Source organism: Mesoplodon mirus (assembly GCF_964341445.2).
Source record: "Mesoplodon mirus genome assembly, chromosome: 8".
NCBI lineage: Eukaryota > Metazoa > Chordata > Mammalia > Artiodactyla > Ziphiidae > Mesoplodon > Mesoplodon mirus.
The window spans coordinates 8,047,783-8,190,254 of record NC_138984.1 but is presented as its reverse complement, the minus strand read 5'-3'; the positions used below and the strand labels follow the sequence as shown (position 1 = coordinate 8,190,254).

Genomic DNA, 142,472 nt, shown 5'->3' with positions numbered 1-142,472 from the left:
ACTCTCCCTGAGCCACCACGGGAGTGGGTGCAACTGAGGGGCTCGGTCGTTGGCACAATATACCATGTTCTCCCCTCTGCTACCACTGCTTCCAAGGAGGTCAACCCCCCCACACACCAGCCCACCCCACCACAAAGCCGGAGGCCCCTGGAGCATAAGGGGTGGAGGCTGGCAGCAGATGGGTTAACTCCTGGCCGGGGTCCTGGAAGGGATGCTTCTTAGGGCACACAGCTCCCCCCTCCACTCCTGGCCTTTTCTAGATCCCCAAAGCAGCTGGCACCCCTCCCCTCTTCACACATCCCCCCTCCACTCCCTCTGACCGAAGGGAGCACAGGGCTCCCCCAGGTGGCCAAATGTGCCAGGGCCTGAATCTGGGGAATGTGCAAGGACTCGCTTCAGACATCTTGCCCCTTCAGCCGTATAAATACTTCTGCATGGTCAGACCAGGCGTTCCAGTTTGGGGTTCAGAAAATCAGGTCACCTGGATGTGTATTCACAGCTGTATGAAAAAGGCAATGAGTGCGGTCCAGGTGTAAAGTACTTTTAGCCGGGCTGTAGGCAACTGCTGGCAGCCATTCTGAATGCCGGTAGAGGATTGTCTGCAGGACCTGTCCTAACACTCTTCTTTGTGTCATGGGTGACAGGACGCAGACATGGGGACAGGAAGCAGAGCATAGAGGCCCAGCTAAGAAGCCCAAAGCACACCAGCACCAGTAATCACTACCATTTATCACGAGCCTTTGGTGTGCCTGTCACCATGCCCCAGGCTTTCCATCCTTCAACTCTTTACTTCTCACAACAACCTAGGAAGTGGCATTATTAATATCCCCATTTAGCAGATGAGGAAACTGAGGCTCGGTGAAGTTGTTTAAATCCCTTGTTTAAAATCACACAGCTAGGTGAAGTCTGAATTTGAACTCAAACATGTCTGACTCCAAATTCCTTGCTCTTATGCAAGCCTGCCTATTCACAGGAAGATAATCTGGCAAAATAACTAGGAGAGACATGAGTATACTCATGAGATGCTCATGAATGAGGGCAGACAACTCCTTCCTACCCCAGGAGCACACACAGCAGGTGCTCGGCAGAAGCAAGTGGAACTACAACAGGCCAGTTATGCAAGCACAGTGAACACACATATATGAGAGAAAGGGAGCGTTAAATCCTCTTCCCTCCTAGGTGCACAGACAGGCCCAGGGTGACCCAATATTGGGTACTGTGTTACCTGGACACCATGCTGTACACGAAGATCCAGAAAGTTCCAGGGATGGGCTGCAGCCTACCCTCGGCTCAGTGGCAGCTGAGGCCCAGCATTCTCAACCCAGACAGGTTTTGGTGATAGACACACAGAAGCAGGGGACACACACATGAACACAGGCTCGGTGACACACGCCCCACCAACACATATATCTTCTGAAGACAGAACCTTCTGCTGCCATCTGTTCTGTGCAGACACAGCTGAACTCTTGGCCTCTTGGGCACACAGTCCAGCTCACACTGACGAGCACACACACACACAGAGCTCTCAGAGAAGGGGAAGAAAGGTCAAGCTGGCTAGGGGCTGGGAATCTTTGCAGCCACATAGACATTTGTGCCTAAGCCCTGGGATCAACCCCCCAGGTTGCAGTCTGTTCTCAGGCATGGCCTCCCACCTTCCCGGGTTTGAGACTGTTTTCTGCCTTCCCATTTATTTTAAAGAATGGGCCAAGGCCCGGAATGCCCAGGATGGCCACCAGGGGGCGCACGAGCATTGACTAATCCTTTTCAGCCCAGCCTCTTTGCAAAACCTCTTTCATTCATTGCTAAATATGTATTAAGCACGTATGCTGTGCCAGGTGAAAGGACCCAGAGAAGAAAGGGCGGGGTGGGGGGGAGTGGTTAGGGCAAGGGAACAGGCATGTACCTATGCTTCAGTAGGACTGGAGGTTGGATGGGGAAGGTGTTGGCAGAAGAGGCTGGGTCCAAAATAACAGCTAGATTGTACTGAGCACCAGCTGTGTTCCAAGGTCTTCGAAATTTTGATACGCATTAACTCATTTAATCCATAACTGTATGAAACAGGTACTACGTTATTCTACTTTTATTGTGGGTGCTGTAAAGCAGGCATAATGATAGTTACTTCATAAAGTTGTTATAAGGAGTAAATGGATCGATATGATTATGTGCAAAGCACTTGGAACGCTGCCCAGTTGTTCATATCATCATATCCATTTTACAGATGGGGAAAATAAGGCCCAGTTAACAAGGAGGCCATCGTAAGCAGGCTGGTTCCAGAGTGTGGGCTTACCCCGTTACCAGAACTCCCTGGTAGGTCCAATCAGGGGTTCCTGGGGAGAGAGAATTTTAGCAGGGAAGGGACAAGACGTAATTTGCATTTCATGCTGGCCATAGGGTGGGCCAGCCTGGTGGGAGGGGGACTGGTCAGGTGGAGGCTGTTACCAAGGTCCCAGATATGACTAGGATGGCAGTGGAGGGGAGAAAAGAGAAGACAGATTTTGAGAGACGTTAAGGAAGCAGCCTGGAGGGTCTTGGTGCCCAATTTCATGCCAGAGTTGGGGGAAGGAGGAGGCAGAAAGCAGTGGATGGGGAAGCAGAGTGGGGAGAGGGTAGGGACGTGTGGGTCCCCCACCTGCCTTCTGGCCTTGACCTAGGAGAGGGCGCCATACCCTTGGGGCTGAAGCTAAAGGAAAAGCAGCCCCCAGATCTTTCTGCCCCATCCTTCCCAGAGAGCCTGGGAATGGTGTGAGGGCCAGGAACCCTCAACTCTGGCTCCCTTCTGGTTAGGGCCCATGGGGCTCTGGGCTCCACGGGGATGGCCCTGCACTGGTCTCTCCCATGCTACCTGGCACCCTGGCCCTTGCCCACAGGGCAGGACCCAGGAGTCCCACCCACCCTGTCTGGCTACTTGTTCCCCAGCACTGGGACAGACTGCTAACATCCCTTTCCCCTCCTAAACGTTGAGGCTTCGGGCTCACAAAGCCCCCTCCTTTACAGGGTCTCATTTAATCCTCACAACAAACTGGAATCAGGCTCTTGTTATCTTGGTTTCACAACTGAGGGAGCCACCCTGGAGGTTAGGGGCCTGCCCTGGGTCCCACAGCTTGTGCCTGAACCAGCCCTCTGCCAGGACGCTTGCTGCAAATCATGGGGTTTGACCCTCTCCACTCCCAGCACCATTGGACCCTTGGCGGCCATCTTGGGGAGATGGAGGCAGCTGTGCCCTGTAGCTTAAGACTCTGTGCAGAGCTGAGAATGGGGCTGGGAGAGGGGCATGGTTTGGAGTCACTCAGGTCCTTGGACAGAAGCAGGGTCCAGCTTCAGTCCCAGATAGGGGAACCAGATGGGTGGGGCACAGGGCCTCCCAAAGGGTGGGGGGTGGAGTGGGACATGCCTGGGCAGGCAAGCGGGGACAAAGAGGGCGGCAGCACACCTGGCGCCCGGCAGCCCGAGCCCGCCAGGCCAGATTCAAAGAGGAGCCGAGGCTGTGATTGGTGGCCTGGTTCCCTCGCTCCACCCCTTCTCTCTCACCTCCCAGGCAGCTGGGAAAGAGGGCTGGAGTAGAGAAGTCCCCTCATCCTAAATCCTTAAGCACCAAGCGGTGGAACGGCTGGCTGTGAGCTGTTAACTCCCTCCCGTGCTCCGAGCCCTGCCGGGACTCTACCTGGCGTTCTGGCGGCGCTATCAGCCCCAGCGACTCCCCAAGCTGCCAGGCTTGGGTGCCCGGGCCTCAGGTCATCCAAACACCCTCCTCTGAGCCATCCTTCAGCTCACGGCCGCCTCTGCTCGTTTTAACCCCAGCTCGTCCTCTCTGAGTGTTCTCCCTTCTCTGACCCCTCTCCCAGTCCAGCCTCTCGGAAGGGGCAGCTTCCTGGGCCCTAGCCCCTTTCCACTTGGGCACCCCGGCCCTCCGGTGCTGGAGACCCTGCCCTTCGGGCGTCCCCGCGGGGCGGTGGCCCAGGCCTCCCGGCCTGGGTCCCGGGAAACCCCTCGCGCAGCTGGGCGCGAGATGGGGTGAGGGTGGGGTTGCGTGCACAGGTTGCGAGGCTCTGAGAAGGGCCAGCCGAGGGGGGGTTGGGCAGAAACCCGACCCCCGCCTGCGCCCCACCCCCGGCGCAGATGGAGGGGTGCAAGCTGTCCCGGGCCACAGTTCGGTGCTCGGGTTTCGGCCGCGAGGGGCCCGCTGAGGTCGCGGCCAATCACCGCTCGACCCGGCCCCCCCACGACCCCAGCAGCCAATCACGGCCCGGCCCGGTCGCCCCCACCCTGCTGCGTCCTTTGTTCCCGCTAGCCCCGGCGCCCCCGGCGCGGCCCCTGCGGCCAGGCTCCTGGCCTCCGGCCCTGCGACTTCCGCCCAGCTCGGACCGGGCTGCATGCAAGTGTCCGTGTATGCGGTGTGTGCACGCGCGTGTGTGCCGGGTCCGCCCTGCCTGCCCCAGGAGCACTCTGGGCCCGGCTGCCAAGCGCAGACCTTGCACACTCGTGTGCCCACAGCTGCCCCTAGTTGGCCTGGCCAATCCCAGGAAAGCTCCTTGGAGAGGCTGGAGTTTGATCACGGGCTGGGGGCTACGAGTGAGCACCAGAACTGGGCAGTGGTCCAGCCCAGGCCCCACCTTTCCTTCCTGGGCCGCGGTTTTCCTCGCTCTCTCCCGCTTCCTTGCCTTTGCTCGGGCTGCTTCCTTGACTGCTGCCTTTCAGATCCCGGCACCTAATGAACTCAGAGCCTTCCTTCCAGACCTACCTTGGCGGTTGCATCCTCTGTGACGCCTGTGGGGTGGCACATGCCTCCCTCCCGTGTCCCCCTCACTCATCCATCACGTGGTCCCCTTTAGTCTGGGTCTGCGGCATCTGCATCAACCACTGAGGGACTTAGACTCGGCAGCAACAAGCCCTCATCCCAGATACTTGGGGGTCACACAGCACCTTCAGGCCTAATCTTGGTTCCACCTGAGGCTGAGGCTTGTTACCCCAGGCCTGCTGTAAGGATTAAAAGAGCTAAAATCTGCACAGAACAGAGTGAGTGCCTGGTCACCACACAGGCTGCAGCCCCAGCCATGCCATGGACTTGTCCTCCCAGAGTGCTTGCCACTTCCGAATTCCCAAATCCAGTGGACATTCCTCTTGCTCTTCCTCCTCCTCCTTTCAGTCCCTTCCCTTGAGCCCCGAGCCTTCTGCTCAGGACTCCACCCTCAGTCCCCTTCGCCCCTCACTTCCTCTACCTTCCGTGAGCTCACCCACTCCCAGAACTCCACCTGCCCCGCCCGCACCTGTCTCCTGGGTCCCCTGGAGACCTCCACCTGGGCATCACTCAAGCAGCTCAAACCCAGTTTGTCGCAAACTCAGGGTCCTGATCCTGCCACACCTGCTCCTACATCTGTAAAGGACTCACATCCTTGCCATTGCCCAGCCCAGAGACCCAGGTGCCATCCCCACCCCACCCCCTTGCTCACCATCCACTGTGACCACGTCTGTGGCCCCGGGTCTGGCTGCCCCACTCTCTCAGGGCCAGTGCCTTGGCCCACGCTCTTCTCCTTCTGCCGTTTCTCCTAACTGGCCTCTTGCTCTCTGTCTCCACAGTCTGCAGGGCCCACTGCTTGCAAGATTCCTCCTCCCTTTGCCCTCAGCATCCAGTTCCAAATCCTGGGTGTAACTGACAGGGCCCTGCCTGTCTTCCTGTCACAGCCCCAGGCACACAGAAGTACTTCAGTTGAAGCCCTTGACACAGCCAGGAGGTTGGGAGTGGGTCCACCTTCCCAGGGCCCCTAAAAGGAGTGATGCGAGGTACTGGGGCGACCAGAGGAACAGCTAAGGCTGGGAAGTGGACTGGCTCAGCAAACAGGCTCTGCAAACAGGCTCTGCAAACAGGCTCTGCAAATGGGCACACCTGGGTCTGGGTTCTGGCTCGGCACTTGCTCACTCTGTGACTTTGGCTTTGTTACCTTCTCTGGCTCTTGTGTCCCAGATGGGTTTAATATCGTCTCTTTGAAGGGCTAAAGGAGAACTTAGGACCCAGGGCCAAGGATGGGCAGAGGCTGCCTCGCCTCCCAGGTACTCCCCAGAGCCTAAGCTTCTAAATCACCTGGGGGCTGGGCAGGGCCTGGGAGGGAAGAGCCAGCTGGGAGGCCTGGGGGAGGAGGAAAGGGGCAGGGGAGAGAGAGGGGGAGGGGAGGCTGACAAAAGAGACCAGCTGCTGTTTGCACACAAACCCCAAGTTGATAATGAGTGGAGGGGCGGGGAAATGTCTTGGCAGGAACCTCTGCCAGCTGAAGAGTCTGCCCAGCATCATCGTGCCCCTCCCTCCACCGCCCCCCCCCCCCCCCCCCCCCCCCCCCCCGGCTCTGGGCCCTCGCTCCTCGCACCCAGCTGTACATCTGCTCCTAGGACTGCAGCAAGGGAGGGAGGAAGGGCCTAGTGTGGGTGATCTGGGCCCCTCAGCCCAAGGCTCAAATCCTCCCCCTCAGGCCACACACATCCTGAGAGCAGCCCTGGGGAAGCCCACAGGAAGGGCTGGAGCCCAGGGGAGCCCAAGGGCGCCCAAGGACTCAGAGCAGGCCCAGACCCCCAGTCTCTGAGCTCCTGGTCAGAATGAAGGCCCTTAAAGGAGCTCTGAGAGCCTGGAGCTTGGAGAGGAGAGGAGGCTCCCAGCCGTGAGGCCTGGAAGAGTTCTCTGGCCCTGGGGCCTCCCCACAGGGGCAAATGGTAGACCAGGGCTGGGGGGAAGGCTGGGAGGCTCCTGGCAGCTCCTTGGCCCCCAGTAAAGCCAGGAGGGCCCCTGGGTGGCCCATCAGACAGGGTGCAGATAAACAAGGCCCGAGGAAGACCAGCTGGGACCCTGGGTGTCAGGAGTGGGAACGCCTACCGGTGACCGACGCCTGAAGGGTCACGGAAGGTCCCTGCTCCATCGGCACCCAGGGTCTGGCTGGCTGCTGGCCTGCTGGCCCCTCCCCACAGCCAGCTCGTGCCATGCGGGCTGTGGGTGCAGCTGACGTGCTGTGCCTGTGCAAGAGTGCGTGCCAGCGTAGCAACAGCTCCCAGGGGCTGGGAAAGGCAGCGCCAGGAGGGGATGGCCGCTCCCGTGCATCCCCTCCACTCACCACTCCTCTCCTCTTTCCCCCGATGCTTGAGCTCCCTGTCGACACCTGCTCCAAAAGAGGGTCAGCCTGGCGCCAGTCTCCAAAGACAGAGGCAGGATCTGGCAAACTGCATGTCTTGGGGCCTTGGGCTTCTGCGGGCTGGTCCCTAAGGAGCCGGGGGCCAAACTTCACGGGGAGCAGCCTCAAGGAAGCCTCCACCCTGTGGCCAGAACACAGCTGGGGAGAGGACTGTTCCCGTCAGTTTCCTTCTCAGCGGTTCACTCTCCTCTCAAGGCTGGAATGAGAATGGATGCGGTGGAAGGGAAGAGAGGACAGTCCAGGGAGGCGGGAGAGCAGGGCAAAGGCTTGGCAACGGGACTAGAAGGGGCACAGGAGCACAGCCAGCAGGAGGCTTGGGCCCAGGCGACAGAGGGGCCTTGAATGCCAAGGTGAATGAGGCGTTTGTTTATCCTGGAGTCCGTGAGAACCACAGAGGATGCTGAGCAAGGAGCCATGAGATGGACAGGGCAGTGGGGAGACGGCGACCACAGCCCAGTGAGATGAGGGAAGGTGGCTCTGGATGTGCGGGAGAAGTGGGCCTGGTGCAGGGGTAACAGCAGGGGTCCTGGGTGTCACACAGGCCTGTGTTCCAATCCACACCTTGAGCCTCTCTGGGCCTCAGCTCCCTCAGCTGTAATTTGGGGGCACGATGAGGCCTCCCCTGCAGGTTAGTTGGGAGGGTCGGATGATGTAACGCACGCGGGAGCTCTCCTGAAAGCGAACTCTTGTCACTAGTGGGACGGAAGGGTGGCTTGGATGGGGGCTCGGGCTCCTGAGTCACACGGCGGCCTCCGCGTGGTCAGAGGAGCGCGCCATTGCTTTCTGCCCTTCCTGGGGGTGGGGAAAGGTGGCGCACACAGTGAGAACGCTGATGGGCTACGGGCAGGCGGGGGCGGTCCAGAAGTTCAGGATGTGTCCCTGAGCCCAAGCTCAGCCTGAGCAGGGGCGTGGCTGAGCAAGAACGAGGGGTGTTGGAGTGGTGGCCTGCAGAGGCAAACCGCTTCCAGCTGCTCCAGGGCCCCCCGTGCAAGGCCTGGGTGCCACAGGGAAAAGGTGGGGGGAGTGGGATCAAGAAGGCAGCACCCCACCATGTTCTAGATGGTGAACGGGGCTTGACGTCAAAGGCTGTTGGAGGGCAGGGAAATAAAGCTGTTCTTCTCCCATCCCAAGTGTGTGCACAGGTACCCGTTTTGTTGAGCCCGAATGAGTGTGTGTTCAGGGATTTCACAAGTGAGCACAGGACCAGCCTTGGCAGGGGGCTTCAGGGGCACCGAGCCCTAAGGATGGAGAATGCCCACAAGACCCCAAGGCCAGTGCTGAGAAGGCCGGCCCGGTGCCACCCCGAGAGGGGACCAGGCTGGCTGCGGCCCAAGCCCTTACCCGGCCCACCCCCCCAGGCCCAAGCCACAGAGGAGGCATTGATGGCAAAAGAGGCGCCCGGAGGCCTCTGCAGCTGGTGCAACGTGGGCACCGCTGGGCCTTGGACGGGGAGAAGGATGATCCCCTCAGCACCCAAACCTCCATCAGACATCAGGGCCCAAGTCTGAGCATTTGTGGTCAGTGTGTGGGCCCCAAGCATCCTCAACCTGAGATGCTTCCGTGTGGCAGGCGGGGGTGCCTGACTCAGGGCCCACACACCCCGGAAGGAAAAACCTTGGACCTTCCTTCCAGGTGTTGCCAGGAGGCAGAGGGCCCCCATCTACGCTAATAATGGACAGTCTCCACCTTGCCTAGACGCCTTCAGTGACCCTGCGCCACCAGGCAGGATCAGGGCACCTGTCAGGCCTTGTTTTTCCCACTGGACTCCCCGAAGAGCTTCCGCCTGCCTGGCACGCCCCCCCGCCTCCCGCTCTGACTCTCTGCTCTCTGTGCCCTGAGCGCATTGGGTCCTCACAGCCTCACCCACCTTGCCCGCCCGTTGAATTCTCAGGCTTTACCTCCCCCTCAAGCCTCAGCTCAGGCTTGGCCTCCCCATGGAGCCTTCTGGGATTGTTCCAGGCCAGTTTAGGCCCTCCTGGGCTCTCCCTGCATTTTGCAGGCACCTCCAGTGTCTTTATCATCTTAATTATTATGCTAGATTATAATTGCTCACATGCAAAGCTCCTTAGGGACAAAGGGCTCAGTATCTTCCTCTCTTTCTCCTCGTAAGCACCGAATAAACATTAGAGTGGCCAGTGGCCAACTCTGCCCCTCCCAGCCTTCCGCTGATGCCCACATGAGCTGTCCACTCCAGGGACCACCTGGCCAGAGTGACTTCAGAACAGGCAACTGCTTCAAGGCAAGCCAGGCTCCTTTCACCCATACCCGAGCCCAGGGGGATAGATGTGTGCTCTGACACACACCTTCACACAGACAGGCACCCACCAGACATAGAGACACAGGCCCACTCAGGCATGGACTCAGGCACTCAAACACACCTGCACACACAAACAAATACAAGCACAGATGTGCACACACTGACACATTCTTATGCAGACACAGATATACACACACCTACACACACATATGCACACAGACATATCTGCAGACACGTGCACGAGACCCTCACAGACATGTACATACACTTGCACACACAGAACACACGTGCACACACTGGGACCCACCAGTGCACACCCAGCCAGGCCTTAGGGCAGGAGGAGGGACTGCTGATCTAGGGCCGCAGCTGCCACCTCCTTCCTCCCAGAGCCCCCAGGCCGGCAGAGGGCGCCCGAGGCCTCTTCCCTCCAGACCCAGCCCTGGCAGGAGGGAGAGTGCGCGGTTGCCACCCACCCTCCCAAGCTAGGTCGCCTTTGTTTCCCCACCCGGAAGGAGGCCAATGTGCCTGGGGAGCACCCAGCCATAGAGTCCTCCGGGCCCTGATCGTTCACACTCATCTCGGCCCCGAAGATGAGCCTGCGGGGGCCACCGGGCAGTGGGAGGACCGAGGCTCAAGGCCGGTGCTGGGCACGGGAAGAGCAGTGACCACAAGGAAGGAGAGCCAGCCCATCGCCCACTGCCTGTCCAGGCAGGACCGTGCAGCCCCCAGGGCCCGGCAAGCCCATACCCCTCACAGGCCTGCAGCCCTTCCTCCTGCCCCACCGTCTCCCTTCGTGTTTCAGTGTTCTCCCCTGGAGGGGGACTGCCCAGGAACGCTGAAATGGGAGCAAGAATCCCAAAGGCAAGCCTTACACCCTCCCCTTTTGCCAGTGCCCAGCTCTTCTGACCCCATCGGGCCACCGGTAAGGCCTTTGATTTCCTAAAGACAGACGCCTGAGGTCTCCCTCACCTCCCACCCCGAAACCCAGAATCCTGGAGTTGTGCTAAGTAGCTTACACACGGGAGTCATTCAAGACCTGCCCCTGCTGCTTACAAGTTAAGGGTCTTGGGTGAGTACTCTACCCTTCTGAGCCTCGGTTTTCTCATCTGTAAAATGGGCATCCTTGGGCTTCCCTGGTGGCGCAGTGGTTGAGAGTCCGCCTGCCGATGCAGGGGACACGGGTTCGTGCCCCGATCCCGGAAGATCCCACGTGCCGCGGAGCGGCTGGGCCCGCGAGCCATGGCCGCGGAGCCTGTGTGTCCGGAGCCTGTGCTCCGCAACGGGAGGGGCCACAGCAGTGAGAGGCCCGCGTACAGCCAAAAAAAAAAAAAAAAAAAAATGGGCATCCTTAACAGTTCGTACCTCCTTGCAGGTGGATGTGAGGACAAACAAGGGAGCAGAGCCCTGGTTTGGGGCCCAGCACACAGTGTGTAGAAGTTGGTTCCCTGCTGCGATTACTGTGTGCTGACCCATCTTCTGGCTGAGCCTTTGGGGCAGCGTTAGGACGCCCAGCAGAGAGCCACGCAGTATGTGCTCACTAAACCCTGGGACATGAACAGGATGGGGGCAGCCTGAGGATGCCGCACCTGTGCCATCAGCAAACAGCACATGTCAGGGAGAGGCTGGCAAGACGCCAGGCCATGTTTTTCAAGCGGTTGGTTCTCGGGGATGTGAGCGTCTATTCCTGGTGGGGCTGAGCTCTCTTCCTCCTTCTTCTCCAGGAGGGGAGGGCTGCGCTGGGCCTCCCCATCCGCTCCTCCCCACCTCCTTCCCAGTTGTCCACCATAATGAGGCTCTTTGCAGCTCAGGAGAGGATGTCCGTGCCTCCCCTCCACTCCCAGACTCAGGCTCGCCCAGAGGAGGGGTCTCCTCTCCCCCAAGGGCAGTGCTGCCCCTTCTGCAGGCAGGTGGGGAGCCCTGGCCAAGCCTGCGGCAGGGGTGGGCCCTCCTGTCCCCTGCTGCCTGGCCCCTTGCTCAGCGGTCAGCCGTGCGTGGGGCTCGGCAGGGCCCAGGCAGCCTGCTCTGAGCATTAGCGGCCGGCCTCTCTCCAAGTGAATTAGCTGGTCCTCGGGGAGTGCGCGCCGAGGCCTGCAGACTCCTGGCACTGGCCAGTGATTCATTCACCACAGCCTCACCCCTGCCAGAGGCCAGCAGAGTCCCTGCCCCCCAGCCCACCGGCCAGACTGGAGGCTGGGGAGCGGGAGGCTGGTGCCCGGAGCAGCCCAGGCTGCCCGTCCAAATGCCCCACCATCCTATGAATCAGGCTGCTCCCCACTCCCTTGGGTGGCACTTGCATCCATCCGCGGGCCCCTCCCACATGCAGGCCTGGTGGCCCTGGACCTGCGCCCAGCCCTGCTTCCGCCAACCTGGCCCACCCCACCAGGCCCTGTATCCCGCTCCCTCTGTCCCCCGGGCACCTTGAGTGACCCAAGGGAGGCCTCCTCGTCCTTTGTCCTCCTCCCTTTGTGCCTTCCTGCCCCCCTGAACTGAAGCCCTGGGATCCACTTAACTGGTCTTGATGAAAACCAGAGGCTCTGCCCATGTATAGGAGGCTCCTGGTAACTGCCTGGGGCCAGTCCCTGCCAGCCTCGGGCCAGGGCCCTGCTTAGAACTCAGGCGGGTGGGGAAGGCACAAGCTTGGTCTCTGCCACAGAAGCCCTTAGGAGCCCACACGCATCCTCTGATGGCCCCCCTCCTCGCTGTCATTTACTCAACAGGAGATAGATGTTCAGAAGCAGGTGTTGCTGAATGAATGACTGCCCTCCCTCACCACAAATGTGACTTCTCTTCATCAACGCGTGTGACTCATATCTTGTCAAATCTCTCTGGCTTGAAAACTGTCCTACTGCACTACAGAGTGGAAAGCACCCTCATTTCGTGGCCAGAAACCTGAATTCCGGGGCCGGCCTGTTGTCCCTGCGCTGGCTGATCGCTCCTCTGAGCCAACAGGTCCCCGTCGTCATGTGGGGCTGGGCCGTCTCCAGGTTGGCTGTGAGGATTAGAGGTGTTTTATCTTGTGCAGGGAATGCAGGGCAAGAGATACCACCCAAAGGCAGCCACAGAGGACTCGCTCAAAGTGCTCTTCCTGGGGGGCCTCTCTAGTACATATGTGTGCAATTTCCCCTCTATTGTTCTATAATCCTTGATGGTTGCTCTGTAATTGCTCTCAAATGGTTTAATCATAATAAATAGCATCTGCAGAGCAGTTTACAGTTGGCAAACTGTAACTTTTCTCTCATCCCCTTCCCACCTTTACAAAAAGAAACTGAGGCTCAGAGAAGTTAACTGACTTCTCTAAGACCACACAGTGAGGAGGAGGCCGAGCTCCTACTGGTCCCCAGGCCACTGTGTCCTCAGTCCCAGGCAGGGGAGGGAGGCACCGGGAGGGAGCGTGGCAGGAGTCAAGGAAGCTACCCGGGATCTGATGGCCGGTGGGGAGGTGGGCATTTCACTAGGTGCAAGGGCATCCGTGCAGGATTGTGTGCTCACCTGTGTGTGCAGGTAGGCATTCAGGCTGAGACCAGGTGACCCCCAAGGGGGGCTTATTTAGGGATCATGCTTCCCAGGGTGAGATGTGGAACTGGGTTAGTTCCACAGTCCCTTTCTGTTCTTAGGTTTAGATGAGTTGGCACCATCTAGAAAAAGACTGGGCCAAATGAAATGCTTCCACTGGAGCTGAGGATCCATTCTCACCCAGATACGCTGCATTATTAGCTGTTTGTTTGATTTGCTTGTTTGCTGTTGTTGTTTTGGTCAGAAAACCAAGGCACAAGGGAGGTACATGGACTTGTCCCAGAGGCACAGTGAATGAGAATGGGAGATGGAGACAGCAAAGCAAGGGGCCACAGGAGGGAGGGTTCTGCTGGAGGAAAGGGGGTGGGGCAGGGAGGAGTGATCAGCAGGGAAGGCCCCCAACCCACCCGGATCAGCCTCCTCATCTTTGAGTCCCAGCTCAGAAGATGCCTCCTCTGGGAAGCCCTCCCTAACTGCATAGGCAGAGCTTGTCTGCTCTCTCCCCTAGGTTCTCGCTGCTGTGGCCTTCATCACACTCAGTGTGTACCTTCCCTTCTGTGCCTGCCTCCCTCACTGGGTGGTGACCAGGGCAGGGAGTGTGTGTGTGTGAATGCTAACAATCGGGAAGGTTTAAAAATACAGAAAAGTACAGAGGAAAATAAAGCAAACACCTGTGTACCTGCAGAGACCGGCTTTGTGCTCCAGCCCCTAGATGGGAGGGATGCTTGCATGACTACAAACATTGTAAGCACATGCTTATGTCTGCACATGCGTGAACACACGTCTGGCTCACACTCACGAAACATGTCACCAGACATGGCTACGTGTTCATGGCTGCACTTAAAGGCACGTGCACACCCGTGATCGGGAGGTAGAAAACTGGAACGGGGCCTGGTCCATTGAAGAGAGAAGCTGGGCCAAGGCCAGGGGTGTGGCTGCAGTGTGCCTGCCGTGTGCCTGTCTGCGGAGGGTTTCCAGGCCAGCACCAGGCCTGCCCCCGGCTGCCATTCTCACCCCGTGCCTCTGTCTTGTTAGGCAAGGCCGGCTCCCCCATCACCGGGAGCCCATGAGTGAGGCACCAGGGTTGGGGCTCCTTGACCCTATTTCTGGGGTTTCAGGCTGTGACACTTCCTGGCCTCTCCCGCCGGCCCCTTTGCCTCCTATCCCCTCCAGCAGCCTGGAGGCAGCAAGCAGCCCTGGCTCCTGGTGACTTACACACGGTTGCAGCCACTGTGGACAGATAAGGACTGAGGTCCCCTGGGAGCGGGACCCCAGGGCAGGGATCAGAGCCTTCAGGGCAGAGCTGGGTGACCTTGGGGCTAACACCATCAAGCTCATGGCCACAGTTTCTTGAAAGGCAACAATCATGAGCTTTGTATGCCGAGAACAAAAACTACCACCAAGTAATAATAATAAAAGTTACCAACAAGCTCTAAGTTGTGGGTTGATTTCTTTCTTTTTTCTTAAAAATTAATTTATTTTTGGCTGTATCGGGTCTTCGCTGCTGTGCGCGGGCTTTCTCTAGTTGCGACGAGCGGGGGCTACTCTTCTTTGTGGTGCAAGGGCTTCTCATTGTGGTGGCTTCTCTAGTTGTGGAACACAGGCTCTAGGCGCGCGGGCTTCAGTAGTTGTGGCACACGGGCTCAGTAGTTGTGGCTCGCGGGCTTATTTGCTCTGCGGCATGTGGGATCTTCCTGAACCAGGGCTCGAACCCGTGTCCCCTGCATTGACAGGTGGATTCTTAGCCACTGCGCCACCAGGAAATGCATGGGTTGCTTTCTTATTGAGATGTGAACAAAATGACCGCTGCCCAGTGTCCTGGAAGAGCTCAAATCCCCCTCCCCATATTCTGCAAGCAATTCCACTCTCTCCATTTGACCCCAACTCAGCTCCAGGCCCATGTGTGCACATCCGGGGCTTCACGTGCTCAGCTGGACTCAAGGTTCTGAGCCTCAGATGGCAGCTGGGAATTGAATTTGAAGAGTGTCCCCTCTGCATTTCACTGAGAATTTGTGAGCCCCTCGGGGTCCTGGGCCTTCCCCAGGAAGCCAGTTCAGGGAGTGAGGGGGAGCCAGGTGGGGCGGTGGGTCTTCCCAGCCTGCCTTTGGGTTCTCTGAGGGACCAGCCCAGGCTCAGCCAGGGAGCATCCAAGTTGAAAGTCCCAGGAAAGGGGCAGGGAGGCTGTGGGTGGCTCCTGTGTTCTGAGCTCCTGAGGCTTGTTCCTGGCAGGGTTGGACCACACTTCCTTGGGCTGAATAGCATGCCAGCATTCGGAACATTCCTGTCACGAGAGAGCCAAATCTGAATTATGTGGTGTAAGTGCCATAGAGGGGGCCATGGAGAGGGGTGGCTGATTTTTCACTCATCCTTAAATAATGCAATGAATTTTGCCATTTCTTGGAAAGTCCCCCAAAAGACAAAAGAATGATAACAGGGAAATGGAGTGGGATGGAAGGGAAGTGTGAGGGAGGGGCAGGTAGGGGATGCTGGGAAGGGCTGGAAGAGTTGGGGGCAGCCTCTTCAGGGGCCAGGGCAGGGGCCAAGGGAGGCCGGCGCTGGGCGGCTGGGGTGACGTGGAATGACCTGTCTCTACCCCCCCAGCTCCCTCCGGGGGCTTCCATTTCCTTTTCTGTATAATGGGGCACCTACCTGGATTGGTGTGAGGCTTAAAAGGCATAACCTGAGAGAAAGTGCTTTGGTATAAAGGGCTCCAGCTTGTTTAATTATCATGTTCATTAATTTAGGCCTTGGTTCTAAAGTTCATAAAAATACCTAAAGGCCAACAGGAAAAAAAAATCACTGAAGAAGTTGGGCTAAGGGAAAATAGGGTAGGAAGTAAGAGGGGGTGGCGTTAGTTAGTCCCATCAACCTCGGGGTGGGACCCAGAGGTGCCCTCAAGGCGGGTGCTGGGCTTCTGGCAGCCCAGACAGAGAAGGAAATGTACTTAGTTATAAGACACAGAGGATCTATAAAGAAAAACTGAAGCAAGTTATTCGGGAGAAGTCTTTGTTTTTTTGGCCGTGCCCTCGGCATTGAATGTGAGGAGCCCTAACCATTGGACCACCAGGGAATTCCCCAGGAGAAGTCTTAGGAGGGTGTAATTGATTCCCATTTTACAGGTGAGAAAACTGAAGCTCATGGAGGTTAAATCGTGTCCAAGAACTCATGCTAAGCCACAGAGGCAGGAGAGAAGGAACCCTGGTCTGATGGGTTCCTGCCCCCGACAAGAGGACGGGGTGGGAGGACCTGGAGTTTGTGCTTCTAACCACAGGGCTACACTGCCCTGCTGAGGCCTGAGAGGAATTTGTCCCGTGGGTCGCTGTAAAATGAACATTGTGCAATGCTGTGCTTCCACAGCCCAGAGCAAGGCCGTGGTCAATGGTAGCCTGGAGAAATGTTTAAGGCATTGTTGCCAATTGTCTACTGATGTCACGAAAAAGCTCAATGAAACAGCCTGGGAGGACTTAGTTTTCAGCAGGCTAACTTTCTGGTGAGCCTTTGGCAGCAAACAGTTGCAAAACGCCGTTCCCTCCCCCCCCCGCCAGGTTATCATATCCCACCAGAAAGAATCTTGCCTCGAAACCAGAAAGCACTCATCTGGGGAGGTTTCCCTGCTCCTTCTGCAACCTGAGAGGCATCTGCTGGGGGATAAGCGAGCGCCTCAGCTGGTGAAAATAAACTCCTTACCCATCAACAGAGGAAAGCCCAGGATCCTGTCCATGGTTCGAGGATGGGGGGGTGGGCACAGGCTGATGGGGGTAGGATTGCCTGTGACCAGTGACTTTTCCCTTTGAAAGCTGGGGCTGCACCTGTTTACATATATATACATAGAGAGAGAGAGAGAGAGAGAGAGCGCACTTGTGTTCTTTATTTTTAAAATTTTTATTGGAGTCTAGTTGATTTACAATGTTGTGTTAGTTTCTGCTGTACAGCAAGGTGAATCAGTTATACATATACATATATCCACTCTTTTAAAAATTCTTTTCCCATATATGCACCTTTTTTTTTTTCTTTTTTGCGGTACGCGGGCCTCTCACTGCTGTGGCCTTTTCCGTTGCGGAGCACAGGCTCCGGACGTGCAGGCTCAGCGGCCATGGCTCACGGGCCCAGCCGCTCCACGGCATGTGTGATCTTCCCAGACCGGGGCACGAACCCGTGTCCCCTGCATCGGCAGGCGGACTCTCAACCACTGCATCACCAGGGAAGCCCTGCACCTGGTTTTAAAGCCCAGCTCTGCCATGTACTTTGGGCAACACCCACCCACTTTGTGCCTCAGCTTCCTCTTTTGTGAGGTGGGGATAACAAGCCAGATAGGACTGAATGATTTACTGTGGGTCTAGAAGGCAGAACAATGTCTGACACAGACTTTGTTCAGTAAACAGGAGCTGCCTTTCTCACATGGCCTCTCTACCGCTTACACCTCAATGTGCCAGGGCTGCAGCTGTGTCACTTGCTCAGTCCCTGGTGCGGCAGGTCTTCAGGGTTCTAGCCTAGTAGCCATGCCTTAAGGTGGAAGGGCACATTTGGAATGTCTCTGCTTGGTTGGAGCAAGGCAGATTTCAGAAGTACCCTCTTCCCTCTGACCCTCCTGCCCCACGTTCTTGTTCGTGTGCCTTGTTTCCATGTTGGAGCTGCCCAGACTGTCTCGGCCCTGCTCTCTCCCTCACCTTTTACCCCGACTTCAGGCTCTTGCCAAGCCCTACTTGCTCGAGGAAGCACCCCTGACCCCTGTGGTCTGCCCTGGCCTTTGGGTTTTTAGAGCTGGTGTCAGCCATGGCCCATCATTCATCGAGAAGGAGGGTGGGTGGCATGCAGCCCTGGCAGCCAGGGCCAAGGGGGCTCTAGTCCTGGCCAGGGGCCATGCTGGTGGCAAATCGGGCTCCTATTCTGGGTCCCAGGGTCTCCATCTGTAAAACGAGGCTCTTTCCCATCCTCTCCATCTGCAGGGGCGCTTGCCATAACTGTTTGAAGCGTGTTCAATTTTTCTCTTCTCCTCTGGCACAGGGCAGGCATTAACACCCAGGATCAGGGCTGGCTCAGTGGAACATCGGGCCCAGTTCCACTTGATTCAGAGCAACTGATTGGTCATTTCTTGAAGTATAGCCAGATGTATAAGGCACAGGGCCATGCCGAGCGAGGACACAACCAGACCTGCCCCTGTCACCCCCAGCCTGCAGGGAGGGGAATGCTTACACAGTATGCCCAGAAATCCCCTCTCATTTCAGCCCAGATGATGCACACAAGGTGGGGAGGGTAAAGGGACTTGCTTAGAACGAGTGTCCATCAAGCCTAGGAATGGATCCTCTAGCCCCTGGTGTGCCCCACTCCTACTGATGGCCCCATGAGGAAGAAAGGTTGGACTGAGGAGAGGAATCATGGAGAATCCCCACCACTGCCAGGTGATGGCCTTCCACGAAGCTGAAAGCTTTAAGTAATCAGAAGCTGGGGTTCTCAGCTAAGGTTGTTTCTTAACGCTTGTCCTGCCCTGCTTTAGAGCTGTTTCATTTCATGCAGGTTCACTTATTAACATTAATCATTAATTTCTAATTTCCCTTTTATCTGTTTCTACAGGTATTCAGAACACATTTTACTTCCATCATGGAATGCCCCTTGTTTAATAGTAGTGGTGGCTTCTGAAGAACATTCTGGAATACATTTTATCATCCTGAAAATCTTAATTGAGGAAGCCTCCAACCTATCACATATGGCCCAAGAGGAGACTGATTACTACCAAGGTGATAAACACTTCAGGGGGTCTCAAAACCATGTGTTGGCCAAGGACTTTGCACCTCAGAGCGCTGTGGCCCTGTGAACAACCCAGGACAGAGTGGGGACCAACAGCCATGCTGTTCTCTCCCTGGGACCTGTGGCATATTATTCCCTCCGCTTAGCGAGTGGGAGAACTGAGGCCTTGCCAGCAGCCAGGTGGATGCAGAGACGTCTGGCCTATGCTTCTGAGGCAACACTCTTCAAGCACCTAAGTGGCAAGAGAGTGGCCTGCCCTGGAGAAAACTGCTAAGAGCCAGTAAACGGTACAATTCCAGGCCTGGCCATGATGCAGCGTGTTGAGAACACACTGCAGCTGAGGAGGCCTGGGGAGCTCTCAGTTCAGGTGCGTGAGCTCTGGCTTTCCTCTCAGGCTTTAAATACACGTGGAGCTGGCACTTCCCTAGAAAAGGTGCTGCCAACTTTCTTTCCCTTCCCTGGGGAGGTTTGAGTTCTGGGGTAATGGTTCGTCCTGTTTTGAGATTTTCCTATAGAATTGTCCAAGTGAGAGCCTCACTTTTTTTTTTTTTTTTTTGCGGTACGCGGGCCTCTCACTGTTGTGGCCTCTCCCGTTGAGGAGCACAGGCTCCAGACGCGCAGGCTCAGCGGCCATGGCTCACGGGCCCAGCCGCTCCGCGGCACATGGGATCTTCCCGGACTGGGGCACAAACCCGTGTCCCCTGCATCGGCAGGCGGACTCTCAACCACTGCGCCACCAGGGAAGCCTGAGCCTCACTTTTTGTCCCCTGTGAAATTCTCAGAAAACCTCTTGGAGGAGAGAACATTTTTTTAAAGGAGACCGAAATCTCCTCCCCCAGTTCTAGAGACCCTTGCTCCCACCTGGATCTGGAAACCAACAGATTCCTAGGCTCGCGACCATCACGGCACGTGGCATCTGCAAGCCCTCCTGGGAGGGTGCGGGAAGTCCTGGAAGACCACCAGCTTGCTCTGTGGTCTTCCCTAAGCCCCTCAGTCCTTCTGCTCTACCATGTGCAAACCAAACGCTCCCAGCGCCACCCTGGCTTCTCCACGGCAGAGAAGCAGAATCCAAGCGGGAAGCTGTTTTGGGATTGAGGGCTACAGGACCCTTCTTCCTGACGGGGCGTCATAGGTTTCTTGAGAAATGCCATACTTACCAGTGTGTGAATAAGGACCTGACCAGGGTAATCAGCGTGTCCAGTGGTGCATCCAGGAGTTTCCTAGTTGTAGCACTGAGAGTTCTGCCTCCTGGACAGTTGGTCACCTTGTCTGTACCCCCCTTTGGTGTGAGACAGTGAGCAACTCCTGGCTGGCGGTGGGTCCTCCATCCCTCATACCTTCTTCCCCCAAACAAGACTGGGGGGGCTCCTCCGCCAGGGGTGAAGGCAAGGTGGAAAAGACCCATTTGAGTTTTGTTTTTTTTTAATTTTTATTTATTTTTTATTTTCGGCTGCGTTGGGTCTTCCCTGCTACACGCAGGCTTTCTCTAGTTGCGGCGAGCGGGGGCTACTTTTCGTTGTCCTGCACGGGCTTCTCATTGCAGTGGCTTCTCTTGTTGCAGAGCACGGGCTCGAGGCACGCAGGCTTCAGTAGTTGTGGCACGTGGGCTCGGTAGTTGTGACTCATGGGCTCTAGAGCGCAGGCTCAGTAGTTGTGGCGCACAGGCTTAGTTGGTCTGCGGCAGGTGGGATCTTCCCGGACCAGGGCTTGAACCCGTGTCCCCTGCACAGGCAGGTGGATTCTTAACCACTGCGCCACCAGGGAAGCCCCAGGGAAGCCCCCCATTTGAGGTGAACAGAGAAGAGGAAAGAGGAAGGTTCAAGATGTCAAAGAGCCTGCCTCTCCCAACTTCCAGCTTAACTGGACTGGGATTTCTGGCCTGGCCTAGAGCACCTAGACCCTCAGCTGGGGCCCGCTCTCGGCTCCTGTCTTGCTGGGTTTCCATGCAGGGCTGGGTGACAGGAAGGGACAGGTGTGGAGACGCCTCGTAAAATGCCTCCTCGTGGTCACATTGAGTGCTGCTGCACAGGGTTGCCTCCTTATACGTGTTTAACCTTTCTTCACGCGCAGTGCTCTCACAGGCATTCCCAGGCAGGGCTACAGGGCGTGTGCCCACACACGTGCTCCCCCAGCTGGCACCTTCACCTGCCCCCATGATGCTGGGCCCACGCACTCACAAACGGTACCCAGAGCTTAAGCAAAACACCCACTTGAGCTATGCAGATAGGCCCCCACACACTCGATGGATGCAGGGAAGAGGGACTGGGAAATGGCACAGGCCAGCAGAAGATTCCTGGAGACACCATGGCATGAGTGTGCTCAGGGGGCGGCAGTGGCACTGCACAGAGCACGCACACCTCCCCCTGCCCCCTCAGCCCGCCTCCAACCAGGACTCCAGCTTGGCATCAGTTTGGAAGCAGGCCCTGAACTTCAAGAGATGTTCCACCCTCTCCCTGCCGGGAAGGAGACTCTGGGTGGCCAGACCTGTGTGGGTACCAGGGCCTTCTGGCACAGCTCCCCAGGAGAACGGGCAGGCCCAAGCGTGCTGCACGAGAGAGCAGGCATGTGGGGAGTGCTCTTACACAATCCCATCTGGGTTCAGCAGGGCGGGAATGTTGAAAGGCCCCTGGAAGCTCCTCAGGCCCTGATGCCTGGGCAAGGAAACCACAGCCTGAAAGTCCTGGGTTTCTAAAGGCGTGATTTTTTCGAGGCCTGTTCCATTCAGGGTGCCTCTCAGACTCTGTCATTCCTCTGAGGCCAGAGGGGCTGCCAACATGTTGGGCACCGAATCATAGGCTTCCAGAAACTCACTTAGGCTGGTGCCCTCATCTCCCACTGAGTATGGGAAGAATTTTCTGAAGACATTGTTCCTTTGTCCAGAGTCCTGCAAAAACTGTGAAACCAGCCCACTTAGGTACAGATGGCAGCTGGAAAATGGAATCCTGAGAACACTGACAGTTTTCCTGGATGTGCCAGACCCTATTTTAAGCACTTTCTGAATATTAACTTGTTCAGTTCCCACCATAACTGTGGAAGGTAGGTACTATTTTTGTCATCTCCATTTTTTAGAGGTGAGGAGGTAACTCTCCCAAATTCACACAGCTAGCATGTGGCAGGGCTGGGATTTGAACCCAGGCAGCTTTAACAGCATTTATATTCTTTCTGGTCTCTTGGGAATCAAAACTGTGAGATGAACAATTAGGAATATGTTGAAAATGGCTTAGGAGCAAGAATTGCAAACATATGTGCCTACAGGGTCAGGCAAGTGAAATAAATGTGTGCCTCAGGCCTGCAGAGAGAGGCCTGCTGTCCAACTGAGAGTGTGTAGGCAACCAATCCAGAGGTGTCCCTAATGCAAATTCCCTAAAAACAAAACTTGCCTGGAGGCCATTTGGGTCCCGGGGCTTAGAGCAGCTCTAACCTAAGCCCAGTGCACCTCAGGCTGTAAACAGACCAGGGACAGGAAATGTGGGCTACCAGGGCATACCAGTTTGTCTTTGGGTGGGGGGGAGTTTGAAAGGCTACAGAAGCAGCAAAGGGCAGAGGTGCATCCACTAAGTGAAAGTGACAGGGGACAGGAAGAACACCCCGTTCAGAAACAGCAAAGGAGGGGAGGGGTTGCGTGTCACTGGAGGAATGAGGCTCTTGATTAGCCTAAATAGCTCCTTCACTTATGAGCTGTCAAATACCACACTTCTATGGCAAGATGGAGGTCCAAGTCCACTTTTTTTTTTGGCTGCGTTGGGTTTTCATTGCTGTGCGCAGGCTTTCTCTAGTTGCGAGCGGGGGGCTACTCTTCGTTGCGGTGCCCAGGCCTCTCATAGCGGTGGCTTCTCTTGTTGCGGAGCACACTCGAGGTGTGCGGGCTTCAGTAGTTGTGGCACACGGACTCAGTAGTTACGGCTTGTGGGCTCTAGAGCACAGGCTCAGTAGTTGTGGCGCCCGGGCTTACTTGCTCCGCAGCATGTGGGATCTTCCCGGACCAGGGATTGAACCCGTGTCCCCTGCATTGGCAGGTGGATTCTTAACCACTGCGCCACCAGGGAAGTCCTCCAAGGCCACTTCTGATCCATCGCTCATCTAAAAACGCAGATTCCTCCATTCTAGGCTTTTAGCCTCAACTCAGTCACTGATTCACTTGGTTACTCCAGGTCCCTTGCTATAATCCCTTGGTCTGCTCTCCTTTTTTTTTTTTTTGGCCAGTCGCCTGGCATGAGGCATCTTAGTTCCCTGACCGGGGATCGAACCCGTGCCCCCTGCAGTGGAAGTGCAGAGTCTTAACCACTGGACCACCAGGGAAGTCCCCCCCTTGGTCGGCTTTCTTGACTTGCTAAAAGGAGAGTGATATCATATTAGACGCTGAACCTATAAATTTGCTGATTTTCAACTGGTTTTGACCTATAAAAAACCATCAATTTCATATAATTCAACCTTATAATTGTCCTACCTACTTTGGAAGGTGTGGAGAATAAATGAAAATGCTTGAAGCATGAGCCAAAGGCTCACTGCCATGTGCACACCAGGCAGTCAGTGAGTGCTCAGTGAAGGTAAATGCTGGTTCCAGAACCAGGTGGACATGAGCCTTCCTTACCCACTTCTAGCAAAGTCAGCTGCATAGGCACAGGGCCAGGCAAAGCAGTTTTTCGAGGGAAATTCACATTCATCCAGTCGGATCCACCCCCACCCCTGGCCCCCCAAAATGGCCAGAATCCAGAACAGCCATGTCCAGTTTTCAGCCGTGGACATAGAGAAAACTGCCCAATGCCACTATCCAGACAGGGAAGAAGACTCAATCGCTTAAATGCGGCACAGAACAAGCTCTCAACGCATCCGGGTTTTGTGAACCAAACAATCCCCTCCAGGGTAACCAGAGTTTAATGGTTGCGCCGCAGGTAAAAGGCTCTCTTCTACCCCATTTATGATACCGCACAATCCCTCCACCTCTCGGATAATGTGACACAAAGGAAAGGTCGCGGCTGCAACGGCCAAGGAGAACCTTCCTCCTCTGGGGCGAAGGGCGGCCTCAGGTCCGCGTCGCAATGAAGGCAACTGATGGCGGGCGGGAGTGGACCGAACAAAAGGTTTGGACTCGTGGTCCTCACCGTTGCGAGTCCCTTGGATTGGCGCGCGCCCGCCCTGGGGAAAATCCCACCTCCAGCCATTGGGGCGCCCTGGGGCAGGGCGGGGACCCGGAGGGCGCCCCCTCCGCCGCTGCATAACCGGGACGGGATGGCGACCGCCAGGCAGCGGGAGGTGGCGCCGTGTCCCTGCCCTGTCCAGCACCTGCCCCATGTTTCTCCCCGCCAAAGGACAGGGAGCCCGGGCTTCTCTCTCCCTAAAGGCCAATTCGCTCGGGAAAGCCCCCACAGGCCAGCGGCCAGACTGGCAGATGTAAAGGGGATGCGGGCCTGAGGCGCGAGGGACAGGGGGAGTGGGTGGCCCTACGCGCCTGCTCGCGGCTGGGCAGCCGAGTCCGGGGCCTGGGGAGGCAGCCGGGAGAGTGCGGGGTGAGCTCAGTTAAGGGGGTCTCGCGGTGGGAATGGGGCCAGTTGGCCCCTGACCTAAGAAAACCAAGAAGGGCGACCCACTCAGCCTCTCCTCTCGCCCCCGACTTCAAGCACTGCAGGACTTGGCATCCGTCCCTCCTCCATAATCCCAGACTCCGGGTTTTCTCCATTCCCAAATCGGCGGCCCCAAGAGACAGACAGCGGAACCTGCCAATGGCAGGACGCAAAGCGTCAACTTTGTGTTCGCCCGCCACTCTCAGCCAGTGTGCACTCGCTTCTCCTGAGTCCCGCCTTCCGTGTCGGGCGCCCCCTTCTGGCAACACGGGGATGAACCCTATCTGTCGCCATCTTGTGCGTGGCACCGGTATTTTCCTGGAACGTCTTTCCACTTATTCTAATCTTTCCTCCCACACAGCTGTTTTTTCAGTTCGACAGCCAAATGCGATGGTGATAAGGAGAGTGTCGCCGACGGTTTTCAGATAGTCTGAGTGGGTTGGGTCGCCACGTCACGCCAGGCTTGCCGAGTCCAACGCCATCTTGAGTGTGGCGTCTTAATGGTTCCCTTTTTCGGGCTCCGCGTGTTCCCTAAATGGCGCCCCAAACTTCATGGAGCCCCCAAGGACTAGATCAACTGGTCTAAGGGACGATTATTACCCCTCGAATAACCCTGCAAAGAATAAGTTCATGTGCCCTTGGCAGAGTCTTAAGCGGGGTGGGAGGGCGATAGACTCGAAGGCCGGGCCCTGGAAGGATCCCAGTAGCTGTCGCGACGGCAGTGACCGCTCGGGGCAGGCGCAAACCAGAAACCTAAAGTGCGGGGACCGTTGTGTGGTGCGACGCCCGCGGGCTGTCCTGTTCGAGGTCAGAGCCTACACAGGCCCTCAAGTCCCCTGGATGCACGAATCCCCGAGTGTATGTGCTTGGCACGGAAGCCACTCGTAGGCTGGCTTAGGCGGCAGACGCCGGGGCTGGGAGTGGACGACGGGGTCACCTCCCCAGACTCCGGGCGCCGGGAGCTGGGCAGAGGGGGTGGACGTGGTAGAAGACGGGGCGCCCCAAATACGCGGGTCTTAGCCTCACGCCCTCATTGCTCGTCGTGGGGCTTCCGCCGACTTGCGCTGGGACAGCTCATGGTGGGATGTGCCAAGGCGCGGGGGGTGGGCATACGGGCAAATGTGCAGGGCACCGCCCGGGGCGAGCACAGCCCAGCACCCGGCCTTCCCCTCCCCCTCGCTGGCAGCCGTCGTGTGGGCCGGCAGCCGCCTCCTCTTTCCTCCCCCCCTTCTTCCGAGCAAGCGCTGGGAGGGGTGAGGACCGGGGGCTGGGCGCGCAGCTTTGCCGCGCTTTGGCTTTCTGCGTCAGCAGCCTCAAGCAAAACAGCGGCGGGAGCGCGCGCCCCGAGCGCGAGCGCGCGCCCCTCCCCCACGGCGTTGGTGCCGATGAGACCCAGCAAACTCAGGCCTTGAATGACAGTACGGTCGGCGACTGCGCAGCGCGGGACGCACGAAGGCACTGCCGCTTTAAGCATGCTTGCCCATTGTTCGGAATCGAGCCAATGAGTGAGCGCCCGCTCCCTGCTGTAAGCCAATAGTATTCGGGCAAGGGAGGCCGAGCGCCGCCCACTAATCTATATTAAAGGTTCTGGCGCCGCGTGAGTTCTCCACTGGCTGCTCTGAAAAGCCATCTTTGCATTGTTCCCGTGTCCGGCTCCCCGCTCGCCGCAGCCACCTCCGCCGCGCGCCTCCTCCGCCGCCGCGGGCTCCGGCAGCTTTATCGCCAGAGTCGTCGAATTCCCGCTTTCTTTTTAATCCGTGCATCGGATCACCGGCGTGCCCCATCATGTCAGACGCGGCCGTGGACACCAGCTCCGAAATTACCACCAAGGTGAGGTTAGACGCCGCCCGCCCCTTTGGGGTTCGCGCGCCGCCACCACCGGAGCGGTGTTTGGCGCGCGGCACCTGGGTACCCCGAGTCCGCTGTTGCTCCCTTATGCGGGGAGCCCGCCCGCCCCCAGCCTAGGCCCCCAGGCAGCCCACTCTTTGTGCTTGCGGGGGAGGGGGCGGGAAGCACCGCGGGCAAACGTGATGCCCGTCGGGGAGTGGGCCGGGGGCCCTCAGGGACCCGGAGGGGCTGGCGCGGAGGCTGAGAGGCTCGAGGGGAGGCTGCTCCACGGCTCTCGAAACTTGTTTGTGACTCGTCTGAGTGGCGGCGGGAGGATAGGGGCCGGGCTGGGGGTCGTCGGCCCGCAGGGCGCACGGAAATAACTTTGAAACTCCAGCGCGTTTGGAATCGGAAGTGCTGGGGGGGGCGCGTGTGCGGGCGCAGACCGGCTGCGGGAAGTGGCGGCTCCGCGGCGAGCGCCCGCCGGCGGCGCTGCTCTTTGTTCGGCGCCGGACCGCCGCGTTTCGCGCCTTGTAGTGGGTCCGAGGAGGCTTATCTGGACTAAGCTCTGATAAGGCGGAGTGGGCCGGCCCGCCGGCGGGTCGCGACGTCGGTTGTCTCCACGGAGGTGTGAAGGTCTTCTCTGCCCTGGGTGCCCTCGGGGAGGTGGGGGTGGGCGTCCGGGGTGGGGGGCAGTGTGCCGGGAGCAGCCGCCCAGCTTCAGTAATTCTCCAGCAATACCGGGCTTGACTGAGGAGGAGGCGAGCCCACGCGCCGGAGGGGAGGAAACGGAAAGTGAAGGAGCGGCGCGCCGGGGCGATGATGGGCGCCCCCCGCGGCTGCCCGGGGGCACCGTATTTGCGGCTGCTCCGGAGGCTACGCGGGCGAACAAAAGCTGCGGCCGCGACTGGCTTGTTGCGGGGTCGAACTGGGCACCAGAGGCTGTTGGGGCCCGGTGCTGCGGGTTCACTGCCCTCGGTTTTGAGGCCCTGCGCGTTTGGCGCAGCTCCGCTCCTGCGCGCCGCATCGGTCCCGCTGCCTGCCCCGGGGAGTGTCTCCGCCCTCGGCGGGAGCACGGTACTTTCAGAAGGGACCGCTTTTTTATCCTTCGGCCCTTGTCCGCGCCTCTGTAGTGACCCTGCAGGGACGGGCGCGAGTCACCTTGGCGTCTCCTTAACCCCTGTACCCCTGGCGTCACCTCTGGTTCTTTCCCAGGAGCGACTCCCCCGAAGGAGCGGAGATTGGGACCCGGATCTCCGCAGGGGCTCCCTCCGGCCCTCTCTGGGCCCAGCCCGGGAACTAGTTTGGAGGGGAGGATCAGCCCTACCCAACGCGGGCTTTCGCTTTCCTCTAAGGTGATTTCCCGTTAAGAGCAATAAAGAGCCCTGTGGAGTGCGTCTCCGACGGCCTCGGGCTGTGGGACTGAAAAGGCCCCGCGGACTTCGGGGCAGCCTCCCGCGGGACTTTGCCCGCCAAATGCAGAGACTTAGATACCGCGCATCTAGGCCTGCGCGGGGAGGCGGCGGGGGCGTCCAGAGGCCGGGAAAGACAGGAAAGCAACTGGCGCGCGCTCGGCGGTGCCACTGCCGCCCGCGGGCGCCGGGTCTCCGGGGTCAGGGGCGCACTCGGCTGCTCCGGGCCACGTGCTCCGCGCGCGCGGTGCGTGCAGAGGCCCGCGCGCAAAGCCCGCCGGGCGGGGGTGCGCGCCTGCGCACCGCGACCTCCCCGCCCCCACAGCTCCCCGGGGCTCCGGCCACCAGGGGGCGGGAGCGGGCGGCGCCGGAGTCCGCTGTGGGCTGCACGGGGAGAAGCTGGAGGACGGGGCCGGCAGGTGCCCGGGGGCTGTTCGCAGGACGGCGGCTGAGCGCCCTCCGCTTCCGCGCCGTTCGACGTCTGTTTTGTGATGACGGCGGAGTCTGCCGCGCTGAGAAAGTTACGGGGCTTCGGAGTGTCCGCGGCGGCGCTGCCCTTTGGAACCCGGGCCGTGACCGCCTTGCGAGGCGCGGTCCGACGGACACAGAGCTGACCCGCGGACGGGCGAGAGAGGCAGGGACGGAAATAGGGCGCTGCGGGCGGCGCGCCTGAGTGCCAAGAGGCCTCTCTCGGGCCCAAGAGAGCGTCCTCTGAGCCCGCGCCCATTTCCAGGCATCGGTCTGCCACCTCCTGGGACAGCTGTTGGGTATGGAGGGATTGGTGGGATTCCGGTTCCTTCAGATAAAAAAAAAAAAACAAAAACCCGTGCGCTTGCCAGGTCCTGCGCTACTGAGGGCTTGGAGCTCGAGCTCGGCTGCGGGGCCTCTGGCTGGTGAGGCTGCTTCCCCGGTTTTGCCGGTTAGCTCCCTCCCATCCCCTTCCCAGGCTAGTCCACCCACGGGAGGACTCCCGCAGTGTCAGGGCCCTCCCCCCATTGCCTTATTTATTTACGGCACATACCTGGTGTCTTCCAAGAAGGATTTGTGAGAGGCGGAGCTCCCTCTCGTTGGAAACAAGTACGTGATGAGTGTGTGAGTGAAGTGTTCCCAGGCTCGTCCGCCCGGCCAGACAGGTTTCGGGCTGTGGTGCCACATGGCTCCTTTCCTAAGAAGCATGAGTAAAGCCGCAGGGGGAACAGCCGTCGTGGGCCCTTTTTTTAAAAGTGTGTTTGTTTTTAAGGGTTGAGAAGTAGGACGAAATCCTGACCATTGACACTCACTATCCTGTGCTCCGTCCACCTGTAACATTCAGCTTTTAGCTTTGGACATCCAGATCAGCACTGCATCCCTCGTACTTGAAGGCCTGGGCTCCTTTGGCAGCCCTGGGTTGCCCAAAAGACTGATTGGCTTCCTTTTCCGTTTTGAAGGACTTAAAAGAGAAGAAGGAAGTTGTGGAGGAGGCGGAGAATGGGAGAGAGGCACCTGCTAACGGAAATGCTGTGAGTGTCCACCTTGGACATGACCCCGTAGCAGCTCCTGGCTGAGATTTCTTACTTAGACTTTGGGCTTAATCCAGGGTGGGGGGGTGCTGAGGCCTTGGACAGTTATGTGTCAGGACCTCTTGGTGGAGCTTCAGGGGGCGTGTCTTAGGTGGTCTGGTCTGTAGAAGCATTGGGCAGGGTCTGGAAGAAGGGATGGGGCAGGGATGTTCTGTCCTCGTCCGTAAGCTGGTCTGTTTTCTGTCGAGGAGAACGAGGAAAATGGGGAGCAGGAGGCCGACAATGAGGTAGATGAAGAAGAGGAGGAAGGTGGGGAGGAAGAGGAGGAGGAGGAGGAAGGTGATGGTGAGTAGCTTTGTCTCTTTTTTGGGGGGTACCTTTTTCTGTCCTCTAGCAAGTGGGGAGGGACTGGGGGCTCCCCGCAGGGGGGCAGATCGAATGGACCACCTACAACTGGGCTTGCACCTGCAGAGCCGGCATCTTTTTCCTTGCTTTAGGTTAGTGGTGTGGAGCTGTGCCCCAAACACCACGGTCACACTCCCACTGGAGAGTGCCGTCCACACACTGATCAGTTGGTCTGGCTTCTCTGGCTTTTGCTTGCGCCTTCTTTTCTCTGGAGACAAGATGTCTGCGATGGGCAGTGTGGGTACCCTGACGGCCCAGTTTGTCAGGCAGCAGAGACAGATCAGGGGCACTCCATCCTGCCAAGACTGTTACTGGGAGATTGCCCAAGGAGCTGTAGTTTTGCTGTCCCCCTCCCCGTTTCTGGCTGCCACTGCGTGGGAGCGTACCAAGACCCTCCCTGGTTGGCTAAGGAAGGCAGAGTGCTTTACCTGGGCTTTACTCTCTTCAGGTGAGGAAGAGGATGGAGATGAAGATGAGGAGGCTGAGGCCGCTACAGGCAAACGGGCAGCTGAAGATGACGAGGTGGGTTTGGTCTGGCTTGACGCAGTGAGAGGGTTGGGGTCTGAGGCACTAAAGCTGGAGGGGCTGATGGGACTGAAGTAGTTGGAGTTGGCGTGGTGGGTGGTCCCTTCTCATCTTGAGCAGGAACAGGAAGGAACATGGGCCCAGCCTCCCAGAGGCCTCTGGGGCTGCCTGTGCCTGTCTTGGCTCTGCCAGCAGGAGCTGAGGCAGGTGGTGGGTGGGCCTGGTGGGTTGAAAAGGGACCTTGACCATCTTTCCCTTCCCAGGATGACGATGTTGACACCAAGAAGCAGAAGACCGATGAGGATGACTAGACAGCAAAAAAGGAAAAGTTAAACTTAAAAGGCCACCGTGACCTATTCACCCTCCACTTCCCGTCTCAGAATCTAAACGTGGTCACCTTCGAGTAGAGAGTCCAGCCTGCCCGCCCGCCCACTGCGGGCAGCGCCACCGCAGATGACACGCGCTCTCCACCACCCAACCAAAACCACAACGCGAATTTGCAACAGGGGAGGAAAAAAGAACCAAAACTTCCAAGGCCCTGCTTTTTTTCTTAAAGTACTTTAAAAAGGAAAATTTGTTTGTATTTTTTATTTACATTTTATATTTTTGTACATATTGTTAGGGGGTCAGCCATTTTTAATGATCTCGGATGACCAAACCAGCCTTCGGAGCGTTCTCTGTCCTACTTCTGACTTTACTTGTGGTGTGACCATGTTCATTATAATCTCAAAGGAGAAAAAAAACCTTGTAAAAAAAGCAAAAACAACAACAAAAAAACAATCTTATTCCGAGCATTCCAGTAACTTTTTTTGTGTATGTACTTAGCTGTACTATAAGTAGTTGGTTTGTATGAGATGGTTAAAAAGGCCAAAGATAAAAGGTTTCTTTTTTTTCCTTTTTTTGTCTATGAAGTTGCTGTTTATTTTTTTTGGCCTGTTTGATGTATGTGTGAAACAATGTTGTCCAACAATAAACCGGAATTTTATTTTGCTGAGTTGTTCTAACAAAGCTGTCTCAAGCCTGGTTTTTCTGTTTTGGTTTCTGTTTTTCTTCTTTTGGTTTCGGGGGCAAGGAGAAGAGGGGGGGATCTTGAACTGTGGCCCAGCTGTCCTTCCTGGGGACAGTGGATTTGAAGACACCAGTCGCGGCGGGGGAGATGTGTCCCTTGGGCAGCAGGGTCTGGTGGGTGGCCATGCTAGTAAGACTGAGCTGCAGTTGGCTGGTGGGGCGTGGTGGGAGCACTGGGACTATGGGCTGGAAGGGGAGCCACTTACCAGGTTGGTCCCTTCTTACCGATTTGTACTGGGAGCTTCTTCTCAGGACCCTGTCATTGGGTGCTGCCATGTTAACCTGGTTGCCCTGGCAGGAGGTGTATACATCTCCAGGCACTCTGGGGGAATGGGCTATGAGTGGGGCTGCCCTCTGTGGAACCAGGGGTTGGGGTGGTGTGTGTGTGTGAGCCCAGGGCTAAAGATCCCAGAGATGTCACTTGCCAGTGTGGGCAGCTGGTAGCTGGCCCTTCACCTCAAAGGCCTCACTGGATTTTGCTGGCCACAGAATGGCTCCCCCTGGTGGTGACATGTGGTATCTTCTGGTCTCTTAGGACATAGTTCCAGGGCAATAATGCAGCCTTGCCCTCATTTTCCAAACTGATCTCCAGGAGAAACAAATACCTTGGTGTCTGGGGGTGGGGGGTGGGGGTGGGCGGGGGGCAGCACCCTACCCCTTAAACACAGGGGTGGTAGGTGAGCTGTTTTTTTTTTTTTTTTAGATGTTGGGGGTAGGAGTTTTTATTTATTTATTTTTGCTGTGTTGCGTCTTCGTTTCTGTGCGAGGGCTTTCTCTAGTTGTGGCAAGCGGGGGCCACTCTTCATCGCGGTGCGCGGGCCTCTCACTATCGCGGCCTCTTGTTGCGGAGCACAGGCTCCAGACGCGCAGGCTCAGTAGTCGTGGCTCACGGGCCTGGTTGCTCCGCGGCATGTGGGATCCTCCCAGACCAGGGCTCGAACCCGCGTCCCCTGCATTAGCAGGCAGATTCTCAACCACTGCGCCACCAGGGAAGCCCCAGGTGAGCTGTTTTGATAAGACAGGTAAGCAGTGAGTCAGGAGAGCAAACTGGAGGAAGTGTGACCTCAAACTCAGGCCCTCAGGGAGAGAGGTGACTGTTCAGAGCACTCTTAAGAAACTTCTGGGGTCCACAGATGAGCTTCATGGGCTGAAGCCCCCTGCAAGCACCCATGGTGTGTGGTATGCCTTCTCTAGGGGTCAGGGAGGGTTGAAACCCCAGGGTTGGGGGAGCCTGGAATTTGCTTTGATTTTAAGGTGGAGAGCCTGCAGGACCCACCTCTGCCGGCTGGATGACCCTGGCTGCCTCGTCCCTCCTGAATGCACTGTCCTCAGCCTGGAGTACCCGAGTCTGTCCTGCAGGCCGGGCTGACTGTGGGCAGAGGACGGGGTAGGGACTCAGAAGCTGCACACTCTCCCTCCTCACCCCTGCCCTCTGACACTGGCCACGTGGCGTTCCTTGCCTAGCCTTTGAGCTGGCTGGGGTGCAGGCGCACTGCTTTATCTCAAGGGAGAGCCCTTGGGACCCCAGCGCCTCCTGATGGGAGGAGACATTGTGGGGTATTTCATCTACACCCTTCTCCCTCCCTCTCAGGCCCCCACCACTTGCATTAAGGAGTCAACTGTCTTCAAGACAAGTTGGTGGGGGGGGGTGAATGGGGGGGAGCAAATGTTAATAACCAGGTATCCATTTACAACTCCTTAAGATGGGCCATTGATACGGGTGCTCGGAACTGACAAAGCAGGGAGGGCTTCCCGGAGGAGGTGGCACTGACGCTGAGGCTGGAAGAGTCAGGAGGATGAAAAAAAGATGCGTGTGGGGGGGTGTTTTTTGTGGGGGAGGAGCAGTGCGTGGGCAGCCCTGATTCAGGAGGCCACAGAGGGCACACGGGCAAAAGGGAGAGGCAGGGACAGGCAATCTGAGCCAGGTACAGAGGTAGGATTTGGGGAAGCATGGAGGTTTTAAATAGGAAAACTCCCTGGGAAGCACTAAAGTGACATCTGTGGAGGTAGTGTTGGGGAGGGGACTGGATTAAGGGAAGGTGCTGGGAGGTAGAGAACCGGGTAATCACGTGGGGTAAAGCGTCTAGATTCAGGGATGAATTAATTGGACGTTGGACGCAGTTCCCACCAAGGATCCCAGGCTCAGGCCTGAGCCCTCTGGCACACCTGAAAGAGGCAGGAACTGAAGGTCTGGCGCCACGTGGTGGCCTCACTGTGTTTGAGGCTGTTGTGTGCACAGGTCTGGAGGGCGGGAGAGAGGTCTGGACAGGCCGGAGTAACCAAGGCTGAGGTGTGAACACAGTGGGCCAGGGCGAGGGCATAGCCAGAAGAGACAAGCCTAGTCACACCAGGGAGCCCACCAAACTGGGCACAGTCCCTCCCAGTAAGTGACAGCTCCGACACCAGGGCCACCTCTCCCTCTGCCTGGTGCCCGGCCTCCCTTACTCATCAGCCACATCAGCCTCCTTGTGCCCGGGGCAAGCTTGGTCCTCCCTCAGGGCCTTTGCACTTGCTCTTTCCGCCCCAGGAATGCCTGCTCCCAGACTTCTCACTACTTGCTCTGTGTTAGGCCTCAGTACTAACGTTATTTCCCCAGAGAGGCCTTCCCTAGTCCCCAGTTCTCTCCTTGGCTGCACAGCAATTCTCATATAAGCAGTGTCAGCTTGTATATTTACCTGTTTGTGTGCTTTTCGGCTGTCGCCCACTGAGGTCAGGGGCCACTTCTTACTCACCGGGTTTTCCTGCACATAGTAAGGATTCTGTCCATTCCATTCACTTGTTCATTCATCCCTCCACTCGCTTACTTACCAAATGCTCTGTCTGTGCCAGGCACTGTTCTAGGCTCCAGACATCCGGAGAGGAGCAGGAAAAACAGAGCAGGACACCTCCTGGTGGTGGGATGGCATTCCACACCTCGTCTCTCCCCCACTTGTGGTTTCTGCCAGGCACCCGTGTTCTGGGAGGGCCTCGCCCTTCACAGGAGCTGGAGCCGGTGGAGTGTGCAGTGAGGATGCAGTGTGGAGGCCCCAGGCTGCCTGTGTCCCCTTGAGCTGTCCTCTAACTGCTGAGTCAAGGCCAGACCAAGGCTATGGTACCAGGGACCCTCTGACCCTGTGTGCCCATCCCACGTGCCCTGCCAGGCTGGGCTGCTGGCCCCTTGAGGCAAGACCAGATGTTCTTTGTCCTGCTGCCCAGGGTGGCTCATCCTGCAGATGTTTCCAAGGCCCTAGAGGGGGCCTAGAGGCGGTCTCTAAGGCAGGGGAAGGGTCTAGGAAGACCACATAACAGACGACATATGGAGCTGGATCAGGTGTAACCCAGTTTGGAACTGTAACCCCCAAACGCCCCAGAAAGGAGGACAGAAGCCCTGTCCAGACGCAGACGTGCAGCCATGTTCGTATGGAGCAAGTGACTGAACTCTGTTGGGCCTCTATCGCCTCCTCTGCAGGAAGGGAATAAGAGCGTGAGGCATGTGCCATGGCCCAGAGCTGCCTTTCTGAGGGTCTCACGTCTGCGCTGAGCTCCCGGGAAAGCTCCCCTTTCCCATCTGCACTGCCTCATACCTCCAAAGGTTTGGTTTGGAACAGCCCTTGTTGCCTTCAGCAGAACCCACTTTTCTCTAGTCCGGAGCTTCGTACACAACTTATCACTACCTGGGACCCTCAGGGTCCAGGGTCACCTTGATCCTACTCCTAACGTCCCCTCCAAGGGCAAAGACAGGGCGCCCAAGGAGCCCAAGTTGGAAGATTTGTGAGGAACAGGCGCCCTCTGGTGGGCATAGGGAACTGCATGCGGCTCCCCTGCGTTCTGCTCAGTCCAGGAAAGAGCGCTTCAGTGGCCCCTGGACCTTGGAAACGCAGCCACAGCAACTCCCAGCCCCCAACAACATGATCTTCCTCCCTCTTTGTTGCTGGCACCTCAGTCAGACATGAAAGTCAGTGCTCATTTCCCAAGCCTTCCCTCTGGGCAGCTGATGGGCCATCTCAGGGGTCTGGTCCTTCTTTTCCTGGAGGGGAGACCCCAGGCCTCCCCAGACAGAGCCAGAGCTGAGGCCAGGGTTGGCTCCTGTGGAGCCATGGACCTTCCCTGGGTTCTGGACCCCTGGGTTCTGGACTCCTGGGTTCCCTCTTGTTTAGTTCTGTTCAAAGGCTTCGTGTGCAGAACACCCTCCTTGAGCAGGCCCAGCTCTTGGCTGTCTCTGGGCCCTATGGTAGGATGGCTCACAGTGGCTGCTGCCCTGAGTGCAGCCTTAGGGCCTTCAGCTGCTTGGAATTCGGGGTGGGGGTCGGGGCTTCCCAGCTGCACTCCGTGGAACTCTGAGCTGCCTGCCAGTCTGCCCCAGACCTGAGTGTCAGCATCTGGAGTCGCCTCTCCACAGCTCCACTGCTGGCCCAGGGGCCCAAAGCCCTCCTAGATCCAGTCCTACCAGAGCCCTGATGTCCAGCCTCCTCTGTGGCTTCCTGTGTCCTGGATGCAGGCCAGCCCTGCCTGCCTCAGGCCCTTGGCCACCCTGTAGTTCCCTCCTGGTGGAAGCTGCTTCAGGAGGATGAAAAGCCCGGTAACAGCTTTACTTGGGGGCAGTCCAGTTCTGCAGTGTGGCTGCTTGTCCCTCCCAACCTCAAGCCTTTGAAAGCAAGGGCAGGGCTGTCCTCAGGTACCTCCTCTCCAGAGACCTCAGCCTGGGTCTGGTCTGAGCTCAGAGAGGTGATGAAAGCTCAAATTACAAAATGCGGCTGAAACATTCTAAGGCTGCCTGGGACATTGACCTTATATACTGGGTGAATGATATGTGCATTATTTATGGAGAGGGCCTAGCAGCCAGTGGCTGGTGTGGATTCCGTGAAGTCCTGGGCATAGCCAAGAACCCAGCTTGGAAGGGTGTATGCCCTCATGAGCTCTCCATCAAGCCTGCTGCCCATGGCAACAAGAACTGCCAGGTGGTCATTTGAGACAAGCTCATTTCACAGGCACCCATGCTGGGGCCCAGCTGTGAGGCTCTTGGCAGGGAGCAGATCCCTTGCAGGAAGCAGATGCTGGTGAGAATTCCAGAAGGTACTGGGGACATCTGTTGTTTTTGCCACCAGCAGCCTTCACCCTTCTCTTGGCAATAATTTCTTGAAACTGTCCAGTTTGCCTCCTGGAGAATTTCCTCTCCCCCAATCTTAATCAAGCCCCACAGGCAGGATGTGACTCAGTCCTGGCCAATCAGTACCTGAAGCCTTCCCACCCCCCCCCCCCCCCGTACCTACTGATTGGCTCAGAGCTGGCACACGACCCAAGTTGATCCAATCAGAGTGAGCCCTGAGATTTTTGATTGAGTTGCTGGGTAGGGAACAAACTTGGGCCTGAGCCTTGAACTTAGGCAGCTGAGTGAGAAGCTGAGGCTGTAGCCCACACAGATAGGAGCAGAATTGAGCCAAGAGGAAGAGGAACCCTAAGTTCTGATGACATCGCTTGAGCCCGAGTCCAGCAATGCCTGAAGCTAGAACAATCTCTGGACTTTTAAATTATACAAGTCAGTAAATTTCTTCCTCGCTTGGGCTGGTTCAGGGTGGGTTTTCTGTGGTCTCTGAGTCATACTAGGAAACAGGAGAATACAGGGCTCCAGGTTCCAGTCTCCAAGGCCAACCAGGCCTCCATGAACAAAGACAGCTTGAAGAGGGAGGAGCACATACGTGTGGGGGATCGCTTCTCTGGTGTGGTTTCCAGGTTGAGAGGGAACAGAGGGAGGTGAATCAGCCTCAGAAGAGGCTGTGATGCTCACTGTCCATCTCTCAGCAGGACTGCAGAGTACTGCTCCACTCATTCCCAGCCAGGGGGGAAGGGAGGGCCCAGGGTCATCTGAGCTGCCCCTCTTGCATCACCAGCCTGGAGCGCCCCTTTCCCTCATCTCTAAGCCCAGTACTCTCTGGTCCTCTGATCTCCCAGGGACTCATTGAACTTCCAGTGTTCCCAGCTGTGCCTCATAACCAAACAGTCTCATTGAACTAACTCAACTGCTCTGGGAGGCTCCTGAATAAGAGGTGAGACCCGTCATCTTTATGCAGCCTGGTGCCTCCCAGCTGTTTCTCTGCCCCAAGTTGTGCCTGAGGGGTGATATCCTGTTTGGATAAGTGCTGGGCTAAACAGTGTTAAAAAGTGTCTTCTTTCCACGGAACTCACTAGGTTTTTAATATACCAAGGAGTCGCCAAGAATAAGGTTTAGCATGCAGCTCATCTCAAGTTCTTTTGACCTGGACTTTTTTCACAGAAAGCCTATTAACATATTGAAGGACAGTCATGTCCAGAAAAAGCTGATCTTGCACAACAAGGACCATCACCAGGGCTCAGGGAATATTTGCTGAACTAAGCAGACTTTGGGAAAGGATTCTTGGGAAGCGGTTCCACAGCCTGGCTCTTAGAGGCCTGCACGAGCCTCACGCAGGCTCCCTCGGCTGCAGGTGGTCAGGTGGTCGGAGGCCCTGTGCTCATGGCAGTGCCCTTTGTCAACACAGCTCAGGAGGTGACTGGTATCAGTAGGTTGAGGGACAGCAAAGGGTGGAAACTGGTACAAACCTTTCTAGAAAGCATTTGACCCTATATATCAAGATTCACAAAATATGTACGTACTTTCCTGACATAGAAATTCAGCTTCAATGCCATTCTGTACCCTAGGAAAACTTCTACCCGTTCTCACATAGTTATTCTCTCTCCTTTTTGCCAGTCTCCCTCCAATGTCCCAAGTCTGACTCTTGTGGTTTCCACTGGAGCCTGGGGCCGTGACCTGCTGGATAGCGATGCTGGGCAGTCACCTAGCCTTGAAGGGGCTGAGGAAGGGTGGGTTCCAGTTGCGGGAGGAAGTGACAGTGGCTTCTTCAAGTCTGACCCCTCTGTCAACACTGTCCCTGGTGAGCTGCTCTACTAGTCAGCCTCGCGGTGAGCATCTCTCCCCAGGAGAAGCTCATTCCTTTCCTTGGAGACAGTGAGGTCTGAATCCATTTTAAAGAAAGAATATTAACTGATCTTGGCACCAAATGTGTCCCAGTATTAGGTGGGTGGGCTTTCTGTTATTTTCCTGCTCTGCTCGGGGCGCCTGCCAAAATCACCAACAGTGACTTGACTTTTTTTTTGTCTGTGTTGTGTCTTCCTCGCTGCGCACAGGCTTTCTCTAGTCTCGGGCTTTCTCTAGTTGAGGCGAGCAGGGGCTACTCTTCGTTGTGGTGCGCAGGCTTCTCATTGCGGTGGCTTCTCTTGTTGCAGAGCACGGGCCTTAGAGTGAGCGGGCTTCAGTAGTTGTGGCACGTGGGCTTTAGTAGTTGTGGCTCGCGGGCTCTAGAGCGCAGACTCAGTGGTTGTGGCGCACGGGCTTAGTTGCTCTGCGGCATGTGGGATCTTCCTGGACCAGGGATCGAATCCATGTCCCCTGCATTGGCAGGAGGATTCTTAACCACTGCGCCACCAGGGAAGTCCCTTGACTTTTGAATGGTAGTCTCTTGTTATGCAATGACATTTTTCAGTGGGCACTCCCAGTGGCTACTTGACTCCCTGGTAGGCGGAGGAGGTGTTTGTGGCCAGAGGCAAGGTTTTCCTCTGCAAATGATTGTGTGCCTCCTTCAAAACGCCACCAAATCCACAACTGAGCTCCCAGAATTCTGTGCCATAATGATATCATTTGAGCCTGGAAATGCTTGAGGATCACTATGGTCATAAAACCATTTCAATATCATAAAACGTCTACTTTTAAGTAAATGTGAACCCTCCAAGAAAAACCTTAGCCTAATTCTACCAGATGCATTATAGATCGTTGCTGAATACAAGCCAATTAAAAGAGTAATAATCAGTGACAATCTGCCAGAAGAGATAATGTGGATTACAATTCTGGCCAAGGGTTGGGCCCCAAGTAACCAATACGTATGACCAACAATGTACCATGAAAGAAAACCAATGACTATTATCAGCTTCTGTAATAACATAAAACAGTGAAATGAAATTCCAGTTCTGTAAATAGGTAGACCAGTCATGTACGGCTTGATTATACAGGGGTGTCCTGTGCACCATTCAGACAGCGTACTGTATAGCTCAAAATACACACTTTAGCCCAACACAAAAGTAATAATTATAATATATATGAAACATTCAAGTGACAATAATCTTGCTTATCCTCTTGTAATTGAGGAGTTATTTGGGGGATGATTTGAATAAACCAAGTAACTTATGTAGTCATTCTAAGAAATTTGAGTAAATGTCCCTTTTTTTTTTTTTTTTTTTTACTTTGAATACATTTCCTTCAACAAGTGCAACAATTTAAAAGCATTCCATAGTGGGGAACTTCCATGGTGGGGGACTTCCCTGGTGGCACAGTGGTTAAGAATCTGCCTGCCAATGCAGGGGACATGGGTTTGATCCCCGGTCTGGGAAGATCCCACATGCCACGGAGCAACTAAGCCCATGCACCACAACAACTGAAGCCTGTGCGCCTAGAGCCCCAGCTCTGCAACAAGAGAAACCACAATGAGAAGCATGCGCAACGCAACAAAGAGTAGCCTCTGCTCGCCGCAACTAGAGAGAGCCCGCGTGCAGCAACGAAGACCCAACACAGCCAAAAATAAATAACATAAATAAATTAATTAAAAAAAATAAAAGCATTCCATGGGGGACTTCCCTGGTGGTCCAGTGGTTAAGACTCTGCACTCCCAATGCAGGGGGCCTGGGTTCAATCCCTGGTTGGGAACTAAGATCCCGCATGCCACACAGAGTAGCCAACATAAATTTAAAAAAAAAAAAAAAAAAAAAAAGCATTCCATGGAACCAAAGGCTGTCTGAGAGTTCAGAGCTGGGTGGCCAATATGCATTTGACGCTACTGCTGTCAGTGATGTTTGTGTGCGTGTGGTTTCGTTTCTTTTTTAAAAAAAATTTATTTATTTAATTCATTTGGATGTGCTGGGTCTTCGTTGTGGCATGCGTGATCTTCATTGCCGCACGCGGGATCTAGTTCCCTGACCAGGGATTGAACCCAGGCCCCCGAGGTTGGGAGCACAGAAAACCACTGGGAAAGCAGGGAAGTCCCTGCCTGTGTGTTTCTAACCCTCTGAAAGGCATGATTTTCAACTAAGGGCTTTCTCAGGGATCCCTGAATGCTCTCCGTTCACAGGAATCTCTGTGTCTCAGCAGTTTTTTTCACAGTGCAACCAGGTCAAAACAAATAACAAGTCTACTTATTAAGGAGTTAGGTCCAAACAACTTAGTAAGTATTTACGTCCTAACTTAGTAGCTGTCGTATTATTTTGGAAAAACAAAAGCCACATAGACTGAGAGAAAAAAATATTTTTATTTCATTTATCATCACAGTGACTTACTAATGGAGTGTGTGTGCCTGTTGGGCACTGCACGGCTTCTCAAACCTGGAATCAGATTGGACACCACTCCCCTCATTTCCTGTTCACGTTGATTTTGAGCAGTGTAAGACAGATGTCCCATATCACTGCATTTCCTTTAAAAACTAAAAGATCCTATGGCACCCCTGTGAACTTGCTGCAGTGCCCTGGGGTGCCTTGGTGTATGGTTTGGGAACCAAATATATTTACCAGATTTCTGCTTCTCAGTCCACTGTATTGCATCCCTCAGTTTATTCAAAGCTATAGTTGAAGCTGCTCAGTTTCAGACCAAATAAAAGCACCAAAAAGAACTGCTAAGCCATTTAATGTTTTCACTTTGAGGACCATTTTAACAGTGCATTTTGAATGCTGCAAAACAATTACCAGGTCACTAGCAAGAAATTCTAAAAATAAACTCGACAATACCCAGGAATTGGTGAGCAGATGCACATCCTGGGGCTCTCTGGTTGTGAAGGATAAATCACAAGGGGAGGCCATGCCATCAGCTGGGCTGGCCCCAGATGGATATAGGAACTGCGGCCGGGGTGGTAGGGATGGAAGACACTATAGGGGAGATGGTTATGAAGCTAAGTGAACAGGCCCCCGTCTACTGGATTGCTGGGCAGCCGACCCTCCCCACTAACCTCTAGGAAGTTCTCATCTTTCCCCCACACCTGGGCAGATGTTTCTATCCAGCCTTTCCATCCAGGCCTGAGGGGTGGAGGAAAGCGAGGACATCAGCCCTGGGCCTCTTTGCCCTGCTTCCTCCTCTCCATCCTTCACAGGGTGGAAGGGGAGGCTGTCACTCCCCCCACAGGGCAGGGCCTTCCCTGTCATACCCTGAGTCCTTTGTAGTATCAAGTGTGGCACATCTGGTTCTTACTTTGTTGATGATAGGTTAAGGAATTTAAAAAATCTTTTCCTTTGAGTAAATCCTGGCTTTCCAGACTGTTGGCTTGCTGGGAACTTGTCAATCCTGTTTTGGGGTCAAAAGCTGAATGCTGACTTCTTTCCTCATTTCAGACATGCTGCCCTTGCACTGTCCTGTTTTCTTCAGAGCACTGATTACTATCTAAAATTATCTGCTTTCTGTCTCCTCTCATTAGAATCTAATGGTAGGGACTTCACTCATCTTGTCCAACAAGTGTCTGGTACATAAAAAGTGCTCAATAAATATGCATGCAGTGAATGTATAATGCTTAAAGAATTTGCACAAGTGGGAATTCCCTGGTGGTCCAGTGTTTGGGACTCTGAGCTTCCACTGTAGGGGGCATGGCTTTGATCCCTGGTTGGGGAACTAAGATCCTGCATGCTGTGAGGTGCAGCCAAAAAAAAAAAAAAAAGGAAGAAGAATTTGCACAAGCATTTTCTCAATATATAATAGCTAAAAAAAAAATCTCAAATCCACCAACAAACATTTTAGGGACAAGGCAGCTGGAAGAAAATGAAGAGCCTGCAAAGGGGCTCCCAGAGTCCCAGCAGATAAAGCAAGAAGGACTGGACGGGGGCAGTGGCTCAGTGGAGTTCACTGATGCCTCGAAGGAGAGGAAGCCACAGGCCAGAGCCACAAAGCCGTGGGTTGAGGAGTCAATGAGAGGTAGGGGGTGTAAAGAGTGAGTGGAGGGCTTCCCTGGTGGCGCAGTGGTTGAGCGTCTGCCTGCCGATGCAGAGGACACAGGTTCGCGCCCCGGTCCGGGAAGATCCCACATGCCGTGGAGCGGCTGGGCCCCTGAGCCATGGCCGCTGAGCCTGAGTCATGGCCGCTGAGCCTGCGCGTCCGGAGCCTGTGCTCTGCAACGGGAGAGGCCACAGCAGTGAGAGGCCCACGTACCGCAAAAAAAAAAAAAAAAAAAGAGTGAGTGGAGACGATTCCGAAAGGTTTGGATCTGTAGAGAAAGAAAAGGAGGGAGCGGGAGCTGAAGGCCATGAGGGATTGAAGGAAAGCCTTATTTATAAAAGCTTATTTTTTTTTAGGGCAACTTGAACATATTTTGTAGGCCGAGAGTTGAAGGATCCAGAGGAGAGAGGGCTTTCCTGATTTTTCTGAACTGCATGCAATCTTTTCTTCCTTTAAATGCCCACCTTGTCCTTCTCTTACGGCAGGCACTTATAATTGCTCAACGAGGGACAAAGCTCAGGAAAGGCAGGCCTGTGCCTCACACGACATCTTCCTGATACACATAACAGGCCTGTAAGTGTGGCCTGAATGTGGCTAGATCCTCTTCGGTAGACTGTGATTCCTCCACCCCCTCATGCCCAACCAGGGCCAGACTCAGTGCTTCCCCATGTGCTCCATCACAGAAGTCACTCAGCACACTGGCCAGTAACACAGATGGGAAGATGGACGAGACTGTTTACTCACATCACACAGGAAACCTTAACCAAAACTCTCTAAATAGAAATCTATGTTTGACAGATTCTCTAAGTTCTCCCAAGTCTTTCTCAAAGGCCATGCTGCCTGGGATTCTTCTGTCTTCTCCTCTGAAGACTCTAAAGTTCCTCTTGATTGCCCTGAGCAACAGAAAGCTTCCCCTCACTGGCATAGGTCAGAACTGGGACCACCCTTTGTTCCTTAAGCATGCTTGGAGATCTCAGTTTATCTTACGGCCACCAGTGTACACAGGTATGTCTTTAATATTCACTAAATGCCTCTACCAGTATTTCAAAATACGGTCCACAGAACACCTGTAGCAGAATCACTTGGGGTGCTTCCATAGGCAGATTTCTGGGACCCACACATACTGAGTCAGAATCTCTGGGTGTGGGCAGGTGCCATAAATGTTTGAGAACCAGTGGCTGTACACTGTGCCAGGCCTGATTTGTATGCTTCTCCTTCCAATAACATTTTGTAGCCTTTAATATATCCACAAACCCTCCAGATTTTCAGGTATCTGGACCCACACCCACCCTACAAGGGCTGACCTTAACCTACCTAGGGCCCTGGTCCCTGCAGCTCCCGTGTCCTCCATCTCCTTTTGCCTGACTTCTTCCCTGGCCTGTACCACTTCCCTTCTCCTCCCACCATAGCATTCAGCCATCCTCCCCATCAGCTCAAATCCCACCCACGCTTGGAACCCCTTGATCAGTATTGTGCCTGAAGCACACGCTTCTTTTGTCTTGCTTGTTTCATGATAAAATGAGCAATTTTGCCTGAGCACATGTACCTGGAGAGATGGCAAGCTTCTAAGAACGAATGGACTACGATTCCTTTTGTTCTTCTCAGAGTGGCTAGCAAAGAAGTGTGTCCCTGACTGTTGGCTGGGTGCGTGAGTGGAGAAGGGCAGTGAAGGAGGTCTAAGCGGGTGGCGAAGCCTTCCCTGGGAAGTTCTTTCTCCATCAGAATGTGTCCAGGCCCCTGACAGCCTTCCCTGATGGGACTCTGGGGAGAAGATATAGTCCAGGAAGAGGGAAGGAGACAGGTTCACTCTGAGAAAAGACATGGCAGTTTTGGAAAGCAAAAGAAAAGCTTGATTCACTTTTACCTTGTTTTTTTTTTTTTTTTTTTTTTAAATCCAACCTTTGGTATTTAAAAATTAGCTTTTGAAGATAACAGATCTAATGTGAAGAATGGAGTCATCACTGAAAGATGGTGATAGTATACTAAAAATGTACTGCTTCTCCTCCCCACCCACATATGCAAACAGGCCCTTTGCGGTAACAGATGGAAGAAGAGCAGGAATCTAGGAGCAGGGGCTACACCAAGGAGAGCCCATCTCTCGGTGTATTTTCCCTCCTCTGGCCTCAGACCTTACTACCGGAGGAACCAGAAAACTTTTAATTGTTGGTATTTTATAAAGGACAGTGAAGGCTGCTGGTAGCTCAGAGGTAAGTTCCTGAAAGAGAGCCCTTTTTAGTTTTCTATTGTCAGACTTGGAAGCACTGCAGATATAACTACTTCTCTGCCACATGGGCTTCCTCTGACCACTGGTTTTAAGGCCTCTCAGCATCCCACGCCATCCTAGATGCCTTCCCATTGCTCTCCAGTTGAGTTTAGGGAGATCTTTTCTTCATTTTGTAACTTCTAGTTTCTCATTTAGGAATAAGGGTCCTTACTCTACCAACTTAGAACTTCTAACCTTTCTGGAAGTCTCTTGAACAAATGCACATTATAAAAGAAGGGAAAAAGTTAAAAACAGTACAAACAAGCAGAGGGTGCATGTATGTTGTGGAAGAGAACCACGAAATATCACACCTAAAAGACAAATGTCAAGGTCATGGGTCTTGTTCAGGTATGTTGTACCTTCTTGGAAAGCAGCAACTGAAGCACTCAGGAACCACAAGATCTATCAGTCGATCTCTGGAGCAAAATATAGCTGTGATCCTACGGTCTGGTCTATTAAATGTCTTTCTTCCCATCATGGAGCCAGGTTCACATTCCAAAAAAAGGAGAGATGAAAGCAATGCCATGCTAAAGACATAGGAATATTTTAATTTATATGTTTTAGTTCACTATGTAACAATAATATCACAGTCTATTTTACAAGTTAAATGTATGAGAATGTATGAAATAGAAATGGTAGGAAAAAAACTAAATGTGGGTCAGGAACTTGAATTTTTCCAAAACCAGGGGCCAAAGGAAGATGTGTTGCCTGCAGGGCCCAAGGAGGAGGCAGGGAGGGTGACGGGAACAGCTTGTGGTATGTGTTTGTCCCCGTGTCTACTCCAAGAAGGAGCTGAGGCGTGCCCTCTGCCCTGGTCTGGGATTGGGAGTTTAATCTGGTCAGTCGAAGATGGTGGCTTGAGAGAAAAAAGCCATCTGGTTACCTACACAGAGCTGGTCCCCTGTTGGCCGCAGGTGGGTTTTGCCGTAGAGGGAATTAGGGGTGGAAGTGTCAAAAATCAAATGTATAGAGGAAAAAAGTAAACACTTTCCTCCTTCCCCCTAAAAAAATGAATTCTTGAAATGCACACATATTCTTCTCTCAAACGTAGAAAAGTCTCACTCTGGATGTGCTTACAAGAAGATCGTCGTCAAAAAACTTTGTCTCTATGATAACATTTCCACTACAAGTAAGAAGAGAGGGCGAAAGAGTGAGCGTGTTAGACAACAGATCTCATTTCCACAAAGTGGTTTCAATCTGGGTCTGCTGGGCTTGTGGACATGCACTCACCTATAACCTTGGCTTGGGGATATTAAAATCTGTGTCCATATGGGGTTAGATGTCTAACATGACATTTATGTGACTAGGTAGGTCTTCTTCAAGTTCAGAAATCATAAGAGGGAGCATGTCTTAATCCACAGGATACCTAAGGCCCTTAGAGTGCTTTGCACACAGGGGTGCCTATAAATATGACTGACTTTCTGATTCACATGGAAACCTGCGGACATATTTTTTCCTATAAAACTTACTCTGGTGGACAGCTGTGGGTTGGCCTGTCCTGCATCTATTCTCCTCACTTTGAGTAACAGCACTCTGTTCTTCTCTTGGGGAACCACCCTATCTCCAGTCCATGGGTCAACCAAGTGGCCCCGCCCTCGCCTGGCAAAGGGGTGGGCACAGGATGTAATTTGGGCCAATCAGACTCTCTCCCCTGAGCAAGATCCTTCCCACAGCTACTCCTTGAGGAAACCATCCACAGTTTCTGCCACCTGCATCTTTCAGAGTTTCTCAGGTCTCAGCCCTACCCTTTCAACGCTGTCCTGTAAGCCAGAGTCAGTTTCTATGGCTTACGGCTTAAGAACCCCAAACAATACACCTGTATTGTATACAGTGTGCAATTTCATTTTTCTTGGTGGTTATCTCAGTGTTTCCAAATCAAACTACTCTTGTACTGAGTTAAAGGCAACAGTGGTACTACTCTGGGGTTCTAAAAAGTAAGACATAACTTAAATAACCTAAATATGTTATCACAGACTTAGTGGTGTTCATACCTGAAAGAAATCAGGCCTGGACAAGAATAAGTCAAACAATGGTTAATAAAATCTAAAAAATGCCCTGCTACATATGACACTGTACTTTCCCAGGGTAATTAATATCCAGCAGATATCTTCTTGCTAGTAATTAATTATAAAATAGGAAAATAAGGAACTCAAGATCTGACTGGTTGATGGAATATAAAAATACCTACTATTATACAAATTAAAAATCTATTCAAGACTTATAAAATAAATAACCTCTATTTACAAATTCAATGTGGCTTTCATAAAGGACCTGTTTAAAGAGATGATCCAATATTGCACAATTATCTATGTGAATAATTTGTTACTAGGCAATATTGCTAAAGCTTTTAAAAGATTAAAATCTTTTCCCAAGAGAAAAATGGTAGGTAGGCAGTCATTGACTGACTTTTGGGGACAAAGGACAAACTAATTATTCTTTGAGCTGGAAGCATATCTATTAAAATTGTAAGTTAGTCTCTGAAAAACTATAACCAAACATTATCCTCTAAAACAGAATTAGGACTTTGCCAGATTCCAATGAAGGACATTCAAACAAAGTACAGAGTACCAGAAGTTTGATAGTAAGGAAAGGGAGCAAATTAGTATAGACTTAATATATATTATATGCCAGTTTCCTTCCATATCATCTCATTTTATCCTCACTGTACCTCTATGAGAGAGAATTATTAATTCTACATTTAGAGAGGAGGAGAATAAGGCCCAGAGAGGTAAAGTACATTGTCCAAGATTACACAGCCGCTAGTCAGGGTTAATCAGGAATTTAGTCTAAAGGTTTAATCTGAAGTTTTTAATTCTTTCCATTCTATCACACTGTCTTTTTCATATGACAAAAGTCAGTAAGCTGTAACTTCGGATACCCCTGGATACTCTTTTACCCTTGTTCTCAACTTAGATTGCCTGCCTGTTGAACGGGACCACGAGTCCCACGTGCCTGGAATTCCTGCTTCTAGACACCTCCACAGTTCCTGCGGCCCGCTCACTCACGTTAGCATGCTGGCTGGCATCATCTGGGACTCGGGTGCTGCCTCTATCAGGGACTGCCAGGTGTTTGTGGAGTTAGGGATCACAAAGCCAAACTCGAAGAACCATTCTGAAGGAAGAAGGAAAAGCAGGTGAGCTGGCGCCCTGGGCAGAGTCTCAGGGCTCCATGTCCCCATCCTTTAGAGCAAGCCTCTTCCTACCCCAAGAACCACCACTGAAGCCATCAGAAACTGCCCAGGCCAGAGGCAAAAGAAAGGACATAGAAGCCCCTTTCAGGCTATCCCCTGAACCACACTAGAGGCCTGCTCCCTATGCTCTGGGATCTAAAGGACTAGGACCAGCAATATTTTCTTAGAAGTAGGCTGGATGTAAATTATATAAACGGAAGTACAGAATAGGCCTTTTCACTTGGAATTTCAGCTCTAAGACACATATGTACACTCTTAGACTTCATGGTAAAAACTCAATGCACAGTGGCCTTGCCAGTCAAATCTGTACAAGACTGTATGGAGAGCACTGTACCAGGCCCTAACCAGCAGCTTCCTTGTGACCATGTTATAATACCACGCCAGTGACAAAGCAGGCACCAACCTCAGGCCCTCCAGGGTCAGTAACCCTTTTGTTGGGCTCAGAGCCCCTTGTAGTTGCCAGCTTTGTTTTTGCTTCTTTTTGCCAGGGCTCCCCAATCTGCCAGGGTGTAGAAACCCTATCACAAACTGAGCTGCAAAATAAATGTCATCAAAGCAGTGCTTTAGTTCACTGGGTCTTGACTTCTGGCCCTGTCTGGATTTTGTCCCTAAGCCCAGATTTCAGGTATGTTGGCAGCAGAATACCTTCGAGGCATTGCCCTTTGAAGAAAACTTTTTGTTCCAGGCGGAATTTTTCCATTTGCTTTGCTGAAGAGAAGTTCAATTCTCGAGACACTGCTTTGCACTTGAGGATTTTCTTGGGAACACGGGCTGGTAAAGAAAAAGAAATATTGAAAGCATTTCTGGGAGCTTCTTAGACATGATTTAGAGCCTACATTATCTATGTTAAATTTCATAAAATGCCCTGGTAACAGAATTACACTTTAATTAAAGGCAGAGGTCCAAAACTGGTCCAGTGCATTTGACTGAAAGATCTTCAAGGAACAATAGATTTAGTGCATCTAAAGGCCTTACCCAGCTCCTCTTATCAGGAAAGGGGCTGAATGGGAACCTTCTTTCTATTCTGTTCCCTTGGTTTTTCTTTTATTTCAGGGAGATAAAAACACAAATTTTCTTTCAGAAAAAAGTTGAGATCTTTGTATCTTAGGGTATGTTCTAATGCTAAAATTTCAGCACGAGGTGGGTTTTGGGAAGTAGGAGAAAGAAACATAAGAAAGAAACTAGACATCTCAGCACCATGTGGACTGACATGCTATGCCTGCAGAGGCCCATCCCCTGGTGGGTCTCCATTAACTCAGTTCCCTGATGCCTAGGCCTGCTCTGCGTCATCAGCCCTGTGCAGACAAAGGGTGGAAAGTACCTTCATGCTCCACTCCAGGGACTGACAGGTCTTCTGTTCCTTGCCAGAGTATCTTCCCTGTCTCAGCATCCCGAAGGTTCATCCAATTTCTCATCAATATATTAAGGAAAAACAAGGCACTGAAGTGACTCCTACTTTGTACTCTAGGTGTTTCAGATTTGCTCCTATCAGCTCTTGTTTATTTTTTAGCAAGTGGGCCTAACTGCTAAGTGCCAAGAAAGCAAATAAGAATGTGTAGGAGAGGGACTTCCCTGGTGGTTCAGTGGTTACGACTTCATGTTCCCAATGCTGGGGGCCTGGGTTTGATCCCTGGTCAGGGAACTAGATCCCACATGCCGCAACTAAAGATCCCGCATGTGGCAATGAAGATCCTGCATGCTGCAGCTAAGACCCGGGCACAGCCAAATAAATAAATTTATTAAAAAAAAAAAAAAAGAATGTTTAGGAGAGTACAAAAGGCATTTAAAGGAAAAAGCAGAGACCCAGGGGAGATATTTTTGTCTACAACATAAGACCTCAGACTGTACACATCTAGAAATTGCAAGAAAGAGGTAGAAAATGAACAGTGCAAAATTTAAAATTTTCCAACAGAATATGACCAGCCAAGATAAAAGACCTAAAGAAACAGATATGAGAGAAATTCCAGTAAATGACTCAGGCAGATTGCCCTACAGTGAAGATCACAGTCCATAAGCTTTACTCACAAGTCCAGGCCTCTCAAGTAGCTTTTTAGTGGCCTGCTCTTAAATATGAGAAGATAACCAAGGATCACTAGAAACTCAAGAAAGCATTTACTATGAAAGACAGACCAAAACAAAGAGGAAGAAAAGCAACTTAGAGGAAAAAAAAGACTACAGAGGAAGATACAAACTTTTAAAAATGAGCATTAAAAACAAACACAAAAACAACCAGCAAAACATAATCCTTACAGGGACTTCCCTGCTGGTCCAGTGGTAAAGAATCCACCTTACAATGCAGGGGACATGGATTCGATCCCTGGTCAGGGAACTAACATCCCATATGCTGCAGGGCAACTAAGCCAGTGCGCCACAACTACTGAGCTCATGCACCTCAACTAGAGAGCCTGAGTGTCACAAACTACACAGCCCGAGTGCCACAAACTACAGAGCCCATGTGCCCTGGGACCCACGCGCCACAACTACAGAGCCCATGCGCTCTGGAGCCCATGCACCACAACTAGAGAGAAGCCCGTGCACCGCAATAAAATATCCCGCATGCCTCAAGGAAGATCCTGTGTGCCACAACTAAGACCTGAAGCAGCCAAAAATAAAATAAATAAATCTTAAAAAAGACATAATCCTTATAAATACTGTACTAAAAATTGTATACCATTGAATTTTGTGTATTTTAGGTGATTTTTCTTTGGCTCAAAGTTACAACTTTTGAGAGTGGCCAACTGATAATCTCTTTCAGTCAGAAAATGCCTTCTAACTTACATATTTATATTTTCTTGTTTCTGTATTGCTCATCATACAATAAATGTATCAACAATACTAATTAAATAAAAAAAGTATGTTCAGAGGACAAAAAAAACTCTAGGAAAATATACATTTTGATAGCAGAACCAAACAACTCCACGCAAGGGTTGGAAGACAAAGTTGAGAGATTATTTCAGAAAGAAAAAGAAAAAGACTACAAGGATAGAAAACAGGAGAGTAAAGGTGCAAAAACTGGACATCAGTACAACAGGTCCAACATCTAACTAGCAGGAATTTGAGAAAGAACAGAAAACACCACGGAGAGGAAGTCATCAAACAAATGAATTCAAGAAAAGGTCCAGCAAGGGCCCAAGTCACATCACTGTGAACTTGCAGAACATCAAGGTTAAAGAGAAGCTTCCAGAGGGAAAATAAGTTGTTACGCAAAGGGTCAAAATCAGAATGAATGAGACTTTTCAACAGGGACTTTGGAGGACAGAAAAAAATGGAGCAGTGTCTTTAAAATTCTCAAGGAAATGATTCCTAAAACTAAAAAAACCTTTACTTTCTCAAGAAACGAATGGTGGGCTTCCCTGGTAGTACAGTGGTTAAGAATCCACCTGCCAATGCAGGGGACACAGGTTTGATCCCTGGTCCAGGAAGATCCCACATGCTGCGGAGCAACTAAGCCCGTGGGCCACAACTACTAGAGCCCACGCAACTAGAGCCCATGCTCCGCAACAAGAGAAGCCACCGCGATGAGAAGCCTGCGTACCACAACGAAGAGTAGCCCCTGCTCTCTGCAGCTAGAGAAAGACTGCAAGCAGCAACGACCAACACAGCCAAAAATAAATAAACAATTAAAAAAAGAAACGAATGGTAACATGCTCCTTCAAAATGACAAGGAAGACCAAGGAAGAGGATGACACTGAATCGAGGAAGCAAGGGATCTAAAACAAGAGACAGGTAAAGGGGTCCTTAGAGTGATGTTGAAGGAGACCCCAAGACAATAGCTCCTTAGCAGGCCTGGAGGGTGACTGGTCCAGGGTCCAGACAGGAGCAAGTCAGAACACTTAGGAAGAGATTTCTTTTTAAGAAGATGAAATTTGGACTTCCCGGGTGGCACAGTGGTTAAGAATCCGCCTGCCAATGCAAGGGACATGGGTTCGATCCCTGGTCCGGGAAGATACACATGCCACGAAGCAACTAAGTCCGTGCGCCACAACTACTGAGCCTGCACTCTAGAGCCCGCAAGTCACAACTACTGAGCCCGCATTGTTGCAACTACTGAAGCCTGCATGCCTAGAGCCCATGCTCCGCAACAAGAGAAGCCACTGCAATGAGAAGCCCATGCACTGCAACGAAGAGTAGCCCCCACTCGCCGCAAGTAGAGAAAGCCCGCGCGCAGCAACAAAGACCCAATGCAGCCAAAAAAAAAAAAAAAAAAAAATTAAAAGAAGATGAAATTAAAAAAAAAAGATGAAATTCATAGAATATCTAATATGTTTATATGGAAAGAGGATTTATTCAGTTAGGGGAGATCTGGGGGTCACATCAGTGAGAAGTATAGAAAATTGAAGCAAATGAATTAAAAAACCAAAACAATTATTAACATCAGGGAAAAATCAAAGGTGGTACTGGGAGAAAGTAGTAGTCACATTATACTACATGGCTTCATTGCAAACAGTGTTGATGTAATGCTAATAAAAACACAGGCTATGGATCCAATACAATTATCCCGGGAGGATGGGGGAAGGAGAAGAGAGTGTATGTGTGAGTAAGCATAAAGTGTTGAGAAAGAACAAAACTCATTTCCATCGTGGGAAGTTGATAAATAATGCCCAGAACGGAAACATTAAGACATAACCACAGTGTGCTATTTAGAAATATCAAGATAAATACCAAATAAATCAGCTAGAAAGAATTGAAAATAGTTTTCTCTGGGGAGTAGAAAATAGGAATGGGAGCACATGGAATGCTGTTCTTCATTAGAAACTGGGTAGAACTATGGCTCTAAATGATGTACACATACAACTTTGATAAAGACTAAATTTAAAAAGATAGTCCCAAGTGTTTTTGTCTTTGTTTTTAAAAACAATGAACAAATCATTAAAGGAAAATGAAATTAATATTCTCCACGCATGCTGGCCGAGCCTGAGAAAGATGGTTAGTATTTGTAAAGACACTGAGCTTCGGATAGATACAGTTTACATGCCTTTTTTTTTTTTTTTTTTTTGCTGTCTAGCAACCATACCTTCTTCCCAACCAGCACCCTGCCGCCTCCTTTCCCCCATGGGAGGCAGCGACTGCTTTGCACTACAGCAACTAGAAGATCCAGATCCTTCTCTCCAGGTCATGGTGCAGCTGGGGGCAAGCACGGGACCTAGGCTTGGACACCTGGGGCCCTGAAGCTGTAGTCACGCAAGAATTTGAGGAAAAGTCAGCTTTTCTTCAGGGTGGGGCAGCAGGTAGTGCCAACCCCACCTTTTCTGCAGTGTTTCCCCTGTTCCTCCAAATGCAGTCAGTTCTGAAAGCACCAGAGAGCCTTTGAGGGCCTTTCCCATTGTTTGGTAGCTTGCAGTGAAGAACCCTGAAGAACACAGTTGATTAGCATCATTACGTACATAATGGTACTACATTTAACCCTCTGGAGAGGTTCCTTCTAAGTTTTGCTGCTATATAAAACAAGTCACCAAAGAGAACCAAGGGTTATCCAGTAGTGTGCCTTGAATGTGATGGGTACCCTAAGCTTCCTATGCCCTTGGTCTGCTTGTGCACTGTACCCGACATGAACCCACCACTGCTTTGAAGCTGTATTGGTTGTGCTACTCTCCTCTGTGTGTGTGTGTAATCCTAACAAACCCTCCTTGTATGCTCATTGTATGGCTGAATACTGCTGCTCTGCTGTACCTACGTGGTTTTCTCTCCTGTTTCATATTTCTACACTCCACTTTTTTTTCACAACTGAATCCAAAAGCAAGTCAGAAGTATCCATACTTGCTTAGGCCATGTCTTATAATTCTAATGACTACACATATTCTTACCCATTCTAGAGTCTCCATATATTAAGAGAAAGCTTCCCCAACTGGAGAAATAAAACAACAGATACTACTGCTCTAGCAAGTCCATGCTGAGCGCTGATCTAAACAGAATTGCCTTAGACATTTAAGCCCAAGGTTTTTAGAAGACACAATACTTATTCAACCTGCTGTGTACACGTTTTTTATTCTTTTTCTACAGATAGTCTCTTATGTACAAATACAGCCACACTGGACACCAAACTTTCTTAAATTAAATAACAGAACTAAAATTACTTCTAAAGTTCCAGGCTCACATGCAAGTAGGACATTCCAGCAAAACTACTGCAAGAAAAGCCTTGGGGAAGGGGTTCTCCCCACAAAGCAACAGATGGATCAGACCTAGTAGCTTCTAGAAAAAGCATTACTACCCCTGGCCCAGGTCAGCAAAGAAAAGCCTGGGACCAGGACTTACTCTTCAATCTGTTAGGGGATGAAAAGAAAACAGCCTTAAATTAGAGTATTCTCTCTGATAGTTAGTGGATAGTGAATTTAAGTTTCCTCCATTTTATAACAAGGGAGAGAGGCTGCTAAAAACACATGGTTTGTCTAATATAAGCATCTCTTCTCTTTATAAATAATCAGATTAAGGACTTAATTATCTTTTTGGGAAATATAGTAAAAAAAAAAAATCTTTGGCCAATTCAACAATTAGGCAGTTCCTGCATGTACCCTAATCAGACATGTGGTCTGGTATGATTTAGGTGCAGTCCAGTGCAGGAGCTGGGGACAGACCTGAGGTAGATAAGGCAGTCGGCAGGTGGTGGTGGAGTGAGAAGGGAAGGTGTGGGGATTGGAAGAAACCAGTTAGATGAGTGGGGTACTAGGTAAATAGACACTATCTATTAGTGTCTATAGCATGTGCTTCATTTCATAATCCTAACAAAAACCTATGAGATTTTAGCTTCAGTAAATAATACAACATTAGGGAAATATAACAGAGCTCTATCCAGTGATGCTGGGATGGAGGCTACTTAGAGCCTCTCCAAGTTCTGTGATTTTAGGAGTGAAAAGGAAGGCTCTTAGTTCATGATAGAGATGCAGTCATTTGGGAACAGCTTTCTAAATCATAAAAATACAAATCCATGATAGCCTATCAGTAAAAAGAAATAAAAATTACAGAGGTAAGTGTCTTAAAATAATAACAATGTGAAAAATTGGTCCACAGAAGAGGAAGCATATTTGGCTAAAAATGTTGGAAATGAAAGGCAAGCTCTGATGACTGATCATCATCCTGCTGAGAACATTTTTGTTTTAACAGCTTTTTGCCAACCAGATTTTTTAAAGAAAAAGAGCCTGAGTTTTAAGACTCAAAGGTCAAGTCACTTCCAATCTTGAGAGAGGAGAGGATTAGGTGGACAAGCTTTAAGGAGTGGGGGCTGGAGGACTATTTATAAATACCATCTTCTGGGTCAGCCAGGTCTTTTCTCATTTAAAAGCTCCCTGGTGATTTATATGCAGGATGAACACAAAGGAACGCTCGTTATTAAGGGAGCCTCTGCTTGGAAGAGAGCTGTCCCTGGTAGCCGCTATTTGGAACTAGGCAGGCAAAAGAAGCACTCATACGTAAAAGTAAGAGCAGCTTAAAAATAAGCTTCAGAGCAAAAGCAATAGTTTGTAAGGTATTAAGCCTTAGAAGGGTAACAAAGGAAAGAAACTAAAACAAACATTATGGAAGAATGAGAGACACTTGGCTCAACATGTGGTCTGGTATGATTTAGGTGCAGTCCAGCACAGGAGCTGGGGACAGACCTGAAGTAGAGAAGGCAGTCGGCAGGTGGTGGTGGAGTGAGAAGGGAAGGTGTGGGGATTGGAAGAAACCAGTTAGCTGAGTGGGGTACTAGGTAAATTTCCTCCAGAGATGTGAATGCAGGAACTGGGATAAAAAGATTTAAAATACTTTGTGACAATCATCTATAGAAGCATTTTGGAAGGAGTACACTGGCTCTCGGGAGCCTTAATTAGTTTTAAGTGGAAATAGTCAATATCAATTTTTATATATTAAGCAGAACAGATTCACTGTACATGCCAGTACCTCACCAGCCAGTTGAGGGAAGAAGAAAGAATGAGTGAGATTAGGGGAAGGGAAGAGAATAGAGAGGGGGAATGGGGAAGGCAAAGAGGGTAAAGAGGAAAGAAACACAGAACACACACAAACAGGGAAAGAGGCTCAAGGGAGAGAGTTAAAGGGGAAAAAAAAGACACTGAGAAAAAGAGACAAATAGAAATGCCCACATAAACTCAGAACCAAGAGACAGGGTTAAGACAGAAGGGAACAAAAGGAAGGGCCTCAGGAAGTTTAGAGATGAGATTCCACAGTTTTTCCTACTTTCATATTGTACTATAGAGTTGTCTTGGTTAGTGGCTTTCATAGGATGGTTTGAAAATGATGGGTAGAGGAGACTGACCACTCCAACTATCAAGGCCCTCTGAAAATGTTAATTGGCTGATTCATAGTTTCCTGGAATTTATCATACAAACTGTGGTTACCAGTGGGTAGAGGGAATAGGGAGGGGCAATATAGGGGTAGGGGAGGTAAGAGGTACAAGCTATTAGGTATAAAATAAGCTACAAGGATATATTGAACAACATGGTGAATACAGCCAATATTTTATAATAACTATAAATGGAGTATAACCTTTAAAAATTGTGAATCACTATATTTATTGTATGCCTGTAACTTATATAATATTGTACAGCAACTATACTTCAAAAAAAATCTGTGGGGGACTTCCCTGGCGGCGCAGTGGTTAAGAATATGCCTGCTAATGCAGGGTAAATGGGTTCGAGCCCTGGTCTGGGAAGATCCCACATGCCGCAGAGCAGCTAAGCCCGTGTGCCACAACTACTGAGCCCACGAGCCACAACTACTGAAGCCCGTGTGCCTGGAGTTGCGCTCCGCAACAAGAGAAGCCGCTGCAGTGAGAAGCCCGAGCACTGCAACGAAGCGCTCACCGCAACTAGAGAGGGCCCGCACACAGCAACAAAGACCCCAAAACAAACAAATAAATAAATTTATTTAAAAAAAATCTGTGGTACTTTTGAGAATGAAAGAGGGTGCTAACTGGGAAGCACACTTAACTGAGTTGGTTCATGTAAAGTGCTTAGAACAGTCCCTGGGCATTTAGTAAGCAGTGTGTTAGCTATTATTATTATTATTATTAAGTATTATCTCCAATCTGGCCTCCTTGCTTCCATTCTTGACTCCTCCTCCAACCCATTCTCCTCACGGAAGGAAGTGGTTTCTTAGGACTGCAAATTAGATGTGAATCCCATTTTTTCCTTTCCACTTAAAAAAAAAATGCAGTCCTTTCTATGGTTTCCAAGGTCCCCAGTCACTATCCTCTGGTCCCAGTGGGCTCCTTCCTCTGTCTCCGAGACAGTAGAGTCTCTTCTGCCTGTGTGATGCCCGTCCAAGAGCTTCTGCCCTTACTCTTTACACCTTCAGGTCCTGGCTTCAGTGGCACCTCCTCAGAGACACTCTTGAGACCACTCAGCTTCCAGCAGTTTCTAAATCCAAATCTGCCTGACTCCTAAGTCAGGGCTCTGTCTGTGCCCCTAGGCCAACACCTGGCCACACCTTGGCCTCCCTTAAGCAGAAGATTTGTGATATCTCCACTTCCCCTGAGAAAAGGCTAAATACCACTCCATCTTGGTGTATTAGCGTCCTGGTCAAAAACCTTCAATGGATCCTCACAGAGTGATCCAGGGCTCTCTATATATCTCAATGATCTCAAACTATCATTCATTCAATAAATGCTTACTGACAACCTACTAGGTGCCAAATATTGACATCAAAGTTGCATGTAAAAAAATTTAGGCAACACTGTTTCATAAAAAGGGACAGGTGGAGGGAAATAATATTTCTAAATTCATATATTATTTTATTAAAATTGATCTTAAATATATATGTAAAAATATTTTTTCATTGGAAAGATAAGAAATTGCCTTATACTCAGGGTCACCTTATATTTGGGCATTATTCTGATAATTTTGTGGGTTTTCTTTACTTAAAACCAAAGAACTTTACTCATTTCTTTCAAGATAATTCATACTCAAGCTGGATAATTTGCAATGATATTGAGATAATTCTCTAATGATATTAACTCCAATCCTGACACCAATCTAAGGATGGAAGATATATAACATTTTGATTCATAGCAATTCACCAAGAAGGGAATTGATTTACCAAGTGTTATTCTATTTTAGTCTTTTTAAAAAAAATAAACTTTATTTATTTATTTATGGCTGCATTGGGTCTGTTGCTGCGTGTGGGCTTTCTCTAGTTGTGGAGAGCAGGGGCTACTCTTTGTTGTGGTGTGCGGGCTTCTCACTGTGGTGGCTTCTCTTGTTGCAGAGCACGGGCTCTAGGCACGTGGGCTCAGTAGTTGTGGCTCGCAGGCTCTAGAGCGCAGGCTCAGTAGTTGTGGCGTACGGGCTTAGTTGCTCCATGTCATGTGGGATGTTCCCGGACCAGGGATTGAATCCATGTCCCCTGCATTGGCAGGCAGATTCTTAACCACTGCGCCACCAGGGAAGTCCCTAAATAAACTTTTAATTTTAGAATAGTTTTAGATTTACAGAAAAGCTGTAAAATAGTAGAGTTCTCATATAGCCCACACCAGTTTCCCTTATTATAAACATTTACGTTTGTCACAACTGATGAACCGACACTGATACATTATCATTAATTAAAGTCTACAGTTTGTTCAGATTTCCTTGGTTTTAATGTAATGTCCTTTTTCTGTCCTAGGATCCCACACAGGATCCCACATTACATTTAGTTGTCATGTCTCCTGAAGCTCTTAATGGCTGTGAGAATTTCAGACTTCCCTTGTTTTTGATGACCTTGTTGAGGAGCACTTGTCAGGTATTTCCCAAGTGTCTATCAATTGGGGTTTGTCTGATGTTTTTTCTCATGACTGTGGGTTTTGGGGAGGAAGATCACTGATGTAAAGTGCCATTTTCATCACATCGTGTCAAGGGTACATACTATCAACATGACTTATCACTGTTGATGTTGACCTCAATCGCTTGGCTGAGGTAGTGCTTGTCAGTCTTCTCCATTGTAAACAGTCTTTTTCCCTTCTTTCCATATTTTACTCTTAGAAGGTAGTTGCTGTACACAGCCTAAATTAAGGGGTGGGAGTTATACTCCACCTCCCTATGGTAAGAATAACTATATAAATTATTTGGAATTATGCAGTGGAGATTGGTCTTTTCTCCCATTTATTTTTTTAAAAATATTTATTTATTTATTTAATTTATTTGGTTGAGCTAGGTCTTAGTTGCAGCTCCAGGGCTCCTTAGTTGTGGCTCCAGGGCTCCTTAGTTGTGGCATAGAAACTCTTAGTTGTGGCATGTATGTGGGATCTAGTTCCCTGACCAGGGATGGAACCTGGGCCCCCTGCATTGGGAGTGCAGTTTTATCCACTGCGCCACCAGGGAAATCCCTCTCCCATTTATTTTTAAATCCAATTATTTATTTGTATCAGTCCAGTTGGTTTTATTATCAAATGACTGTGCTCTGATACCTACATTTTTATCTACAACATGAAAACGTTTCAACACTAAGTGATCTATTTAAAAATATTTATTTAAGATGTTCACCTGTAAGTCTCAGGGATTCATTTGGATTGTGGGGGGAAGATAGAGACCACAATGGATATTAGTATATAGTCACAAGGAAAAGCTGACAGAGAAGAAAACAAACTTGGTTTGGAGCAGAACACCTGGATTAGGGTTCAATTTCTGCCACACCACAGCTGTGTGATCTTAGATAAGTCACTTATCCTGCCTGGGTTTTAGTTTGTCAACTACCGAGAATACCAAAGCCTTAAGGTTACTGCAGGATTATATGAAATGCCTACAAAAATGGTTTTAGTTTTCACTATATAACCTTTTATACTGTTGGAAAAAATTTTAATCTGTATATTACTTAAAAATAAAGTCACAAATAACTTCGGTAAAAATCATTTCCTTACAATGGAATATTACTCAGCCATAAAAAGAAATGAAACTGAGCTATTTGTAATGAGGTGGATAGACCTAGAGTCTGTCATACAGAGGGAAGTAAGTCAGAAAGAGAAAGACAAATATGGAATATAAGAAAAAAAAAATGTCATGAAGAACCTAGGGGTAAAACAGGAATAAAGACACAGACCTACTTGAGAATGGACTTGAGGATATGGGGAGGGGGAAGGGTAAGCTGTGACAAAGCGAGAGAGAGGCATGGACATATATACACTACCAAACGTAAGGTAGATAGCTAGTGGGAAGCAGCCGCATAGCACAGGGAGATCAGCTTGGTGCTTTGTGACCACCTAGAGGGGTGGGATAGGGAGGGTGGGAGGGAGGGAGACGCAAGAGGGAAGGGATGTGGGAACAGATGTATATGTATGACTGATTCATTTTGTTATAAAGCAGAAACTAATAATAAAAAAAAATCACTTCCTAATTATTAACCAAAGGACAGGCCTAATTTTTCATGCCCTAGGTCACTTGAATTTCTTTCTTTCTTTGGAAGCTTTTCTCTTTAGTGATGATTTGGGCCTGGGTTCCTCACTACTCTTAATATATAGTAACTTCTGCAGAAGGAGAGAATTCCAGTAGGATCTGTTGAATTTGATCAGATTAATCTTTGCAGCAGCTTCTGCAATGTCAACTCTGGTGTCACTAGTCTCACTTCACTAAAGGCAGTGGTGTGTGGCTTCTTTAAACAGAGGGGCAGAATTACCAGGCCACATGTTTGTACCTCCTGGCTAAAACAGACACTATAACCAGACATCTCCGAACGCATCAAGATTTAAAAATGAGCTTCTACTTGCCAAATGGCCCTCCTCAATGCCTATTTTTATCTTCCTCTGTCTGATTTTCTGGTACTTGCTCCCCATTACACTTCCCTTTATTCTGAACTCTCATAGGCTTTTAGCAGGTGTTTTGTGTACTAGTTACTGTTTCCCTAATTTGATTATGGGTTTCTTGAGGGCAGAGGTGTTCCCACTCATTGACTTTATAGCAAAAACAGGGAAATCTTTGGCTGTGAGTTCCTGGCTTTTGTGTCACATCAATCAGTACCTTTCCAGTGTGCTAAAAGTCATTAGAAAAAATTTTATTTTAGAGGGGGGGTAATAGGGCTAAGAAGGATGAACAATGAAGAAATAGCTTACAAATTATTAGGTCTAGGGTACTCTACATAATGGTAGTCAATATTAGTTTTTTATAGGGTACATTTTCTTAGGAAGAATTTTTATTTTAGGATTATGTTTGAATTAAGGCAAAAAAGGGACTAATTTTTTAATTAGCATTTTATTTTTATTCTACTTTGTAAAGTACAATTTATCTCTTTTTCATGGCACTTATTAACAGGTATCTTAGAGTTACTGTACAGTTGGGGTTGTTTTGTTTGTTTTTGCCGTGCCTTGTGGCACGTGGGATCTTAGTTACCACTCCCTGTAGTGGAAGTGCGGAGTTTTAACCACTGGACAGCCAGGAGAGTCCCTACTGTACTGTTCTTATTTACTTAGAACTTGGTTATCATTTTCAGTCTTCCTAAAAAAATAATCAAATTCTAGAAATAATCTTTTCCTGCCATTTTAGTAACAGTTTAGAATTATAAACTTTGGAAAATGTAATCTCTTAAAGATGCTACCAAAGTCAAAACAGGGGCACATTCCTAAACTATGCCAGAGAAAACAACAAAGACCATTAGCTCTATTAGCTTGAAATGTGACCGAGTACAAAGGAATCATTTTTTTTTAACATCTTTATTGGAGTATAATTGCTCTACAATAAGGAATCATTTTTAAATGGGCAATTATTATTATAAATAAATAGCACAGTCTCCTTTATATTTTCATACTATTTTTAGAGATTGGATAGTTTGTAAAGATAAATATCTGCTTGCTGGTCATTTGAATGCACACATTTAACTAGAAAAAGGTACCACATCTAAGATCCTGTGAGATTCCTTAATATAAGAGGAGAGAGAAGAGAGAGAGAGAGAGAAGAGGGAGAGAGGAGAGAGAGGAGAGAGGGAAGGAGAGGAGAGGTGGAGAGGGATGGGGAGAGAGGGAGAGAGAGAGGGAGAGAGAGAGGGAGAGAGAGGGAGGGAGAGGGAGGGAGAGGGAGGGAGAGGGGGAGGGAGAGGGAGGGAGAGGAGGGAGAGGGGAGGGGAGGGAGAGGGGGAGGAAGAGGGGAGGGGAGGGAGAAGGGGAGGGAGAGGGAGGGAGGGAGAGGGAGAGAGAGAGAGGGAGAGGGAGGGAGAGGGAGGGAGAGAGAGAGAGAAGAGAGAAAGAAAGAGAGAGAGAGAGAGAGAAGGGGGAGAGGGGGAGAGAGAAAGAAAAACAGAGACAGTGAGCCTGCTTTTTCATACAGCTGAATTTAATGTTAGCAATTTAAAACAGTTGTGTGAAAACAAAGGGTTTTTTTTTAAATTAAAAAAAATTAAATGGTTTAAAACGCTCTGCAGGAATTTACTGTTTTAAAGGTACCAAATAAGTTACCTTATAAATGGAGTAAATTTTCTGTAATATTAATGTTTAAAGCCCTAATTTGAGAGTTATAAGTGAATTTCTGTTTACTGTGATTTCTTCAGGCAGGGCACATCCATGGTAAGTCTTCACTGTGATAGGAAAGAATGTCAGTCATATTGGATAACTTCTGAAGATTACACCCCACTTAGATACAATCATATTTCAGATCTGAACCACCTAAAAGCCAGAACTTAATTTGTCACACCACTGTAATATATCTTTCCCTACCACACAAGACCTCTCTCTTAAAAAAAGAATTCCTTTGATGTCTTCATAAAGTTACATTTTTTTCCTTTTTTTAAGCCAAAGAACCTGGAGTGCATCACTGTCACATCAATGACACCTTACAGCTAGCATACACTTTAAATATGGCCTCAAGCAAGGGCCAAGACCAAATTATCTATATGGTAAACAACTTCCAGGGCAGCACTAACTTTACACAACCAAGAGAACCTGAAATTCTCTGCTATATTAGCATTTGCTGCAGAGCAGGCTGCTGTCAATTTGCTCCTGTCACATTATTTTCCTTTGTCTCAGTCAGAAGCCACTGGGGAGGGCTACAGGGTTTGCTTTTGACTTGAAACAACAGCAGAGGTTATGGATTCCCTCCCCTGCCTAACTTGACTCCTGGCTCCTCCCCTGGAAACAGGGTAAAACTGGGGACAGAACATACCAAACAGGACGAGCAATCTGCTATTCCATGAAACTTTTGGTTGGCCACTTGGGGAACATGGAAATGTCTGTCAGAGGAAGGAAAATAAGGAAATTCTGTAGAGCTGGCTTTGACAAGAAGGTCCACTAGCTTCCTGGTTACCCTCTATGTTTCTTTGCTCCACTTCTCACTTCTTTTAATACACATTGTGGAGTCTGACTGTAAATACGATAGCTGAAAAGCAGCTGGTTCCACAACTGTCTTGCACGGTTATTCACCAAATGGACTCTCAGGGTAATCCTAGAACGTATGTTACCCCGGGAAAACAATAGTTGATGGTACTGTACCCATGTCCATTTCCTGGTTTTGATAATATACTGTGGCTATGTAAGCTGTTATCATTGAGGGTCACTGGTGAAGGGTACAGGGAAACTCACTGATCTATTTTCACAACTCCTTGTGAGCTAAAATTATTTCAAAACGAAGTTTAAAAATAAGAAAATAGACACGCATACGTACATCTACACTACTAGTTTCTAAGACAGCATTTAAGACTCTAAGGCTGTGCTTTTCTTTATGGCCTTCAATATCCCATTGTTGTTTTACTTTACTTATGTTTAAACTTCATCACTTAGTTTTTTCCCTTAGTGATAACAAAGTAAATGGTATTCAGTAATATAACAAAGATTTCAATAGGGAAATAAGGCAAACAGAGGCCTTATTTCCAAATGAAGTTAAAGAGAAACTGTAGAAAGGGTCACAAGGAGGAGATTTCTTGTCCTCCTTTGACTGTGGTTTATCTCTCATGCTGAGAATTATAGGTTTCGGCGTGGGGGAAAGATGTAGAAGAGTTAACCAGTTAACCAGCTGCTGAGTTCAACAGCTGGTGGTGATTTTGGACCCAGGTAACTAGAAAAGTAATGGTACCTCATAAAAAAATTTAAGAGAAAAAAAGAATTTTATTTTCGAGAGGAGGGGAAAAGAGTTGGTAACGGTATGGCAGAGGGGGATGCAACACGGAGGCCCCTCAAAAACCTCAAGGATGAAAAAACATGTAGAACGTGGTGGTAGTAGTGGGAAGCACACTAACGAATACTTCAAGCTACAATAATTAGTTATGGAACTAGCATAAAAAAAGGCAGACCGATATACTAGTAAACACAGCCGTGACCCCATCGTATATTAAAACTTCTATACTATACGCTATATTCCAAATCACTGAAGAAAAATGGCTAATTATCTCACATTCTTTACTATAACACACTACAATTGGCCTCAAGAATTAGATATAAAGAAAATATAGGTGAATATTTATGTGACCTAAGGATGAAAAAGCCCTCTAAACAGACATGCAAAAGAAAAAAATCATAAAAAGAGTAAAGAGTGTACAATTTGATAAAAAATAGTTCAAGACCCCAGTGGTTTCAGCCAGAGGGCGAGAGTACTAGGGCTGGGGACAGAGATCAGAACAGACTAGTTTATTCAAACTGTTTTAAGTTTTTACAAGAAGAATATATTTGTTTATTACTTGAGTTAATTTAATTTAAAAAGTATCTCAGAAAGTAAAACCATAGAACACCTGCTACCTCAAAATCATCATAAACAAAGTTAAGTCAAATGAAAAACTAGAAAAATATAATATGACAAGCAAAGGGACAAGGTTTTTACTATACAAGGAGCACTTATGTAAGAAAAAGACAAAATGGCTCAAAAGAACACTGGGCCATTGGGGGAAATGCAACATGGGGGAGATGCAAGTTTTCACCTGTCAAACGGGCCCCCTGAGCCTGGCCCTCAGAGAAGGTGAGGGAGAAAGAGCTGTCTCCCCAGGGTTTCCAAGGGAGGTGCCTCCCTGGGGGAGGATCAGGTTTCAGAGAGGCAAGCAGGCAGGAGGTGGGGCTCCAGGAAGAGCTCCTGGCGGGAAGAGGCTGTTTTTAGAATGCAAAAGAGTTTTCTGACAGGGTGGTGTTGGGGAGGACTGGGTGGAGTGTAAGGCAAGGGGATGAGACCACCAGGAAGGACTGGTGCCTGGAGGAGCCTGCATTCTGGGAGGGTACAGGAAGTTTATGGAGTCACTGAGTCATTTATAGCCTATTCTCAAGGTTTCCGACTTTACAAAATTATTTTGGTGCCAAAATTGCCCAAGGGCTTTGTTTCCTTGGGCATTGACCTTTCTGACCTTCCTTTCCAGTCAGTCACCAAGTCCTGCTATTTTCTTCCGTTAAAATGCAGTTTCACATTTTTTCCCCTATCCAATCTACACACTACTGCCAGACTGTTGTTTCTAAAGTATTACTTGGATCATGTCTCCTCCCTGATCAAAAACCTTTCAGTGCTTTCTACTGTCACTGGATCAAGTACAGACACACACACTCATCCGCCACCCTGAGGTGTCTCCAGTTCACTTCAAAAACATCTGCTCCAGCCAAAGTGGTTCAATCACAGACCTGTCCCTATATGTGACACCACCCCCAAAGCCTTTTTTGTGCTTTTCCTAAGCTGATTTCACACTCAAACACCCTTTCCTTTTTACTTCTCCATAGTCTAGCATCCTTTCACGTTCAGTTTCATTCCCTCATCAGTATACAATGTGGTTAAAGCACAGGTGTGGAAACTCACAGCCCTGGTTATAATCATGGCTCTGTCATTTAATAGTTTTGTGACCTTGGGCTTAGTTTCTTAAGGCTTAGTTTGCCTCAACTCCAAAATGTAATAAATGCTTTTACAACTTTTGTGATGATTCAGTAAGAACTGATGTACGTAAAACTAATACAGTGCCTGGAACACAGCAGATTAGTAGTAGTGCCTGGAAACTCACTAGATTAGTATTCTTTATTATTGTCCAAACACTCTTTTCTCTGAGTGTAAAGTTTTTCTTACTAGCTGGTAATAGCTTTGAGCACTGCTGTTTTCTTATATTTAAACTTTTCATACTTCTTAACACTCAATGTGCCAAGCCCTGTGTTAGGTGCTTTACAAACACAAAACCACATGAGTTAGGTACCGCTCTATCACTTCACTTTCTGGATGGGAAAACTAAGTTTGGAGATATTAAAAACCTTACCTAGGGCTTCCCTGGTGGCGCAGTGGTTGAGAATCTGCCTGCCAATGCAGGGGACACGAGTTTGTGCCCTGGTCCGGGAAGATCCCTCATGCCGTGGAGCAGCTGGGCCCATGAGCCATGGCCGCTGGGCCTGCGCGTCCGGAGCCTGTGCTCCGCAACGGGAGAGGCCGCAACAGTGAGAGGCCCGCATACCGCAAAAACAAAACAAAACAAAACCTTACCTAATATTAAACAGTTAGTAAAGAGTAGAAGGAAGATGCAGGTGATTCTTTGATTGATCTATTTTTAAGATTGAAAATTGCCTAGGATTTTCATGAATGATCGTTGAGCAGTCCTAATGAGTCAGGTCTGGTCCTCCCTCACCTGGAGATTTCTCCCAGAGAGAACTGAGCACTGTCACTAGATCCGGCTTCAGCATCACTCTCCAAACAGCCAGAGCCTGGGCTTTCCTCCAGGGACCACCATGACCCTTTGACTTTCAGAAAGAAAGCATACTAGCAGCCCCATGTTTTGTTATAAGAAGAGAGGAAAATCATTTCCAGAGTCAGAAATCATGCCATAAGGCATCAAGAACAAAAACCAGGTTTCCATCAGCAAAAAGCACCCTTTCTGAGCAGAAAAAAAGAGAGGCTCTTAATAGAAAGAGCCAAGCCTTCTGAGTACAGAAGAGGCCAACTTTTCCCAAAGGTAACATTTAAAAGAGTGTGAGTCTTAAGAGTCAGAAAGACAAAACCCTAAAGGGCAAGGGAAGGACAGACCTCACTATTAATTTATTCTTCACTCTGATGACAGTGCCAGTACCTGCAATTAGAATTTCTTCTTTTTTGGTAAGAATTGAAGAAAGACAAAAATGAACCATTACATTAACTGATACTATAATTATGTTTACAAACTGATTTCCAGTGGAATCATTACACATTAGGCCTCTTTAGGAGCCTATAGTTTCCAGACTGTGAAAAAGCACTGCCTCTGAGTGAAACCTGCAAATTTTATCTCCCTAACTCTAAAGATAAAACTGTTTTGGCTGATAAAGGTTAAAGAACTCCTCTAAAACAACCAGACAAAAGAAAAAAAGCCATACAACAAAACAACAACAACAAAAAGCAAACTCCTCATGTCTCGGAGAGTTAACATACACTGAGCTAAGGCTCAGTGTATGTTAACTCCGAGTTGGGAGACTGGGACTGATGGACGACCAACAGGGGTCCTGAGGTTTCGCCCTTCATTCATCCACTTGTCAAATTCTGCTCAGAGGCTCTTTGCTTGTGGAAGGAGGGCAAAGAACTTTTTTCTCTACAATGCTTTTTGTTATTCTCTCTTGCAGGTCAAAAGAGAATTATGAGGACTGGTCAAATATCGTTAAGGTGGCAATATTTCCCAAATTCAACTTGATCAGTATCAAAATCCCAGCTGGCTTTTTTTGCAGAAATCAAAAGACTGATTCTAAAATTCATATGGCCATCAAGGGACTCAGAGTAGTCAAACAATCTTGAGAAAGAAAACAAAGTTGGACAAATCACACCTCCTGATTTCAAAACTTGCTACAAAGCTACAGTAATCAAGATGGTGTGGTACTGGCATAAGGATAGACATATATATCAATGGACTAGAACTGAGAGCCCATAAATAAACCTCACATTTATGGTCAAATGATTTTCAACAAGGGTGCCAAGACAATTCAATGGGAGAAAGAATAGTCTTTTCAACAGATAGTGCTGGGATAATGGGCTAACTACATGCAAAAAAAAAATAAAGTTGGACCCCCAACTCTCACACCATACATAAAAATTAACTCAAAGTGGATCATAGGTCCAAATGTAAGAGTTAAAATTATAAAACTCTTAGAAAAAATATAGGAGTAACTCTTTGTGACCTTGGGCTAGTTAAAGTCTTCTTAGATATGACAGACTAGAAAAACACAAGTGATAAAAGAAAAAATAAACTGAACTTCATCAAAGTTAAAAACTCTTATGCTTCAAAGGAAACCATTAAGAAAATGCAAAAACAGGGGACTTCCCTGGTGGTCCAGTGGTAAAGAATCCACCTTCCAATGCAGGGGACGTGGGTTCCATCCCTTGTCAGGGAACTAAGATCCCACATGCTGCGGGGCAACTAAGCCCGTGTCCCACAACTACTGAGCTCGTGTGTCTCAACTAGAGAGGCTGCATGCTGCAAACTACAGAGCCCACGCGCTCTGGAACCCATGCACCACAACTAGAGAGAAGCCCATGGGCCCCAACGAAGAGCCCGCATGCCGCAAGGAAAGATCCTGCATGCCTCAACAAAGATCCCATGTGCTGCAACTAAGACCCAATGCAGCCAAAAATAAAAACAAATAAATAATTAATAAGTATTAAAAAAAAAAAGAAAATGGAAAAACAACCCACAGAATGGGAGAAAATATGTGCAAATCATAAATCTGATAAGGGAATTGTATCCAGAATATATAAAGAACTCTTACAACTCAATAATAAGACAAATAACCCAATTAAAAAATGGACAAGAATCAGAACAGACATTTCTCCAAAGAAAATATACAAATATGGAGAAAAAGGAACCCTTTTGCACTGTTGGTGGGAATGTAAATTGATACAGCCACTATGGAGAACAGTATGGAGGTTCCTTAAAAACCTAAAAATAGAACTACCATATGACCCAGCAATCCCATTACTGGGCATATACCCAGAGAAAACCATAATTCAAAAAGACACATGCACCCCAATGTTCACTGCAGCACTATGTACAATAGCCAGGTCATAGAAGCAACCTAAATGCCCACTGACAGACAAATGGATAAAGAAGATGTGGTACATATGTACAATGGAATATTACTCAGCCATAAAAGGGAATGAAATTGAGTCATTTGTAGAGACGTGGATGGATCTAGAGACTGTCATACAGAGTAAAGTAAGTCAGAAAGAGAAAAACAAATATCGTATATTAACACATATATGTGGAACCTAGAAAAATGGTACAGATGAACTGGTTTGCGGGGCAGAAATAGAGACACAGATGTAGAGAACAAACTTATGGACACCACGGGGGGAAAGTGGTGGGGTGGGGGTGGTGGGATAAATTGGGAGTTTGGGATTAACGTATACACACTACTATATATAAAAGAGATAAACAACAAGGACCTACTGTATAGCACAGGGAACTATATTCAACATCTTGTAATACCCTATAATAGAAAAGAATCTGAAAAAGAATATATATATATATATATAATATATATATATATATATATATATATAAAACTTTGCTGTACACCTGAAACTAACACAACTTTGTAAATCAACTATACTTCAATAAAAAAACCAAAACGTATTATATATCAATTCTATCTCAATAAACTTAGAAAAAAAATTTAAAAAACACGAGCGGGAGAGTCTAACACAACCTGTTCTACCTTTTTCTTTTTTTTTTTTTTTAAATTAATTAATTTATTTTTGTGGTACGCGGGCCTCTCACTGTTGTAGCCTCTCCCGTTGCGGAGCACAGGCTCCGGACGTGCAGGCTCAGCGACCATGGCTCACGGGCCCAGCCGCTCAGCGGCATGTGGGATCTTCCCAGACCGGGGCACGAACCTGCATCCCCTGCATCGGCAGGCGGGCTCCCAACCACTGCGCCACCAGGGAAGCCCCTGTTCTACGTTTTTCTTGAAGTTTTATTTTATAAATGACAAAAAAGGGATGGTTTGCATATGAACTCTTTAGATATAGGAAAAGCTTCGTAGTAATTTCTCATGCCAAATCCACCTTCCACCCTGATGTTTTCTGAACCATTGCTTTAATAATAATAATAAAGTACAGAATTAGGCTATCACATCTACTAAGGCCATCAATGAAATCCATCATTCATTTGCGTAGTACCTTAAAGTTCATAAATCACTTTTATAACTATTATCTCAGCTGACCCTCTTGAAGCAGGTATCACCCCCATTTTAAAGATGAAGAAACAGCCTCAGAGACATTAACAGGCACTTAAAGCCTCACAGCTAGTGAGAAGTATAGACAGATTAGAACCCAGGTCTTGCTCTACTAAGCCACCTTCTAAGTTTATAAAGAAATTGCTCTTTTGTATAGAATATTCCTTCAGTAATATTCCTTTAGTAAATACAATTTTTTTCTTGTTGAATTTTCTCTTACATATAGTGTTAGGAACTAATTTGAAATAGCAATTTGGTACATATTGAACATAGTTTAATATGTAGTATAACATATATTCTACACTAATCTCAATCATATATTTTTAAAAAATAAAAAAACAATTACTTTGGGAGTTCCCTGGCGGTCCAGTGGTTAGGACTCAGTGCCTTCACTGCCTTGGCCCCAGGTTCAACCCTGGTTGGGGAACTAAGATCCTATAAGCCTCATGGCATGACCAAAAAAACCCAAAACCACAGTTACTCAGGATGAACAAATTCTAAGCTGGCTATTACAGTGTTTCTGACTAATAGCTAAGAAGTCAAAATAATGCTTTTGTGCAATAATTTTGCTAGGCATCCAAACATCAAACGTGTATCTCATCCATTTAATTTACCTTATATACTAACATCAGTGGCCAGGGAAATACTCTTTTCTTAATTTGTGTTTTCATATCTTATTTAAGAGTTAAGGCACTATAATGACACGTAGTGCAGTATATGCACGTCCTCCGAAACACAATGCCATTCTGAACCTAAATAAATGCGGTCTAAAAATCGAATCCCCAAATTTTGATGTAATTTTAGGTAGAAGTTTTCCTAATTATTTCCTCTTTATTTTCCCTCCAGAATGTCCAGAATAGTCATCTACTATACAGTTGTTAAACAGTTACTGGTGTTAAGTAATGATCAACTTACAATAGGTAAAAAAAAAAAAAAAAAAGTTAATCCACATTTGAATGACCAAAGGGTTTTGGATTATAACATGGCTGACTGGACATTTCATTTGCCTAACATTTACTGAACATTTATGAGTGTTAGGCTCAGGGCTAGGATACACTATGATAAATAAGACATGACTGTACATGCTCTCTGGAGTTCTCCTCCAGGTAGGGAAAACCACCAGGTAAAAGAATAATTACAATGCAATGTGAGAAGTACTATCTGTAGTGGAGGCTTGTACAAAGTATCGTCTTTGGCTTGCTTGTGATCAGGTCTTGTGAGATAAGATAAGTATCAGTGTCTAAAACATGCCTCCGAAGCTGAATATCCACCCACTAACCTGTATCATCTTTCAGTACTGTGCCATACTCAGGTGTCGCCTCTCTTCCTGATTTGCATAACCAGGTAAGGTAGCCAAGGTCGATAGCACTACTGTCTCCGGTTAGGCACGAACTCAGATCAAACACGACTCAAAGGGACACACATCCCCTCATGACCTTAGTCAGTAGGTACTGCTCCTGAAGTCTTTAGGTTGTGAAGTGTTGTGGAATCTTTCTCCTCGAAGAACTGCTACGTTTAAAAGCTCTGTTAGTCAGAACTACAAATCTGTGAATAAAACATGAAGCCTATTTCTCTGAAATTAAAAACTGTACATTTCTGAACCTTTTATATATAGATTCTGGTAGAGAAAAGGTTAAATGAAGTAAAAAGATGACAAGCAGAACTTTTCTCCTGCAGAGTCAGCTACTGTGCATCTTTTAAAAGGTTCCCCAACCGTAGAATGTATCTCCTTTCTTCTGATTGTAAAGAGACCACTAGCAAAATTATTCCTTTCCCATACAATGCAACTGGACTGGGTCAGGAATAGAACAACCAAGAGGAAAAGGCAGATCATTTTTTTTTTTTGAAGCTGGAGGACTGGTTATTTATTCCCGAGTTCAGGAAAAAAGAGGTACTTGACTTTCTTTAATTACAACATAGCCTGGCCAACTATACACCACTGATGTTTTCAAGATCTTGCTCAAACATCTCCAGCTCTTCATATCAAAATGTACACATTAATGCAGAGGAAACTCAAACTGTAATAGATATTAGATGTCTTGAAGCACAATTCCAACTAAACCAAAAATGATTTGAAGAGGAAGTTCAAAAATATAATGCCCTCCAATAGGACACGTAGGTTGCGAGACAAACATCATCAAGGATTCCCTAGGGTACAGCATCTTCTGCGATGGTAAAGTCAAGTTCTATGTGTTAGGTTTAAGTGCTCAGAAAAATGCTGGTACTCAACTGATGACAGTTGCAAAAGCCTCTGGGAAGGTCTGATCTTACCTCACCGCAGTTCTGACATCTCCATTTAAACATCTTCCCTTCTGCGGACAAGGAAAGCTTCCAAACGCTAAAGGTTCCCAAGAGTTAAACAGTCAGTCTCTCAAAAAACTCTAGTCAGTATATAAACATATCTTTTAAGTAAAAATCCAGTCATCCTGGGTCAAGATTCACTTTAAACAATATAAAAGCCTATGTAAATGATATTTAATGGTGTGAGAAAATATTTGTAATATACTGATGTGTGAAAAAGGAGAAACATTTTTTTAAAATGAGGAGGTTTACAAGATACATATAATGTGATCACATTTGTTAAAAAGTATATATACACATATGAGGATTTTTTACCAAAAGAATTCATGGCTATTATAGAAAGTTTGGAAAATAGAGGACAAAAAAACAATAGCTGTAATCCTATAAACCAGAGATTACCATTTAATATTTTAGTGTTTATATTTCCAATTTTTTCTATGTGTATATCTATGTCCCCCCAATAAATGTAAATGTAAAAAAGTCTTTTACTTAGTCATTAGTTTTGCACTGATTTACATATAATGCTATTCTAGGAAACTAGGGCAAATTTTAAGATTCATGCACTAGAGTGGTTCTTAACCTTGGCTGCGTATTAGAATTGCCTGGGGAACATTTAAAATTCCCAATGTCTGGACTACCCCCCAGACCAATTAAACTAGAATCTTTGAAGATGGGACCTAGGCATCAGTACTTTTCAAAGTTCCCCAGGTGATTCCACTAAACAGCCAGGGTTGAGAACCACTACTGGACAGCTTTCCCCCTTTTGAGCAAAACATGATTTACAGCAGTGCTTTCTTAAACTTTCATGTGCATACAAATCATGTGGGGATCATGTCAAAATATAGATTCTGATTCAGGATAGGACCTGAGATTCTGCACTGGCTCAGGGACCATATTCTGAGTAGCTGTAGGGTTCTGGGAAAGAAAACTATTTTAAAGAATGGAAAGAAAAAAATTATAGCCACTGAAGCCCATATTCTATGCCACCAGACAGGGAGGGGTAATCTACAGCGGATGAACAAAGAATTGTTATGAGGAGAAAAAGATGTTTCTAGGAAATAAGATTTTAGGGGACTGAAAGAAAGTTTGGAATAACTACATTTTTCAGGGGAAAACAGTCGCTGGAGCTTATATAGTTTGTGTGCACAAAGGAGGGCAAGCAAGCTTAGAAGACAAGAGAGGTGGGCAGTGTGAGAAAAAAAAATCAAATGTGTAGAAAATTGTTATGGAAAAAATAAAATCTTTGGCTGCCGTGCTGGAAATGGATAGAGAAACACCACAAGAGGACCTGAAGAATATTTCATTGTCAAAAACATGTTTGGGAACCAGTACAGCTAATAAACTGAAGTTGGTGTAGATTAATAATCATCCTCCATCATCTCCCTCCTGGGACATAAGAGACCCCAGGAGCATAAGTCTCCCCTGGCAGTGCTTTAGGAACCAACAACAAAGAGTGGACTATTGGCCCAAATGCTTCTCTCTCTCTCTCTTTTTTTTTTTTTTGCGGTACGTGGGCCTCTCAGTTGTGGCCTCTCCCGTTACGGAGCACAGGCTCCGGACGCGCAGGCTCAGCGGCCATGGCTCACGGGCCTAGTCACTCTGCGGCATGTGGGATCTTCCCAGACCGGGGCACGAACCCGTGTCCCCTGCATCGGCAGGCGGACTCTCAACCACTGCGCCACCAGGGAAGCCCCCAAATGCTTCTCTTTGTGTGCAGAGAGAACATGGGAAGCTCAAACATGGGGTCTCTTTGCAGCTTCTTGGCAATACTCTTCTTCGAATTTCTAAACTTCACTAGAGATATAACAAAAAGGCGGAGGGATTTTTTTTTTCCTGAGGGCTTTCCCATGGAAATTAGAAATGTTTAGCATATTTTTTAGAATGACAAAGTAAGTATTTAATATAAAAGTATTCATAAGTCGCCATCAGACTGTTATTCCTTCAAAATAATTTCTAAAACCAATAAAATAGGAAAACTTTCATATAAAATTATCTGGGGTATTATATGAATCAGCTGGTACACTTTATCAGACATTATCAAATGGGCCATATCTGAGAAAACCTCTGTTTAAATAAACAGAAGAAACTAAAGGGGAAGCCTTTACCAAGAAATGGAAGAATTCTGATGCCAGATGATTCATGTTACACATCTCTTGGATGTAAGAATCTTTGGCAGAATCATGCACAACCATAATAGTCCCCTGATCCTTATATTCAGCACTTATTTACTGTATAATGGTGATAGTTAACATGTGTTGAGTGCCAAATACTGGCTAAGTGCTTTATCCACATCTAAATTAATCCTCACAACCCTATGAAATAGGTATTATTATTAGCCCTTGTATGGATGAGGTATCTGTGGTTTAGGGATGGCAAGTACCATGCGTAAAGGTCACAAAGCCAATAAGTCATAAAGTTGGTTTTTGAGTACTTGATTTCAACATCCATTCTCTTAACATTTATATGACATAAACAGGCCTCCTGCATGCCCAGTCTGTACCAGGGAGAAACTATACTCAAGACTGGGGGACAGAAGAAGAGTAAGTCATGATCCCTAAGCCTGTGGTACAGGACAAGCCGTTCTTCCAGGACACGAGGCTAGAAAGGCACTTCAGACACTGCAGAATACAGGATGCCTTCTGGTGTGGAATGCCAGCTCAGATAATGCTGTTAGTGTATTCCACAGGTCAGAACTCATTTACTTTTGGGGGTCCCTGATTCTTGATCTTTTACATATCCTTGATGGACAGATGACGTATTTACAGAGGATAGGCTCTGTGCCTAGAGACACAATTTTTTTTAGCTTAGGCAAGCTTTCCAGAAATTACTGAACCACTCTAACTATATAAAATCAATAAAGCCACAACAATGTCCAGATAACAGATCTAGTACTAGTTGAGGGGTTGGTCCCTTCTACATTCAAATGGTAAGAGGTAATGCTGGACAATCCAGTCCAGTCAGGATTGGGGGAAATCAGTTTCAGATTGAGGTTCTTGTCTCTCTTCTGAGTTTCTATAAAATCTCCAAAGGCTAAGGGAAACCCCACTGATTATAGTAGCCTAACAATGCTGTAAACGTCAAATAATTCTTTATCTATGATTCATTACCAGTGCAGAGAGATAAAGAAAGTCCTAACTCTTGCCTTTCTCAGAGCTAGCTTCCTAGCAGTCTTGTTCAACTTGATAACTGCAGACACAAGGCCAGGGAAAAGGTGAATAATATTTCCAGCCTTATCTGGCATCTGGCTACATTAATCGCTTAAAGCTGGTCTTCCAAAGAAAGAGCAGGCAGGGTAAAAGAACTAATATCTAAGTACCCACATTCAATGAACATGCTGAGTACTGTCCTAAGAGCCTCTCTTTTCTATTTTTCAATCTTATCTCACTTAATAATGACACTCACATGAAACAGTACTGCTCTCAGAAGTTAAACACCTTTCTCAGGAACTCACAGCTAGTAAACATAGCTTGCATTCAGGCAGAGGCCTGTCCACACTACATACTCTTGGAAAGAAGTGGCTTCAGGCAGCTGCAAGGTGCTGGGTATCTTTGTGAGGACAGGCCTCCAGTGCTAGAAGAGCTGAGGAAACTGATGAGAGGATGAGAAAGGCAGGCAGATCCCCAAATATTCCACAGAAATTGTCCTTTTGCCCCTCCTAACAATGTTCTCTTGGGATATGGTTAGTAGACAATAAGGACTATGTATTGAGTTACTGATGCTGTACAGTTGTCCCTCAGTATCTGCGGGGGGTTGGTTCTAGGACCCCTGTCATACTATAGTCTGTGGATGCTCAAGACCCTTATTTATAAAATGGCATAGTATTTGCATACAACCTATGCACATCCTCCCGCATACTTTAAATCATCTCTAGAATATTTATAATGCCTAATACAATGTAAACGCTATGTAAATAGTTACTGGCATGGCAAATTCAAGTTTTGCTTTTTGGACCTTTCTGGAATTTTTTTTCCTGAATATTTTTGATATGCAGTTGAATCCCGGGATGTGGAACCCACGAATATGGAGGGCTGACTTTACTGATCCACAATGGAAACAAAACTCTGTTTATGATAATAAAACTTCCCTGTTATAAGTTGCATTCAATTAATTAAATATTTCAAATTAATGATCTCCTTGAAATGCAGCTATGTGTTCAAATACTAAAAAGTACACCTCTTGCTTTTCTATTCCCTGAATGATGCCACGAATTCCTTATTTGAAAGGGATTTAAGACCTTACAATTTGCTTTTAAGTACTGAAAATTTGCAGTGTTATAAGCAATCTGAAATTATCTTAATTGACATAGAAGCCTTGTTTATTACAAAGTTTTTGATATAAAGACTTCTTATCCTATTCAGCTAATCTTCTGAGAAGATGCAAAAGGAAATGAGAAAATCTCAGGCAGGGAAAGCATTTGGCAGTATGGTCCACATTATAACACAGAGAAATACTTTCATTTAAAGAGCAGGGGTTAGTATTTGAAATCAATCCTTGCCAACTGCAGAATTGCTCCTAAAACGAAGTTCAGATAAGTAGGTTGACATTTTTTCTGCAAACATTCAGAGTAACTTTTATATTTTTTGGCCAGATCAAAACTAATATTTCTCATAAATTCGCACAGGTGATTTACTAGTGAATATTTGCCTCACTAGAGAGCCAAAGGGACAAAGCTCAGAGCGTGATGACAAAAAGTTTGTTTTACATGGAGGGTAACATTACTACAGTACTCTTTACTTTCTCACTAAATCATTTCCCTTCAACTCTCCAAAGAGAGCTGCCACTATCATTTTTACCCTCCTACTACTATAATGACGCTAACCATTTCATCCACATATTTATTCCCCAAACATGCACTGAATTCTACTGTGTATCAGGCACAAGTTGTACTGGGGATTCTACAGATGCGTTACTCAAAATATGGTCCACAGACTGGTGCTGGTTTGTGAAGGAATTGGTTACCAGTTTGTGACAAGTATTTATTTATTTATTTTAAATTAAATTTTATTTTTTTTAACATCTTTATTGGAGTATAATTGCTTTACAATGGTGTGTTAGTTTCTGCTGTATAACAAAGTGAGTCAGCTATACGTATACATATATCCCCATATCCCCTCCCTCTTGTGTTTCCCTCCCACCCCTCTAGGTAGTCACAAAGCACCGAGCTGATCTCCCTGTGCTATGAGGCTGCTTCCCACTAGCTATTTTACATTTGGTAGTGCATATATGTGACAAGTATTTAAAAATTTTAATAGCAATTTAGCAGAGTAATTTGAATGTTGATTCTAACAATAAAATTTTTGACTTATTTTCTATGTCATTTTTCTAATAATTCATTTTAGTTATTTTATAAAAATATCAGTCTATAAAGGATTAGAAGTAAAAACCTGGCTTGTTACCAGTAATGGTTTAAGAAGCATTGTTCTAGAGGACAGAAAGACCCCTGCTTTTGCTTGACATGGGCACGGTTAATCCTATGTGACTGTCCAAAGGAAAAAAAAAAAAATTCTTCCATCCTCAGACACACACATTTCTGAGGAACATATAAGTTCAGGCTTTGGAAATAGGTTTGGAAATACTGATTTTTAAAAAAGATTGTAAGTTAATAATAGGTTAAAAGAACAATGGAGAAGGGTGAGATAGGAAGGTAGGTCAAGTAGAAAGGACAATTTAATAAAGAACAGGAAATCAACAGGCAACCAGGAGGGTAGCAGGTATAATGAACTGCTATAAGTCTGGAGTGAAGAAGTTAATAGGGTAACTCAAGGCTTACTGGAGGGAGGAAGACACCGAGTCTAGTCTCTGCCATCCTTTGCATTCTCCAGTCACCTCCTACCCTAGCTCCTAGGCACAGCCTATCCTCCAGCCATCCCTAATTGCTCAACTTCCCAAAGACAACGTCTTCTTTTGCTTGAGTATTTAGCAGACCGCTGCTCCGTTCCCACCAGAATGGGCATCCCACCCTCCAGCACTCTCCTTAAGGACCCAGTGCTATTGTCAACCTCTCTGATTACGTTCCCTGATACACCCTGAGGCAAAGTTTTGATTCCCCCTGAGTGCACCTGTACACTTGTTTATAATTGCGTCACAGTACTTATCAGAACGTACCATGCATATAAGTCTGCAAGTCAAATTCCATTGGCAGTATATTATTTATCCTTCTCTTCTCAGTGCTCAGCACATAACTGCCTCTCAAATATGTGTTGAACCACACTGAGCATCAGAGAGCGAGTCAGAGGGGTTGATGAGAATTCTCATTCAGGCTGAGCAACCAGAAATCAAGGCTCACTGAAGAGTGTCTAGAAGCCAAACAAGGAGAGCTGCTCATTCAGGGTTCAGCAGGCTATGGAAAGGCCAGATTAGAGTTGGAGCTCAGTGAAAACCAAAAAGCAGCAAACCAAAAAACCTCCATTCTCCTTAAGGAGAACAGTTGAGTCAGGAAGCTAAAGTGCAGGTAGAAACACATTCGAGTTTAAAAGCCCATTCTGAAGTTGGATTCACGACTTGGCAGAGTACCTGTAAATTATACATGGGCATGTGGCTCATTACCTGTAGTCTGAGGAGTTTCAAGGTAGCTAGAATTTTCAGGCAGAATGGCTGACTAAGCACAAATGACATATGCTAATGTCTACTATGGCAGACCTGAGTAATAGGAGGCAAAGCTCCAATACCATTGTTACAGGCATGAAGAAAAACTTCCCCCTCTCATTCATCTGGGGTGGAAGCAGCTGCAATGACCAGCAGTAAACAAAGGGAGTTTCTGTTTAGTGGTATCCCGAACATTTTCATCTCAGGAATGCCTTTCTTGGCTCTGCTTACATAGTTTTTGGTTGTGTTTTTTTCTTTTTGTTCTTGTTCTCTGTCCTTTAACACTCTGCCTTCATGATCTCTCCCATCTCAAACTCTCTCTTCCTTGTTCACTCTCTGAACTCACTTCCTTCCCCTACTCCCACTTTCATTAATTCTTAAATATCAAAGCCCTCCTCTTAGGCTCCTCCTGCACTAGCATTGGTTATACAGAGCATCCTATTTTTTAGTATATTTTAAGAACCAGTTCTAATTGATAGGTATTTAAACATCTTTCTTTGACCAATAAGTTCCCAGTGATTTTTCCTTGTGGTATTTTTCCTATTTATGGGGACAAGGTGAGAAAATATAAATGGATCCCTGAGAAACCTGGTTTCAGTATCCTTGAAACATAATATGCAGCACTGTAATCAGTGGTGATATGCCTGTGAAATAATACTCTGGCCCTGGCAGAGGTACTATGCTTGGAAAGCATACAATCAAAATTCAAACTGGTCTGGGAAACAGTGGAGGCAAGAAATTTAGTAATGAGAAAAAGAGCGCTATTTGAAACATAACACTGTCTTCTCACTAGCAAAGTCAAACAATGAAACAAACCTTTCTTTTTCTAGTAGGTCTATTATTCTACTGATACATGTGCAGTTATGTGCCTGAAACTGCTCAGAAACAAACTAGAATAGATATAACCAAAGAGATTCATAGAGACTCCCTTTGCATTTTTATTTGCTTCCCAGAACCTCCTGATCGAAGAAGAGATAACAGAAGGCACTTTCCTAAGGTGCATCCCCAAAAGGATCAGCAACTGTTTCTTATACATTATTCAGAGGAATGAGGATATTACCTTAAATCCTATCGAAATCCACATTCCGAGATCCTGAATTTTACCTAGCTTTAAAAATGCTACAGTACTGAGAAATCAACTTCCTCAAATTACAACCATCTTTAAAAAAAAAAAAAAAAAAAGCAAAGCCAAAGATGATTTTGGCTTTCAAATGGGACATACGTGTCATGTAGGGGGGCTTTTTTTTTCTTTTTGCGGTACACGGGCCTCTCACTGTTGTGGCCTCTCCCGTTGCGGAGCACAGGCTCCGGACGTGCAGGCTCAGCGGCCATGGCTCACGGGCCTAGCCGCTCCACCGCATGTGGGATCTTCCCGGACCGGGGCACGAACCCGCATCCCCTGCATCGGCAGGAGGACTCTCAACCACTGCACCACCAGGGAAGCCCTAGGGGGCTTATTTTGCTATCACTCCAACAGCCATAATTACTTCCCAGAATTGTGAAAAAGGCTTCAGATGTCTAATCTGTAGTAAAAAAAAAAAGGATCACTAAGACTCTGGCTTTATCAACACCCCGAAACCTGAAACCTACAAATTTGCAAAATAGCAACCCTGAACTTCAAAACAAAGATAAATAAATAATTTAAACAATGTTATAGTAAGCATAATACATCTATAGAGCTCTAGTTTTTAAAGCTAGTTGGCATATATTATTCCACTCAAAGTTCATAACACCTCTGTAAGGCAGACAGAGCAAGCATCTTTGTTTTACAGGTGTTAAGCAACTTGCACAAAGCTGGATAAGCTTAAATAAGTGACTTCCATCCTTTAGTAAAATCTCTCTACCTACTCCCCTAATCTCTGCTTTCTTAAGTCAACAGATTTCTTGGAAGAGTAATCTATTCTTGCTGAATTTATTTCCTCATCTAGTATCCATTTTTTAATCTTGGCAAATGATAATTTGTTTCCCCAAATAGCTACTATTCTCAAAATCTGCTATTCTCAGAAAGATCACCAGTGACCTACAAGGTATTATGGGACTTTCAGTAGTCTCAAATATTCAATGAGTGAATGAAATTTCCAGCAATTTCAAGGACTTGTTTTTGATCTTCATTCTTCCTCATTCTTGACCCCAACTTCCCTCTGAAACACTCTCTTCCCTCATTTTTCATGCCATCACCTTCCTTCCTCTCCCACTCCCCAGTATCTTTATTTTTACTTATGTATGTATGTATGTATGTATTTATGTTTGGCTGCGTTGGGTCTTCGTTGCTGCACGCCGGCTTTCTCTAGTTGTGACGAGCAGGGGCTACTCTTTGTTGCGGTGCGCGGGCTTCTCATTGCGATGGCTTCTCTTGTTGTGGAGCATGGGCTCTAGGCATGCAGGCTTCAGTAGCTGTGGCACACGGGCTCAGTAGTTGTGGCGCACGGGCTTAGTTGCTCTGCAGCATGTGGGATCTTCCCAGACCAGGGATCGAACCCGTGTCCCCTGCGTTGGCAGGCGGATTCTTAACCACTGCGCCACCAGGGAAGTCCTCCCCAGTATCTTTTTTTTTTTTTTTTTTTTTTTTTGCGTTACGTGGGCCTCTCACTGTTGTGGCTTCTCCCGTTGCGGAGCACAGGCTCCGGACACGCAGGCTCAGCGGCCATGGCTCACGGGCCCAGCCACTCCGCGGCATGTGGGATCTTCCCAGACCGGGACACGAACCCGCGTCCCCTGCATCGGCAGGCAGACTCTCAACCACTGCGCCATCAGGGAAGCCCCATCCCCAGTATCTTTAAAATTAAACTGCTCAACAGCTACTCATCCTCCAAGCTCCGATTCAAATGACAATTCTGAAGTCTTCCAGAACACCTCCAGCAGCAGGTTCCACATTACTTCTGAGGTTCCACAGTACTTCATACTACTAGGCACTTATCACACTATATTTTGATTGTTATCATCTCTGTCTCTGTCTCTCCCTCCCTCCCTCATAAAAGTTCTTTGGATATAGAAACTGGCTTATCGTTTCGTATCTCTTGGGTTTAGCACATTACCTGGCACTTACAGACCCTGCTAACAAATGTCTGAATGAACCACCAGGTAAGTGGCAACAGTAAGGCCTCTGCCTTTATCCTTCTCACAGAAGGTGGCTCAAAAGCAAAGGCTTTTAAATTTCTTACTTCTTATTCCATGAAAGTAAGTGATCAGGCTTGATTCTCACATTTAGTCCCTTAAAAATTTTTTTTCTTTTCCTTGCAGCGATCTATGAACCACCCTTTTCAAGTGGAACAGTCAGACAGGTGGCGGTGCCACACATGGTATAACAGTTATGACTCCTACAATTTGCCCATCCACTCTCTACCATGTGAGGACACAGGGAGAAGGTGGACATCTGTAAGCCAGGAACCAAATCAGTCAGTACCTTGATTTTGGACTTCCTAGCCTCCAGGACTGTTGAGAAATAAATGTCTGTTGTATTTCGGTATTTTGTTGTGGCAGCCCTAGCAGAAAAATACATGCTGCTTAAATAGGTTCTGGAAAATGTCTTTTTTTCAGCTAACTCTAATTGTTAGAAAATTCTTCCTTATCCCAAGCTAAATCCTGCCCTCTGTATCTGAGAGTTGAGGAAAAACAAAGAAGAATATAGGGGATGTGATCACTATGGAAGAGAATAATTTTCAAGTGAAAAATAAATCTGTGACTTAAACACTGAGGAAAAATTTTAAACTCAAAATCAATAATATGGTAACAAAAATAAATTCTCCAGAGAGGAATCATGGTATACTATAGAAAACAGTAGTTTGTAGGAAGACAAACCAAGGTTTAAGTTAAGGTTCTGAGTGACAACCTCGTCAATCCCTATTTCCCCCATTTATAAAGTGTGGATAATAATGTGTAGAGTTGTAATAATGTAATAATATGTGAAAGTGCTTTGAAAAACTGAAAAAGACTACAAGAATGTCAAATATTATTAGGCTATCCCCTTTCTTCTTGTGGCTATATTTAAACTGTTATTTATATTAGAGTTATTTATGTTTAGTTCTCTAGACTTTATCCAAATTCAGAGGCAAAAATTGCTCTCCCTAACTTTGAAATCAGTGGATCCGCAATACACTGAACAAAATACATCATTAATACTGAGTAGTATTAATCTAAAAAGAGTTGTCTGAAAAACAAAAAGGAAACAATATCATGTTTTAATTATATCAAATCACATACAAAAATGTTCTGCCTATTTTAGGTGTAGTACATACCTTAATAGAAATACTTGCTGAAGAGTCCTTGTTAACTAAGAAAGGTTGTCACCAAATCAAAGAATTGCAGTGTTGAAAGGATTTGAGTCCTTCTGGAGTTTATCTACTCTAATGCCTTATCTGATGCATACATAATTTCCTTCTGCAATACTCCTGATGGACAGGCATCCATCTGGTGCTTAAAATATTTTCTGAAACAATTTTTTTCTTCAGGTAACTCCAATTATTAAAACTGGGCTAAAATCTGTCCCCTGTAACTTCTAACCTTGTATCCTCTGAGAGCCACACAGAACACATTTACTTTTTCTTCTTTAGAACAGATTTTTTTTTTTTTTGGCTGCATTGGGTCTTCATTGCTGCGCGCGAGCTTTCTCTAGTTGAGGTGAGTGGGGGCTACTCTTTGTTGTGGTGAGTAGGCTTCTCATTGCAGTGTCTTCTCTTGTTGCAGAGCACAGGCTTCAGTGGTTGTGGTGCACGGGCTTAGTTGCTCCGTGACATGTGGGATCTTCCTGGACCAGGGTTCAAACCCGTGTCCCCTGCATTGGCAAGCGGATTCTTGACCGCTGTGCCACCAGGGAAGCCCCTACAACAGTTTTTTAAACTTTAGAACACTCATATCCTTTGCCCAACTCATCTTCAGGTTAATCCTCCTCAGTTCTCCAGTTATTGTACTGACATGTTTCAAGTGCCTCTCCTCTGGACCAGCTCCACTTTGTTGTACCCCTCCCCCCCACTGCAGCCTAAGCAAATTCCTCTATAAACAGCGTGCTTATTTAGTCCAATCCACTAAGATCTTTACGGATATTGGACTATAAGAAAATATATTTGCTTTTCCTCTCAGCTTCAAAATTATCAGCAGATCAAAAGCAAAAGAAGAATGTTGCTCCTAAACTCTTGATAATTTGAGTTTTAAGCATTCAAGCAATGGTTCGAACAGTCAGATTACTAGACAAGATGGCCTTGCCTTTACAATATCTTCCTATGATGCTAAAGCTCAGGAATAGGGACAGGTCCATACTTTAAGAAGTCAAGGCCTCCTCTAACATGGGGATTTGTGGATGCAGAGTGCTGACAAGTGAAGCCTGTAAGGCAAAAGTGAGGTCAAGCCTAATAAGAACCTAGAGCTGGCAAACCCCAGCCCTATTGACAGTCCTTTTATCAAATATAGTGATGATACAACCAGAATTTTCCATGAGAGTCTTACCATATTCTGTTTCATTTTTCCAGAGGTTAATATAATATTTCACTAGAAATACAATCCTGGAAAGGAATTTAGAAGGTCTGAAGAAGACTATAAGTATCTAATTATATTCCAAATTCCTCCCCCAAATGCAAAAACCGCAATTCCTGTTTAAAAATCCTAAATAACAAAATCAAGAGGATGTTATAGTCATTTAATCCATTCAGGATAACGATAACAACTTCTCGGAGCCCATGCAGGAGGATTCTGGAGAACAAACTACTGATCACAATCTACATGAAGTCTATTACTAGACAATCTGTGCTCAACACAATCTGTGTATTTATTGGCTGTATGGCTGGTATGTTTTGGTTGCTTTCCCAAAATTTGGGTTGATAAGATAAAAACTATATTTTAGGAATTATAAACCCCAGACTCATTTTTAACACTTGGCCAAGGCACCTCTTAGGCAATACTGACATTCAAGAAAAGTTCAACAGTCTACTATTCTTTTTTTTTTTTTTTTTTTTTTTTTTTTTTGTGGTATGCGGGCCTCTCACTGTTGTGGCCTCTCCCGTTGCGGAGCACAGGCTCCGGACGCGCAGGCTCAGCAGCCATGGCTCACGGGCCCAGCCGCTCCGCGGCACATGGGATCCTCCCAGACCGGGGCACGAACCCGCATCCCCTGCATCGGCAGGCGGACTCTCAACCACTGCGCCACCAGGGAGGCCCCAACAGTCTACTATTCTTAACAAGGAAATCTAAGTCCATAGAAGATGTAAAGCCAACTATTTTTGACTGGAGGTAAAGTTAAACATCAAGGTGCTGTGAGAAAGAGAATGTGGGAGATCCAGAAGCAAACTATGGAGAGGAAATGCAAGAACACAAGTGAAAGGTGCTTTCAGAAACCTTCTGAGCCAAACTGGTTCTTTTTTTGCTCACCTGCCATAAATTGGAATGTGATTAGTTGCTAGAAAACAAGATAAACCCTAGGTACACATCAATGCTTCTCAATTGAATCATTTCTTCAGAGGCAAAACAGATATTACAGTTGCTCAGTTAGAACGAGAATAATAGCATGAAGTCATTGGTTATACCTCAGAAAAATAAGTGGTTTTACAGAAATATTAACGCTATTATTATCGTCAATAATATTAAGTATTAATAAAAAATAATACAGCAGTTAACATTTATTACTGTGTGCGAGGCACTGTACTAAGCATTTTATATGCAGTCTCACTTAATCCTCATATATCAACCCTCTAAAGAAATGAAATGGATAGTGAGGTTCACAGTTTGAGTGCTTTGCCTCGGGTCACAGTGGTGGGGGTAATCAAGTCTGAACCTAGAGTCCATTGATGACAGCTCTCTGCTTTACTGCACTTACACGTAAACTTTTGATAGATATCAATTACTTTCCATAAAGGTCTCTCTCTCTCTCTCTCTCTCACACACACAAACACACACACACACACAAACACACAGACACACACACACAGAGCAAATGAAGCATCCCTTTTCCGCAACAGTTGCCAACACTGAATATTATCAGTCTTTAAATTTTTGTCAGTTAATTGGGAAAAAAGGGATAGTCTGTTGTTTTAATAGGGTTGAACATCTCTGAATTTATTCATTGGTCATTTGCATCTTTCTTCTGTGAACTATTTGTTCATATCCTTTGCCCATTTTGAGTTAAATTTTTATCTTATTGATGATTTGCAGGCAGTCATTTATATTCTGGATATTATATTAATATCTGGAGTATAAGTAAAGAAAGAAATGGAGACAATTAGCTAATCTTTAAAAAAATTAAATCTGCTTCATACCTTATACCCAAGCAAATTCCAGATGGATCAAAAATAATGAAATCATAAAAGCATAATCCTTTCTTATGGCAATGCGTCAGCTTCTTGGTATTAATTTAATAAAATTATGGATTTATGTTGAGGAAAAAGTAATTTGAACAGGCTGAACAGGGCATTACAGCCTATACTAGAAAACTAGTATAAGAAGACCTTCAGTGACAAATCTATGTCACTGAAAGCAACTGAAAGCAACTATCTTCAAAAATTATGAACGTGGTAAATTAATTAAGTTAAAAAGTTTCAAAATAATACTCATGATTCCATTTTAATAAAAGGAAACACATTAAACATTAGCTACATCAGAAGGCTATATTGAAATATTAACAAAGGTCATTTCTAGGTAGCTGGAGTTTGTAAAAGAAAAATTCAGTACTATTTTAAAAAATGCATTGCTTTTGAAGATATCCCTTCTAAACAGACACAAAGATGGTTAGACTTCTGGAAAGAAGGGTCTGTGACTCATTCATTTTTATGTCCTGTAAGCGCACAGTGCCTGTTCAGAAGTCTCCCGAAAGACCTTTGTTGAATGAATGAAATGGGGAACGCAGGATTTACAAACAAAATCTCCATATCAGCTACTTAAAACAAATTCAAAACCTTGCAGGAGAATCATATTTGTTCCCCAAGTAATATTTCATTCACAACTTTAGTTTATAACTACAAAATGTTATGTTTTTAACAAACAGGAAAGAAATGTAAGACTCTTAATGTGTATGAGCTAAAAGCAGTGGGGTGGAGATGATGTGAAAAAGAAATCTTGGGAATTCCCTGGCAGTCCAGTGGTTAGGGCTCCGAGCTTCCACTGCAGGAGGCACAGGTGATCCCTGGTCAGGGAACTGAGATCCCACAAGCCCGTGTGGCCAAAAAAAAAAAAATTCTTTTAAAATATTTTATTTTATTTTATTATTTTTTTTGCGGTACGCGGGCCTCTCACTGTTGTGGCCTCTCCCGTTGCGGAGCACAGGCTCCGGACGCGCAGGCTCAGCGGCCATTGCTCACGGGCCCAGCCGTTCCGCGGCATGTGGGATCCTCCCGGACCGGGGCGTGAACCTGTGTCCCCTGCATCGACAGGCGGACTCTCAACCACTGCGCCACCAGGGAAGTCCTAAATATTTTATTTTTGAAAAGACTTATGACAAATACAAAAGTTTATGTTGAATTCTCTCAGATACAAAGGCTATCCCTGATTTATGAAGTATGTTATTCATACTTACTGAGTATCTATTATGGGCGTATGGGCAAGCTTCTATTTGTATAAAAAGGGCATGAATATTTACAAGGAACTTATGACTTCAAACAGATAACTCTGTTCATGACATATCAATCCTATTGTAAACTGTACTAAATCATACTATAAAACTATAATAATTGAACTAATGCGTGCAGGAAAGGAATGGGAAGAGATAAACAGACCGATGAAACAGAAATATTCCAAAAATAAACCCGTCTTATGGAGACTTAGTATTTGACAAAGATAGCTTTCAAAACAGAGGGGAAAGGATGGCCTAACTACTTAGTAAACAGTAGTGGGCAACTGGCTATCCAAATAGCAAAGGAAGTTAGATTTCTACCACATACCATCTATGTAAATACATTTCAGATGGATTAAAGAGCTAAACATTACAAAGAGAAAAAAACATAGGCTATTTAATTAACCTGAAGATAAGGAAGGTCTTCTTAAATGAGACACAAAATTCAGAAGCCACATGAATAATATTGATGAATTTGAAGTGATAATTTAAAATTTCTGTTCAACAAAAAACAGACAAGCAATACGTTGAGAGAAAACACGTGCAACGTACAATACAGGCAAAGGATTGATACTACAAGAAAGAACACCTATAAAGCAATAAGAAAAATAAACAATTCGATATCAACAAGCAATTCACGAAGAAAAAGAAATGGCCAAACAGAAGATTCCGTGACTTCTCTACTAAAAACAACGACAACCGTAATAGCTAATACATAATGCTTACTCGGCATCAGGAGCGTGGCTACGTGCTTTAGGTATCAACTCATTTCATCCTCCCAACAACCCTAGGAGATACGGTATTATTTTTATCCCTTTTTACAGCGGAGGAGATTGGGCAGCAGTTAAAGAAGCTGCTCAGGGACACACAACCAGGAGCGCAGGGCTAGCATCCCAGCGCAGACAGTACAGCTCTACAGGCCAGTACAGCACTGAACCGCTACCCTATTCGACCTCTCCAGGGACCTAGGCATCGGGGAAACACAAATTAAAACAAGATGTCATCTGTTGTTCACACTGACAAAAATAAAAAAGACCAGCGTAGTCCGTGTGGCAAATGAGTATCATCAACATTGTTGGTAGAAGAATAAAATGGCGATTTCTTTTTGTAGTAAAAACGCTTCAGAAACAGATGCTCTGAAAGTTCAGAAAAACAATTTATGCAATAAAAGGTGGACAACAGTCAGGTAGTTTCTTACTAAAATGTTAATTTTATTTTCTCTTGAAGGTAGTAACAAATGCTAGCACTCCTTTCCTTTTCTCTCTCAATTCTCAGATGCCAATAAAGGCCACCAGAGGATGAGCATTCCTTTGCTCCCATGCTAACTGTTTTTTGGTGGCTGCTTCCCTTGTGATTTCATCAGCCCAGGTCAAATTCTCCCTGAAAACCTGTTTCTCGATGCACGAAACGACACAGATTCTGCTTTCTATTCTTTTCTATATTTGTCCCTCAGCCTCTTTCTCAAGAGCCACAGTTTCTCTTGAACAAGGTTCAAGAGACGAGACTGAAGGTGAGAAGCTCAAACTTTCCCTTTTTGGGGTGTTCCAAAGCCATTAAAAAGACTCTTACTTTCAGCAACAGTGTTAACTCCAGACAAAAACATGGCTTGTGAAATCTCTCAATTCACCATAGTCTCCAGTTTACAGCATAAACGTTAAGTAATAATATAAATTACTTAAGGGAAAAATAAAATCCATGTCATAGCTTTTCTAATACTTCAGCCATGCCTATCTACTTATAGGCCCTATTATGAAGAGAAACACGGGAAGGTACATGGAGCTATAAAAGAGGCTGTTACTACACATCACTGCATAAAAGTACTGCAAGGCAGTATGTAAAGGCCTTTTTTGAAGGCCTTCCCTTAAAAAAAAAAAGCACAGCAGGTCGGCTTCCAATTGAAAAATTTCATTTGTACATCCCAAACTTCCTGTAACTTTTTTGCTGTTGTGTTCTAACTACCAACTTGGTTTCTGATTATGACAAAGCAATTAACATTTGCAGGGGTGGAATGGACACTGTGGAAACACACTGGCAGCTCAGAGAACGGTGCTTGACGAAACCTCCAGGAGAGGAACCCTACATCGTCACTGAGAGACGAATTTAAGAGTGTTCCACATTGTGGCCATAGGATGTAAGAAGAGATTAAGGTCCGCAGGGAAATGTAAGACTGGAATGAACGAGATGGCGTTGTTTCACCTGCATCATATGGTCACAGATGAACATTCCATTAAAACACAAAGCTTCACTACGGGAAGGGGAGGAGGTTGCACCCGCGGCCCCACCACAGGCCTGAGGCAATGATTTCGACATCCTGCTAAATGCTACCGTGTCCCCAACGTCATCAAATAATTGCTGGACAGCTCCACCATGTCTACGCATTAACCACACAAAATCCAGGGAGCAGACACCTTTGCCAGGAGTCCCAGGGCAAAACCATAACTCCTCAAGGCTTCGCACGCACAAATGTAGGGTTCTCATCTCGCTGGAAAGAAAACTGAGGAGCTGAGGGAGAAGCAGCGACCGTCCAGTGCCTCCAAGGGCCAAGACAGAGTTAAGATGAGGTCCACCTCGGACTTCTCACTCCCCACCTTCCTCCGCTCCAACCCTGGAAAGAGCCACAAGTGAGCAAGAGAAGTTGTGGAAACAAGACCGGGGTGGGGTGGGGGTGGGGGGGTAGGAGGGGAGAACCCGAGAGAGTTCAACACCAGCGTCTGCATGTGTCCCACACAAGGTCACTCGCTCCAAGTCACTTTTCCCTGCTGCCCTGGTGGGCTTCCCGGAAAGAGGCAGCTAGGCTTCGAGGCCAGCCCACCGCGCCCCCTCGGCCCTCCCCTGCGGGCCGCAGCCCCTTCCCGGCCTCTCTTCTCGGACCCAAGCGCGCCTCCCGACACCTGTTTCCGACGCCCGGCCCCTCTCTCAGCCCAATTCCGCGGCTCCTCCGCCTCTACCCACGAGGCTCCCATCACCGTCCCCTCCCTCCCTCCGGACGCCCCTTTCCCGGCCTCCCGCGCCCGGTCCCGCCGGCGGCCTGCGACGGCGTTCCATTTTTCCCTTCCCGCCGCCCTCTCCTCGGGTGCCCACCTGGCGCGGCCCGCCCCCGGCCCGTCTCCTCAGCGAGCGGCCGCCTCCCAAGTCCTCCCGGCCCAGCCCCGCTCCCGGGAGGATACAGTTTGAAGCCCCTCAGGATCTCCCTGGCCCGCTCGTCCTTGGTTGACATGATGCGGCGGCCGCCGCCTGCGGCTCTCCCACGCTGGCCCGGCGGAGCCTCGTAGACTGTGCCCAGGAGCCGAGGACTGAGCCGCAGCCCGGCCTGCAGACCTCGGGCGAGCAGCTGCAACGCCCAGACCCGGACCGGCCTCTTTCCCCTCAGCTCCCGCTCCTGATCCCTTCTCCTTCCCTCTAGCCTCGGAGCGCCCGCTCTGAAGCCAATGGAAAGCCCGCCTCGGCGATTGGCATCTTGATCAACCAATAGAAACATTCAGCGGCTTCGCAGGGGGACGAAGAGCGTCAATGGGAAGGGCCCTCCCCGGGAAGTCCCGTAGGACAAAATTTTCATTTGGTGGTGTTGCCTAGAGTTTGCCCCTGCGGAAGGTTGGCTTCAGATCTGCAGAGGCTCGCTTCGAGCCCGCTCCTGCCGCTGGGCACAGTAGGGCTCTGAGATAACTGCGGGTTGCCCTGTGCGATGTGGCGGAGACTACACTTCCCAGCATTCCAGGGGAGAGCCCGGGGGACCACAGATCCCAACACGCAACAGAAAGCCCAGGGACTACAAATCCCAGCATTCCCTGCACTCAATTCCTCTGTAACTTCGATTCCAGTGTGCCGCGCAGTGCGCGCAAGTTCATAAACCTGCTTCTAGGTTTCGTGGTTTCTGAATCCCTAGACTTGAAACCAGGCGGGAAGATCCTCTTCAGCCTCAAAAGATGACAGCCCACAGAGAGGTAACTTCTGTTTGCATGGAACTCAGAAATCTCCTGCAAATCATGGTAAGGACGAAACAACAGACACAAACACTGATTAAATTATGAAAGATAATATAACAAATGACTCCTTCAAGTCGTACTTGTTCGTTGGCCTGGGGCGCCGTTTAGGTGTTTTGCAGGGCTTTCTGGTGTGCTCCTGCGTTGGACTGAGAGAGATATCGATTGTATACTCAGAATATCAGTACAGTCAGACTTCAGAGAATTTGCTAATCCAACCCCTGTTATTTTTACATATGAAGAAACTGAGGCCCAGAGAGGCAAAGAGATTGTTGAGGGATCACAGCAAGTTGGGGCAGAGTTAGAATTCGGCTCTAAGTCTCTTGCAGTCTGGGCTTTTTCCACTACACTAGGGTGATGATATTTTTAGCAGCATGGCTATGCGATCTTACTCTCCTTGGTGAAGTCTTCCCGTCAAGGTCGAAACACCCAGAGGTGTTGTCTGCCATTTCAATAAACAATGTTGCCTGCCATTCCAGTAAACAACAACAAATTTTGGCCACCAACAAGCCATCAGCCACTGAAGCCACCCTTGAAGATGGGCCCAGAGGGGAATTCAGGATGGAGAAAAACAGGATACTTGCCCCAGATAATTAAGATGCATATCTAAGGAATAATTTCAATGAGCTCAGACACTTGCATCTTCCCATACATAGAAAAGCACTAAAATCATTTATTTGAGATGTTTGTTTTTTGTTGATTAGCAGTAATCTTTTGATGTTCAATTACATATTTTCTTTTCAGCAAAAACTCCTTTGTACCCTGGTTCCTCTGTTACCTCTTCAGAGCAGTTCCTCAGAGCTATCTGAGAGGCTGTCTCCTGGGCTATAGTCCTCAGTAAGGTCCCCAAATAAAACATAACTCACAACTTTTAGGTTGTGCGTTTTTCTTCAGTCGACATTAGTTAAGCATTTATTTGGTGGCTTTCCTGCAAGTGAAGGAGTGCAATGTTTGTTTATCCTCAGTCTAGGTAAGACTTGGTGTTTTGATTTGTTCTTTTTTACTCAAGGCAACATTTAATATGATTTCAGAAACTAGGTAAATTTGTAGCTTAAGGTTTCCTTGGAGATCTGCTATCTCTTTTACGAGGCCTTCCTTCCTCTTCCTGTACTCCTTTCGCCTATCTGGGCACCCACCCACGTTTTCCTTCCATGTAATTCAACAAACACCCTTTTCAGCTTTTGTTATTTGCCAGACTCTCTGTTGGTAGAAGGTGAAAGGCATGGTCACTGCCACAAGCAAGATAACCATCTAGTTAGGGAAATAAAGAGACTCTACTGAAATTCAAGATGAACTGTGATGAATGGCACAAAAGAAAGGACATTAGAATGCTACAGAGGCCCCCATGGAAAGATGTATTTCAGCTGGCGAAACTTGATTGAGGAGGTGGCATGGGTAGCATTTTTTTCTGTGTTAAAAATTTTTATCTGTATATCTTTTTTGTTAATGAAGTGTAACACATACAGCAAGAGCACAGTTTTTGCATATGTATACACCTGTCACCAACCCCCAAATCCAGATATTGAACATTTCCAGCACCCTTCCCAGGGTGCCCCTTCCCAGTTAGTGCTGCATCCTTCCATCCTGATAACTACTCTTCTGACTTCTATTACCATAGATCAATTTTGCTGTTCTTGAATTTCATTTAAATGTAATCATACAGTAAGTACAATATGAGTCTGGCCTTTTTCGTTCATCAATATTTTCGTGAGATTCATCCATGTTGTATGTAGCAGTAGCTTTTTTTTTTTAATTGCTAAGTAGTATTCCATTGTATGTATGTAGCACCATTTATCTTCTCTACTGTTCATGGGCATTTAGGTTTTCATTTACCAGTTTCTGGCTTTTATTAACAAAGCTGCAATGAACATGCTTAAATGTTTCTTTTTGTGGACTCATGCATTTATTTCTAGGAGAGGAGTTGCTGGCTTGTGTGGAGGGCATACGATCAGCAATAGTAGATACTGCCAGTTTTCTAAAATGTTTGTACCAATTTTCACCTTCACCAGCAACATGAGAGAGTTCTAGTTGACTCTTACCCTTGGCAATAGAGGGTGGTGTCAGTTTTTAAAATATTAGCCATTTTGGCTAAATGTGGTATCTCATTATAATTTTCATTTACACTGTCTTTGGTGTTGAGCCCTTGTCATATGCTTGTTGGTTACTTGATGTCCTCTTTTGTGAAGTGCCTGTTCAAGTCTTTTGCCCACTTTCTTAATTGGGCTAATTATCTTATTGATGTGTTGTCCTTTATATAGTCTGGATATGGAGTTCCTTCTCCGATACATGCTTTGTAGATATCTTTTCCAAGTCTGTGGCTTGCCTCTTTAGTCTTCTACTGGTGTCTTCTGAGAAGAGAAATTCTTCATTTTAATCACGTGCCATAGTTCAATGCTTCCTTTTTATGATTAGTGCTTTTTGCATTGGTTAAACCTTTGTCTACATGGTTGGTGGAATTTGAACAAATATGAGGGAAGAGCACTGTGAAAAGGAAGAGAGAGCAAGTTTGAGCATAGGCCCTGGTGTCAGAGAGGGAAGATGTGAGTCCTGTTAGGCCGGGAAGGCATGGAATTTGGGCTCTAATGAGGTGGGGAGAGACAAAGCTGGATAGGTAGGAGGGAGGCATACTGAGAAGGGCTTTAACTGCAGCCTTGGAGTCTGGACATTATTCTGGAGGACGTGGAGGCACAGCTGGAATATTTATGAACTTAAACAGAACTTAGTTGTTCTCCTTCCACCACCGAATTTGCTCCTTCTCCTCTGCAGCCCTGTCCTCTAACACCACCTCCAGACAGCTCTGGCCTCCCCAGCCAGAATCCTGGGGGATGTCTTCCTTTTCTATCCCTGCATTCAACTGGTCACCAGGTCTGATAGATTCTAAGGTATCTAAATGTCTCCGACAATGACCCTTCTATTTCATGCCCAGCTGCAGCTACCTTTGTTCAAGATCTTACAATCTCTTAACTGGAATACATCAGTCACCTCAAGGGTTTCCCAGCCTCCAGTTCTCTCCACATCCAATACATTCCTATAGCAGCTAGTGTCCAAAATGGCAATTATTCAGACCCCTCCACAGCTTAAAAACCCTAAATAGCTCCCCCGTGCCCTTAAGGTAAAACAAACAAACAAGCTCTTTTACGTGGCTAGTATTCTTTCTGATTTGCTTGCTCATTCTTCCAGGCTCAACTCAAGCCTCATTTCCTCCAGAAGCCTTCCTTAAATCACCTCTCTCCAGGACACAGCCAGGAGAGACTTATCTGTACCCCTGGGGCTCGTTGTGGCATCATCTGTCCTAGTCAGATGGACCTGTCTCTCCCAGGAACCTTGAGCTCTCCCAGGTAGGAACTTTGCTGTATTTAGGTTTTTACTGAGTATAGGGCTGTGCATGTGGTTTCCAAGAACCTTGATGACCCGGCTCCAGCTCTGTAGCCCTCATTTCTTACCCTTGAACCCTGGGTTCCAGTCACTGTAGGTTTCTTCTCTGCGTTCGTGTATGCTGCACAGTGCAGGCCTCTGTGACTATGGTCACTGCCCTCTTTTCTTCCCCTTTTTGCCCATAAGATGCCCACTTTCTCTTCCCTAACACGTTCTCTTCTGTGCTTCCAAAGTGTTGTCATTTCTCTCTCAGAGCACTTAACACATTGAAGCTTTTTGAGGGCAAGAGCCTTGTCTTATCTTCATATAAACTTCTAGAACGTAATACGTGCTAAAGAAATTTTTTAAATAAATGAATGCGTTTGTGCTCAGCTCCTTTGCATCTGTCGAATTTCTGCACCCAAATGCACGAAAGGTAAATAGGGTTTTTTTCTCATCTTCAAGACCTGAAAGTCTGTGGTGTATACTTTAAAGGAACCAGCCTAAGTGTTCAGTTACGTGGCATTCTTATCCATCTTCCAGGGGAGTTGGTAAGTACCAAATGCAACGCCACGAATGTCATTTTGGTCACAGAACCATTGTTGGCTCAACCCATCTTCTGCTTATTTTAAAATATTTTCTGAATAAAGATGAAGAACATGGTCTTTGGCTTCAGATAGCCTGGGTTTCAAAGCAGACTTTTTTTTTTTAATTATTTTTGGCTGAGTTGGGTCTTGGTTGCTGTGCGTGGATTTTCTCTAGCTGCGGCGAGCAGGGGCTGCTCTTCGTTGTGGTGCGTGGGCTTCTCATTGCGGTGGCTTCTCTTGTTGCGGAGCACCGGCTCTAGGTGTGCGGGCTTCAGTAGTTGTGGCACGTGGGCTCAGCAGTGGTGGCTGGCGGGCTCTAGAGCGCAGGCTCAGTAGTTGTGGCACATGGGCTTAGTTGCTCTGTGGCATGTGGGATCTTCCCGGACCGGGGCTCGAACCCGTGTGCCCTGAATTGGCAGGCGGATTCTTAACCACCGTGCCACCAGGGAAGCCCTCAAAGCAGACTTTGATACTTACCGGCTTTTGGATTTTTTAATTAATTAATTAATTAATTAAAGGCCGTGTTGGGTCTTTGTTGCTGCGCAAGGGCTTTCTCTAGTTGCGGCGAGCGGGGGCTATTTTTTGCAGTGTGCGTGCTTCTCATTGTGGTGCCTTTTCTTGTTGTGGAGCACGGGCTCTAGGTGCACAGGCTTCAGTAGTTGTGGCACGCAGTCTCAGTAGTTGTGGCTCACGGGCTTAGTTACTCCATGATCTGTGGGACCTTTCCAGACCAGGGTTGGAACCTGTGTCCCTTGCATGGGCAGGTAGATTCTTAACCACTGCGCCACCAGGTAAGTCCCTGGCTTTTGGATTTTTAGGCTTAGTTATGTCACCTGAAAAATGGGAATAATATTACAGGCCTAGAGTTATTATGAGAATTCAGTGAGACAATGTACAGCACATGGCACATGGAAAAACGCTCAGTAAACGGTAGTTATTAGGCTTAGTATGTCTCTGTACCCCGAGGGTAGCCACAGTTGCCCTACGGAAGTTCTGAGGGTAAAGCTCGGCCAAAGAGGATGGATTTAGGGCCCAGGATGGTGATGGCGATGGTTGGGGGGCCAAGTACTACCTAGGCTATATTCCTCTCCTCAGGGCCCCCACCCTGTCCTGGGCTACAGCCCGGCTCGGGACCCACTTTCCCCGGCCATGGCCGCACTGGAGGTCTGCGGCGGCAAACGCGGCGGGGGAACCTAGTGTGGGCGGAACTCGAGTGCAGCGGCGGGAGGCTTCCGGGGGAGCCGCAAGGGCAACGGGTCGGCGGAGGCAGAAAAGCGTCGGACGCCGGGCCGATCATGGATGCTTGACAACCTGCGGGCAGGCGCCGGGAGGCCAAGCCAGCGACCGAGAGGACGGAGAGGCGGCGAGGACAGGTAGGGGCCGGCGAGAGGGTGGGACCCGGCGTGCCAGGTTCGTCTGGGCCTTCAGGCTTAGCGCCAGCCGTGGGAAAAGCCCTCGGCCACACCGCCCCGCCCCCGCTCCAGGGAGCGCGACCCGCGGCTCATCACCCTGCACCCGCGGCTCTGCTTGGAACACGCCACCCGCCCTGAAGTCCACCCCAGTCCGCGACTCTCAGCATCCGTACCGCGGTTGCTCTCGCTTCCCCACCCGTAAAGGCTGCTCCTTTGCCCCTCTGCCGTCCATCAAAATAGCGCCTCCCCCTAGGATGGGAATTCATCTCCCCTGAGTTCCTAGCCGCCTCCTCGGGCTCTCCCGCTGCAGAAGAAAGCGATTATCGGCGCCTCCTCATCTCTTTGCCCCCGCGGGCTTTGCTCCTTAGACCGAGGTTTTTTTGAGGGACCGAAGTTCTGTCCGTTTTTCTACCCCTTCTCCATCTCCACGCCCTGTCATTCAGTGTCTTCGCACGTGTCCACTTGGAAGCGAGGGTTTTGTTTTTCCTCTCCTAACCATCACCTTCCCCCGACATCTCCTTCCTACCCTCTCCCGCCAGTTTCCCCTTCCCTCAGCAACCTTTATTCCCTAGCACTTCATTTTTGCTGTTTCTGACAAGAGCTTCTTAGGTAACCCTGGATGAAGCGACATACTTGCTTTTGTAATACTGTGAAAGGGCTGCCACTCTTGGTGCTTGCCTCCAAAGGAAAACTTAGTTTCTCTTGCACGAAGCTAACCTTTTTTGATTTATTGTCTTTTTCACTCTACTATACTTCTTCATTTTGTCACACTGCCCAGTATATATCATTTTTGGAGGAGTAATCTTTTCTCATGGAGAACTCCTGTAGAATAGATACGCAGTGTGTGTGTTCACACACCCAGCTTGTAGAAAGTAGATTATACAGTTGAGGGACCCTCCTGTCCTAATGTCTTGAGGATGGTAATACTATATCTTCATTGTTTTCTCAAGTCTTTTTATTGTTTTCTTGAGATTTTGTACAAATTCTGAAGTCGTGTTTGGTAAAATGTCACATATCCGTAGGAGGCCAAATAAAGGGATTTTCCTCATGGACTTACACAGCATGTATGTGTGTATTTTCTTAGTTTGAATATGTTGCTGCTTATCTTTCAAGACGATTTCCCCCTTTTTCTATCTGATCAATGACTTATTTGATAAATGGGCCATCTTTCTTGTCTGCTTTTTGTCTTTCCTTATCTGTATCTGGCTGTAGGTGGGATTCTAATGACACACCGAAGCTGTAACTGATTACTTTTGCTTACATCTGCTGCCTCTGTGTTTTGGCAAGATTCTCTGCTTCTTAACCAGAGTCTAAAAATGAAGTAGATAGAAGATACCTACTGAGATACTCCTGTGTGTTTCTTTAGGTCCTGGTTAGGTTAAAGGTCTTGGAAGGTGCTGCCTTTGGCAAAGGGCCAGATGGAATGAAGTGGCTTTTACTAAATGTGTTTCAAACCTCTGAATAAGGACAAAATCCCTTTAACTCCCAGTTAAACGCTACCCATCTCACAAAGTGAGATCTGGACTGAGGAGCTGTTTTTTTCTTTTTGAATACTGTAAAATTAAAGTATTCTGATGTCTGATCCAGCATGAACTAGGCATAGACTTTGCAAAGGAGAAGGAAGAATGACTGAAATACTTTTCTTTGGACAGATCTCAAGACCAGAGAATGGCAGGTGAACAGAAACCCTCAAGTAACCTCCTGGAACAGTTTATCTTACTAGCCAAAGGTACCAGTGGCTCAGCCCTCACTGCTCTCATAAGCCAAGTTTTGGAGGCTCCTGGAGTATATGTCTTCGGAGAACTGCTGGAGCTGGCCAATGTGCAGGAGGTACAAGCCGTTTCTAAACAATTTTTCCATCTTCTTTGTTCTCAGCCTTCCTGTGATTCTCCAGGTTTCCAAGGAATTTCAGTGCTGAAGCATTGTGGACCCATGAGATATCCTTTTGAGGAATTGGTGAGGCAGGGGAAGAGGGCAAGGATGATGTCCTGGGCTCCTTCTGGTCAAGGTTTTCATCTGAATTTGGGGCAAATTTAGATTGGGTTGCTAGTAATTTGAAAGATAGGGGAAAAATCCAACTGAACCTGATAAATTAGAAAAGTAGAGCATAAGCATGGACTGATGTTTAACAGGGGTAGTTTCAGTCATTCTTAGGAACAAAAAACCTCCAGTGCAAATATAGACATTGAAAATTGGTCAGGTACATACATAGCAGAAAATGTTTGTTATTGAACGTGAGATGGGCATGAATGAAGAATATATTGTTGGGCTTCCCTGGAGGCGCAGTGGTTAAGAATCCACCTGCCAGTGCAGGGGACATGGGTTCGAGCCCTGGTCCAGGAAGATCCCACATACCACAGAGCAACTAAGCCTGTGTGCCACAACTACTGAGCCTGCACTCTAGAGCCCACGAGCCATAACTGCTGAGCCCGCGTGCCACAATTACTGAAGCTGGCATGCCTAGAGCCCGTGCTCGGCAACAAGAGAAGCCACCGCAACGAGAAGCCTGTGCGCTGCAATGAAGAGTAGCCCCCACTTGCCACAACTAGAGAAAGCCTGCACGCAGCAACGAAGACCCAAAACAGCCAAAAATAAAAATTAATAAAATAAATAAATTTATTTTTAAAAAAAGAATATATTGTTCCTGTGAAAAGGGCAGTATTGTGCTGAAGAAGGTGTGTAAAAAAGATATGACAGGGCTTCCCTGGTGGCGCAGTGGTTGAGAATCTGCCTGCCAATGCAAGGGACACGGGTTCGAGCCCTGGTCTGGGAAGATCCCACATGCCGCAGAGCAACTGGGCCCGTGAGCCGCAACTACTGAGCCTGCGCGTCTGGAGCCTGTGCTCCGCAGCAAGAGAGGCCATGATAGTGGGAGACGCATGCACCACAATGAAGAGTGGCCCCTGCTCGCCGCAACTAGAGAAAGCCCTCACACAGAAACGAAGGCCCAACCCAGCCAAAAATAAAAATAAATTAATTAAAGAAAAAAAAAAGATTCCACATCTTCCCCCAACATTGGCAAAAAAAAAAAAAAAAGATATGACATGAAAAGCTGGGAAGTAATCCTTTTTGCTTTGTTTGCTTGTTTGATGTTGTTATTAAAACCTTGGGTATCACTTTTGGTTGTTGTGCCTTAAAAATGAGAAGATCTGGTGAAGAGTAACCAGGTGGAACAGACATGTAAAGCAACTTATACTTTTTCAACCTCTACTTCCCATTTTGGATATTTTTATATTTATTGATTGATACGTTTATATTGATTGATCGAAAAGTCTGGTGACATCTTTTTTACTTTGGAGGATGTGCTCAGGAGCTCTTGGTGGGGTGGGTTGGCTTCCTCTTCACCATCACAGCTTCTTCCTGGCTGCCCAGGGTGGTGCCTGCTCTGCTGACGGCCACCATGTGCAGATCTGGGCAGTACTTGTCCTTGAGGATCATGTGCACGATGCTACTGAGCGTCGCCCAGGCATTCTTGTTGATGGTGGTCCACACGTGGGGTGGCTGACTTTTGCTGGCCAGTTCTTCTCTTCATGACACTAGGACACCTTTGCCATTGGCTGCCGGTTCCATGCCCGTAGCCCTGCTGTGAATCAGCTCGTTGTAGCAGAAGGAGTGTGGGTCTTTACGTTACTGGACTCGCTGCTGTACGTCTGCTTATTCCTCTTAGTTAGTAAACTTGAGCAGTTCCCCATGATCATCCATTGCAGATGTGTGGATGTGGCATCACTTCCTCTCCCTGCAACAGCTGGAAACAGGAAGACCTAGTTTTATTTATTTTTTTGTGGTACGCGGGCCTCTCACTGTTGTGGCCTCTCCCGTTGCGGAGCACAGGCTCCGGGCAGGCAGGCTCAGCGGCCATGGTTCACGGGCCCAGCCACTCTGCGCCACGTGGGATCTTCCCGGACCAGGGCATGAACCCATCTTGCCTGCATCAGCAGGCGGACTCTCAACCACTGCGCCACCAGGGAAGCCCCTAGTTTTATTTTTTAATTGTAAAGTTTTATTTAATGTCAGCCTGGCTTGCTAGACTGTAAGCTTTGTGAGGGTAAGGTCTGTTGTGCTCACCATTGTTTACTTAGAGCTTATTATGTAGCCTGACACACAGTAGGCTTTCAGTAAAAATTTAATTACCAGAGATAGAAAAGGAATCCTGTGAGGGAAATTTAAGAAAACTGAGGGTTTTTTTAATAGGCTTTATTTCTTTAGAGCAGTTCTGGATTCACAGCAAAGTTGAGAGGAGGGTACAGAGAGTTCTAATATACCCTGTGCTCTCATACATGAATAGCCTGCCCCATTACCAATATCCGCCACCAGTGTGGAACTACACTGGCACGTCATTATCACCCAAAGACCGTAGTTTACATTAGGGTTCACACTTGTATTTCACTGCCCTAAAGGTCCTCTGTTCTGCCTCTTCATCCCTTCCTCCCCTCTAATCCCTGGCAACCACTGATCTTTTTACTTTTTCCAGAATGTCGTGTAGTTGGAATCATACATATGGAGCTTTTTCAGATTGGCTTCTTTCACTCAGTAATATTGCATTTAAATTTCCTCCCTGTCTTTTCATGGCTTGGTAGCTCATCATTTTTCAAAAGAAGAGATGACCAAAGGGTAGTGTGTCTCTTCAGGTTTGTGAAAAGCCTGAATGAATATGCCAGGTGGTTGTTTCATATGGAAGTTTGGGTAAGAGGAGATGGATGAAAATTAAAGCCAGAAAGACCTTGTTGACGTAGTCCAGTGGGAGAAATTTTGGAGTGTCTGCTTTAGAGAAAATAGTCCTTTATGGCTAGTTTTGTAATCGTCTGTCTGAAAAGCAGGGGCTAGATTTGATGGTCTCTTCCACTTCTGATTCAGGGCCTCAGGAGATTCTTGGTAACCTGAGACAGAGGCTGGGCTATTCAGATGCCAGGGTTCTCACTGGAGTGCTTAGCGAATCACCCTTATCTTCCCGTAGTTTGTTTTTTTCCATATGTGAGCTGGGAATAAGCTAGCTGCCTTTCAGTGGTCAGAAATTACAGACGTCGTTTTTGGAAGCTTTTTTAAAAAGATGGTTAAAATCAAGTGGTATTATTGTTGGTGTCCACAGAATACCACTTGGTTCCTGTTTAGACTTTATTGAGTTTGGTACATTGGAAGAGTAACAGGTACATATTTGTGAGTAAGGGAAACACCCAGTTACGGTAACTGGCAGCAGAGCAGGGTACAGCAGTTCCTGGCAGAACAGTGTCTCTTATGTTTTTCTTCTGCAGATGGCTCTTTGCCATTAGCATTAGCGAGGAATAAGTAATTTTAATGAAAATTTTTATTTGGGGCTGATATCCTGGTTTCCTGTCCCAGCTGGGCTGTTCTGTCACACCTTATGCTGTGCTAATCTCCAGCATTCACAGTCCACATGTAGTCCTAAAGCTTGGAGCCAACCCTATACTTTTTTCAGTTTGGATTGATAGTGGCTTGTGCTGTACCCACCAAGCTGGTATATTGACAAGGCTGCTCCAGTCTGTTTTTTTTTAAACTTATTTATTTGATTTATTTTTGGCTGTGTTGGGTCTTCGTTGCTGTGCACGGGCTTTCCCTAGTTGTGGAGGGCGGGGGCTACTCTTCGTTGTGGAGCGCGGGCTTCTCATTGCAGTGGCTTCTCTTGTTGTGGAGCATGGGCTCTAGGCGTGCGGGCTCAGTAGTTGTGGCACGCGGGCTCAGTAGTTGTGGCCCACGGGCTTAGTGCTGCGCGGCAAGTGGGATCTTCCCGGACCAGGAGTTGAACCCGTGTCCCCTGCATTGGCAGGCGGATTCTTAACCACTGTGCCACCAGGGAAGCCCCTCCAGTCTGTTTTTTTTTTTTTTTTTTTTTTTTTTTTTTGCGGTGCGCGGGCCTCTCACCACTGTGGCCTCTCCCGTTGCGGAGCACAGGCTCTGGACGCGCAGGCTCAGAGGCCATGGCTCACGGGCCCAGCCGCTCCGCGGCATGTGGGATCCTCCCAGACCAGGGCACGAACCCATGTCCCCTGCATAGGCAGGCAGACTCTCAACCACTGCGCCACCAGGGAAGCCCCCTCCAGTCTGTTTTGATGGCAAGGGAATCCTGAGCAAACCTGAACTGCTCCCAGTGCTTACTGCTTTGTGTGTGTGTGCGTGCATCTGTGTGACAGAAGTAGCTCCTGGGCATGCTTTGTGTAGTATAAAGCATGTATTCCTGAGAGAGAAAAATTAAACTTGGGGCCTTATTTATTTTTTCCCAAAGACTCAGTTGGAAGGGACCTCAGGGACCAAGCAATAAAACGGTACAGAACTGTGGCACGTGATCACCTGCCCTCTTCTTGAACACTGCAGTGATTGGTAGCTCGGTCTGTGAACTGCTTTTTTTTTTCCTCCTCAGCTTGCAGAAGGAGGTAATGCTGCTTATTTGCAGTTGCTGAACCTGTTTGCCTATGGAACATACCCAGATTACATAGGTGAGTTGGTTAAGGTCCTCTAAAGACTTTTCTTAATTATGTTGCTCTGTCTGGATATGTTGCCTTCATGAGAGTCACTGAGGTAGGGGATATAAAACATGGGGTGGTATCTTCCTAACCTGGCTGTTTCTCATTTTACTATGCTCTGTAGGTGACCTCCCATGAGGACTTTCGTTCCCACCTTTTATTTCCCAGTGGGTAAATGGGGACTATGTTTATGCTCATCCATAAATATAGCCCTTGTTTATTTTCCAGATGAGATTCTTGAGGACTGGTGTTTGTAGAACACTTGGAGTGTTGTGAAATGTCAGAATACTTTGTAAAGTATTTAAGCATTGTAAATTTTATCTAAATACTATCATCATATTGAAGAAAGTTTGGAAAACAGGGAAAAAAGTCACTTGTACTCCCATTAAACTACTGTTAGCATTATGGTGCTGGACTTTTCTTCCTTGTGCTTCTGCTTTCTGATATGTAGGTGTAATTAGATTATGTATACCATTTTATATCTTTATTCACTTATTTCATAAGAATTTATCCATGTTTTAAGTCTTTGTAGTCATTTTTAATATTCCATAATCGAATACTCCATAATCTACTTACCCCATTCTCTTTTGTAGATCATTTGAGTCATTGTATTGATAAGTTAGAATCTTAAATATCAGGAATGAGGTGCATGAATGTCCAAACACTAACCTACCTTCCACCCAAGCCATTTTTGTCTGGCTTCCCTAGTTTATTTTAGTGATATGACATAGGCCTGGCAGTTTATTTTAGTGGTATGACTCAGGGTCTTCTCTACTATGTCCTCGACTTCCCCTTTTTTCTCATTTTCTTTCTCCATGGTCACTTCTACTTACTCGGTGCTGCTGCCAGACTGGACAGGTTGCCACTTGCCAGCTTTTTCTGACCTTCACTTTGTTCCAATGCGTGTATCCTTTGTTTCCATCCTCACTAAAGAGCAGCATTTTACAGACTCTAGAACCAGGATTCTTGCATTATATTCTGTGTGCACCTCAATAGTTGTGTGTTCTTTGGTAAATTAAATGATCTTCTGTACCTCAGTCTCCCTGTCTGTAAAATGGGAGTAATAAAAAGGTCCACAACCCCTTATCTGCACTTCTTGGGCTAGACGTTTCATAATTTAGAATTTTGGGGACTTTAAAAAGGTAATATGATGCATATACTTTTTAATGTAACACCCTCGAGAGATGTGGGCAGCACCGGTAGTCAAACACATTCACAGTTTTGCAGCAAAACAAATGAATATTCCCAACAAGTGGGATAAAAAGCCTAACTCAATTTAGGTCAGGAATTGCCACCAAATGAATTTCAGCACCGTGCTCGAGGGAGAAAAAGCAGTGTGGATTCACCTCTTTGGAATCCAGCATTATGGATAAGGAATTGAAGACATTGGGAATCTGTCTTGTGGGGCTGTTGTGAGGACCACCTGGATGTGTGTACATATGAGTGGGTCTGTGTGTGCACTTACACTAAGTAAAGCTTTTGGCTTATATGTTGCCTTGGCTGGTGACATTACTGTTGCTCTTATTGTTATTGCTAAAATCTTGCCTGTCCTTCAAGGATCATCTCATAGTCCACCTTTCTTTCTTTTTGCCTCCTGTACCTCCCCAGTTCCCCAGTGTGACTGCACTCACTTGCACTCTCTCCTTTTCCTCTCCCCCTCTCTCTTTTTCCCTTTCTGCCTCTCCCCTTCCTCCTCACCCTCTTGTTCTCTTCTGGTAGTTTGTACCTTTCTTCTGGTAGTTCTCTTGCATTTGTAGCTGTTGAAACATTGGATGGTAAGACTGAGGACAAGTCCAGGGCCACTGAGTTGCACAACTCTGGGTGGTACCTGGTGCTCCTGGAGTTGCGGAGTGTAGCAGCCCTGACAAGGCCCGTCTGTTCCCCTTGAATCACTTAAGACAGTGCATTGCACAAAACAGACGCTCAGTGAAGACATGTTGAAAATAGAACTCCAGTAAGAGAACTGTCATATCGTTTTGTGCACTCATGCCCAGCTTCTTAGGAGACTAAGCTTCTTGTGTGTAGAGATTCAGTTTTGTCTTCTTTGGAAGGACGTGGTATTTCAGAGAAGATGGGAGGTGCTTATGGAACATTTGCCTAGTGAATAAGTGCAGAGTCATGACAGTGATTCAATAGTAGGTTTGATGTGGGGAGTTGGTGCGCTTATTCCATGAAGAAATCCTAATTTTATTTTGTGTCTTGATTTTTGTGGTGGGTGGGACTGAGCAGCCAACAAGGAGAGCCTGCCAGAACTGAGCACAGCTCAGCAGAACAAGCTGAAACACCTTACCATCGTGAGCTTGGCGTCAAGGATGAAGGTACGGTCCAAATCCTTTCCTGTCTTCCTCCTTACCTCGAGGCAGGTGTCTCATTGGCATCAGTGTGGGAACTCCCAGCTACACACAGTAGAGTTGCGTCATAAATGCATAAAATTTGCCTGGCAAAGGACAAAAGAGAAAAATATAACAGTTAAAATAGTGTAGATAATTACTCACCATTCCATTTAGGAAAAGTATGCCCAGGAGTGATTGTGAATCAGCAGGTCTCAGTTCTGGCATGCCGAGGTACCCCACGTGCTGTGAGCATTTTGCCATGCTTAAAGGAGACTGCTATTTCAAGATACAGATTTTTCAAACAGCAAGACATCTCAAGGCAAGTTAACTGCTTCAGCTGTTGCTCAGTGCACAGTGAACTGTTCCCGTGCTGGAGGAAAAACTTGCTATGTTGAACTTACTGAGAGACAGATTTTTTAATATGCTGCCTTCCTCTGGGGATTTTCAAGGTTAATTATACTAATTGGAATTTTTGCCTTCTATGCTAACTTCTGACCCTAACCTTCTGTAAGATACCACTCCACTATACCTCTGAGTTCTTTTTAGAAAAAGACGTGCAACCAACTGCTCATAGCCATTAACAAAGAAGATCCAGGTTTGATTAATTTATAGTTGATTTTTGGCTCTCTGCCCAATCCCAGCCTAAATGTCTCAGTTTTTGTGGGGCTGTGCCTTTGAAAAAGTTTGCTTTTTGCGTTTCCCCTCTGTGATTGAGCTGGAGAGATGTATATTTGATCTTGGATTGCTGTTTCACTTGCTAAAATTATTTTATCTGGCCTAATCACAAATTTCTGATTCTCAGCTGGGCACTTCAGGTGGGAGGCCTATTTTGTTAGGAAATGAGGACCTGAATTTTTTTTTGGTCCTGATCATGAACTTCTCAAGTGTAGCAAAGAGTAGGAGTGACTTTTTCCCTCGTTTCTGCAACCTGTCCTTCTTTTTTTTTTTTAACATCTTTATTGGAATATAATTGCTTTACAATGGTGTGTTAGCTTCTGCTGTACAACAAAGTGAATCAGCTATACATATACTTATATCCCCATATCTCCTCCGTCTTGCATCTCTCTCCCACCCTCCGTATCCTATGCCTCTAGGTGGTCACAAAGCACCGAGCTGATCTTGCTATGCAGCTGCTTCTCACTAGCTATCTGTTTTACATTTGGTAGTGTGTATATTTCCATGCCATTTTCTCACTTCGTCCCAGCTTACCCTTACCCCTCCTCGTGTCCTCAAGTCCATTCTCTATCTCTGCATCTTTATTCCTGTCCTGCCCCTAGGTTCTTCAGAACCGTTTTTTTTTTTTTTTTAGATTCCATACATATGTGTCAGCATATGGTATTTGTTTTTCTCTTTCTTACTTACTTCACTCTGTATGACAGTCTCTAGGTCCATCCACCTCACTACAAATAACTCAATTTCGTTTCTTTTTTATGGCTGAATAATATTCCATTGTATATATATGTGCCACATTTTCTTTATCCATTCATCTGTCGATGGACACTTAGGTTGCTTCCATGTCCTGGCTATTGTAAATAGATCTGCAGTGAACATTGTGGTACGTGACTCTTTTTGAATTATGGTTTTCTCACAGTATATGCCCAGTAGTGGAATTGCTGGGTTGTGTGGTAGTTCTATTTTTAGTTTTCTAAGGAACCTCCATACTGTTCTCCATAGTGGCTGTATCAATTTACATTCCCACCAACAGTGCAAGAGGGTTCCCCTTTCTCCACACCCTCTCCAGCATTTATTGTTTGTAGATTCTTTGATGATGGCCATTCTGACTGGTGTGAGGTGATTACTCATTGTACTTTTGATTTGCATTTCTCTAATGATTAGTGATGTTGAGCATCCTTTCATGTGTTTGTTGGCAATCTCTGTATCTTCTTTGGAGAAATGTCTATTTAGGTCTTCTGCCCATTTTTGGATTGGGTTTGTTTTTTTGCTGTTGAGCTGCATGAGCTGCTTGTATATTTCGGAGATTAATCCTTTGTCCAACCTGTCATTCTAAGCCCCTGTATCAACCCTGGATTTCAGACCTTTAGTCATAGAAAACTCCCCAGGTATGTTTGCCCTCTTCTCCTCATACATCTTCCTCTTGTTTCTGCAGATTTGATTGCTGTGTTAATTTTCAAACTAATAGTGATGTATCATAGGATTTACAGAAAACTGGTATTTAGATATCTAGTTGTCTTGGAGTCATGCAGAATGTTGGTACAGTCCATTACAGGACTACTGTTGGGGAATTGACATTGGTTGTAAGAGACCCAGAAAACATGTAAACTTCAGGATGACCTCTGAGCTTGCAGTATCCACTGGCCACCTGTAGGTGGATGCGTTAGCCTGTAAGTTTTTTTAATTGTGCTCTGCTGGGCAAGCAGCCAGTTTGTTCTCCAGTGTCTGAGATTCTTGGGAGTTTTTTTTGATGATCTGGCATTTTATACAAATTCTGCAAGCTTCCAAAAGGCAGCAGAGTGCCAGATACTGAGGATATCCCTTTCTCCTCTAGAAAGAGTCTTTGGGATCTCTAAGAGTATGCTTCAGAGCATGAAAGCTGGAAGCTGAGCAAAGTCCAGGAGGCAGAGGATGGAGGAGAATGCGTTCCTAGATGCTGTGGGTCTTGTTTGGATCCCACAGGTCTCACAGCTCATTTATCCATCTCTTGTTGCCATAGATGTTAATAATTACCACTAGACTGCATTTCCCAAAACCCTGAGGCATATGTTGGCTATCTGAGTAATAACCTGAATTTTCTTTAATGTTTACCAATGGTTTTTGTAAACATCACATGTACCTTATCTGTAGTGTATCCCCTACTCCGTGCTGCTGAAGGACCTGGAGATGCGGAATCTCCGGGAACTGGAAGACCTCATCATCGAGGCTGTCTACACTGATATCATCCAGGGCAAGCTGGATCAGCGAAACCAGCTGCTGGAAGTGGATTTCTGCATTGGCCGTGACATCCGAAAGAAAGATATCAATAATATTGTCAAGACCTTGCATGAATGGTGAGGCTCAAAGAAGGAGGTGCCCCCCTCTTTAGGGAGGGGATACCTAGCATCCCCTATGCCTCTGTTTGGGGAAATGTGGTCTCCAGGTATCAGCTGGGGCTGCCTGGGAGCTGGGGCCTTGGGACAGCAAGCTAGGGAGTGGGGCTGCATTTGTGACTACAGCTGTGTGGCAGTAGGAATCACTTGAGGTTTCCTAGTGCCATGGTTGTAAAATAGTTCTTGTTCTATGCAGTTGGGGGCCATTTAGTAGCAGGCTGTAAAATGCCCAGAGTTGGCAGGTGGAGCCTCTGAAGCCTCGCTGTGTGACACTGATCCTGTGCTTTGCAAACTCATCCTCAGTGTTTGACCAAGCTTGGGAATTAGTGTTGGTAAGATTCTTTGGATAAGAGAACCAAGTTCGGCATCAGTAACATTGGGCTAGTGTTTGTAAAATATTGTGACGGATATTGAAGACAAGGAATGCGTTATTCTAAGTTGGAACACAGACTCATATACAGAATATTTGATAACCATATTCTGGTATATAAAAGGAAGTGGAACATTTGCATGTACTCTATTTTAATGGAATTTGATGTTCGCAAGAGCTGTTGCACATTCTACACGGATTTGTTATGGTGTTATTCAAGACTGAGTTGTGAAGGAGGGCCAGGGTGAGAGTATAACTGGAGGTGAGGAGAGTGTGTTCCCAGGCAGCACATGGCACGTTGGAGGTCATGAAGCAGAGTAGGCAGACTTTGTGCAGAGGGCTGGGGTTCATTTTGTCTTTAAACAGACTGACTCTCTGGCTTAGCCTCTAGAGGTGTGTATCCAGGGATGTACAGACTGACTCTCTGGCTTAGCCTCTAGAGGTGTGTATCCAGGGATGTACAGACTGACTCTCTGGCTTAGCCTCTAGAGGTGTGTATCCAGGGATGTACAGCCCAGCTTTGACCCTCTGGGGCTCCACAGCCCCTAAGTTTCCCTCACTTCAGCTACTCTTGGATCCCCAGGCATGTACTTGCCCACGCTTTACCCCAGGTTCTGTCCCAAGTGTGACTCCAGACACCTTCCCTTTACAACATCTGACACAAGCAGGAACTTTCAAAAGATTTTAAAATAGTGAAGTCAGACTAAATGGGAAATAAACTTAGAAAACACCCCTAACATGAAAATGGTCTGGCATACAAAATCTAGGTTTCCAGTCCCACTAAAGTTGGCTGTCTTTTTCCGTTTTTGAGATGACTGACGCCGTTTTTCACCTCCATAGTCTGGCTTCAACGTGTTTGCACCCAGAGGGCCTATTCTAGCCCCCATTCCAGGATGTTTACTAGTACAAATTCTTACAACTTGTTTTTATGCATTGGAGTTAGATTTGAAACAAAATTGGTATGTAGAGTGGCACCACAAATACACAGAATGTTCCCCACTGTTGACTCTAAAGTGGAGGGTACGTGGCTGTTTATTGTACTATACCTTCAACTTTTTTTTTAACGTATTAAAATTTTCAAAATAAAAAGTGGGGAAAATGATATAATGAGGAGGGGGTGGCAGTTGGGAAGTAACACACTTCTGAGAAAAAGGGCAATCTTCAAAATAGGATGCTTTTAGAAAATAATTTTTTCTGTTGAGAAAACTGATTAATCAGTGCCACCTGTGAAGTCTCTCCTAATTCCTTTAATTGCACAGTCTGTGAAGCTTTCCCATGGGATACAAAGGTTGGCACTTAAAGCTGTATTCTAAGAAACCACCCCACATCCTCCACGTTTGTGTCCATATGCCCTATGTTATGTATTCAAAAACACCTGTCTTTTGAAGGAGTGAAGGGGCAAGAGCCCTGGCAGATGGAGTGTTACAGGAAGTCTCTAAGGAATCGGGGAGGGAGATTTGGGAGGCTGGAGGACAACTACCAGGCTTTTCTGGGGCTCAGGGCTGGTTATCTCTTATATAGGTGTGATGGCTGCGAGGCAGTCCTGCTGGGCATCGAGCAGCAAGTTCTGAGAGCCAACCAGTACAAGGAGAACCACAGCCGAACTCAGCAGCAGGTAGAGGCCGAGGTGAGGAAGAGAACGCCTGTCCCCACTCCAGGCTATCCCTGTTTGTCCCTTGTCTTGTGATCTTGGCGTAGATGAAACAGCACTCACTTGCTAGTGGGCACTGGGTGAGGTGCTGGGGTAGAGGTGAGTGCGACCCAGGCCCCCCTCTTGGTGCTGTCCGTCTCGTTTCTGATTCCTGGTCACCAGAGCGTGAGCGGGCTCCGAGAGAGGACTGTTGTAATTCCTCAGTTTACACGCACTTTGCAGCTGTAGAGCAAAAGAAATGAGTGTGGGGATGGGTCTTAAAGATGGATGCAGGGATGGTGGTTCCCAGGCGGGGCAGAGGGAGGGGTGCGGCTGGGCTGGGGCACGTGGGGCTTCAGGGCCCCGGTGCTGCTCTGTCCCGTACGTTGTGTGGTGGGTGCATAGTGTTCACTGTGTTCTTCTCTAATCTGTATGTGTATGTTGTAACCTTTTAAAACGCATGATATGTTTCATCTTGAAAAAGGAAAAACTTCGGTGGGTGAAATGCAAGTGAAGATAAAAGTGTGTGATTGTGGTGGTAGACGCCTGGTTGTTCAAGACATGTTTAGCCTCTGGGAGAGACTCAGGCTCCAGCCCTTGAGTTAAGGGGCGTTTGTCTGCCTATAGCCTGGACACCTGTGGAGCCATCTCCCAATTTGTTTGGAGCCCTGAAGATCAGAATTTTAGCACTGAAAGTCCTTTTCTAGCGTGATGGAGCTTGAAGCATTAATGGTATTTAATGAATTTTAGAAGTCAGGTATCCTCGAGTGTAGCAGAATGGGACCCAGAGTTACAGCTAAGGAACATAAGAAATAAGTAGTTGTGCCTTTCTAAGGGGGATTTGTAAAATTTGAAGATTTCCCCTGCTCTGTTGTATGTACTCCTTGAAAAGAAAACCTGGTCTTTGTAAGCGCAGCTCCTTGTCCCGTGCCTAATGAGCACATAATAGGTGCTCAAATGAGTGTTTATATTTCAGGCACACCCTCTAAGTGTCAGTGGACTGCTGAACTCTGCTTTCATGAACTAGAGTGCATTTATTTCAGATACACACATCCCTGTATATATATGCATACCTACTCTGTGAATGTTCCATCCACTGTAAATTTTTTTTTTTTTTTTTTTGCTGTACGCGGGCCTCTCACTGCTATGGCCTCTCCCATTGCGGAGCACAGGCTCCAGACGCGCAGGCTCAGCGGCCATGGCTCACGGGCCCAGCCGCTCCACAGCATGTGGGATCTTCCCGGACCGGGGCACGAACCTGCGTCCCCTGCATCGGCAGGCGGACTCTCAACCACTGCGCCACCAGGGAAGCCCCCACTGTAAATTTTTAACTCTACTTCTAGCCAAAGAAGTGTGAACTATATTTAATTTAGCATTAGTCAAAGAGAGATGCAATTAGGAAAGTAAGCCTGCAGCTTCTCTAATAAGCTCTGTGATCCCCCTCTTGAATATTTTGGTCACTTCTCTGACCTGGGATTGATGTCTGAGCAAAGTAGGACAATATTCACTGATTCTTCCCTGTACATCAAACCCTGGAAACAGTAGATTTGGAGGCGAAACTCCCACCTGACCTGGGATAGCCTGACACACACTTAAACCTGGTTGGTGGCCCAGGAGGAGGAGTCTGATCGCTACTGGCTGCCCCATTGTGCTTGGACTGTTGCTAATTGTGTGGCAGGTGGTGGGCTTGACTGTGGTCGTTTGCAAAACTGAATGATACTAGTTTTAGAATTTTGAATGGCTCAAGTTTATTTCCAGAAAAAATGGCATCTGATGAAGGAAGGCACTGCCTAATGTTGAGGCACGACCAATACGTAGACAACAGTGTGGGCTCCTTAAATTACGGTTATTAAATGAGAGCCAGCACACCTGGATTGCTCTCAGCGGCCCACTGCTGGAAAACACAGCTGCTCCTGCTGGCAGAGCCTGACGCTGCCACCAGGTGGCAGTAAGGATCTGATTAAGGTTGAGAGAAAGACATTTGAGGAAACCTCCAAGGTCACCTCCACTACCAATTAACACAGTCTACTAATTTAATAATCTTCTAGGAAATCTAGAACAGACAAGTATGAGAAGAGTGGGAGCATGGTCAAAGCCCAGAGCCTTGACAGTTTTTCCATTCACAAATGCATGATCTGGCTACTATGTGTAGGATGCTGACCGTCCCCCAGCTGAAGGCATGTGGAAGGTGCTCACTAAGTATTTGTTGACCTGAAAATAAAACAGATGAACCACAAACACAGCTGTAATTCTGTCCTATTCTGCTTGTCTTTATGCTTCCGTTACTCTTGACTTAACTTTTTTAGTCATTTTCTTAACTGAGTTGATCTTTTCTTTATTTGTCCTTAAGTTAGATTGCTTGTTCCCAGAGGGGAAAACTTGACGTTTTTCTCCCAGCCTCTTATAACAGCAGCTATCTTCTGTTGACTATTAGCTTTAAGAGTCTTCCCTCTTAACGAAGTCAGCCCTATCACAAACTGCCTAAGAATATTCTCTCCTTTTAGTTTTTCACAGAAATAGCACATAATTAGTTACAATTCCAGCGTACCTGGAGGAGATAGAACAATAACATTATGAGCTGTTTCTTCACCTCTGAGCAGATACTCTGGAGGGGAGGTAATGATCACCTCCACAAAGCACCTCCTCATTTACATTTGATTTTGGAGTGTATTTTTCTTCATATTTCAGTGTGCTTATAAGTCTGATGTTCTCTGGAATGTCCATCTGTAGTTCTTGCTGCATTCACAAAATAGGCTGTGTTCCAGTCAGGTAGGTAATAGAGCATAATTGGACAAAGTAAGCTCTGTTTTTCTTTATGTAGAAAATGCCCCCGGAGTTAAGTTAGTGACAGATCTTGAGCCTGTTGGCTGTATGCTGCACCAAGAGTGTGCTGCTCGGTGCTTCCTGGAGAGTGCTTCTCTCCATCCCCCGTCCTTCTTTTCTATGTAGCCCTTTCCCCACTGTGCACTCTATTTCTGTTGTCTCCCTTTGCTCTGCCCTCATAGCTCAAAGAGGTTTTCCTACCCTAAGACTCTCTTCTTTCTCCTTTTGCCTGAATATTTAAAGTCTCTAGTAGAACTAGGCTGTGATTTTGTTAGCAGGCGCAGTCCCACCTGAAAATTCCTGAGGCCCATGATTTGAGGGGCTTGGCAAACTCTAGGTCATCTGGGGTAATGGGATGGGGATGGCCTGCAAGCCAGACTACTCAAGGAAGAAAATTAGAAGGGTCAAGGGCATTTAGGCCAAAGAAAAGTCTGCGGGATATTAGTCATCGTTTAAAGGGTGTCTCTGTGAAAGAGGAGTTACACTTCTCAGGATGGTTTCTTGAAGCTGAGATGGGCTTAACTGGTGGACCTACATGAGTGGCCACTCTTGGGTCCCGGAAGGAGCTATCTGCAGGTAGACCTGCACAGCTATTACAAAAAGCTAGTTGACTCTTAACTCCCCTTCAACTATGAGAGTCCGTTATTGGCTCAGCAGTCTACTTCGTGAGTTCCCTGTGTTTAAAATGCTAACAATCAAACTGATTGAGCACGACATATCCATAATAGTACCCACTGTGAGCCACGTCATTCCCCCCATCCAGGCTGAGGCCTTGTTTAAGATAAAGGACCTCATTTCTTAGGCTAAGAGACACTTGCCCAAGAAGCCCTCTTTTTCCCTATGGCATGTTTACCTGACTGTGGAGGACTCAACTTTGTCAGTACATAGTCTTACTGGAAGCTAGATGTGAACCCCTGAAACACAGAGGAGACACAGCACACAGGAGGCCACCATCCGAGAGTGAGAGGGTGCTGCCAGGCAATATAGGTTATGGGGAGGTTAGTGGTCAGGACGGGTTTGTGGAAGAGGTAGGGTCAGAGGTGGCCAGCGAAGGAGGAGGCTTGCCCAGGCTGGAATAACAGGGTGCAGGAAAGGCAACAAGGCAGAAGAAATGACTGCTTCCGGGTGTGAGGCCGGGGACTAGCGTGGCTCAAGTGGAGGGCACATGTTGTGGAAGGGAAGGAAGGTACAGGGTCTTGAGTGGCGTGTCAGAAGTGCAGAATAAACCAGGTTTTTCCTTGGGGTAAGTCTCATTTCTTTTCCTGGCTTACCAGGGTCACTGAGCACCTGAAATAATAGCTTATTGGGAGATAGTTTCTATAAGAAAAAGCTACTTGAGGAGGTAAATAGGCATTTGAATGAATGCTTAGAAAACATATGAAACTGGACAAACCTTGTTATTTTATAAAGCGGTGACAACGGAGAAATCACATTTCTTAATCTCTCCCCCAAGGCCATCAAAATACACTGAAGTAAAACAAAAACAAGTATCTCTTTTATTTATTTATTTAAAAATTTTATTTGTTTATTTTTGGCTGCGTTGAGTCTTCGTTGCTGCACGCAGGCTTTCTCTAGTTGAGTCGAGCGGGGGCTACTCTTCGTTGTGGTGCGCAGGCTTCTCATTGCGGTGGCTTCTTGTTGCAGAGCACAGGCTCTAGGCACATGGGCTTCAGTAGTTGTGGTTTGCGGGCTCTCGAGTGGAGGCTCAGTAGTTGTGGCGCACGGGCTTAGTTGCTCCGCGGCATGTGGGATCTTCCCGGACCAGGGCTCAAACCTGTGTCCCCTGCATTGGCAGGCAGATTCTTTTTTATTTTATTTTATTTTATTTTATTTTATTTTATTTTATTTTATTTATTTATTTATTTATTTATTTATTTATTTATTTATTTATTTATTTATTTATTTTTGTGTGTGTGTGGTACGCGGGCCTCTCACTGTTGTGGCCTCTCCCGTTCCGGAGCACAGGCTCCAGATGCACAGGCTCAGTGGCCATGGCTCATGGGCCCAGCCGCTCTGCGGCATGTGGGATCTTCCCGGACCGGGGCACAAACCCGTGTCCCCTGCATCGGCAGGCGGACTCTCAACCACTGCGCCACCAGGGAAGCCCTGGCAGGCAGATTCTTAACCACTGCACCACCAGGGAAGTCCCCCCCTTACTTTCTTACCGACAAACATACACCTCACTCTGCACCAATACACCTCAGCTAGCTGAAGGGCAAAGGCATGAACAATCCATTAGAATTGGTGTTGGGGAATGTGTATAAATACGGGCACAGGAGTACGCAATTGCTAGAAGGACAAGTTGGTGCAATCATTTTTCAGAAGGCAGTATAGCAATAGTTACTAAAGTAAAATGTGCAAACCCTTTGATGTGGAAAGCTCAGTTCTAGGAATATGTCCTCCACAGGTGTTCACAAAAGTATGCAAAGGTAAACATGGAGGGCTGTTCACAGGAGCACCATGCATAAGTGAAAAACAAACTGGGAACTAATTAAAAAATGGTAGAACATTCATCCTAGAACAATACACAGATATTGCATAGGATATGTTTAGGAGTTGCTTAAATATTTTGGAGCCTCTCTGTTAATTGAAGAAAGGAATGCTGAAAACAGTACTGTGGTCGCATTTTTCTTTTACTACATTTTTTGTCATTTGTCACTTAGTTGGCTGAAGTTTATCCTCTAGTTGCTTATTCAAGAAGGGCTCATGGGAATTTGGGAATTGTATTCCCAAAGTTCTGGTGAAAATATCTGTGGTTTCATATGTGAACAGTAATGAGCTGAGTATAGCATCTTGTGTCACCCTTTCTTTTTCTATGGCCATTTTAACCAGTGCTTTCTTTCACTTGCTGTGTTGTACCTTTTTGCCAAATGGTCCACTACCACTTGGCTTATTCCCCATTTTCAACCAAGAAAGCAGTAGTTCTACTTTTTTGCTTGACTCATTTGCATGTATCTTCCATGAGCAGCCCCTGCTTGTTTCTCATCTGAGTTTCTGAAGATAATCTCAGATTTTCTTGCAGAGGAGTCTGGCTTCTTTCCTGCATGGCCCCCCTTATAGCGAGAACAAGTTGCAGTGAGTTTCTGGCGCTTACAAGCTGATCACACCAATTCTGTGTCTCCCTCCAGGTTACCAACATCAAGAAGACACTCAAAGCTACCGCGTCCTCCTCAGCTCAGGAGATGGAGCAACAGTTGGCTGAACGAGAGTGTCCCCCCCACGCTGAGCAGAGGCAGCCCACTAAGAAGATGTCCAAAGTGAAAGGTCTGGTCTCCAGCCGCCACTAGGGCCGGCTGGGGCAGCTGGCACTCACCAGGCCTGGGTCAGGTGGGGAGGGGACACCAAGGGCCTATTTCCTCCCCTCTCTACCTTCCATGAGTTCCAGACCTGCCCGTCCCCTCACCAGCGCCTCCCCCCACATTGGTACTGTTCCAGAAGAACCGTTAACTCCCTTCCCTCTCCCACTCCCTCTTCCCCAGCTGCTCCCTTCAGACTCAGGGGCTCCACGGATGCCATCCCAACAGGGCCAGACACTGCCCAGCTTCCCTCCAGGAGGTTCTTGTCTCTGTCTAAGGGCTTGTATCCCTCCCATTTTTTCTTTTGCTTCGTGTCATTTTGTCAGGCTGGTCATAAGCTGGAAGCAGCTTTAACTGGCCCACAGGGATGACTGCAAAGGAGGCCCCTCTCTGAGTGACGGGAGGCACTCCTTCTCCAGCCCCATGTGCCACAGTACCCACAATGGTGCAGGCGCCCTAGCCAGGTATCCAAATGCTTTGTTTTCCCTCTCCTGCCTTATCCCTTGTTGGCAGCTCAGATCAGGCCATGGAGGGATGTGATGCTGGGCTGTGTTTACTAAACCTGCGGGTTTTCAGCCTCTTATGCCCAGCTCCGATCTCTCGTTAGTTGCGAGCACCGGGCTGATTAACCTCTGGAACCTGAGCACCCGTGGGGGTCGCTGCGGGTCTGCTGGGTGGCGGAAGTTTCTTCCGGCTTGGTGTTCCCCGCCGGCCTCGCTCCCTGCCGCCTCTGACTACTCAGACTGGTTTTTGGTGGGAAGGCCCCCGGCTGCCCACTGGGGCTGTCTGCCAACACTTGTTCTCCCGAGATCTTTAATTCTTCCCGGCTGCATCCGTGGTGGGGATGGTGGTGTTGAGGCCCCTCTATCTGGTGAAGGATCTGTTGCTGCTTCTGTTCCTTTCTTCCCACCCTCCCTGGCCGGTGACCCAGAGCCCTCTGATGATGGCATTCTCCTGGCAAGAGAAAAGGACTTGACTAGCCTTTCTGAACTTGAACAGTTTCAGGTTATATTTTAATTTTTTTTTTTTTGTACAGGTTCTGATTCTAATACATTTCAACATGCTTTTTTTTCCCCCTCGTGTCAATATTTGTTATAGACTAATCGCCGGGGAGTTTCACCTGGTTGGAGGGTGGGGTGTGTGTATGTGTGTGTGTGGTGGTGGTTTGTTTTTTTTTTTTTTAAGGGGAGGTGGAGGTCCTGGACTGATATTAAAGAGAGAAAAAGCACATTTTAGAGAGAGAGAGAAAAAAAAGTAGATTTAATGTATGTGACTGTGGAATGTGAGGTTGCATAGCTGGTAGATCTTGAGGGGCTAGAATTAGGGTGGTTCAGGGAAAATGTGATACTGTTTCAGTGCCATGGTTAAAAAATGGATTTCTCCTTTTTCCAAAATGTCCAACAGCTGCCTACCATTGATCAAATGTTAACAAAATACTCTTGTTTCCCTTTTTATGATTCATGTCCCCATATAACATTATGCCCAGCTGGAGGGTTTAATTCCCAAAGTATGTTTCATGAAACCCTTTGATAGATGCTCTGTGGAAAAGGGGTTCTGTTGTTAAATAAATTCGGCACATCCTGCATCCCATATCCTCACTGGAAATTCATTGTTAAGGTCTCAAAGAAGGCCTGGGGGAGGAAGCCTGTTCCCAACACTGATTTCACCACCAAATCCTTTTTTGGTAATATTTAGTAGAACACATTTTGGGGAAATTTTTGGAAACGTATTTCTCAAAAACACCTCCCAGCCTTATAGGTTTTTCCGACTATTCTTTCTAGACACAAAGCCGACACTCTCACTCTTGCAAGTGGTCTTCCATCCTTCTCTTTCCCACTGGGGAGCAGACTAGGTAGGAAGCGTGACTCACTTGTATGAAATGTGTGACCACTAGTTGTTTGACTGCCCCAGGCCCTAGGAAGCTCTAGGTTCACCTTCTCCGTGGGTCTGCTGTTCCTTAAAAAAGAGTAATGACAGTAATAAGAACAGCATTCATAAAGTGCCCTACAGAATGTCTTCATCTACAATAAGTCACTGAATCCCTTCCAGCAGACCATCTCCTGAGGTTGGTAAGGGTAAGTATTGTTACAGTCATCCTCACTTTACGTGTGAGAAGGACCCTGGTGTTCAGTGGTAAAACGAAGACTCCTGGATCTCCTTACTTATGTGCCCTGCCATCTTCTCTGTGTTGCATTCTGATTTAGAGTTTGCTCCCCAGACTGACCCTTGGTACCCTTCTAGCTGCTTATTCCTCTGAGGGCTCATCTTGCTCTTAACTGACACCTAACACATCGCAGCCTCTGCTTCCCAAACCCACCCAGCCCCTTTATATGGACGCAGAGAGTGTGGCAGTGGGGCTCCAGCAATTGTGGAAACAGCTGGAATGTTCTTTGCTCTGTCGACTCTGGTAGGAGGCCTGGCCTCCGAGCTCTGCAGTTTCCCGTCTAGCATGCTGTGACAGCTGGGCTTGGGTCTGAAATGTGCGTAGGTGTTTTACATAAAAATACAGTGTTCAGAAGAGGTGTCCTCAGCGACAGGGAAGCATCTTAGGTCAGGAAGGAGACACTGCAGTATGAAACAATTCGCTTGGTAGCAGTGCTTTTCGCCTGGCTCTGGCTACCTTCTTTAACTCTAAGCTGTCTGCTTCCTGAAGTCCTCTTTGACCTTCTTTACTTTCTTTCCAGATGAGAGGCATTATGGTTCTTGGGTAACATTAGGGAGGTGGTCAAAGCCCCCAAGTACAGGCTGTTGTGTCCCAAATCCAAGATGACCACCACTGGTCAAGAATTTCCATCCCCAAACTTTAGAGTGATAGGAAAGGGTAGTTATCAAAGAAGCTTATATGACAAACAGCTTGTGATATTTTACGTATTTGCTGTTTTCTCTATCTTTCATGTGCTGGGTTGCCTGAAACCAAACCACATTCCAGTTTTTGTACTTAAAAGTCATTATTCTAATAGCTTGAGACTTCAAAGCTTTTTGTTTTTTTAATGTAGCAATTGGTTGATTTTTACTGGACCTGATGGAATGTCACAGTGCTCCTGTGTTTGAGTTTCAAGTATAGCATACCCTGCTCAGTACTTGATTGTACCTGTCTTCCTGGGGATCTGTATACAGCCATGAACATCTGACTGCTTTATTAATTCTTTTCTTGTAGTTATGATTGAAATATATGTATATATATTTTAAATTTATTTAATTTATTTATTTTTGGCTGCATTGGGTCTTCATTGCTGCGCACGGGCGTTCTCTAGCTGTGGCGAGCGGGGGCTACTCTGTTGAAGTGTGTGGGCTTCTCATTGCAGTGGCTTCTCATCGCGGAGCACGGGCTCTAGGTGCGTGGGCTTCAGTAGTTGTAGCACGTGGGCTCAGTAGTTGTGGCTCGTGGGCTCTAGAGCGCAGGCTCAGCAGCTGTGGTGCACGGGCTTAGCTGCTCCACGTTATGTGGGATCTTCCTGGACCAGGACTCGAACCCGTGTCCCCTGCGTTGGCAGGCAGATTCTTAACCACTGCGCCACCAGGGAAGCCCTGAAATATATATTTTTTATTATAAATTTCATTTTACATTTCCTTTACATTACCCTGAGGGCATTAAATGGATCTTTTAAACCTATGTCTGTTAAGCAGGTTATTTATAATGACCTCAGGGCAGTAAAAGTGGCTATAATGCGTGTTCATTATAAAAAAGGAACGTTGGGTCTATTAGGAATGAGAACTGTTGTCCTTTGGTTAAGGATGAAACCCACAATGAAGTGATGGGGAGAGCAAAGATAGGAGGCAGCCCAGATCTTCTTGGGGTCCTTTGTGCCTGTCTTCACATTGCTTTTTCCTAGCAAAACCCTACTATGGATTTCATCCAGTTAGTTACCTTTACAAACTTTCGAGTCATAGGAAATGGGCTGGAACCATGGGGGTGAATCATATAACCCATGGAGACTGTATAGAAGTAAAATCAGAAGGTCACAGCGGACCCCTAGCAAATACCTTCAGCTGGGTTCTAAAGGAAGTGACGCCCCTGAAGAAACTTCAGAACAGGCAGGGAAACACAGGAAGATCTAAAGAGATTGGGGCCTCATACAACACCTCATACAACCGCTGGAGAAATCACACAACCGCAGGGTGGTGCCACTACACTCATCTCTAAACTGGCTCCTCACAGCTGTTGGGCCATTCCATCATATGCCCCTTGTCAGCTCTCACTCATTCCCTATAGCTGTTAAGTTTCACTGTTCTTTTGTTTTTTTAAATTAATTTATTTAATTTTTGGCTGTGTTGGGTCTTGTTGCTGCGCGCGGGCTTTCTCTAGTTGCGGCGACCAGGGGCTACTCATAGTTGCGGTGCGTGGGCTTCTCGTTGCGGTGGCTTCTCTTGTTGCGGAGCATGGGCTCTAGGCACGCGGGCTCAGTAGTTGTGGCTCATGGGCTCTAGAGCACAGGCTCAGTAGTTGTGGCTCACGGGCTTAGTTGCTCCATGGCATGTGGGATCTTCCCGGACCAGGGTTCGAACCCGTGTCCCCTGCATTGGCAGGCAGATTCTTAACCACTGCGCCACCAGGGAAGCCCTCCCTGTTCTTTTAAAACCAATTACTCCATACCTCTCACATACCTCAGCAGTATTCCTACTTCAGAGTGAAAATCACACTAGGTGGGGAAACCCTCAGTTTCTTGTCTTCCACCTACAGAATCATCTACATCCACCCTTTGCACTTTTGTTCTTATCACAGTGGGAAAGGCAACCCTCCTTCCATGGGAGTGTCATTTGTCCACCTGTGTGGTATTGATCTGCCTCACCTCTTCTCCCAAGGGTTTTCACTCATGTCTTTGGCCTCTCCTTCTCTAGTGGCTGTATGTGATGGAGAACTTTACACGTTAAGGAGACCCTCCCTGAGCCTGATGTCCCTTTGCAACCACCACTTTTTTTCTTCTTATCAAACAAGCTTCTTGAGAGTTGTCTACCCTTTCTGTCTGTACCTCCTCCCTCATCCACGCCTGAATCCTTTGCCACATGACTCCTACTGCCAGCCATCTGCTGATGGTTTTCTTGTCAAGGAGACCATAGATCTCCAACTTGCTAACCTTTTTGGTCTTTGTTTGGCTTGATCTTTATGTTACAATTGGCAATGTTGAGTCCACTTCTTTATGTGTTCCTCTCTTAGTTTTCATGGCCCCAATAATCTCTCTAGGTATTCCTTGTGTTTTTCTGCCTATTCTAAAATTTCTTCAGGGCATCTCTTCCTTTAGAGTCCTGTGGATATGTTTGCTGGAGTTTCATTGTGACTTTCTTATTTTACTTCTGTGTAAACACCCCATGGTGTTCCACTTCCATTTATAACACCCAAATCTCTATCTCTGGCTTATTCTGCCAACACGTATAGTCAGCAGACAACAGGGCATTTCTACTTGCTGTCTCCCAGGTCTGCTTACAGAGTCAGCAAATGGTGCCCACAGTTCACCAAGTGTATTATTTTATAGGGCTTCCATAACAAAACACCACAGGCCAGGGGGCTTAAACAACAGAAGCTTATTCCCTCACAGTTCTGGAGGCTGGGAAGTCCAGGATCAAGGTGTTGGCAGGTTTGGTGTCTCCTGAGGCCTCTTTCCTTGGTTGCAGATGCCACCTTCTCACTGTGTCCTCACATGGTCTTTTCTCTGAGCATGTGCATCCCTGGTGTCTCTTCCTCCTCTTATAAAGACATCAGTCATATTGGATTAGGGCCCCACCTTTATGACTTCATTTAACCTTAATTACTTCTTTAAAGGCCTAGCCCCAAATACAGTCGCACTGGGGTTAGAGCTTCAACATATATGAGTTTGGGGACAACATAATTCAGTCCATAAAACAGTTACCTGAGCCAGAACTTGGGGTTCATCCTTAACTCCTCCCTACCCCGTGTCTGATTTTCATTATTTAAAAAACCCTCTTAGACTAACTTTTGATCTTGCCAGTTAATTTGTTTCTGTGTTTATCTTTATCATTTCCTTCCATATACTTTCCTTAATCTTATATTTTTTAGCTTTCTTTGGCTGCCTTCCTAGTACATAATGGGTATCCAAAGGGTATACTGAATGAATGAATGAATTTTTTTTTTTAATTCTGGAAGAATGTATTGCTAAGTATTTCCATTAGAGGACCTTAATCAATAATTCATGAAGAAATGTCAAAACTCAGTAATTAGAACAACAAATCAAATGAATAGAAATTTCAATAACAGTATATGGCTGGAAATTAACACATGGAAGACCACTCAGCATCATGTCATTAGGGAAATGCAAATTAAAATCACTTGATACCACTATACACCTATGATGTCACAAAAATTAGAAACCCTGCACATACCAAGTGTTGGTAAGAATGGAAAGAATGGGAACTTGGGTTCTGGTGTTTCTGGCAAGACTGTAAAAGGATACTACCGCTTTAAAAAGTTTGACCCCACATAAGTTAAACATTCACCTACTCTACAACACAGGAGTTGTGGTGCTAGATATTAACTCAAGGAACTCAAGTGAAGGAAGAACCACATCCTGACAATTCTATTTTTATATTTTTTGAACCCATCCTTTTTCCATTTTTCTGCCACTTCATGTCTTTGAAAATTCATTCATTCATTCAGTATACTCTTTGGATACCCATTATGTACTAGGAAGGCAGCCAAAGAAAGCTAAAAAATATAAGATTAAGGAAAGTATATGGAAGGAAATGATAAACGCAGAAACAAATTAACTGGCAAGATCAAAAGTTAGTCTAAGAGGGTTTTTTATTTATTTTTTATTTATTTATTTTTTTTTGCGGTACGCGGGCCTCTCACTGCTGTGGCCTCTCCTGCTGCGGAGCACAGGCTCCGGACGCACAGGATCAGTGGCCATGGCTCACGGGCCCAGCCGCTCCGCGGCATGTGGGATCTTCCCGGACCAGGGCATGAACCCGTGTCCCCTCCATCGGCAGGTGGACTCTCAACCACTGCGCCACCAGGGAAGCCCCCTAAGAGGGTTTTTTAAATAATGAAAAAGATATATACCTGGAAAATCTAATTAATAAAAGACAATAAATGAATAAAGGGAACAGTTAGGATTTTAAAACTATAAGATGTTACCCACTATCTATCTGAAATTCAATGATAAAAAGAATTTTCTGGAAAATTGAGTGACTGTAATTCACTCAAGAAATAAAATACCGGAACTGGCTAAAAATCAAGAAATGAAATTTAAAAGCTACTGAGGATGTATCTCTAACAAGGCTCTGGGTTCATATTGTTTACTGGGTGAACTCTTGTTATTAAAGGATTCAGTGAGTCCTTTCATCATCATAGGCTGAACAGGTTTTTGTAAAAAAAGAAGGAATGGAAAACTCAATTTAAAAAAATGTTTCTAGGGAATCCCCTGGCGGTCCAGTGGCTAAGAAACTGCCGAGGGCCCGGGTTTGTTTGATCGCTGGTCAGGGAACTAAGATCCCGTAAGCTGCCTCATGCGGCCAAAAAAAAAAAAAAAAAAGTTTCTAGTTGAGCTTTATTACCAAAATCTAACAAAGATAGGTTTTTTTCTCTTAATCTGGTTTATGAATATAGATGAAAAGAATTCTCTAAAATTAGATATACAATCCTAATAAAATCTTTTAGGAAGCTAAGAAAAAGATGCTTCCTTAACATGATAAAGTACTATATATATAGTAATATAGTAATATATATATATATTAAGTCCAGGGACCACATTGTCATTTCAGTAAATACAGCAGGGTGTTCCCACCAAAGCAGTGGTCATGCTGTGCTGCTGGCCATTCAGAATGAGATGTGAATCTGAATGGTGACTGATGGTGCAGGGAAAGCGCCCTTCAGTCACCTGACAAGTTTCTTGAACAGCTGAAGTCTTGGGTGAAGCAGAGCCAGTGAGAGGCAGTGTGCCCTGGCGGTTAGGGGAAAGAGACCTGTAGCAGGCAGTGTGACCTGCCGCTCCGGCCTCTTACCTCTTCTACAAAGGGAGCAGAATAGTAACACCCCTTATTAGGGGGATTGTGAGGATTACAGGAGGCAAAGCCAGACTTGCCATGAGCACAGGTGTTAGTGGTTGTTAACTGATGTTCGTGTTTTTGTTGTAGATGTTTGGGTTCCACTGGTGGTCAGGATCTTAGCACACTTCGTTTCAGAACCCTCTATCTCGATGATTTGGGGTTAGAATGGAGATCTTTCAACAACATGGACCCCAGGAAATAGGCTGATAGCTCTGCAAGCCCAAATCTGCCACGTCCCAGTGTTGTGTCCCTGTGCTGGCTGGTCCTCCCTCCTCCCCAAGCCCTGCACCCTCACCTCCTTGCCTCTCCCTTCCCCCGCTTCCCCCTGTGCCTCCCTCGTCTCTCAGCCCCTCCGTACTTCCCTGCTCTATGGCGGCAGCCTCTCCTGCAGTCAGTGCAGCCTCCCACTGCCTCCCAAGTCCTCTTCCAATGTTAGTCCTTGTTGCACACTCTCCAGCATCCTCCCCTCCATGAAGTCCAGGTTTGTCAGAGCTTGAGAAATCCCTCAAGCTGTGTGTCACGTGTCCCTCTTCTCCTCACCCCAAGTCTCCAGGCTCCCTGAACCGTTGTTCAGAAAGCACCATGCCCATCTGCCCCGTGTGACCTCTTTGCCTCTGTGCTGTTTGCCTGGGTTTCCTTCCTCCCCTCCTCCGCGTTCTCCTGGCACATGCTCATCCATGAAGCCCTATTGTAACCTCTCGTTGCCGAGGATGATGCTCCCTCTGCACCATTTGGTGCCCCACGTCTTTTTCTGTGCTCCCGCCTCTTGCCTGCAGTATAGTCCTGTGTTCAGTCATCTGCACCCGCTGCCAGAGTGTGAGCTCTTCCAGGGCAGGGGCTGTGCTCTCCTCTCCTGTCTGCGTTGCATGGTGGGGTGCTCAGCACGCAGAACAGTGCCTGTCCTATGGGAGGGAACTAGCGGACGCACAGTCTGGTCCTGCTGTGGGTGGAGGGTGGCGTCTTTGGTTGCCCAGAGCTCCGGGGAGTGGGAGTCGCACTTTGCTGTCTGGGGGCTTACAGCAGTGGCGCGGCATCCTGTCATTGCCACAAGCTGTTCACGAGGGGCTCGGCTCCAGTTGTGTAGCCTCCACCAGGTGAGGCTTGTGCAGGTGGAGCCACAGCACTTGAGCACTTGTTATGTACCAGGTGCTGGGTTAAATGCTTTTGGGGTAGCTCACTGGATCCTCACAGCAACTCTAAGGTCGGTTCTGTTATAACTCTGGTTTTACTCCTAAGGAAACAGCTCTGAGTAACAACATGGTGGACCTGGGTTTATATCCAGATCCCACTCAGAGACTAAGCCAGAAGCTCAGGCATGGCCGCACCTCCAGAGGCTGGGAGGCTGGGAGGCTTGAGGTGGCCGGGTTTAGGTCCCGGGACTGGCTGTGGTTGGACAGCAAAGGGGCTACTATCTGTGCCAGGCTGTTCACACTGTTCTGTAATTTGCTTTTTTCTCTTAATGTATTGTGAATGTCTCTCCATGCTGTGGTGGTTTTAAAATATGTCTACAAATTTTTGGACACTCCTCCCACAAAAGAGAGAGCCCAATTCCCTTACCCTTGAATGTGGGCCTGTCTCAGTGACACACTTCTATCGAATAGAATGTGGCAGAAGTGATGCTGAGTGACATCTGAAGCTGGATTAGAAAAGGCGACGCAGCTTCCATGCAGCTCTGTCTTTCATGGGATGCATGCCTTGGGATCCCTGGGCTTTGCTGAAGCTACCCTGCTGGAGCGTCACGTGGAGGGGCAAGGGCTGGAGCAGAGGAGAGAAAGAAGGAGGGAGAGAGATGCCCAAAGGGTCTTCACTTTCACAGTACAGGTGCCGCCTGGGAGTGAGTGAGCCTTCAGGTGATTCCAGCGCCCAGCCTTCAAGGCAAGTGCCCAATGGAGCAGAGACGAGTTCTCCCTGCCCAGCCCTTGAGGAAAATAAATGCTGCTGTTGTCTAAGCTACAAGCCTGGGAGCGGCTTGTTACTCAGCACTGGCTGCCTGGAATAGTTGTCAATACGGATCATGCCACTCCCTCGCCTTGAATTCCACCTGTGGATGTCAGTTTGTAAAGGGTCATCCAGTATTGTCTTTTATTATACATAACCCTGTGAAAAAAATCCCTGTTCACGCAGACGTTTACACACAGATAACACAGAAGTCACTCTTCTGTTTTCGCAGGTTGTCACCTTCCTCTAGCATGTTTGGGAGGCGAGCGCGTGGTCCTTCACCCACCTGGGTCAGTCTAACACTGTAGCTCCTCAGCGCTCATTTAGCTCCTGGGGCCTCAGGTCACTGTCCCGCTGCTGGTCACCCCTTGGAACTCCTGGACTGCATCTCTGACTTCATAGAGCTTTTGTTCTGTGGGGAGACGGACAATAAATAAGAGAAAAATAACTAAAAACTGGCCCCATTCCTGTGAGTGTGGAGGGAAGGTGGGGGAAGGGTTTCAAGCAACAAAGACAGCGTCTCGGAGGTCAGCCTTAAAGAAACCACAGATGTGGCAACAGATGTATATGTATGACTGATTCACTTTGTTATAAAGCAGAAACTAATAAAAAGAAAAAAAAATCCAAAAAAAAAAAAAAAAAAAAGAAACCACATGCCTGGTTGTGAATTTTGACATGGCTTCCTGGTTGGCTTCTGGGAGAATGGGGGCACCTTGCCTGAGAGCGTGGAGGCATGAAGATGGGCTCTTCTGGTTATAATTTCTTCACTCAATTGTCTGATAACTGCTTTAGGAAAAATTCCTTGAAGTGGAATGTTTGAGATTCAGAGTAGTTTGGATTTTAAAGGCCATTGCTACAGGGAACCAAACTACTCCTCCAGAAAGCTTTGCTCAGTTACATTCCCCCAAGCTGTGCAAGCCAGAGCTTTACAATAGGGCGCCAGGGTGCCAGAGCCCGAGCGAGTTACAGGTGCCAAGAGCATAAACGCTTCCCACTCCTGAGCCTCAGTTGGGCCCAGGGTGCCCTGCTGAGGTGATCACTTCTGTGTGTGCCTTGTGACGAACCATGTGTTCCCAGCCCTGGGCAGCACTAGATGGACCTTGTCATTCTTTTCCATTATCCACCTACCTGACTGAGGGGAATATTATCTCCTTGATGTTGTAGTTTACATCTTTTTAATTACCAGTGAGGATATTTTTCATATGCTGATTATACCATTGCATTTATTCTTTTGTGACTTTCTTGTTCTTGTCCCTTACTCATTTCTCCACTGGGGTCGTTACTTTTTTAATATGAATTGTTAAGTACTACCTAGAAACAACCAGCAGAGGGCAGCAGTGCATCAGGGTGCCAAGGGGATAGTGCTGGAGCCTGAACCTGAACAGTGTATTTTGGACAAAGACACAGCCTGGGCCCTGGGGCCTTGGCATCAATGCACTAGGGGAACTTAGAACAGATAATGTGGTTAATTTCCTCTCCAAATTGAGTTATTTGTCTGAAAGTCTGTAGGTGGGCTAGGGACAAGAAGATGACTTTGAAAGGATAAAACTGTAGGTCCCAGAGTGGTAAATGAATTCTGTCTGATGGTAGACCCAGGTTGTTGCCAGAGTATGGGATGTGTGTGTGCATACAAATGTGCACCCCACCTGCCAGAAAGGTATCTGAATAAATTTCACATATGCCAACCTCTCTCTTTGAGCTGTCTTGTTCTCTGTCTCATTGGGAAATTGAAGCAACTTAATAGGCAGGGCCTGGGTGGTAATGCAGGAATGTGAGGTTTTAGAGAGGAGAGAGCCAGTGAATGCTGCCCCAGCCTTTCACTGTAGGAAGCTAGGTGAGCCTCAGGGAGATGCGAAGCCCCTGAAATCATACGCAGAGTCGTCTATGCACTTACATATCTTATTTTAAAAAACATTTAATTTTGAAATAATTGTAGATTCAGAAGTAGTCTCAAAAATAGAGAGGCTCTGTGTACCTTTCACCCACTTGCCCCCAATTGTAACATTTCACATAACTTTAACCAGGAAGTTGACTTTGATATAATTCAGGCCTTGTTCGGATTCCGTGTGCTCGTGCGTGTGCGTGCACGCATGACATTGTTGAGCTATACGAGCGGCTCTGGATCACCATCTTTTGGACTTTGTGTTCTGTGCCAAAGATGTACCCATGTTTGCTTAAGTCATCATTAGTAGAGTTTTCTGTTACTTGAAGCCTCAGCATTCCTAACCCTAACGTCCAATTACAAGGTGCAGAAAACCTCATGCAAACCGGTTCAATTAAATTAAAAAAGAGGGCTTCCCTGGTGGCGCGGTGGTTGAGAGTCCACCTGCCGATGCAGGGGACACAGGTTCGTGCCCCAGTCTGGGAAGATCCCACATGCTGCGGAGCGGCTGGGCCCGTGAGCCATGGCCGCTGAGCCTGTGCGTCCGGAGCCTGTGCTCCGCAACGGGAGGGGCCACAGCAGTGAGAGGCCCGCGTACCACAAAAAAAAAAAAAAAAAAAAAAAAGTAAAGGAAGGGGAGGAATATTGGTTCATGTAATAAAATCCAGAGGAATGACTGAACCGATGCCAGCGGTTCAGGATGTCATCAGAGAGCTCACTCCTTTTCTCTGTACCGGCCACTGCTCTGCACACCTCTGAGTTCTGGCTTTTGTCTCAGGCTCCCTCCCTCAAGATCCCAACAGTGGCAGTGGCGATTCCAGACCTTTCATCCTCACCCCACATCACACAGAAGAAGAGAGGGAGTGGGGGGATCTCATCATTCCCTATAGAAGTTGTAAGATTCATTCTGATTAGATCAGCCTGGGTCAAGTGCCCATGTCTCAACCAATCGCAGGGCCAAGAGAATGAGATACTTTGGTTGGCTCATGCCTGGACTCCTAAAGCCTCCATGAACACCTGGTGATTGGGATACTTTATTGGTTTAATCTAATCTCAGATGGGAAGTGTCCACGCTGACCACATGGGACAGGGGAAGTGTCCGAAAAGGAATTTGAGGTGATGTTACCAGAGAGAGGGGAAATAGATGTTGGACAGTAACCACAGATGTCCTCCATCTTTGGCATGGAGTCTTGAGTCCCTCCCTGGTCAAATCAGCTATGACCAGGAGGACAGGACCATATAGTAGAGACATGACTACTGGGATGGGTGTGCAGTTCTTGCATCAGGGGGAGTGATTGCTGGACAGGAGGTCTCTACCACAGTAGCAGCTTATGTCTCTAAAACACTGTTCTGCTGCAGATCTCCACACGCTTCAGGATGTTAACCTGGTCACGGCATCTCTAGTCACTCCCACTGGCCTGGTGTAGGTCTGCAGGGGCCCAGTGGGCAGCAGAGGAGATGCTACGGTTGAAGCAGGATCCTGGGTTTCAGCTGCATATGTTCGGTAGGGCTGGGGATGTATTTCGATAGGACCCCCCCCGACCCTACCACACCATGCCCACTGGCTGCCCCTTGTACCCTCCTGCTCTCCAGTACAGAGAGCAGTTTCCTGCTGTACTCCTCCCTACTCACCACCGTGAAGTCCATCCATTCCAAGTGGACACAGAGGTCTTCAGAGAGAGACTCTCCTGGGGCAGGGTGGCTTCTAGCACCCCGAGATACTCAGGTTTATGGAAAGGGTCAGCATTTCTCCAAGCATGCTGTTCATACCATTGTGGTATGCGATGTATTTTAATAGATATGCATCAATTCTTAAACATTCCTTGTTTTAAAAATCTTTTTATTGTGAAATGAAGTAGATACAGAAAACTCTACAAGACAAATGTAGAGCTTAATGAGGTATAATAAGGCAAACACCCCAAATGCTCTTGTAACCCAAGAGGTGGAACGTTGCAGCCCCCCCCGCCCCCACCAGCAGCTCCTCCACATTCCCTGTCCCAGTCCCAGCCCCTCTCTGCCACTGCAGAGTAACCACTACCTGGCGCTTACTGCAGTTACTTCCTTTTGTTTCTTTACAGTTTCATCATCCAAGTGTGCATCCCTAGACTGTGGTTCAGTCTTGCCCCCTTAAAAAAAAACCCCACATATTTTACCTCTTTTAATCCACAGGTTCTTCCTTCATCCCTTTCTTTTCCTTTCGTTTTATTGTTTGATGACTCCAGGCCATTTGACTGCAGTGTTTCCCACAGTCTGGATTTTGCTGGCTGCCCACTCATGGGACCTCTCAGCATGCTCTGCTGCCCCCTGTGTTTGCTGCCCACTGTCAGCTGGATCTAGAGGCTCGACCAGATCCAGCTTCTATCCTTTTGACGAGACTCTATTGTGATGTGTTCCTTCATCAACTGCCTCTCTTTCTGGGTGTTCTTAGCCTTGGAGGTTCAGCCCTTGGATCCATTACTTCACTGGGGGTCCAAAATGGTGACATACATTGTTTTCACTGTGCTGTGATTCACATTTTATTGCCTATTAATTTTGTCACTCCACACAATTTATAACAGGCTTTGAGGAAATATTACTCAGTTAAACAGATGATGGCAACATTGATGAGTCTGTTCCCACGTTTTACGTAAGGTAATGAAAAGAACCACAGCTGCCACTGCTACAAAATGATCATGATATTCTAATTCCATCATTTGTTTTTCATTTATTTGCTGGAATTCTTTATAAACAGATGCTTTCTTTCATCTATCATGAGGTTACCCCATGGTATAGCTCATATAGGAGAAGCAGGATAAATGCTTTCCTCTTCCCCTATTTTTGCCAGTTTGCAAAATAATAGACTGGTTCCTTAGTATCCTCTGGAGGTGACCAGTTCATTTTTTCAATATCATTGTGAACTCATGGAGTTAACTAAATTTGGTGAGTTTTATTAGTTTGTTGTAATTATTACTATGTTCAAAGCTCAAATTGTCCTGTCTCTGGCCAGTGGGAGCATCTGTGGGTGGGCTCCTGTGTTCTTTTGAGACTACCCTAGTCTACACATAGCCTACCTGTGATAGCTTGTGTGCTGTCCTTTATGTCAAGGCGTTCCAGGTCCTTTTGTACACTTTCTCCTCAGACTAGTAGTCAGTCATTTATCCACACAGCCCTGACTTTTAGTGGGAAATGGCATTTCCTGACCACAATGTGTACTCCAGGGATGCTCACTGCTACTGGCTTGGTCATGGTTTCTAGGTTGTTTCAGTGGTCAGAGCTAATAGGTGTAGATAGAATGGTAGATAAAATACCTTGTAAGGTCATACTGTTATTTCCAATTAAATTTCAGGACTATAGATTTTATATTTAATCTTTAAAAAGATTACAGCTGCATCTCCTTTATTCCACACTGAGAATCCTGATTTTTAGGACACAGGGGATGATAGTTAAAATATCCCATAATTATTCATTTGTTTCAGGCAACATTACACACACGACAGGGAATACTAATGCTGCCACCACCAGAATGATAAGTGAAAATAGTTTTAAAGTTCTCACCCCCATTTTTTTTTTTTTTTTTTTTTTTTTTTTTTTTGCGGTACGCGGGCCTCCCACTGTTGTGGCCTCTCCCGTTGCGGAGCGCAGGCTCCGGACGCGCAGGCTCAGTGGCCATGGCTCACGGGCCCAGCCGCTCCGCGGCATGTGGGATCCTCCCGGACCGGGGCACGAACCCGCGTCCCCTGCATCGGCAGGCGGACTCTCAACCACTGCGCCACCAGGGAAGCCCTCACCCCCATTTTTATAGCTTTTCTATATTTACATCAGTCGAGCTTATAGCCCTCTTATACCATATTCTCCTCCATTTTATTTTGTTTTTTATTGAAATATAGTTGATATACAATATTATGTTAGATCAGTTGTACTACATAATGATTTGACATTTGCGTACATTATGAAATGATCACCATGGTAAGTCTAGTAACCATCTGTCCCCATCAAGTTATTACAATATTATTGACCATATTCCTTATGCTATATGTGACATCCCTGTGACTTATTTATTGTTTAACTGGAGGTTTGTACCTCTTAATCCCTGTTGTCTCTTTTTCCCCCACCCACCTCCCTTCTGGCAACCACCTGTTTGTTCTCTGTGTCCGACAGTGTGTTTTTGTTTTGTTTTATCTATTTGTTTTGTTTTGTTGTTTTAGATTCCACATTTATATTTTCTTCCTTTTAAGCCTCATATAGTTTTTGTTCTCCAAGTAATTATGTATATAATGCTCTCCACTAGTTCTTATGCTTTCTTATGCTGAAGTGTTAAGTAATTTTGTCAGTCTGAGGCTTGTTTTCTAGTAAATTCTTCAGGAAGAGTTCATAGGAACAATATTCCCTGAGTTCTTGTACACTGATAACAGTTTGTACCTTTTATACTTGATAGTTTTCCTGGATATAAAGTCAGTTTTCTTTGGCTCACACTTTTGCCCTCTTAGATGGGTCACACTATTTTCTTCTGGTACCAAGCAGTGTTGTTGAAAAGTCTGATGATGATGTAATTTTCGTCCTCTCATAAGTCACTTGTTCCTTTCCCCATCGATGTTTAAAGGATTTTTCCCCTTTAATATCCAGTAAATTTACTAAAATATGTCTTGGTGTTGCTCATTCTGAGTCAGTTTTCTCTGGTATATCATGTACTCTTTTAATACCTGATATGTACATTAATATGTACAGGTTATTAATCTATTGTGTCTCAGCTCCCAAAGCCGTCCTTTACTCTGTGCAGTCATGGAGGTGGACCCTGTACCTATTTTTCCTTTTGAGAGCTGGCCCAATGTTAAACTTTGTCAGTAGAGGGCGCTCTAGGAGCAATGGAGGAGGAAGGGGTTTCCCTTCTTCACTCTAGCGTGCCTCATGCACCAGATTGATGCAGCGCATGCAGCTCTTAGCTCCAGCTGTGCCTGGTGATCAGCAACACAGAGCACCTCCCCCTGGGGAGCTTCCCTTGGCATCCCGTTGGGTGGCTTCAGAGCCTCAGCAAACTTCACCATTCAGTGAGCCACAGCTGTGTCCTCTCCCAAGGTCTTAGTCTCAGCCCTGGGATGAGGGACCTTTTCTTGGCTCCTCTGTCTCAGACCTAGGTGTAGAGGCTTCTGCCTTTATCTGCTATTTTGTATTCTTTAGAGTTCCTTTTACTCTCTACTAGCCATTCCCCCGTTATTCCAGTCTTCTGTTATAGTTAGTAATTCTTCATGTGAAACTTTCCCTATTCAAATTACTTCGTGGTTTCTCTCTCCTAAATGGACCCTGACTAGTACAATGTAGGTATCAAACGGGTTTTTTTTCTTTTTCCTTTTTTTTTTTTTTTTTAATTTCAGGAAAGTTTCCTAGAATTTTAGTTTTTAGTATTTGTTTTGTTCCCTTGTTAGGAATTGCATTTTCAGGACTCCTCTATTTCCGATATTGATCATTTTCTCTTAAATCCCTTTCATGTGTTCTTTTCTTTGGGATTTGAATTTTTTTCTACTTTTCGCATTCTGTTTCTCATGAGGCATCGTTTGATTCCCTCTTGTGTTTCTTCTGATTCTTTATATCTGAGTTTATTTTTCTGATTTGGTATAGTTGGTATAGTTTCGCTCATTGTATTGATGTTATTCTGCTCCTTATTCTCTCTTTTTTTTTTTTTTCTTACAGACACTTTGGATGATATTTGACATTGATACTTTGTATTCCTCGTTTTTTATGTGGAATTAGTTCTTTGGAGCTTTTGGAATGAGGTGGGTTGAGGAAGCTTTCCTAACTTCTCCTTTTGTTATCATACAGTGTTAAAAAAAAAAAAAGTATGGCAGACCATTAGAACTAATAAATAAATCCAGCATGGTTGCAAGATACAAGATCAATACACAAAAATCAATTGTATTTCTATACACTTACAGTGAACAATATGAAAATGAAATTAAGAAAGCAATTTCGGGGGCTTCCTTGGTGGCCCAGTGGTTGGGAGTCCGCCTGCCAATGCAGGGGACACGGGTTCAATCCCTGTTCTGGGAAGATCCCACGTGCCGCGGAGCAACTGGGCCTGTGCACCACAACTGCTGAGCCTTCACTCTGGAGCCCGCGAGCCATGGGTGCTGAGCTCGCGGTGCCGAAGCTGCTGAAGCCTGCGAGCCTGGGGCCCGTGCTTCACAGCAGGAGAGGCCACCGCAATGAGAAGCCCGCGCACTGCAGCGAACAGTGGCCCCTGCTCGCCGCAGCTAGAGAAAGCCCGTGCGCAGCAACCAAGACCCAACACAGCCAAAGATAAATAAAATTAAAACAAACAAAAAACAATTTCATGTACAATAACACCAAATTATTAGGAATTTAGGAATAACTTTGACAACAGAAGTGTAAAACTTATACTCTCAAATATTATTGAAAGAAACTTTAAAATTCCAAATAAATGGAAAGACATTCTATGTTCATGGATCAAAAGATTTAATATTAAAATGCCAATACTCCGCAAATTGATCTGCAGCCTCAGTGTAATCCATGTCAGAATCCCAGCTGGCTTCTTTGCAGGAGTTGACAAACTGATCTTAAAAATTCATATGAAAACTCAAGAACACCAAAACAATCTTGAAAAAGAAGAAAGTTGGAGGACTTCCCAATTTCAAAATGTATTAAAAAGAACAGTGATTAAGAAAGTGTGGTAGTGGCATAAGGACAGAAATATAGATCAATGGAATAGAATTTAGAGTCTATAAATAAACCTCACATTTGGAGTCAATTGATTTTTCACAAGGGTGCCAAGGCAAATCAGTGTCTTTAACAAATGGTGCTGGGACAACTGGAAATTCACATGCAAAAAAATTAAAGTTGTATACCCACATCACACCAAATACAGAATTAGCCCCAAAAGAATCACGGACCTAAATATGAGCTAAAACTATAAAATTTCTAGGAAAAAAACCCATAGGGATAAATTTTCATCACCTTTATTTGGTAATGGCTTAGATGTGACACCAAAAGCATAAGAAACCAAGAAAAAAATGGGTAAATTGGACTTCATCAAAATTAAAAGCTTTTGTGCTTCAAAAGATACCAACAAGAAAAAGACAACCCACTGAATGGGCAAATTTTATACCTGATAAGGGACTATATAAGAACTCTTACAACTCAATAATAAAAAGGCAAATAATCCAATCCAATTCCTGGCACAGAGCTCCTAAAACCCTTGAAATTTCCTGAGTGATAAGGGTAATAGAAACATCTTTTGTCACTAATGAGGTGACTTTCGGCGCACCTCTACGTAGCTCAGGATGGGAGCTGGTTCCCAGAAAGACCACGCCTTGATTAGAAACTTGGAACTTTCAGCTTCACGCGGAACCCTCAGGGAGGAGAGAAGGGCTGGAGACTGAGTTAATCACCAATGGGCACAGTTCTCCTTAAGTATCCCCTAAATGACGGCATTTGGAGAGCTGCTGAGTTAGGTGAACACATCCACATGCTAGGAGGGTGGCACCCCCCATCTCCACAGGGACAGAGGCCCCTGTGCTCAGGACCCGTTGGCATTCTCCTGAGTTCTATGGGTCATTCTATCAAACCATTGAACCTGGGGCAGGTGGGAGCCTCCAACTTTGTAGCCAAGTTGGACAGAATTATAGGTGACCTGGGGACTTGATACTTGTGGCTGGTGTCTGAAGTGGGCCAGTCTTACAGGACTGAGCTCTTAAACCTGTGGAGTCTGATGCTCACTCAAGGTAGTTAGTGCCAGCATAGGATTAAATTGTAGGACACCCAGTTGGTGTTGGAAAGTTGGAAACATGAGATTGGAAAAGACACCATGTGTTTTGTGTCAAAAAAAAACCACTCACGAGAAATGGGCAAAGGATCCAAATAGACATTTCTTCAAAGAAGATATATAAGTGGCCAATAAGCACATGAAAAGATGCCCAACATCTTTTATTGGGGAAATGCAAATGAAAACCACAATTAGATACCACTCCACACCCACAAGAATGGCTATAATCAAAAAGACATAATAACAAGTGTTGGTGAGAACGTGGAGATATTGGAACCCTCACACACTGCTGGTGCAGCCACTCTGGAAAACAATATGGCACTCCTCGAGGAGTTCAACATGGAGTTCTCATTGGACCCAGCAATTCCGCTCTCAGGTGTATACCCAAGAAATAGAAAACTTACGTTCGCACAGAAGTCTGTACACAAATGTTAGCCATTCTCTCTGTTGAGGATGGTGGTGGTCAGGGACGGATCAGACAGAGTCCTGATTGGGTATTCTTTCCAGGCGCTTTTTTTTTTTTTTAAAGTATTTATTTATTTATGGCTGTGTTGGATCTTCGTTTCTGTGCGAGAGCTTTCTCTAGTTGTGGCAAGCGGGGGCCACTCTTCATCGCGGTGCGCGGGCCTCTCACTGTTGTGGCCTCTCTTGTTGTGGAGCACAAGCTCCAGACGCGCAGGCTCAGTAGTTGTGGCACACAGGCCTAGTTGCTCCGCGGCATGTGGGATCTTCCCAGACCAGGGCTCGAACCTGTGTCCCCTGCGTTGGCAGGCAGACTCTCAACCACTGCGCCACCAGGGAAGCCCTCCAGGCGCTTTTTGATACCACTTAGAGGACAATCTTTTCCCCGCTGTCTTCCACATTATTGGGGAATTGGGAAAAGCCTTATTGTAAGCCCCGAGGAATGCTGTCAAACACTAATCTGTAACTAATCTAGCACTATCGCAGGGCCTCTGGGTATGGGACCTGAAATGTGACTTTAACCCCATGAAGACAGTGAGTATGGTCACAGGCATGTGCACTTCTCATTGTTTGGTCCATCATCCCAAAGGGACAGGAGGGTGCTTACCAGTCCTTTTCTGCCATGAGGAGTGAGTCCATGGGTGTCCACATTGGAAGGTAAGTTTTTAGCAAGTTCTCTAACACAAGAATGGCAAACAGTGGGTGGCTGTCCTCTCAGAGAGCTTTCCTCTCAGAGGCATCTGGGAGATTAAACTCCATCCATGATATAGTTCACCAGAGACATTAATCTTCCCTGACATTCTGTGACATAAAAATGCTAACACCCTTTTTCTCATCCATATGTAACCCTAGAAAAAATTAACCTGGCCTCAGCCATAATTTATATGGGCATACAATATCGCACTTATGCTTGAACCCTGTCATTGAAAAACTTCATTATCTTTGTCACTAAATGGCACACTGAAAGTTTGTTATCTGGCACTGAAGCTTTCCTTTTATAGCTCTTTGAAGATGTACGGCCCTCAGTGCAAACAGGAGATTCAGAGTGCTACAAAACAAACCAGCCTAACTTTCACCAAGCGTGTGCTCCCTTCGGGCTTCCCAGGTGGCACAGTGGTTGAGAGTCCGCCTGCCGATGCAGGGGACACGGGTTCATGCCCCGGTCTGGGAAGATCCCACATGCCGTGGAGCGGCTGGGCCCATGAGCCATGGCCGCTGAGCCTGCGCGTCCGGAGCCTGTGCTCCGCAACGGGAGAGGCCACAACAGTGAGAGGCCTGCGTACCGCAAAAAAAAAAAAAAAAAAAAAAAAAAAAGTGCTCCCTTTGTAGCTAAATTCCTTTACAAATAATATGCTTCCACAACAATGATTCTTCTTTTCACCTGTCCCCTGGGGTCTGGTGTTCAGGCCCCCAAGTGGAGGCCTAGGCAGGGCAGAACTTACTTTTGGGCAGTGGGCTTGTGGCTTGTCTGAGGTCTGGAGGTTCCTTTGCAGGACAGGGAAGGGTTGTTTCTTTGGGAACTGGGGCCAGGGTGTGAGCTTGACCCCGCCTTACACTCTGCCCCACCCCCAGTGTGAATGTATGCCCTGCAGTACGGCAACCCCTCTCTCCAGCTTTATCTCTCACAACACTTCAGCCCAAGCGAATATACTCCTGTCATCTGGCTCTTCCTCCTCTGCTAGTCTTCCCTGTCCATGAATCACCTTCCTTCAAGGCCAAGTCCTCCCTGAAAACTTCTCCCCACAACTGAACCTCCACCCAGGGCATCTCTCCTTCTGCACCCCACCATGGGGCCTCTCTTAAGGCGCTTACCTAAATTCCTAGATGGCACTTGTCTGATCCCTTATTCACCGCCCTCTGGATGATAGGCATGTAGAGACGCACTAGATTCCATTCCTCTCTGTATTACCTCTAGCACGTGCCCTTCACAGGGGCTCTGTTTGATAAGAGGTGAGAAATAGTCTCTCATTGCTGGATCAAGTTGCAGATGTTTTTATTTCTGGGTGGAATATATTTCCTATACTGTGTTTTCTCTTTTGAGAAGGGTCTGTTTTTATCCCTTGCCCATTTATTTTTAAGGGTTTAGTGTTGTTTGTTTTTTTAAATAAATTTATTTATTTATTTTTGGCTGTGTTGGGTCTTCATTGCTGCTCACAGGCTTTCTCTAGTTGCAGTGAGCGGGGGCTACTCTTTGTTGCGGTGCGTGTGCTTCTCACTGCGGTGGCTTCTCTTGTTGCAGGGCACGGGCTCTAGGCGGGCTTCGGTAGTTGTGGCTCGCAGGCTCTAGAGCGCAGGCTCAGTAGTTGTGGCGCGCGGGTTTAGTAGCTCCGCGGCATGTGGGATCTTCCTGGACCAGGGTTCGAACCCATGTGCCCTGCACTGGCAGGCGGATTCTTAACCACTGTGCCACCAGTGAAGTCCCGGGCTTAGTGTTTTTATCAGCATTCATGAACCCTTTATATAATCTTGCTGTAAATATTTTCCATACTTGGATAAGTCTTATAATTATGGTAAGGTAAAAGAAAAATCTACAGAAGTTGTAAATTCCTATATAATCACATCTGTTCATGTTTTCTGTTGTGCTTTCTTCCTTTGTGTCTTAGCACAGTGTATTCCTTCTGCCAGCAGAGTTTACAGTCAATCAAGTTTTCTTTTGGTCTTTTAGTCTTCATTCTACCTGTATTCCAGGGAACATTTCCAGTGCTGATCTGCTCATAACCCAGGAGAAGCTCTCTTGGTAACAGGCCCCCCCGCCCTTCTCCCCCAGGAAAAAGGGCCTGGATGGCCCTGGGAAGAGGGGCCTTCTTATTGTTCAGGGTTGTCCCCATACTTAACTCTATGTTCACTTCCTCAGTGTTTAAAGGTTGTCTGCATCTTGCCTCAAACCAATAGATTGGAACCTTCTAAAAGCATGGACCATTTTTGCCTTGTTCACTGCTACTTCTGTAGAAGAGAAAGAAAACAGTTTTACTATTGAATAAACATTGAACCAGGCTGCTATGGTCTGAATGTTTGTGTCCCCCGGCAAATTCATATGTTGACACCTAACCCCCAAGGTAACGGTAATAGGACATGAGGCCTTTGGGAGGTAATTATGTCATAAAGGTGGAGCCTTCAGGATTGGAATAAGTGTACTTATGAAAGAGACCCCAGAGAGCTAGCTTGTCCCTTTCACCATGTAAGGACACAGTGAGAAGTTGGCAGTCTGCAACCTGGAAGATGGTTCTCACCAGAACCTGACCATGCTGTACCCTGATCTTGGATTTCCAGCCTCCAGAACTGTGAGAAATAAATTTATGTTATTTTGCTATTGCAGCCCAAATTGACTAAGATACCTGCCAACCCAGAAAAACTCTCCACAAAGGTAGAAGAGAAAGAAAACAGTTTTACTATTGAATAAACATTGAACCAGGCTGCGTGCACATTACAGGCATCCAGCAAAGAGATTGCAAAGACATAAGTCTCACCATTTCATGTAGCCAAGCAGATACAACCTATTACATATGTTAGCTGTCTTTATCTGAAGGAAAGATAAAACAGCTCAGATCTTTTCAACCAGCAGGGAGTTACATCTGGAGCCAAGCACCTAGGCTAAAACTCCCACAGAGACAAATAGAAGGGGGCCACCCTTCTTGATGTTCATATTTCAGGGATGGCTTCAAGACTCCCTGCAACTGCAAAACTAGCAACAGGCTCATTTGGCTTTTAAGAAGATTTACATACATCTCAGAGACAGAGAAAGCATTCCAATTTCACGTTTTCTAAAGGGAATGCTAAAGAGGATGGAAGTTCTCTTTTCCTTTTGGTACCAAGGGAATTCTAAAATTAATTTTTAAATTAGATTTGTATTTACCCTCATATTGTAGAAGCACCTAGTGGAATATATGGCACATAGTAGATGCTTGATGAATGAACGAATGCATGATGCGTCCCTTCCTTCTGGAGAGCAAGACTTCCCCGAGCTGTCCAGGTTCAAGGAACAAAGTCCTGGCTCTGGCTGCCGGTGTTGCCCTTCTCTAGGGGAATGTGATCCCCTGGCCTCCAAGCTCTTGTCTCCCCACCTACTGTTCCTGGCTTTTCCTCCAGGACTCAGAAGGCAGGTCAGACCAGGAGTGACAGAACTTCTGGGAGGGGGAGTCTGGGTTGGGTGGGCGAAGCCTCTCCAGTGGTCTGGGGGCCTGGTGGAATCTGGAGGCTCAGGTATGGGCCCAGCAAAGAGAACTTGTTGCCCCTTCCTCAAGGATCTTGGCTTCTGGTCACACAGAGTCTCCTGGGGGGATGCTTAAGGATTTCCAAACAGCTGACTGTCAGCGTGTGGGCAGCCCGGCCAGACCCAGGAACAAAGCCCATGTCCCCCAGCCTGAGGATTCCAATAGGGACCAGCTTGGAACTGGAGGATTTTGGGAATCTCCACCCAGATGTTGACAGTGGTTTCTCACTTTGGACCAGCATGAAGTCAAAAGCTGTTCCTTGAGCATTTTCTTCTATTGAGAGGGGGCAATGGAGGTAGCAGTTCTCCTAGAAACTATTAAAAACCTACCATTTTAATACTTTTCTCAGACAAAAACTGTTTTCTGAAAGAATTTGCATCTTCATATCACATCACTAAATTGAGAGCATTTCAAAGCAGAAACCAACGTGGATTTTTAAATTAAGACATAACATGGTTTCTGCACTTGTCATTATTTGCTGAGGACAGTCACTTGTACTAAGACATCAGGATCCACGTGGAGGCCCCCACGCTGCCCACTCTTTTTTTTGCAGGACGCGGGCCTCTCACTGTTGTGGCCTCTCCCGTTGCGGAGCACAGGCTCCGGACGCACAGGCTCAGTGGCCATGGCTCACGGGCCCAGCCGCTCCGCGGCACGTGGGATCTTCCCAGACCGGGGCACGAACCCGCGTCCCCTGCATTGGCAGGTGGACTCTCAACCACTGCACCACCAGGGAATCCCTGCCCACCCTTTTGACCCGACTCGGCCATCACCAGCCCCTTTATCTGCAGGAGAGAGAACACTGAGGGCAGGTGACTTGACGGTCTTCCATCCACTCTGTTCACTCTCAGAATAAACCTGCATGAGATTTTGTTGTTCCTGCCAGACTTTCCACTTTTGAAGCTATACTACGGGCTTCTCCCACCACTTCTTTTCCCTCCATGACAGGACGTCTTCTTCCAGTCAGCCTGCTTCTTGAGAATATTAACGGCACACGATTTTGGCAGTCACTGCCTTTGTTTTGGGAATGCACATCTCCAGGTTTAGCGTTTGCAGATTGGATTTGAAGGAGGCGCCTCAAACGCAGTAACGCTGCCAGAAGACATAGCTCCTTCATTCCTTTGGAATCTGTGACGTGCGTGACAGGAGAGACTAGGTGCTGGCCATAGGGCTTGATATATGTTTCAAGAGCGAAATCGCAGCTGCCCTCCCATCGTTAGCAGCTGTAGATCACTAAACCATAGGATATTTTAAGGAGCAAATACTCACTGGGCATTGAGGGTGCAGGCCAACAGGCTCTGCCAGACATTGCTGGTGTAAACTGGTAAAATCCCTTTTCCCCAAGTGGGGAAGTCCTCTGGCATGAGCGTTGGTGTTTTAACTTTCTGACCCACTAATTTCTAGGCATTCTATCCTAAGAAAATAATTCTAAACATGGTGAAAGCTCAAAGCCCAATTATATCTAATGTAACATTATTATAATAGAAAGAAAAAGCAGAAACAACCTAATTATACATGTGCGTGGGGTTAGGTAAATATTTCATTTGCTTGTGCTCTACTTTGGTTTTTCCAGCTGCAAGGAAGAAAGACTCATATGGGGTTTGTTGCAAGGCGGCGGGGGCCTGGACAGGCCTCTCGCCCTTCCTCCGGCGCTTCCTGCAGGCGGCTCTGCTTTCCACGTGTGTCTGCTGTAACCCCCGCTTGCTCCTGACGGCCTTCACGTGCACCTAATATCCATCGCCCCTTCCTCCGTTGCTCACGATTCTCCTCCCCTCCTTCCGTCCTAGCCTCCCTGGTCTCCTTTCTATTGTCTCTCCTTCTCTCCGTTGCCCCGAGGCAGAGGCAAACTGAACGTTCCTTAAAATGCCATCTGAAGACAAAATCAAAACTGCTTTCAAATCTTTTTGAAATACATAAAGTACAAATTATTTTGTTCCATGAAATACAAATTGCTTGTCAGCTTTATAAACAGTGAGAAGCAATGGGTCTGGTACATCCGTACATTTGCTAAATTCATCAAACTGTCATTCAGAGAAACTGGCACAAGAATCCTAAAGATGCTAAATATTGGCAAAACAGAAAA

At 47.1% G+C, this 142,472-nt stretch overlaps 3 protein-coding genes across 7 annotated transcripts; 2 read left to right on the top strand and 1 right to left on the bottom strand.

The window, feature by feature from the left end:
* The first annotated feature begins 25,890 nt into the window (after nucleotides 1-25,890).
* On the top strand, nucleotides 25,891-30,921 carry PTMA (prothymosin alpha). The gene is made up of 5 exons (XM_082629834.1): nucleotides 25,891-26,075; nucleotides 28,912-28,983; nucleotides 29,235-29,328; nucleotides 29,837-29,910; nucleotides 30,177-30,921. The coding sequence occupies exons 1-5, from the start codon at nucleotides 26,031-26,033 to the stop codon at nucleotides 30,222-30,224; spliced, it is 333 nt and encodes a 110-aa protein (XP_082485960.1). The 5' UTR covers nucleotides 25,891-26,030; the 3' UTR covers nucleotides 30,225-30,921.
* Nucleotides 30,922-44,744: 13,823 nt separating this feature from the next.
* On the bottom strand, nucleotides 44,745-90,229 carry PDE6D (phosphodiesterase 6D). Its single transcript, XM_082631325.1, has 5 exons — nucleotides 90,005-90,229; nucleotides 48,728-48,816; nucleotides 48,052-48,177; nucleotides 47,222-47,327; nucleotides 44,745-45,339 (listed from the first exon to the last, which is right to left on the bottom strand). The coding sequence occupies exons 1-5, from the start codon at nucleotides 90,052-90,054 to the stop codon at nucleotides 45,258-45,260; spliced, it is 453 nt and encodes a 150-aa protein (XP_082487451.1). The 5' UTR covers nucleotides 90,055-90,229; the 3' UTR covers nucleotides 44,745-45,257.
* Nucleotides 90,230-90,676: 447 nt separating this feature from the next.
* COPS7B (COP9 signalosome subunit 7B) lies at nucleotides 90,677-117,215 on the top strand. 5 transcript variants are annotated; one of them, XM_082630671.1, is made up of 7 exons: nucleotides 96,009-96,131; nucleotides 97,823-98,000; nucleotides 102,544-102,619; nucleotides 104,876-104,964; nucleotides 107,782-107,984; nucleotides 109,915-110,020; nucleotides 115,975-117,215. In XM_082630671.1, the coding sequence occupies exons 1-7, from the start codon at nucleotides 96,058-96,060 to the stop codon at nucleotides 116,131-116,133; spliced, it is 885 nt and encodes a 294-aa protein (XP_082486797.1). In that variant the 5' UTR covers nucleotides 96,009-96,057; the 3' UTR covers nucleotides 116,134-117,215. The 5 variants fall into 5 exon arrangements, with proteins under 5 accessions (XP_082486801.1, XP_082486797.1, XP_082486798.1 ...); XM_082630675.1 differs by lacking the exons at nucleotides 96,009-96,131; nucleotides 97,823-98,000 and adding an exon at nucleotides 90,677-90,823; XM_082630672.1 differs by lacking the exons at nucleotides 96,009-96,131; nucleotides 97,823-98,000 and adding an exon at nucleotides 99,256-99,494.
* The last annotated feature ends 25,257 nt before the right edge of the window (nucleotides 117,216-142,472 follow it).

Excerpts from the sequence above, each read along its gene's own strand:
- PTMA (XM_082629834.1), top strand. The coding sequence starts at position 26,031 with ATGTCAGACGCGGCCGTGGACACCAGCTCCGAAATTACCACCAAG. Across the intron at positions 26,076-28,911 it reads GCTCCGAAATTACCACCAAG|GACTTAAAAGAGAAGAAGGA; the intron begins GTGAGGTTAGAC and ends TCCGTTTTGAAG. Across the intron at positions 28,984-29,234 it reads CACCTGCTAACGGAAATGCT|AACGAGGAAAATGGGGAGCA; the intron begins GTGAGTGTCCAC and ends TCTGTCGAGGAG.
- COPS7B (XM_082630671.1), top strand. The coding sequence starts at position 96,058 with ATGCTTGACAACCTGCGGGCAGGCGCCGGGAGGCCAAGCCAGCGACCG. Across the intron at positions 98,001-102,543 it reads AGCTGGCCAATGTGCAGGAG|CTTGCAGAAGGAGGTAATGC; the intron begins GTACAAGCCGTT and ends TTTCCTCCTCAG. Across the intron at positions 110,021-115,974 it reads AGCAGCAGGTAGAGGCCGAG|GTTACCAACATCAAGAAGAC; the intron begins GTGAGGAAGAGA and ends GTCTCCCTCCAG.
- PDE6D (XM_082631325.1), bottom strand. The coding sequence starts at position 90,054 with ATGTCAACCAAGGACGAGCGGGCCAGGGAGATCCTGAGGGGCTTCAAA. Across the intron at positions 48,178-48,727 it reads CCCTGGAGTGGAGCATGAAG|CCCGTGTTCCCAAGAAAATC; the intron begins GTACTTTCCACC and ends TTTCTTTACCAG. Across the intron at positions 45,340-47,221 it reads ATGCCAGCCAGCATGCTAAC|TGGAAATGTTATCATAGAGA; the intron begins GTGAGTGAGCGG and ends TCTTACTTGTAG.